At 41.3% G+C, this 119,579-nt stretch overlaps 2 protein-coding genes across 6 annotated transcripts; both read left to right on the top strand.

The window, feature by feature from the left end:
- Positions 1-7,785: 7,785 nt before the first annotated feature.
- Positions 7,786-19,338, top strand: ZNF436 (zinc finger protein 436). 3 transcript variants are annotated; one of them, XM_010345462.3, is made up of 4 exons: positions 7,786-8,512; positions 9,841-9,895; positions 10,685-10,811; positions 15,579-19,338. In XM_010345462.3, the coding sequence occupies exons 2-4, from the start codon at positions 9,863-9,865 to the stop codon at positions 16,829-16,831; spliced, it is 1,413 nt and encodes a 470-aa protein (XP_010343764.1). In that variant the 5' UTR covers positions 7,786-8,512; positions 9,841-9,862; the 3' UTR covers positions 16,832-19,338. The 3 variants fall into 3 exon arrangements, with proteins under 3 accessions (XP_010343764.1, XP_003934931.1, XP_010343765.1); XM_003934882.4 differs by having other exon boundaries at positions 8,018-8,512; positions 9,803-9,895; XM_010345463.3 differs by lacking the exon at positions 9,841-9,895 and having other exon boundaries at positions 8,018-8,512.
- Positions 19,339-28,773: 9,435 nt separating this feature from the next.
- Positions 28,774-88,635, top strand: HNRNPR (heterogeneous nuclear ribonucleoprotein R). Of its 3 annotated transcripts, none has more exons than XM_039473592.2 (11): positions 28,814-28,904; positions 32,178-32,346; positions 34,585-34,703; positions 35,333-35,440; positions 38,250-38,363; positions 47,313-47,489; positions 49,554-49,689; positions 52,228-52,433; positions 56,942-57,091; positions 59,925-60,046; positions 60,175-88,635. In XM_039473592.2, exons 2-11 carry the CDS (start codon positions 32,190-32,192, stop codon positions 60,785-60,787), a joined length of 1,902 nt encoding a protein of 633 aa, XP_039329526.1. In that variant the 5' UTR covers positions 28,814-28,904; positions 32,178-32,189; the 3' UTR covers positions 60,788-88,635. The 3 variants fall into 3 exon arrangements, with proteins under 3 accessions (XP_039329529.1, XP_039329526.1, XP_039329527.1); XM_039473593.2 differs by having other exon boundaries at positions 28,815-28,904; positions 32,181-32,346; XM_039473595.2 differs by lacking the exon at positions 32,178-32,346 and having other exon boundaries at positions 28,774-28,904.
- The last annotated feature ends 30,944 nt before the right edge of the window (positions 88,636-119,579 follow it).

The following is a 119,579-nucleotide window of genomic DNA, read 5'->3' as shown; positions in this document are numbered from 1 at the left end:
CAGATGATACAACACACTGAGCTCATAAGTAGCAGAGGCAGGACAGAAACCCAGGTCTTCTGCTTCCTGTCATTGTGCTATAAGAGATCCAGAGCTATACACAGCACTCAGCCCCTACCTTCCAGGAAGCCACAGCCTGGCAGGGAAAATAGGCACAGATTTCCACACCAGATGGGATGTGATAAATGCCACATACATCTGAGGGACCAATATTATCCACAGACGTGCAGGGGGATGTTGCTTAGAAACCCAGATATTTCTTAAACTTCAATACAGGTGAGAATTCACTGGAGATTGTGCTGAAATGCAGATTCCAATTCAATGGGTCTGGGTGGGGCTTGAGATTATTCATTTCTTTCTCTTTCTCTCTTTTTTTTTTTTTTTTTTTTTTTTGAGACAGGGTCTCACTCTGTTGCCCAGACTGGAGTGCAGTAGCACCATCATGGCTCACTGCAACCTTGACCTCCTAGGCTCAGGCAATCCTCCCACCTCAGCCTCTGGAGTAGCTGGGACTACAGGCATGCACCACCATGCCTGGCTAATATTTTAATTTTTTTTAGAGATGGGGGTCTCCCTGTGCAGTCCAGGCTGGTCTCAAATTCCTGGGCTCAAGCAATCCTCCTGCCTTAGCCTTCCAAAGTTCTGGGATTACAGACATGAGCCACTGCACCCAGCTGATTTTTCATTTCTAACCCCAATGCAGCTGGTCCATAGACCATACTTTGAGTAGGAAGGAGTTAGATATCCAGATTTTTCTCTATATTATCTAATCCTCCATCCAAATGTCTAGAAACCAAAAGCAGAACAAAAAGCAACCACTGTCAATTTAATAAGGCCAATAAAGGTTACTTCTGGGTGAGTTTTGTTTTGTTTTGTTTTGAGAGTGAGTCTCACTCTGTCACCCAGGCTGGAGTGTAGTGGCGTGGTTTTGGCTCACCGCAACCTCCATCTCCTGGCTTCAAGTGATTCTTCTGCCTCAGCCTCCCGAGAACTGGGGTTATAAGTGTGCACCACTATACCCGGCTAATTTTTGTACTTTCAGTAGAGATGGGGTTTCACTCTGTTGGCCAGGCTGGTCTTGAACTCCTGACCTTAGGTGGTCTGCCTGCCTCAGCCTCCTAAAGTGTTGGGATTACAGGCATGAGCTACTGCGCCTGGCCTTGGGTGAGTTTTTTATTTTTTTATTTTTTTTATTTTTTTATTTTTATTTTTATTTTTTAGACGGAGTTTCGCTCTTGTTACCCAGGCTGGAGTGCAATGGCGCGATCTCGGCTCACCGCAACCTCCGCCTCCTGGCTTCAGGCAATTCTCCAGCCTCAGCCTCCTGAGTAGCTGGGATTACAGGCACGTGCCACCATGCCCAGCTGATTTTTTGCACTTTTAGTAGAGATGGGGTTTCACCATGTTGACCAGGATGGTCTCGATCTCTCGACCTCGTGATCCACCGGCCTCGGCCTCCCAATGTGCTGGGATTACAGGCTTGAGCCACCGCGCCCGGCCCGAGTTTTTTATTTTTTTAACTCTACACCCTGGGGCAATTTTCAGTAGTCATGTTCTACATATCTGTTGTGTTTCCTGTGTCATATCATAGGGATTTAGAGTATGGGGAAAAAAACAAACAAATTTTCACACTTAGTCACCTTACTGTTTACAAAGGAGATGAATCAGATTAAACAGCAAAAGAACAAGTCAGCTCAAGTCCACACATCTATACAGTATACATCCATATTCACCAAAGGACACAGAAGAGTATGGATAGGCCACAGACTGTCATCAGCAGGCACCCAAACCCTCCCTGTGGGCCTTCCAGTGTCTAAGTGTCCACTCTGGATCCACTCCAATTCATGCTCTCCATGACTACTAACTGGAATAGGCTTTTCCAAATTGCAAAACTGATCCTTAGAGTCCCCCACTCTACACACCCATTTAAAACCTTCCATTTCCCCCCCACACACACACACACACTGCTCTTGGCAAGGTCTACAAGGCCCTGCAGGGCTGGCCTGTGCCTCGCCCCCGCACTTTGTGCTGCAGTCACACTGGCCCTCTCTCAGTTCTTCGTCGCACGCTGTGCTTCTCCCTGTCACAGTCCTTCCGCACACTGTTGGCTGGAACACGTGGTTTAACCCCATCTCCTTCACAACCAAAGATGAAGAAGGTGTGAGCTACAAGCAAGTTAGCATTTACTTCTGCCCCCCAAGGAGGCTTCCTAGGGGAGGGGAGGTGGTTACCATACAGGAGGAAAAAAGGTCAAGTAAGGTGAAATAGGCAATAGGCTTGGAATGAAAGAGCGCACCACAATATTATGTCCAAAAGAACTTGAAAATAGGCTGCGTGCAGTGCCTCATGCCTGTAATCCCAGCACTTTGGGTGGCCACGGTGTGCAGATCACTTGAGGTCTGGGGTTTGAGAGTAGCCTGGCCAATATGGTGAAACCCTGTCTCTATTAAAAACACAAAAATATTAGCCAGGCATGGTGGCACGCACCTGTAATCCCAGCCACTCCAGAGGCTGAGGCAGGAGAATCGCTTTAACACAGGAGGCAGAGATTGCAGTGAGCTGAGATTGCCACTGCACTCGAGCCTGGGTGACAAGATCAAGACTCCACCTCAAAACAAAAAAGAACTTGAAAATGGAAGAATGGAAGTTTGTTCAAGATCCTATGGTCAATTTGGGTGCTTTCAAAAGGTTCAAGGAACCTAAAATACTATATAGGATGAGAAGTCTTTCTTAGTATTTTCATCCAGACTACCAAATCTCTCATTAGCTCCAGTTTTTCTTTAGCTCAAGACTTATATTGCCAAGTGCCTATTTGCATATTTCCTCCCAAGGACCCCAGTGACCCTCTCAATACTATAATACAGTTAATCTGGCCGGGTGCGGTGGCTCACGCCTGTAATCCCAGCACTTTGGGAGGCCGAGGTGGGTGGATCATGAGGTCGAGAGATCGAGACCATCCTGGTCAACATGGTGAAACCCCGTCTCTACTAAAAATACAAAAAATTAGCTGGGCATGGTGGTGTGTGCCTGTAATCCCAGCTACTCTGGAGGCTGAGGCAGGAGAATTGCCTGAACCCAGGAGGCGGAGGTTGCGGTGAGCCGAGATCGCGCCATTGCACTCCAGCCTGGGTAACAAGAGCGAAACTCCATCTCAAAAAAAAAAAAAAAAAAAAAATACAGTTAATCTGAAACCAAACACACATCTCTGTCTTTTAATTAAAAAAATTTTGGGGGGACAGGGTCTCATCCTGTCACCCAGACTGGAGTGCAGTGGTGCAGTCACAGCTCACCGCAGCCTTGACATTTCAGGATCAACTGATCCTCCTGCCTCAGCCTCCCAGTAGCTTAACCACACGTGTGCACCACCACCCCTGGCTAATTTTTTTTTTATTTGTAGAGATGCCCTATGCCTTGTTTTTTAACCGAGGGTCCTGAAGGCTTTTATTTCTGATTGTGTCAGTGGGCCCCTGCTGCTTGGCTTTGGTGCTTCATCGTCCACCTCTGCTCTCCTTTATGCTCCAGGCTAAAGGAGATATTTGCCCTGTGTTTGAATACCCCATGGGCCTTCCCATTTGTGACTGCCTGCACTGCTTCCTTCTCCCCAGCCCGATCCAAATGTTAACCATTCTTCAAGACTCACCTCAAGTGTACATCTTCTTATGAGGTCTCTGATCCCCTAGCAACATGAGATAGTTCCTCAGAACTCCCATAGCATCGTGAAACGTAGCACACATTGTATTCTACCGTGATGATGATGATTCCTTTAAAATTTCTTTGTATGATGGTGTCAGTAATATCTATTATCACTGAGCATTCACTAGCTGAATATCTTGGGCACACTATACAACTTCTGCATGCTTCTGCTTTCATCTGTGAAACAGTGGTAATAACAGCTCCTAGCTCAAAGGGTTGTTGTGAGAATTCATTTAGTTAATACAAAGAAAGCAGGAGAATCAGGCCTAACACATAGCAACTGATTAGTAAATGTTAGCTATTGTCATTACTATGAGTGCAGGGTAGCACTTTATATTGATTGCCTCAAAGAACCCTCTGACCTCATGAACTAGGTTACTATTATTATTTTAAAAACACTGTAGTAAACTACATATATATAACATAACCCATTTTAACAATTTTATTTATTTATTTTGAAACAGTCTCTCCTTTTGGAATAATAGAATGAAATACTTTACTCTAAAAAAAAAAAGAAAGAAAGAAAGAAAAGAGTCTCTCTCTGTCGCCCAGACTGGAATGCAGTGACGCGATCTTGGCTCATTGCAACCTGCGCCTCCTGGGTTCAAGTGATTCTCATGCCTCAGCCTTCTGAGTAGCTGAGATTAGAGGTGAACGCCTAGCTAACTTTTGTATTTTTAGTAGAGATGGGGTTTCACCATGTTGGTCAGGCTGGTTTCCAACTCCTGGCTTCATGTGATCCACTGCCCTCAGCCTCCCAAAGTGCTGGGATTACAGGCATGTGCCACCACGCCCAGCCCATCTTAACAATTTTAAGTTATAGTTCAGTAGGGTTAAGCACATTCACACTGTTGTACAACCAGTCTCTAGAACTCTTCATCTTGCAAACCGAACCTTTATACTCATTAAATAACTCATTTCTTCCTCCCCGAAGCCCTGGAAAGCACTATTCTACTTTCAATGAATTTGTATTATTATAGTCTTTACAGACTAAGAAAACCAAGGTTCTGAGAGTAATTTGTTTTTAGAGAAAGAATCTGGATTTGAACCCAGAGCCCAGGTCATGCTCTGAGCCACTTTGAAATATGTTCACCTCACAGAACATCTGTGATGTTTTCCCTTCCCCCGTAATAGTGATGGCCATTGTGTGCTAAGGCCCTCCTCTGTACCATTCTCACATTTAATCCACACAGCAGCCCTGCAGTCGTTGTGAGGGGTGGTGTCCTATTTCCCAGATTAGCAGCTGATACAGAATAGGGTTCAGTGGGTATGGGTCTGTTTGATGTCTTTAAGTAGGCTAAATAATACTAAATAACTTTGTATGGCTTTTTTTTTTTTTAAGACAGAGGTTTGCTCTGTCACCCAGGCTGGAGTGCAGTGGTATTATCTTGACTTACTGCAACCTCCGCCTCCCAGGTTTAAGCAATTCTCCTGCCTCAGCCTCCTGAGTAGCTGGGATTATAGGCATAAGCCACTGTGCTTGGCTAATTTTTGTATTTTTAGTAGAGACAGAGTTTCACCATGCTGACCAGGCTGGTCTTGAACTCCTCATCTCGTGATCCACCCGCCTTGGCCTCCCAAAGTGCTGGGATTACAGGCGTAAGCCACCATGCCCAGCCTTGTATTGCATTTTTAATGCAATTGTCTACATTTTTGGAAAATATTGATTCTTTTGGAGAAAACCAACTGAAATGCATGAGGTCATAAAGAGCTTCCCAATCATCTCCACTTCCCCCTCCTCCTGCAGAGTCAATCTGCTCTCCTCACCCCAGGCCAGTCCCGAGGCCTCCCCCATCTTTACCTCATCACTAGCTTTGCCATCCACAGTCAAAGGCAAAGACAAACAGGCAGGCAGGCAGGCAAGGGGACATAAGGAACTGTCCCTGCTCTGCTTCCTCCCCCTGCTGCTCCACCCCCACACCATTCCCTCTAGCCATAACCAATCCTGACCAACCTGGAACATGCTCTGGCCTTTCACGCCTCCGTGCCTTCGCACATGCTGTTCTTGAAGACTGGAATGCTTTCCCTCCCACCTTCTCCACCTCCAGACTCCTACAGTCTTACCAGCTCAGATGTCACCTCCTCTGTGAAGCCTCCCCGACTCCCCGCCAGCTAGGAATCCGCCCCCTCCTCGGTGCAGACTAGCTCACCCCTTATTATAGCACTTGGACTGCAATGACTGTTTGCAAGTCAGTGTGCCCCCCATGTCCCCAACTCCCTGTGCACTGATGAGCCTTTATCACCCCTCCTAGCAGGGGTTATGAGAAGCCCAGGTCATTTTGACTTTTTGAGGTGCCCTGTCTGTTTGAAAATGAAGAGATGACAAAACAGGATTACACACATCAAGGCACGTTTAAAAATGTTTAGCAAGTTCATGTTTTTGATAGGAAAAACTATGACAATTGTGCTGCTGACAAAATAATTATAAGATTTATTAAAATATAAGAACTTACAGTGCTCCACAGGCACAGTGGCCTGATAATAGAGTGTAGCTTTAAGGATATACAAGGAGGGTCTTTGATCACATCGGCCAGTGGATCCAACATCCCGTCTAACCTTATTTAGAGATAATGTCCAGAGCCTAAAATGGAGACCCTGGCCAAATGGCTCTTCTGGCCTCTTGCCCAGTGATGACAGGCTGTACTGTTGTCTTTGCACACAGTAGGTATTCATTGTTTGCTAAATCATGGGAAGGAACACAGCTTTCCAAGTTGGTTACTGAAAACCCACATACAGTAAGTATTCCCAAGAAACACTGCAGTTCTGAACAATGGAGCAGGAAGCCACCTCCTCCTCCAGTGACCCCAACCCTGAGTCCAGCTGAAGGCTACAACAGGAAGCACCTCAGCCACTGTCCTTCCACTCCCTCTTCCCCACTCCCCCCAGGGGCTTCAGATGCAGTCATGCTTTCCATCCGCACCCAGCCTCTCTGCTCTTTCCAACCTCTGGAGGCTCCCAGGTGAAGAAAGAAAAAAGCACTTACAGGAGGAGGCAGGCAGCCAAGCTGAGCCCGGGAGAGTCGTCCTGGGCGCCACCCCGCCCCCGCCCTGCAGGCCTGAGGAATAAAAGAAACAGCAAGAAGACAAAGAAGGGCTTAAAGCACTGGGGCAAAGGAGTGGGGGGAAGGCCTAAGAAAGTTTACAAAGCAATCTGTCAAGAGAAGGGATGAAAAGGGAACCCCGCTGAGCTGAGGGGCTCAAGCCCTCAGCTCACCTTAGGCCCAGTTAGAAACCTGCAATTACTTCAGCTAGTCTGAAAGGTAACCCTCCTCTCTCCAAGAAGCAGTTATTAACCTCTGACCCAGAAGTTTCCCTGAGCCTGAAGCCTCAACTTGCTGGGGTTTTGGCAGCCCCAAGTACCTATGCCCTACTAGACTCAACACCCCACTCACTTGAAGCCACCAAACCGGCCCAACCTCTGTTCCGTCTGAATTTCCGGAAGAAACACAATGTGAGGATAATGTCACCCACTTATCCTCACAACTATTGGGCCACTTTGATTTCCAAGATTTTCTTAACTATCCAATATACCCACAAGCATTTCTGGAAGTTTCTCTTACCGCCAAAGCCAGGGTTAATAAAGTAACGGCTATCAACCAAGAGCACACTCTCTGGAGCCCTTTAATCATCTCACTCAGGACTCACAACATCCTTAGGTATGATGACCCTCATTTTAGAGAAAAAGAAATGGGCCTGGATTCAATGACTTTCCAAAGGATACACAGCCTGGATTCCAAACCAGGTCTGTCTGACCTTGAGGCCCACATTCTTTCCAGTGGAGATACTGCCTCTTGGGGACCCTCCAGGATTCAATTTTAGGTGTTTCTTGAATCAATTTTATTTTTATTTTTGTAGCCAGTCAAATTTAGCAATGGGGGGTTCTAGAACAACTTTACATTAATGTTACTACATTTTGGTAACCCATCGGACCAGCCTCGGATCAATTTTAGACGGGATAGGATGGTATAATTCTGCGACATCTGAAGAATTCCTAGCCCCACAGTTGCCGGTGGAAAGAGAAGGAATGGAAAAGTCTGCATTATGGCTGGGTCGGGTCCTTCTAGTTCTTTTTAGACACTTGACTAATTTAATCATAAGTAACTGGGCACTGGGAAAAGGACACTCACTAATAAAAGCATGGCCTGGAGTTATGTTTGAAAAAAATTTTCAAGTTCCTCAGTGGGTGGATCTATCTGCAAAACAAAAGAAAGGCCCCTTTCCCAGCCTAGGCAGAGAAGTCTCCTGTACAGTTAAGAGACAACAGGCTTCCGGGCACATAGCCAAGGTTCTGGGGATATTTATAACTTGAAGAGGGTGGGAGTCCCTAATAAGCTGCTATATTCTTTTTCCATCACTTCCCTCTCCAAGGCTACAGTGAGCTCGGAGCTCTTCCCCACGCAGAATGCTTGCTTTCCCTAGTGCTCCCATTGTCTAGTTCCCTCATCCTGGCTGGGGAAAGGGAAAGCTGTGAGTCCTCCCGGTCCGAGGAGATCCAGCTGAATGCAGCAGTTGCTGGTGGTTTCTTGGCCAGCCTCTGTGGTCTCAGGGATCTGCCTACGAGCCTGTGGTTTCTCTCAACTGCCTGGGACTCTGAGACCTCGGGAATCTTAGTCTTTAGGATCTGCCTACGATATCTGGGCTTCGTCTGCAAGTCTACGGATTTGAGATCTACCTGCGGGTCTGAGACCTCCGGGACCTGCCAGTGCTCTCTAGAATCTTTCCGAACGCCAGGTCTGAGAGTACGCTGGTGGTTTGGGATCCGTTCGCGGTCTCTCAGATTTTGGAGCCGACGATCTAGCGGATCTTTTGAGGGACAGGAGGTAAGTCTGTTCGTCCCCCACTCGGGCTTTTGGCTTCCTACCTTCAACCAGACAGGGACTGCTAACATCCTGAAGGCCCGCCGGATTTAAGGCCTCAGACGCCCACGGTCCCTTCGGTGCGGGAGGCCGCCAACAGCCCTAGTGGCAGACAAGTCCTTGGGGACGATAAGGAGGGCTCGCCCTCCGCCCCGGGGTCTGGCTATCTCCCCCTTACACGCCCTATAACGCCACGCTGAGTTCCCCCAAGATTTTCGCCTCCCCGACGCTGGGCGCCACTCAGTCCGCCGCTCAAGGGGCGCCCTCTTGAAAAGGATGCGGTCGCACGCCCCTACAGGGTTAAAGCGCCGGAGCCGAGACACCGCCAGACTCAGCTGCACACCGCACTCCCGAGCCGCCCGGGCGACGCGGGGCCTCTCGGGAGTTGTATTCCGCGCAGAGCCGTGCGACCGCAGGCCCTGCTGGGAAATGTAGTGCGTGGGCGGAGCTCAAAGTTCGAGCGCGGCCTCCGAGTCTCCCCTGGGGAGTGGGCGGCTGCCGCTGTCCTCTCCGACCTGGGCTGTCAAGCAAGGGCTAATTCTAGATCAACTCAACACATGCCAGCGCCTAAATTAGGCCTGACTTCGCAGATAATAAGGCCCGACTCAAGAGAATCTTCTAGGGACGGGAGGCGAAGCACGCAGCCTCCTTGGCTTAATCGTGCTGCAGTCTCCATGAGAAGAAAGCGAGAATACGCCGCCCTGACTGGGAGGACGCGCTTACTTCTAACTCTTTTGTTCTTTTCCCTCCTCGGCTCTTGGCCGCTGGCTGGCTTTTGTACGCGGGAGTAGAACTCCAACTCCCGGCAGGCCATAGGGGCAAGCGCAGGCGTACTAGAGGCTCTTGGCCACGCTATGGGACGGGGACCTAGGGTTCCGCCTCTGATTGGCGGAGTGTTTTACGAGCATCACTCGCTGATTGGCTGAGGCAGCTGCCGGAAAGGACCCGGCCTCGAGATGGCCGAGCGGAGGCGTTCCCTGGGCTGGGCTGAGCGCCTCCTCCCTGAGACGGCATCCGTCTGACCCCCGGCGCGGGAGGGACCCAGCCAGGGGGCTGTCCTAGTAGATTCTGGCGTTGCCTCCACCCCGCAGTGGCCGCGACACAGAGGGCGGGTCGCGCTCGAGGGTCAGGGAGGAGAGTAACGCGGCCCCAGTCCAGGGCCCTCCCTGCCCGCCTTACGGCCAGAACTCCAGCCCTGGGGAGTGGGCAGGGCCTGTTTTCCGTGCCTCACGCCCTGCTTTTCGCCTCCTTCAGCGCTGTCTGCTAGCTGCTTTTCCTGCTTTCTCTCCCAGGAGGCGAATCCTTGCGCTGGAGATGGCAGCCACCCTGCTCATGGCTGGGTCCCAGGTAAGCCAGGGGTGGCTTCTCGGACCTTGTCTCTGCTTACCCGCCTCGTCCGGCGTTTCTCTGCAAATCCCTGTGGGAAACTCCCTGGGATTAGTAATTCGCTTGCTTCCATATTCTGCCTTCAGGGGCCTAATACCAGGCCGTTATAGTCGCAAACAAGCATATATCGAACACCTGCTGTATGCCTTTAAATCCTGGGGAAATAAAAGATGGACGATATGGGCGCTACCTTCGAGCTCACAGCTCACAGTTCACAACCTGTAGGGAGAAAGACGCATCCGTTTGAGCATGACACAACGTGATAGTGCTCTGTTTGCTGTAGGAACAAAGTGCTGTAGTGTGGGAATCACTCCCAAGAAGTGGGAATGACTAAGTCTATCTGGGGCGTCCAAGGGGAGTGGAGCGGTGCAGAGGGGTAGGGGGCATTGAAGAACAGTTGGTACTGGAGCGGGTCATTAATGAGCAGTAGAATTTCACTAGTGGGAGAAGGATATTCCAGGAAAAGAGGAACATTGTGAGTAAAGGTATGGGGTGATGCAAGTGCCAGATGTGTCCTGAGAAAGGCACAGCCAGAAGATAAAGTTCTTGAGTGGGGCAGGGATAGCTGGCCATGGGACACAGCAGTCGACTCATAAATTGCTCCCTTCTTTACCACATCTCTTTTTTGCTTATTTCTTTGGACTCTACAGATCACACTTAATATCTTTTCCTCCTTAGTATTTCTAACCATGTTTCTAATTTCAAGAAGTCCCAAATACAGAATAGTGAGGAAGCATTGTGTGATTTCAGGCACCTGTGACGTTTGAAGATATGGCCATGTATCTCACCCGGGAAGAATGGAGACCTCTGGACCCGGCACAAAGGGACCTTTACAGGGATGTTATGCAGGAGAATTACGGAAATGTTGTCTCACTAGGTAAGTTAGGATTCTACCTTTCTTTGCCTCCATGTTTTTGAGATGGTGTCAAAATGACTTAGTTCTTTCAACACAGCCTAGTTGTTTGATTTTTAAAGCACTTAATTGGATATTGTCTTGACTTGAGTCCTCAGGCAAATCTTTGAATGTGGGAACATCCAGGTCATATTGTCTAAAAAGAAAAAAAAAATGTTTCTGTACATTTTAGAAACGTTAAGATTTCTTGTGCCCTGAGTCATTTTCCATTCTCCAGCCTGTTTGTACAGATCACTGACCAAACAGGTCTGGCATAATAGTGTTTGCCAGGATATAAATGCCCCCCTAAGTAGTGCTTTTACTCTAGGGCACTAAAAGATGAGGAGATTCTGACCAAGGTTCATGGGAGGGCGAAAGCCACCTTTTTCCGTTTGTTTTGGCTTCAGAGCCCTAGCTTTGCCTCAGGTTCCTTATCTGAGTAGGTTCTCATCTAGAGATGTTACAGTGTTGATGATGATAGATTTCGAGTGTGCCAAATGCTGTTCCATAAGAATGCTGAAATAGATCACGAGGGCAGCTGATTTTTTAAACATCGTCTGCAAACCTGTTTTCTCTCTTTGCTGTACTTTGGTCAGGGTGTAACTAGTACAAACAGTATATTCTTGATCTGAACAGTCTTTTGACTCATTTTGTCTCCTGTCAAGACTTGACAGACATTAGCAAGCGTGTACGGGTCACTAGGTCATCTGCCACTCATTAGGATGAATCCTTTTTTTAAGAAATCCTTATTCCCATAGTCTTTCCCAGAACAAAAGGCAACTCTGAAGGCTTTCCTTTTTAACTTGGGCTTTCTCTGATGTGCCTAGGTTCCTGAATAATTTCTTTATCGAAGTAACCATAAATAGTTATCTACCCAGATCTGTTGCAGTTTGTAACCCAAATATCCAACAAAAGCAAGAGATGACAATCTTTGAAAAATGTGGAGGCCGGGCGCGGTGGCTCAAGCCTGTAATCCCAGCACTTTGGGAGGCCGAGGCGGGTGGATCACACCATCCTGGTTAACATGGTGAAACCCCGTCTCTACTAAAAATACAAAAAATTAGCTGGGCAGGGTGGCGCGTGCCTGTAATCCCAGCTACTCAGGAGGCTGAGGCAGGAGAATTGTCTGAACCCAGGAGGCGGAGGTTGCGGTGAGCTGAGATCGCACCATTGCACTCCAGCCTGGGTAACAAGAGTGAAACTGCATCTCAAAAAAAAAAAAAAAAAAAAAAAGGTGAATGTACATTTCTGTAGTCTAGCCTCAAAAGCACTTGTTAGAAGAATGGAAGCACCAAAAAACTGGTTTCTTGCCCAAATAAGTTTGGGAATGGGTTTAAAAATTATGGGCATTTTTTTTGTTTGTTTTTGAGACAGGATCTTGCTCTGTTGCCCAGGCTGGAGTGCAGTGGCACGATCACAACTTATTGCAACCTTGACTTCCCAGTCCCAGGTCCTCCTCCCAACTCAGCCTCCTGAATAGCTGGGATCACAGATGTGTATCACCTTGCCTGGCTAATTCTATCTATCTATCTATCTATCTATCTATCTATCTATCTATCTAATTTAGAGATGGAGTCTCACTCTGTCACCCAGGCTGGAGTGCAATGGCGTGGTCTCAACTCACTGTAACTTCTGCCTCCTGGATTCATGGAATTCTCCTGCCTCAGCCTCCTGAGTAGCTGGGATTACAGGCACCTGCCACCATGCCCAGCTTATTTTTGTATTTTTAATAGAGACAGGTTTTCACCATATTGGCCAGGCTGGTCTCAAACTCCTGACCTTGTGATCTGCCCACCTCAGCCTCCCAAAGTGCCGGGATTACAGGCATGAGCCACCGTGCCCAGCCTATTTATTTATTTTTGAGATAGTTTATCTATAAACTCACTCTGTCACCCAGACTGGAGTACAGTGGCCCTGTCTTGGCTCACTGCAACCTCCGTCTCCTGGGTTCAAGTGCTTCTCCTGCCTGAGCCTCCTGAGTAGCTGGGATTACAGGCACCTGCTACCATGCCAAGCGAACTTTTGTATTTTTAGTAGAGATGGGGTTTCACCTTGTTGGCCAGCCTGGTCTCAAACTCCTGGCCTCATGTGATCCACCCACCTGGACCTCCCAAAGTGCTAGGATTACAGTCGTGAGCCACCACGCCCCAGCCTCTTTTAATTTTTTTATTTTTATTTATTTATTTATTTTTATTTTTTTGAGATGGAGTTTCGCTCTTGTTACCCAGGCTGGAGTGCAATGGCGCGATCTCGGCTCACTGCAACCTCTGCCTCCTGGGTTCAGGCAATTCTCCTGCCTCAGCCTCCTGAGTAGCTGGGATTACAGGCACGTGCCACCATGCCCAGCTAATTTTTTTGTATTTTAGTAGAAACGGGGTTTCACCATGTTGATCAGGATGGTCTCGATCTCTTGACCTCGTGATCCACCCGCCTCGGCCTCCCAAAGTGCTGGGATTACAGGCTTGAGGCACCACGCCTGGCCCCTTTTTATTTTTAATAGAAGTGAGGCCTCCCTATGTTGCCAAGGCTGGTCTCAAACTTGTACGCTCAAGTGATCCTCCTGTCTCAGCCTCCCAAAGTGCTGGGATTAAAGGCGTGAGCTACTGCATCTGGCCTTGTAAGGCCTTTTTACTTCAGGATTCCTTGGAACCTTTACTGTGTTATTAGACATTGTGAATTTTGAAGGAAGCAATATTGTATGTACCATTTACCAACCTAGTTTATCTATAAACTCTTTTCTCCAGACATACATACTTTGTTTCTGAAGAGTGTACTAAAAACCCCAATTTGGGGAGTGCAGTGTCTGGTATAAAACTCCTTGTGGACAGTGGTTGTGTATTTTGATTTTCATTTGAAGACTGTTTGTGAAATATACTTAGACAATGTCAAGAATGTTCTCAGCCAGACATCTTTTTTTTTTTTTTTTTTTTTGCCTTCTTCAATCTTCCCACTCCTATTTTCATTAAAAAGTCACTGAAAAGTAGAAAGTAACATTTGTCAGTCACGTTTCTGTCAACTAGGACATAGGTAAAGATTCATTTTTCTCCACATTAACATAGTGAGTTCTGGCTGGGCATGGTGGCTCATGTCTGTAATCCCAACACTTTGGGAGGCTGAGGCTGGTGGTTCACCTGAGGTCAGGAGTTTGAGACCAACCTGGTCAACATGGTGAAACCCGGTCTCTACTAAAAATACAAAAAATTAGCTGGGTGTGGTGGTGCTCACCTGTAGTCCAAACTACTCGGGAGGCTGAAGCAGAATTTCCTGAACCCAGGAGGTGGAGGTTGCAGTGAGCTGAGATCATGCCATTGCACCCCAGCGTGGGTAACAAGAGTGAAACTCCATCTGAAAAAAAAAAACAAAACACCCACAGTGGGTTCTTAGTAAATATTTCATGATGCTACTAATGATGAAGGCTTTGCAAGTTACAAAATAAACACACACTCACTTAAAATATCGAGACTCTTGGCTTTTAGCAATTCTAATTGAGAGTCTCATTTTCTGCTTCCAGTTGTTCTTTCAAGACACCAGGAATATATATAGTTTTACTTATTTTTTTTTTTTTTTATTTTTTTTTTGAGACGGAGTTTCGCTCTTGTTACCCAGGCTGGAGTGCAATGGCGCGATCTCGGCTCACCGCAACCTCCACCTCCTGGGTTCAAGCAATTCTCCTGCCTCAGCCTCCTGAGTAGCTGGGATTACAGGCACGTGCCACCATGCACAGCTAATTTTTTTGTATCTTTAGTAGAGACGGGGTTTCACCATGTTGACCAGGATGGTCTCGATATCTTGACCTCGTGATCCACCCGCCTCAGCCTCCCAAAGTGCTGGGATTACAGGCTTGAGCCACCGTGCCCGGCCTAGTTTTACTTATTTTTTTAAGAGACAGGATCTCATTCTGTCACCCCGACTGGTGTGCAGTGGCACAATCACAGTTTATTGCAGCCTTGAACTCCTGGGCTTAAGTGATCCTGTTACCTCAGCCCCCTGAGTAGCGGTGTGGTTGCATGCCACCACACCCACCTAATTTTTAAAATTTTTTGTAGATATGGTTCTCCCCATATTGCCCACCCTGGTCTTGAACTCCTGGCCTTAAGTGATCCTCCTGACTTGGCCTCCTAAAGTGCTGGGATTACAGGAGTGAGCCATGGCACCTAGCCTGTACAGTTTTCCTAAGGAATCAATAAATTACAGCAATACAAAACATGAATTTTGACAGACCCTGAGTTTAAATCCTTGCTCTACCATTTGCTATGACCTCGAGCAAGTCAATTCACTTGTCTGGGTCTTGGATTTCTCATTCATGAGATAGAGATCATCACAATTCCTGACTCTCAGGATAGCTGTGATGAAGAATATAGTAATTCATATAAAGAATTTAGGCTGTGCACAGTGGCTCACCCCTGTAATCCCAGCACTTTGGGAGGCTGAGGCAGGTGGATCACCTTAGATCAGGAGTTCGAGACCAGCCTGACCAATACGGTGAAACCCCATCTCTACTAAAAATACAAAAATTAGCCCGGCATGGTGGCATGCACCTGTAGTCCCAGCTACTCAGGAGGCTGAGACAGGAGAATTGCTTCAACCCAGGAAGTGGGGGTTGCAGTGAGCCAAGATCACACCACTGCCCTCCAGCCTGGGTGACAGAGCAAGACTCTGTTTCAAAAAAAAAAAAAAAAAAAATAGTATAGTTCCTGGCACAGAGTAGGTAATTTTTGTCCTTAAAGTCCTATTGTTTACTTTTTATTACAGATTTTGAGATCAGGAGTGAGAGCGAGGTAAATCCCAAGCAAGAGATTAGTGAAGATGCACAATTTGGGACCACATCTGAAAGACCTGTTGAGAATGCTGAGGAAAATCCTGAAAGTGAAGAGGTCTTTGAAAGCAGAGATAGGTCAGAAAGACAATGGGGAGATTTAACAGCAGAAGAATGGGTAAGCTATCCTCTCCAACAAGTCACTGATCTGCTTGTCCACAAAGAAGTCCATACAGGTATCCGCTATCATATATGTTCTCACTGTGGAAAAGCTTTCAGTCAGATCTCAGACCTTAATCGACATCAGAAGACCCACACTGGAGACAGACCCTATAAATGTTATGAATGTGGAAAGGGCTTTAGTCGCAGCTCACACCTTATTCAGCATCAGAGGACACATACTGGGGAGAGGCCTTATGACTGTAATGAGTGTGGGAAAAGTTTTGGAAGAAGTTCTCACCTGATTCAGCATCAGACAATCCACACTGGAGAGAAGCCTCACAAATGTAACGAGTGTGGAAAAAGTTTTTGCCGTCTCTCTCACCTGATCCAACACCAAAGGACCCACAGTGGGGAGAAACCCTATGAGTGTGAGGAGTGTGGGAAAAGCTTCAGCCGGAGCTCTCACCTAGCTCAGCACCAAAGGACCCACACAGGTGAGAAACCTTATGAGTGTAACGAATGTGGCCGAGGCTTCAGTGAGAGATCTGATCTCATCAAACACTATCGAGTCCACACGGGAGAGAGGCCCTACAAGTGTGATGAGTGTGGGAAGAATTTCAGTCAGAACTCTGACCTTGTGCGTCATCGCAGAGCCCACACAGGAGAGAAGCCGTACCACTGTAACGAATGTGGGGAGAATTTTAGCCGCATCTCACACTTGGTTCAGCACCAGAGAACTCACACTGGAGAGAAGCCATATGAATGCAACGCTTGTGGGAAAAGCTTCAGCCGGAGCTCTCATCTCATCACACACCAGAAAATTCACACTGGAGAGAAGCCTTATGAGTGTAATGAGTGTTGGCGAAGCTTTGGTGAAAGGTCAGATCTAATTAAACATCAGAGAACCCACACAGGGGAGAAGCCCTACGAGTGTGTGCAGTGTGGAAAAGGTTTTACCCAGAGCTCCAACCTCATCACACATCAAAGAGTTCACACAGGAGAGAAGCCTTATGAATGTACCGAATGTGAGAAAAGTTTCAGCAGGAGCTCAGCTCTTATTAAACATAAGAGAGTTCATACGGACTAATACCTGTAATTATGATGACTGAGAAATGATTCATTTGAAGATACAATTTTATTTGATATCAATGAGCTCCCTCAAGACCGAGCTGCTTTTATTGTACTCACTTTCCTAGTTGTGGGCCATGATTTAAACCATCAGAGATGACAAGCCATTTGAAATTTTGACCCACAGCTTTGGGAATATTATCTCCTCCAAAATGGTGGTTTTTACTCATTCAATGGGTTACTTCATTAAAATCAGCCCACAAGTAACTGGAAATCTGAAGGCCAAGGGACAAATGCTGGTGAAGGCCCAGGCCTGGAAATGGAGTAAATCTTTAAATGTTATTTTCTCCCATCCTTGGCCAAAAGAACTAGGGGAAATGTGGGACACTAATAGGGTGGTCACAGCTGCTTTGGAAAAAGGCAACTAGAGACTGTGCCTGAATTGCTACACCTATTCACACACCATAGTAGTTGGGCATACACATCTTCCTCTCCAAAGGGCTTTTTCCTTGAGTTGCTCATGCATTTGTATCTTTCCATCTTCCTGAGGGCTGGATTCCACCATGAAGGCAATGATTGTAACTTTTCTCCTTCTCATTGTTTCCAATTAGCTTGTTTAAAGCTTGCATCTTTGTGAAAGCTAACTGAAGATACAGTTGGAAAGGAAAAACAAGACACAGGTTTGGGGACCAAGGACCCATCAATGGTGGTGACTTTAGCAAAAGATGCCCATGGTTATTACTGCCATTAATCAGATTTATAAATTTTCTTTGGGGATCACTATAGGGAACATTGTAGGGACAATATCTTCAAGGAAAGATAGGACCGTCAGTGACAGTTAAGTGTAAGGAGCAAGTGGAATTGACTCCTTCGGGAAAGGAAGCACAGAGTCCTTTCCCAAGGAATGTAGGTCATTTCTGTGTTCTTTCCCCTCTGATCTTTAAGATCAACTCTTCTTATCCTGCTGACTCTAAGATTTGATAAGGGCCACATCCCAGTGTTTATCTTAGCTTGCATCAGGGCATGTGTATGTACAGTAATGTGTATTCCTGTGGTTTTCCTAATAGCAGAAACTGAATTTACAGAGACTTAGCATGTTCTTGGGTGATGTGAATCATGTGACAGAAGTATAGACATAACTCCAACGTGAGAAATGTCCTTTTTTCATTCTTTATGAAAAAAATGTAAACACTAGTGCTCCAGTGTGCACTCTCCTGTAAGGTCTGTCTTTGTACAGAGCTAAGCACTTGTTTGTATGTGTTTGTCCATTGTGGAAGATAATGACCAGAAAAATAGGTTGATTTTCCTATTCTTAGAATGACTTATCTTCTATGGCAATGAAGAACTCTTTGGCTTAGTCAGAAGGAATTAATAAACCTAGGTAGGAATGTATTTTCATCCTTCCAGCCTACAGATAAAAGTGGTTAAAATAATAGTTCACTCAATTTAAGCCCAGTAGTGTCAGTTTGCCTAATCTCAGTCCAGGTAGGAATTAAGAAATATCTCAAACATTGATGCTTATCCAAGCATGTTAGGGTAGAAGGGAATTGGTGCCCGGAAGATGGGACTGGAGTAAGGAATATCTTTTCTTTTGAGAGTACCCCCATTTCATTTCTACTGTGCTTTATTACTAATGTTCTTTATTGTGAACATTGTAACTTTAAAAAAATGTTTTTGCTGTAACTTTTGGGAATTTGGTGTTAAAGGAGGCAGCGTAGGTTACTATAATGAGTTATTGTGACCCACAGCTGTGTGGGACCACATCACTTGTTAATAACACAACCTTGAAAGTAGCCCATCTTCCAGGGGGTTCCTTGATGTTGCCACTCCGTTTTAAGGACAAACTGAGGCAAGGAGCATTTTGTTGTTGTCGTTCTATACAAACTAGCAGACTGTGAGTATTGGGTGACACATATGTTCTTGATAACTAAACTCAAATACGTTTTTTCCCATATGTTGCTGACGGTTTTAATATTAAAGTTCTCCTGTTGCTTCTGTGAGCCACTATGGTTACCAGCTTGGGAGTGGCCATAGATGACAGCAGTTCCATGGCCTAACTATATTTCACCCCCTCCTTCCCTACTGTTTTCACAACACTCCAACCAGTTCCTGCTGCTGCTTTTGGCTTCTTAGAAGTGAAGGGACCAAGACAAGGCTTCCAAACACCCAGCTATCTCCGTACATGAACAATCTAGCTGGGAAACTTAAAGGGCAAGAGACACACCAGCTGTCTCCTCTCTTTCTGCCAATTGTTGCCCATTTGTGGTGTTGAACTTTGTGTAAAACTTACGCCTCAGACTCTCTTCACTAATGCTTTTTGCATGCCTTCTGCTCCCAAGGCCCTGGCTGCTTCTGCACACCCAGTGAACACTTTGTGCCTGTTTTCTATGGTTGTGGCGAGTGAATGAACAAGTCAATATGTAGAACAGTTTTCCTTATGGTATTGGTCACAGTTATCATAGTGTTTATATCTGTATTATTCTAATAATATTCTATAATTAAAAGTATAATTTTAAAGTCAGCAAACCTGAGAATTATTTTAGTAATCCAGCACTGATTCATATAATGGGTTTTCATCAGGTTCATTAAAATTGGGCATGATTGTCTTTACACTGATGCATTTTGTACAGACATACAGATATTTTACAGATATTTTACAGATGTTCTTGTAGGAATTTGGGAATACAGTATCTTGAGCCCTCTGTATATTGGCATATCTTGGGAAGATGAAAAAACTTAGGCAGTTTCCTATGAAGGTTATGCTAGTGACAAAAGCAATATGGAAGTATCTGGTATGGGTGACTTACTAGCTTTGGGGAATGGAAAAAAATCCAAAAACAAAGATGAGAGAAGGCCTTATTGCTTTAAGGAGATATTTTGGAGTATTCATTAAGAATACTAAGGCCAGGCACGGTGGCTCACACCTGTAATCCCAGTACTTTGGGAGACTGAGGCGGGTGGATCACCTAAGGTCTGGAGTTCGAGATCAGCCTAGCCAATATGGTGAAAACCCATCTCCAGTAAAAATACAAAAATTAGCCGGGTGTGGTGGCACACGCCTGTAATCCCTGCCACTTGGGAGGCTGAGGCAGGAGAATCGCTTCAACCTAGGAGGCAGAGGTTGCAAGCAAGCTGAGCACCACTGCACCCTAGCCTGGACGACAGAGCAAGACTCTGTCTCTCTCTCTCTCTCTCTCTCTCTCTCACACACACACACACACACACACAATACTAAAACATCAGGCAATTGCTCTGATGAAAAGAAAATAATTAGAAAAAATAAAAATAAAAAAAAATACGAAAACGGGTTTTCTTTTAAAACAGTTTTTACCATACTAGGATTGGGTTCCTAGAACAGAAACACCTCTTAGAAACGAAGGCTCTCAATTGGTGACATAGTGCAGTCTGCCTAAAGCTGTGATTAGGTATTACCAGGGTGTGGCCACAATTTTCAAATTACTTAGAAGTAATTTTCTCTCATGAAATGTTTTTTAAAATGAATAGCCAGCTTAGGCAAAGTTAGGGATAGAAGTGCTTTATATTGAGGAAAAATATAAATATAACAGAAAAGTTTTAAATCTGGTAGCCAAGACTTGCAAAGAAGAGAAATTTTTATCAAAAAACTTTTTTTTTTTGTTTGTTTTTTGAAACAGAGTTTCTCTCTTTCACCCAGGCTGGAATGCAGTGGCATAATCATGGCTCACTGCAGCCTCAACCTCTCCAGGCCCAAGTGATCCTGCCCACCTCAGCCTCCCAAGTAGCTGGGACCACAGGGTGTGTGCCACTACACCCAACTAATTCTTCCTTAATTTTTTTAGAGATGGGGTCCCCATATGTTGCCCAGGCTGGTCTCAAACTCTTGGGCTCAAGTGATCCAAGTCAGCCTTCTGAAGTGCTGGCTTACAGGTATGAGCCACCATGCCTGGCCTCAAAATATTATTTAGGCTACTCTGGGCGACTCTGCCTATGGGTTAGCCCTGCTCTGTCTATAGAGCAACCAAAAGTATATATGTATAAACTCTTAGCCAGGCGTGGTGGCATGCGCCTGTAGTCCAACTACTTGGGAGGTTGAGGCTGAGTTTGAGGCTGCAGAGCAAGATCTCATCTCTTAAAACCAAAAGCAAAAAAAGTCTCTTCTTACTACATGTTCAGCATTTTTCACTGCTGGGAAGGAAAGTTAAGGGAAAATACTAATTCACCTGGAGAAGTGTAGCTCAAGAACCTCCCTCTAAAGAGTATTTGATATGCTAATATCTTGCCATTGTTGTTATTGAGCAAATTTCTTTCTGTGTGAACTGTTCTCTAAGAGCCTAGAGGTAGGTTAGGGCTGTGTTTCCAGGCCATTAGGACAGCCTCCGAAACGATAATTTGTTAAATGGTTCCCTACTGTTTCAGAAGTTAGTGTAGCTGCCAAAGGAGTTCCCATGCCCTGGGAGAAATGGACTCTTTGGAAGCTGTTCTTAGATACCCACCTCTGCAGTAAAGTAGCAGATGTGGGACCTGCTTATCTATAGGAGACTTCAAGAGACTAAAAGACTGTTAAGATCGTTAGTGAAAAGTAGCTGAGGGGTAGAATTAATGGGAGAAAATTACCCTGTAATGACCTAAAATGGGTCTGTGGGAAATCCCATTGCATGATCTGTTTTTCTAAATGCTTCGTTTCCAAAGTTTATATCATTTTCAGCTTCTCTAAAAGAAAGGTGGTTTTGTTTTTCCTTTTGGAGAGATTGAGGCGGATGATACCAAAATCTGGCATAGTTTCACACCAGCCCCCTGTAGCTGCTTTCTGGACAGCTCCGCTTGGAAATTACCCATCAAAGCATGAACAATAACAAAACTAAGTTTAAAAAAATTATAATAGGAAATTACCCAGACATCTTGAAATCACCCTAAACTCAACTTGCCACTTTTCCCCCTACCCGTCTGCTTCTCCTCTGTTCCTAACGCAATCATTGCCCACTTATCCAAACTAGAAACTTGCATATCATACAACTTTTCATTTAGCCACCCTCCCCAAATCGCTAACAAATGTTAACTATGCATCCAGTCATGTCCATACCACTCCCTAAATATTTCTCAGATCCTTCTGCCTCGCTCTCTCTACTGCCACCACTTACTACCATGTGACTTTGGGCAATTATTTAGCTTTTCTGTTCCTTGGATTCCCCATCCGCAAATCGGAGTAATTATGTCTACCTCATAGAGTTGCAAAGATTAAATGAGACCACGGGGCTCAAAATATTAGCAGCAATTATTCAGACCATCACTGGGCCACATCTCACTGAAACGACCTCCTAATGAGTCTCCTCTTTTCTATTTTGATTCCCGTCAGTCTGTTCTCCCTTTCTGCTAGAACAATCTTTCTGAAAGGCAAATCCCTTCATGCCACTCTTCTGTGTAAAGCCCTGTCATGCTTCCCATTGCCAGCAGCAAACAGTGAACCTTCTTTAGTGTGATTTCTGAGGAGATCATTCATGGTCTGGCCTCTGCCGCTCTCTCCTCCCCAGCTCTGGCTCCCTCCTCTTTCCCTGCACTTGCAACCCTCCAAGCTGCATCTCTTTCTCTCCACTTTTCTGGCCAACTCCTACTCAGCCTTCAGGTCTCAAACCTAACTTGCTTTAGGAAACCTTTCCTGATCCCTTAAGACTGGATCAGGCGTTCCTTTTCTGTTTTCCCTGGGTTCATCCCAAAGCACTTTATCCCTGTTTTGTAATTGCCTGTTTACTTTTTTGTCTCCGCCATTAAACTTTGATATCCTTGAAGAAGTCACTGTCTTGCTCACTGTTGTGTCTTCAACCCCCAGAAAATGTTTGACCTAAAATAAGCAGGCAACAATAAAATAAATAAGGAGAATATACATAAACTTTATTCCCTTCAGTAGGGCTGGTGACTATTTCTGATGGTTACCACACCAAGCTGCTTTTTCTTTTCTTTTCTTTCTTTTTTTTTTTTTTTTTTTAGGAGACAGAGTCTTGCTTTGTCATCCAGGGTGGAGTGTAGCGGCACAAATCTCGGCTCACTGCAACCTCTGCCTCCCAGGTTCAAGCTGATTATCGTGCCTCAGCCTCCTGGGTAACCAGGATTACAGATGCCCACGATCATGCCCGGCTAAGTTTTAGTTCTTTTTTTTTTTTTTTTTGAGACGGAGTTTCACTCTTGTTACCCAGGCTGGAATGCAATGGCGCGATCTTGGCTCACTGCAACATCCATCTCCTGGGTTCAAGCAATTCTCCTGCCTCAGCCTCTTGAGTAGCTGGGATTACAGGCACGCGCCACCATGCCCAGCTAATCGTTTTAGTATTTTTAGTAGAAATGAGGTTTCACCATGTTGGCCAGGCAGGTCTTGAACTCCTGGCCTCAAGTGATCAGCCCCTCGGCCTCCCAAAGTGCTGTGATTACAGGCTGTGGACCACCGTGCCTGACCGGTACTCATTAAAAGAACTGTAGAAATTCTGTCATTAGTGCATCTGGTGAGGTCTTCTGGAAAGAGGAAGAAGGCTTTCAGAAGTATCGTGACCCATCTAAGACCCTCCAGCCTGGGTGAGAAAGCAAGAGTCTGTCTCAAAAAATAATAATAATAATTAAAAAGATGACAGGCTGGGCACGGTGGCTCATGCCTGTAATCCCAGCACTTTGGGAGGCCGAAGCAGGCAGATTGCCTGAACTCAGGAGTTCATGACCAGCCTGAGCAACATGGTGGTGATGTCTCTACTAAAAAAAATACAAAAAATTAGCTGGGCTTGGTGGCATGCACCTTTAGTCCCAGCTATTTGGGAGGCTGAGGCAAGCAAATTGCTTGAACCTGGGAGACAGGTTGCAGTGAGCCGAGATCGAGCCACTGCACTCTAGCCTCTAGCCTGGGCAACAGGGCGAGACTCTGTCTCACAAAAAAAAGAAAGATGATAAAGTAGGCATGCAATAAGATCTTGAGATAGGATGACTACAAGCCATTGCAAGTCATCCACATGACATTTTAGTTTTGTAAAAGAACTGTCATCTTAGGAGGTAAAATGGAACATAAACAGCTTAAGTGCTGGTCAGTCTTGGTTGGAACTCCACCATTTTGCAAAGTGCTTTAAAAATAACAAAATAATAAAAATGATTCTATTTTTTTGTTTGTTTGTCTTGTTTTTATTTTAGGTAGATTCTTGCTTTGTCACCTAAGCTGGAGTGCAGTGACATAATCTCGGCTTACTGCAATCTCCGCCTCCCAGATTCAAGTGCTTCTTGTGCCTCAGCCTCCCAAGTATCTGGAACTACAGGTGCAAGCCACCATGCCCAGCTAATTTTTGTATTTTTAATATAGACAAGGTTCTCCCATGTTGGCTAAGCTGGTCTCAAACTTTTGACCTCAGGTGATCTAACTGCCTCAATCTCCCAAAGTGCTGGTATTACTGGTGTGAGCCATAATTTTTGTATTTTTTGTAGAAATGGGGTTTCACCATGTTGCTCAGGCTGGTCTTGAACACCTAAGCTCAGGACATCTGCCCACCTGGGCCTCCCAACGTGCTGGGATTACAGGCGTGAGCCACCACACTTGGCCCCTATAATTGTTATAAGCATCAGTGTATTCATTGACATAACAGCTCAGACAACAGATTTGGTCTGTAACAGGGAAGAGATGTGGAAGCGTCTGGCTGCACTGTTACTTAATTTCACAAATTATGGGGTATAGCTGGAGCTCCCCTTAACAACCTTTTTTTTTTTTTTTTTTTTGAGATGGAGTGTTGCTCTCTCAACAAGCTGGAATGCAGTGGCGCAATCTTGGCTCACTGCAACCTCTGCCTCCGGGATTCAAGCGATTCTCCTGCCTCAGCCTCCCGAATAGCTGGGAATACAGGTGTGTGCCACCATGCCCAGATAATTTTGTTGTTGTTGTTGTTAGAGATGGGGTTTCACCATGTTGGCCAGGATAGTCTCAATCTCTTGACCTTATGGTCCGCCCACCTCGGCCTCCCAAAAATACAAAAAAAATGGCTGGGCGTGAGCCACTGCCCAGCCTACCCTACTCTTAACTCCATGATTTTTATATAGAGGCATGCAATACGTATTTGTGGAATACCAAATTCATGAATATCTGTATTTACACAGCAATTTTCTTTCCAAGTAAAAAAATCAAGATATATGGTCTGATATGTGGAGTATACCTTTGATGACTAAGTAGCAGAACATTTGAAATGTTATCCCAGAAAATACTGAATGATAGAGTCATTTTAAATTACCTATCTAGGCCGGGAGCAGTGGCTCACACCTGTAATCTCAACACTTTGGGAGGCTGAGGCGAGAGGATCACTTGAGGTCAGGAGTTTAAGACCAGCCTGGACAACATGGTGAAACCCTGGATATCATGGCAGGCAGCTGATTTTTGTATTTTTAGTAGAGATGGGGTTTCACCATGTTGGTCAGGCTGGTCTCGAACTCCTGGGCTCAAGTGATCCACCTGTGTCTGTCTCCCTAAGTGCTGGAATCTCAGGTAATCTCAGGTACTCAAGTAATCTCAGGTACTCAGGAGGCTGAGGTAGGAGAATCGCTTGAAGCCAGGAGGTGGAAGTTGTTTAGAGCCAAGACTGCACCACTGCACTCCAGTCTGGGGGACAGAATGAGACTCTGTCTCAAAAACAAAAACAAAAATATCATCAATGGACTTAAAGGAGTCTCTGAATGGAAGCAAGGGATACTTTAACTTGAATGGGGAAAAAAATAACATCTTTGTTTTCTCTAACATCTAACTGAAATTTAGCATTTTTCCCCATTGTGAATGTAGACATACCACAGTAGCAATACCTTTCCCTCTGTCACCAACAGAAATCATTTTCATATCCCTTTATTAGTGTTATGGATTTTTTTGAAATATCTTATTACTTTACAATTTCTGTAGTTATTAGACCTGCTCTAAGATCTTAATATTTATTGTGTTAACAAAGAAAAATTTCTTGCTTGGGTAACATGGGTAACATGGTGAAACCCCGTCTCTGGAAAAAAAAAAAGCAAAAATTAGCCCAGCGTGGTGGCCAGCCCTTTTAGTTCCTACAAGCCACTAACTAGGGAGGCTGAAGTCAGAGGATCACTTGAGCCCTGGAGGCAGAGGTTGCAGTGAGCCCAGATTGCACCACTGCACTCCAGCCTGGGTGATAAATTGAGCCCATCTTAAAAAAAAAAAAAAAGAAAAAGAAAAAGCTTACTATATCACGACTATGTTTTTAAAATATATTTCCTAATTGTATTTCAATATAAATGGTTTATCCTGTATTGCTATGTATTTTATTTTATGCATTTAGAAACTGAGAAGAGATTCATAGCTTTTACTAGACTTCCAAATGGCACAAAATAGGTTAAGAATTATGGCGCTAGAGGCAGATTTATGTGAAGCTAGTAAAATTTAAGCTTCAGGCTGGGCACTTGTAATCTCAGCACTTTGGGAGGCCAAAGCAGAAGGATCACTTGAGGCCAGGAGTTCAAGACCGGCTTGGGCAACATAGCGAGATCCCCTCTGCACTGCCGATATCTCTATTTTAAAAAAAAAAAAAAAAAGTTAAGCTTCAGGGTCTTCCCTTACTTTTACAATGCCCTTCCAAGACTCTGTTCCTAAATTGATATTCATCACTTAATGTTTTTTCTTAAAGACTCCCAGCATCTCTCCTCTTTCCTTTTCTTTTCCTTTCTCTTTCTCTCTCTCTCTCTTTTTTTTTTTTTTTTTTTTTTTTTTGACAACGTTTTGCTGTTGTTGCCCAGGATGGAGTGCAGTGGTGCTATCTCGACTCACTGCCACCTCTGCCTCCCAGATTCAAGGATTCTCCCTTCTCAGCCTCCCGAGTAGCTGGAATTACAGGCACACGCCACCACGCCCAGCTGATTTTTGTATTTTTAGTAGAGACGGGGTTTCACCATGTCGGCCAGGCTGGTCTCGAACTCCTGGACTCAAGTGATCCACCTGTCTCTGTCTCCCTAAGTGCTGGAATTACAGGTGTGAGCTACTGTGCCTGGCTTATAACTCCCAGCATTTCTGTAAGTCTCACACCCCATAACACAAAACTTGGATCCACCCAGAGATTTACTGGGCACATGGTAGTCATTTTCTTTTCTTTTCTTTTTTTTTTTTTTTGAGATGGAGTTTCGCTCTTGTTGCCAAGGCTGGAGTGCAGTGGCGTGATCTTGGCTCACTGCAACCTCTGCCTCCCAGGTTCAAGCTATCCTCCAGCCTCAGCCTCTAGAGTATCTGGGATTACAGACACATGCCACCACACCTGGCTAATTTTTGTATTTTTAGTACAGACGGGGTTTCACCATGTTAGGCTGCTCTCGCACTCCTGACTGAACCACCCGCCTCTGCCTCCCAAAGTGCTGGGATTACAGGTGTGAGGCACCGCGTCCAGCCTGTTTTAAGTAATTAGATCTAGGTTTACAGGTTCTGAAAAATTCAGTCATCCTTGAGTGCATCTGGAAATCCTGCAGACCACTGCTTGACTTTCTCCACTCCCTGAGGGTGGGCACTGGAGTTCAGGGTTGAGAAAAAAGGGCTGGCACTACAAAATGAGTTTGGAAGGTTCCTGTGGGAGGAGACACGTTTCGACTAAGGAGAGGACAGGGAACAAATCAGTAAGAATGGCAGGTGAGAAATAGATTTAGGACCAGCAAAAACTATAGTGTCCTTTGGGAATGACCCCTTTCCCCTGAATGGCTCTTTTGGCTTCAGAGATGGATATATCTGCTGTATTTTATGAATATTAAGTAGCTCCAAACCCTGTGGGGAAAAGGTTCCTGCTTTATCACTTGTGCTACACATTGCTCTTGAGTCATTTTAACGATTTCCCTCACTGTCTGCGCTGCCACCAACGATGTGTGGACGGGAGCCAGGGAGGGAAAGAGGCATTTCTCTGATCTAGAAAATCAATGGATGATTTTCTAGACAAAATTCTCAGCAAAACGACGAACCAAATCATCCTTAAATCGTGTGCTCACGACCTGGAACCAACCCAAATGCCCATCGATGATAGACTGGACAGGGAAAATGTGGCACATATACACCATGGAATACTATGCAGCCATAAAAAACAATGAGTTCGTGTCCTTTGTAGGGACATGGATGAATCTGGAAACCATCATTCTCAGCAAACTGACACAAGAACAGAAAATCAAACACCGCATGTTCTCACTCATAGGTGGGTGTTGAACAATGAGAACACATGGACGCAGGGAGGGGAGCATCACACATTGGGGTCTATTGGGGGGAAACAGGGAAGAGACAGCAGGGGTGGGGAGTTGGGGAGAGAGAGCATGGGGAGAAATGCCAGATATAGGTGATGGGGAGGAAGGCAGCAAATCACACTGCCATGTGTGTACCTGTGCAACAATCTTGCATGTTCTTCACATGTACCCCAAAACCTAAAATGCAATAAAAATATGTATCTATTTGGAGTAAAAAAAAAAAAAATCGTGTGCTCACTAGAGGCGAAAAGATGACCGAAAGAGGCCCGAACGCGTGGCTATGAGCGTGTTTGGGGCGAAAGCCGGCCGTGTGGGTGCGAGGGAGGACTCGGGGACTAAGCCCGGCCGGCGGCGGGACGCGAGCGCCACGGGCGAGCGGGGCCGGCGCTGACCGTAGGGGGCGGGGCTCCGGAGGCGGCCACGCGGCGCAAGGCCTAGATTTTCGGCCTCGCAACGGCGGCAGACGAAGAGGGAGGAGCCTCGGCCACCCAGGACCCAGTGCCCCCAAGCCTCGCCGCCACCAAGGGCTTCCACCACAGACCCCTTTGTGTGCCTGCCCCCGCCCCGGAGGCGCCGTAGCCAGCGGCGCTGAGCACCCTCATTGGTTCAGCCGACAGCTTCATCGATTGGCTCTCGAGTCGTCCGGCGTGGTCCGCTTTGCCTAGCTACTATTGGTTCTCTGAGCTGCCTATCAGGCCGCCTCGCCAAGCGATTGCCCCTCAGCTCGGAGTCCCTGGAAGCAGTTCCGGGAAACCCCGCGTGCTGCCGGGATCGCGTCTCTGTCCATGAGGGGGGGGAGGGGGTGGCGCGCGCGCCATTTCTAGTCGTTTTCAAAGCGCCTCGCGCTGATTCTCACGGGCCCGGCCGCCGGCCCCCGCTCTGCCCTGGTGAGTCTCGCGCCGGCCCGTGGGGGGAGGGGCCGGGAGCCCCGATCCGACCAGACTCAGCCCGGCCTGGGCTCCGCGCCGGGTCCCGTTTCGTTTGCGCTCCGAGGCCCCGGGGTGGGGGTGGGGACCGGCTGGGGGCGGCTTCGGTCTCGTCCGGCAGCGCGGCTGTGGCCTAGCCCGGCCAAGACGCCTCTGTCCTCGCTCTTCCTCTCCACACCCCTCCAGCCCGCAGCCCGCGGCCCGCGGCCCGGCCCGCCGGGCGCTCTCCGTGCGGCCTGCCGGGGCCGGCCGTGCTTTTCCCGCCTCCGCCCGCCGCTCCATGCGGCCGGACCCCGCGAAGGGCCCGAGGCGCCCGCGGCCCTGTGGCTTCGCCCCACCGGAGGCGCTTCGCTCCCGCCGCTGCCGGCCTGGCGCCGAGTGGGATGCGCGGAGTCTCCGGCCGGGCCTGAGGGGGTGAGGGGGTGAGGGGGGCGGAAGGCGGGGTGCGAATCCCAGGGTTGTCTGAGCCGGGAGAAAAGTTTTGTGTGAGCGGAAAGCGAAAGGCCGGTTTGTGTGGGCAGCCTCCCTCCCTTCCCCTCCCGCACTCTGCATGCCGCGAGCTGAGATTTGAAGGAAAAAATGACTACTAGAGGCCGTGGGACTTAGGCGCCGAGCGGCGCCCGAGACGAGTCGTTCCGAGGCTGTCAGAGGCGCGCCGCATTGGAAAGGCGATCCTTTTTCTTACACGGTAGTCACCGTTTTGCCCGATTTTTTTTTTTTTTTTTTTTTTTTTTAAAGCCAAGGGCTTCTTGGAAGGTTCGGTCCTTTCGCGCTACCTGTTTGAGATGTTTGCAGTCCTCCAGGGGCTGAGTTGATCTCTCGAGTCAGTCGTAGGGTGAGAGCTCGGCACTCCGAAAGCAGGAGGTGACCGTTAGTTTTCATTTCGTTGGTTCTTTCAAGGCCCGTCTCTTAGTACGAAGAATTTTCACAGGGAGGTGGAGAAGAAGTCAGGGAGGAGTTACTGCTGTCATCCCGAATCTCCCAGCAGCCCTTTAAAATCTTTTAAAAGTCTCCTTTATTATTATTATTTTTTTTTTTTTTTTTTGGCAAAAATGATTAGATCAAATGACTCCAGTCACGTTAGTATATTTGCTGCATCCAGAAATATGGTTTGGCTGTGTGGCATTGTGTTGAATTGACATGAGTTTCAAATGGTCTCCTATGACACACAAAGTCTTTAAAATGAGCACTTTGTATTTGGCTTGAAGAGAGAGGGCTTTCCTTGATCCGAAGGTTTTATTTTCTGGAATTAATTATTTTACGGGTTTTTTTTTTTTTTTTTTTTTTTTTGGTTAAAGTTACAAACTTTTTGAAAATTTTAAGCAATTTCAGTATCAACTTGTAGAGCCTTTGCAATGAAATGGTAGGCATAAATATTTCTGTCTTGTGCTTAATACACGACTTGTCTTTTTGCTTTACACATACTTAAACACCCCACCTTAACAGATGTTCATTGAACTTTTCTGTTAAAAATTTGCCTCTTTTCAGTAACTAATAGTATTCCTAGGTGCAATGCTGTAAGGGTCTTGTGCTACTGAGAACTTTTGAGTTCTGATGATCTTAAGGTAATATTTGGGGACGGGGGAGCCTGGGAAAAAAGAACTATATGTTCACACAGAGGTTTTGGGTTTTAGGATGCATCTTTACAGAAGTAGGTTGTGTTAATCAGTAAACGTGTTCATCTCACATGATACAGTTTCTTGATCAAACGTGTGACAGTTTCGAATGTTTCCGTTTTTGCTACTTCATCAGAATTTGACGCTTGCCTTGAGAAACATCCACCCAGAATTTAACCACAGTCTGCGTCTATTAAGGGCTATCGAGTCTTAATAGTGTTTTGTAATCATCAGGAGTCATGTTTATCTCATTTTCAGAGTAACCCTTTGCATTTTCCTTTCTTCTTCCTATTATCTGTTACCTCCTTCCCCTCTTGGTCTTCCTCCCTCTTTCATTAACTTCAACTAAGTATCAGTGGACTTGGAAGTGAAAAGAAGTTGTTTCATGCCAGAAAACTGCACCTGGTGCATTTGCACAATGTTTGACAAGCAGTCTGGAAGTTTGGTTATCTTATGTGTCTTAGTGCTTTGTAGGAGACTTGTATTTTCTTTATAGATGACTAGGTATCTTGAGTTTCATCAAGAAAAGTAGGCTTTTTCTTGAGATCCACCTTTATGTCTTTTATTTAGTATGTGTTGCAATGTCTTGTTCTGCTGCCTATTATCTTCATCACATTATAATTTCACTACAGACAAATGCGCTTTAATTCCCTATCTTTTGAGGCAGAATACAGACTGGCCTTGTATGGCTTATTTACTCTCTCTCTCTTCAGGGAATCAGTCCATTTCAGCATTACCTACAGGCTGAATGTACAAAATTATTTTTGGTAGGTTAATCTGAGAAATCTGAAGTTTAGCCTAATTAGGTAACATTTGTTGAAATACTTGGAAGAAGTTAGTTGTCCATTCTTCAGTATGTTTTTACATCTTTATTTTGCTGATACGAAAATGTCAACATGTACTCATTTTTTTTTGAGAAGTACCTAAACTATAGCTCACTTAGTATTTTACGTGGATTTAAAACAATTGCTTAGCTTTTAAACTTGGTCATTTTTTCTTTTAAATCTGTGAATGGGAATAGCAAATTAATCTTAGAACAAAAATTAATGTCAAGTTGTTTTTTTTGTTGTTGTTTTGTTTCGTATTAAGTGAGGTGGAGAAACCCCAAACCACCAGCATGTTGAACTAGAGACAACAGGGCACTTATTTCACACCGATACTGTATTTGAAGCAGAGCCAGGAAAATTTGAAAGTCCTTAAATCTTGATTAAGTGGTCTGTGGGTGTTCATTCTGTTTTTAAACCAAAACTTTTTAAAACTGTGTAAGAACTGAGAGCTGAGGGGCTTTTAGGATTTTGTAGTGATTTGTTGATCTTTTCACCAGGAGAGAACAGCTGCTTTTTGTTAATCAGCAATTCTACCTTCAGTAAATTAAAGCCTTTATTTTACCTGGTGTACATGAAGTTCCTTAAAGATCTAATGCTTCCATGTACATTTTCTTTGGTTTTACAGGATTATTATTGCCAATTTAGGTCAGATACATCACAGGAGGAATAAATTATTATTTTGGTAGAGGTTATTAGCAGCATGTATACAAATTAGTTTAGATAAATCATGCATTGTCCTACAAACTAGTTATTTCTGGCTTAATGTAATATAGCTCCTGAATTTTTTCCAGCAGCATAATAAAATGGCTAATCAGGTGAATGGTAATGCGGTACAGTTAAAAGAAGAGGAAGAACCAATGGATACTTCCAGTGTAACTCACACAGAACACTACAAGACACTGATAGAGGCAGGCCTCCCACAGAAGGTGGCAGAAAGACTTGATGAAATATTTCAGACAGGTATAATATGCATTTCTTGTTTCTGACTGATTATGAAAGTGAGGGCAAACCACTTTGAATTTTATAGATTTTTAAGGTTAAATAATACTTACTGTTTCTGATCTGTAGAGCTGAATGTTTGTTACTTTCCCTTCATTGAAGGCATATTGGGTTTGACTTTGATACTCTTATTTCATTATTTTGAAGCCTTCTTAGTGTTGAATATACAGTCTTAGTTGTTTCAGAACAGCACATCAATTTGTCTTAGATTTACCACTCATTAAAATGTATGTTTCTGCATACCGAATTTTACATTTTTTTCTTAATCAAAATCAGTCATCATTTTGCTTTTACTTTTCTACTTTTAGCTTCTTAAAGTGATTGTTAAATCAGCTTAGGTCTGATTAGGTGGCATAATAAGAGGATAGACTGTATCGTCTGAAACCATAATAAATGTTAGACTCCTTGAGAGTTTGTGGCTTGTCTAGTTTCTAATAGAAATCCACATCTCTCCGTAATTTGGAAGTGTTTGGTTTGTAACAGCTGCTTTTTTTTTTTTTTTTTTTTTTAATCTAGAAGTGCCATGGTTAAGTGCTTAAGCAAATTTGAACATCTTAATATGGTTGGTTGTAAGTGGTTTGAAGTTTTAAAGAGGGAGAGAAATATTTACCCTTAGGGAGTGTTGTTCATAAATAAATGTGTCCTCCTCCTTTGGGGCCATAGATGGAAACTTCCTTCCTCTGTGTTTTGTGTGCCTATTCAGATTCTGAGAGAGAATTGAATTGTCTCACTCACAAATGTGTCTTAAGTACAGTAGTAATAAATAGTTGTTTATTTTTTTGTCCTTAAAAAAATTTTAAATCTGGGAAGCTTAGCATAATTTTAGACATTAAAATGACTTATAAAAATGACTCCTGGGTGATGGTCTCATTTGAAAATCAGTCCTCAGGACCTTTCTGTGATATTCTGCCATAGAGAATTGGCAGTGATCTGCTTAGAGATGCTCTCTTGTAGAGTGTTTTGTTATCGATAAGAGGCTGACGGTTTGGCTTAGGCTTGTTTTGACAAAATGGATTGATGAGTGTCCTGAGTTGTGGCTTTGGGTGGTGGTATGGAATATTCAAGGAAGGCAACTCCAGTTATTTACACATGCTCATTTTGAGCTTTTGAAACAAATCATGGCAACTTTTTTTCAAAGTGACTTTGGAAGTGGCATTACATTTATTTAAAATTTACTATATGGAATAAAGTTCTTTTTGGCTTTACCAAAATGGAGTCACTTTTCATGTTCATATGAACTTGGGGGTTTTAATCTACAAAATATTTCCATTTTACATTGGATCAATTCTGAAATATATCCCATATATATAAATATGACACAAACTTAAGAGACTTAAGAAATTGTATTTTAAAATTAGTAGATGTTCTGTGTGCAGTTGAATATACTACATATGTGAAATGCAGTGTATATGTTTTCTGTTGAGTTTACTTGTAAGTCCATGAAGTCTTTATTGCCATTTGAAAAAGATTGTCATTCTTGACAGTCAGTGTTGTGAATGCCACAACATCTTTTAAATCTCAGCTTGTCACTTCAGAAGAGCAAAGAATGCCTTCAAATGTGACTTTCAGAATTGACAAATCAAGCTGCACTTGCATTTGTAGAAGTTTAAAATTAATGCCTTTCCACATTCTGACTGCAGCAAAGTGGATGCTCAGATAAACAAATGCATTTCGGTTTATCTTTGGTGTTAAGGAGGGAAAGTCTTTTGACACTTTCTGGAGAGTGGAAAGAATTAGTAAAATTTGTTTTCAGATTTTCCCCCACCTCTTATGTGGTTAGCATCAACTGTAACCATTTGTAATTTGAAGTTTTATCGTTGAAAAATGTAGTGTATTCTTATTACTCTAATATAAAGCAAAATTTGTTAATGCATAATCTGTAATACAGTATGTACCTCAGATTTAACTTCCAAGACTTATACCTTTGGGGGAGTGGGAAATGGATGTTAGGATTTGGCGGGGGAGCTTTTGTGGATATGGAGATTGAAATTCATGTTTTTGGTTGTTGACATTTTATCTTTATTTGCATATTTGTACTGGACCGTTCTGTATAGTATTTGGATAGCTTCATATATGCATATAGTTAAATTATAGTTTTTTGGTGATCATATTGAACATATCACTTCTTGATTAAACAATCAGTAATTTAGATTACCCCTTTGTTGCAATAACGTTACCCCTTTTCAATTTAATTTTTAGGACTCGTAGCTTATGTCGATCTTGATGAACGAGCAATTGATGCTCTCAGGGAGTTTAATGAAGAAGGAGCTCTGTCTGTACTACAGCAGTTCAAGGAAAGTGACTTATCACATGTTCAGGTAAGGTCATTACTCAGAAATGTCTTTGAACAATTGATGATCTGAAATTATTTTACTAGTTTTTTTCCTGTGGAGAAGTGGTATTTTTTGTTTGTGACTACCTCTTCTTCTTTTAAAAATTAGTTTAAAGGAGAAAAAGATCTGCTTGTGGCAGAATTTCAAAAGCACACATATAAAGTGAAAGTTTCCTCCCACCCCTTTGTGTAGTAAATTATTTTAAAAGCTTAAAATTAAAGTCAAGTTTTGATGGTTGTTACTATAGGTTTTTACATGTTACTCAGCTTTTTAACTTTTGGGGGTTATCCGATCCTGTTTTATTATCTTGGAGGAAAATGTAGGTAGGAGGAATAGTTTCAGACATCTGGCAAAGATAGCCTAGATGCAGTCACTTATCAACAGATGGAAGACTGTGTTTTCCCAGGGAGAAGATAAGCTCCCTGAGGTCTATACTGCCTTACTGCTGTCTGCACCAGTCTCTGGCATGCAGTAACCAGTCGGCAGATGTTTGTTGAGTGAATCAGTAAATACTTTGTTAAAATCCTGGTCTTCTGACATTTACATTTAATTATGTAACTGACCCTTCAGAGATTTTTGATGATTCTTTTTATTGAATTACTTGTCTGTTCTAGAACAAAAGTGCATTTTTATGTGGAGTTATGAAGACCTACAGGCAGAGAGAGAAACAGGGGAGCAAGGTGCAAGAGTCCACAAAGGGACCTGATGAAGCGAAGATCAAGGTAAAACTTGACTTGGGTAGTTGTAATGAAATTACATTTAATGATGAGGTCAAATGCCTCTTTCCGTGTTTCCTAGAGAGTTTCACTTTTAAAAACTAGTGTTTAGAAATGAAATAATTTAGAGGAATTACACAAGAAGGATAATTTTGGGGGTCAACACTCAATTGTATGTTTAACGAAAAGCCCTAATTTATATTCTCCCTCATTCATGGCCATGAATGATGTAGAGACAGAGTCTTGCTCTGTTGTCCAGGCTGGAGTGCAGTAACGTGATCTCGGCTCACTGCAGCCTCTGCCTCCAGGGTTCAAGCAATTCTCTTGCCTTAGCCTCCTAAGTAGCTGGGATTATAGGTGCATGCGAGTGTACCCAGCTAACGTTTGTATTTTTAGTAGAGACGGGGTTTCACCATGTTGACCAGGCTGGTCTTGAACTCCTGACCTCAGGGAATCCATCCGCCTCAGCCTCCCAAATTGCTGGGATTACAGGTGTGACCCACCGTGCCTGGCCTGAATGACGTATGTTATTGATGATTCTGCTGCTGGTTTCTTGGATTGATCCAATAATGTCTCTTGGTTCATTTATTTTCCGGGCACTTTGTTTCTTTTCTCTTGATAAAAAGATGTTGTTACAACTGCTTTCCTCCTTTTGAATTTTCATTCAGCACTTCAGTTTATTTGTAAAATGGGAATAATAATAGTAACTACCTCACAGAGTTATTTAAGGATTAAATGACTTAACATATATAAAGTACTTAGAATAATGCCTGGAATTATTAAGTAGTAGTATATAGTAGTAAGAACTGTGTAACCATGAGCCATTATTATTACCGTTTTGTTACTACTTAGATAAACAGCTTTGAAAGATAAATATACTGCTTTTAGTGAAAGACCAGTAAACCTGATTCCTTATAATGGATACTCTGTCTTGCTGTAGTGATATACTTTTGTTTTGTTTTGTTTTTGAGACAGAGTCTTGCTCTGTGGCCCAGACTGGAGTGCAGTAGTGCGATCTCAGCTCACTGCAACCTCCATCTCCTGGGTTCAAGCGATTCTCCTGTCTCACTCTCCTGAATAGCTGGGACTACAGGCATGCACCACCATACCCAGCTAATTTTCTTTTTATCTTTTGGTAGAGATGGGGTTTCACCGTGTTGGCCAGGCTGGTCTCGAACTCCTGACCTCAGGGAATCTGCCGACCTCAGCCTCCCAAAGTGCTGGGATTACAGGTGTGAGCCACCATGCCTGGCCTGTGATAGACTTTTTAATTTGAAATAGTTATTTTATGTTGAAGTTATTTCTATTAGTATTACATTGTAATATGTAATGAAATAATTATACAACTCACCATAATGTAGAATCAGTGGGAGCCCTGAGCTTGGTTTCCTGCAACTAGATGGTCCCATTTGGGCATCCTGGGAAATAGTGACAGACCTTCAGGCATTATATTCTCATAAGGAGCCCGCAGCCCAAATCCTTTGTATGTGCAGTTCATGAAAGGGTTCACGGTCTTACGAGAATCTAATGCGGCCGCTGATCTGACAGGAGGTGGAGCTCACAGCTCAGGCAGTAATGCCAAGGATAGAGAGGATGAGGAGCAGCTGTAAATATAGAGTCAGCTGCTGTGCAGCCCAGGCCACTACTGGTCCATGGCTGAAGGGTTGGGGGACCCCTGTTTTATATTGCATTTATTTCTGTGTTTAAAAGTAGAGATCTCTGTTTCAGTCAAAGGTGGAGGAATGGAAGGCTGAAGACATGCATCCCTGTGGAATCCTAGTTTACTGAACTTGATATCTAAAGTCTCTTGTAGTTCTGATATTGTGTAATTTTAAAAACCTGTATTGTAAAATTCTCTCTTTTCTACATAGATTGCATTTCTTTGTTTACCATTGTGTGTTTTGTTCTGTAGGCTCTTTATGTAAATGTTGCCTCAACTATAACATAAGCTCCTTGAGAGCAAGGACATTATCTTGTTTTCTTTGATTCCTCTTAATGCCTAATAGAGTGTAAGGAAGGTTGGTAATCAGGAAACACAAGATTTTACATAGTTTTTGAAACCTGACTAATTTGGTAATTGCCAAATGTTTTTAGTCTACTGTGTGATTCTTGTCTGATTGTCTGATTCTTGTGGTGCTTATGATATGGCAGGAGTGCCATAACAAAAGGATCAAACAAAATAAAGCTTCAATTTTGGGACCTTGAGTACACTAGAAAGACAGTGGGGGCTGGGCGCAGTGGCTCACGCCTGTAATCCCAGCACTTTGGGAGGCTGAGACAGGCGGATCACTTGAGGTCAGGAGTTCTTGACCAGCCTGGCCAACATGGTGAAACCCTGTCTCTGCTAAAAATACAAAAATTAGCCGGGCTTGGTGGCACATGCCTATAATCCCAGCTACTCAGGAGGCTGAGGCAGGAGAATCGCTTGAACCCTGGAGGCAAAGGCTGCAGTGAGCTGAGATAATGCCATTGTATACTCTAGCCTGGGTAACAGAGCGGGACTCCCATCTCGGGGGTGGGGGGGGTGGAGAAAATAGGAAGAGAGGGATGTGAGTAATAGTAAATAAGAGAAGCTACATGAAGGAGGTAAACTTAATGCTAAGTTTTTGAGGATACAGAACATTTTATTTGAAAAGACTCACTGGTAGAAACATCTATGGGGATCCAGTGTGAATTTTGACTTTTTTTTTTTTTAACCTAACCATAAAAATATATCACCTAGGAAGTTGGAGTACTTTTTAGAAAAGATTAATACACTGATGCTTGTGTGTGAGATTTAGTATTCAAGTATAAAGAGATGTATAATTATCTCTAGGCCTTGCTTGAGAGAACTGGTTATACTCTGGATGTAACCACAGGACAGAGGAAGTATGGTGGTCCTCCACCAGACAGTGTGTACTCTGGCATGCAACCGGGAATTGGAACAGAGGTAAGTGTTCTTTAGCTGTTTGCCAAGATCTTTCCAGGTTGAAAAATGTTTTGTCTACTATGTAGATACTGTACAGAGGGAGAAAATACTTGATCCCTTTCAAATTGTAGCTGCTGTTATTTTTTAGATATTCGTGTGTATTTTGCTGCGATTATGAGCATGGATAATCTTGTGACTAGTAGATATCCAAACACTTTATATCAGAATATAATATAGAGTTCTTGGAACAGGTTGCTAAAACCATGCTACTAGCAACACACCATTTTAGATACTTGGAGTAAAGTTATTTGGAAGATTCAGTTGCTTTGTTCTGTTTTTTTTCCTGCCCCTGAGATGGAGTTTCACTCTTGTTGCCCAGGCTGGAGTGCAGTGGCGTGATCTCGGCTCACTGCAACCTCTGCTTCCTGGGTTCAAGTGATTCTTTTGCCTCAGCCTCCCAAGTAGCTGAGATTACAGGTGCGTGCCACCACACCTAGCTAATTTTGTATTTTTAGTAGGGATGGGGTTTCACCATGTTGGTCAGGCTGGTCTTGAACTCCTGACCTCAAGTGATCCACCCGCCTCAGCCTCCCAAAGTGCTGGGATTACAGGCATGAACTACCACGCCCTGCTGCTTTATCTTGGTTTTTGCTTTTTGGGGATTGTTTTTGCTTTTGTAGAGACCAGGTCTCACTGTGTTGCCCAGGCTGGTCTTGAACTGTTGGACACAAGTAGTCCTCCTGTCTTGGCTTCTCAAAGTGCCGGAATTATAGGCATGAACCACGGTGCCCAGCCAAGTTTTTTTTTTTTTTTTTTTTGTCTTTTGAGACAGAGTTTTTGCTCTTGTTGCCCAGGCCGGAGTGCAGTGGTGCAGTCTCGGCTCACTGCATACTTCACCTCCTGGGTTCAAGCAGTTCTCCTGCCTCAGCCTCCCAAGTAGCTGGGATTATGGGTATGCACTACCATTCCTGGCTAATTATTTGTATTTACTAGAGATGGGGTTGCACCATGTTGGTCAGACTGGTCTTGAACTCATAACCTCAGTCGATCACCTGCCTTGGCCTCCCAGAGTGTTAGGATAAGGCGTGAGCCACTGTGTCCAGCCAAGTTTTTTTATTTATTTATTTTTTTAATGTCAGTAATTTAGAATTGTGCTTGTCTTCTCCATTGATTCACCTGTCACTCAGAAGGGACTTAGTATTTACAAAGAGATATTATTGATAGGCTTGAATTGCACAAGGGAAGGATGTGGAGTCAGATAAAAGGTTGAGTACATTGGTCCATACTTGAACAAAAAAACAATTCTTCCTCCGTCTGTGTCTTCATAAAGGGTTTTCCATTTGCATTATTGCTAGCCTGTTCTAATCCTTGATTGATTGATTGAGTCAGAGTTTTGTTCTTGTTGCCCAGGCTGGAATGCAGTGGTGCGATCGGCATACTGCACCCTCCGCCTTATGGGTTCAAGTGATTCTCCTGCCTCAGCCTCCTGAGTAGCTGGGACTAGAGGTGTCCACAACTAAGCTCAGCTAATTTTTGTACTTTTAGTAGAGACAGGGTTGCATTGCACCAAGTTGTCCAGGCTGGTCATGAACTCCTGCTAATATTTCAAATGGAGGATTGACTTAGGCTATTTTTTTTTCTATGTGCTGAAAAGTAACTTGCTATACCAGGGAACTTTTTTTTATAGAAAAGGTCTCTGTTACCCAGCTGGAGTGCAGTGGTATGATCATAGCATACTGCAGCCTCAAACTTCTGGCTCAAACAGTCCTCCCACCTTTTTTTTTTTTTTTTGATTGAGACAAGAGTTTTGTGCTTGTTGCTCAGGCTGGAGTGCAGTGGCATGATCTTGGCTCACTGAAACCTCCACCTCCCAGGTTCAGGTGATTCTCCTGCTTTAGCCTCCCAAGTAACTGGGATTACAGGCATGTGCCACCACACCCAGCTAATTTTGTATATTTAGCAGAGATGGGGTTTCACCACATTGGTCAGGCTGGTCTTGAACTCCTGACCTCAGGTGATCCTGCTTTCCTTGGCCTCCCAAAGTGAAACCCAGCTATTTTTTTTTTTTTTTTTAATTTTTTAATTTTTTGTAGAGATGGAGTCTCCCTGTGTTGCCCAGGCTGGTCTCCACTTACGGGCTCGGGTGATCTTCCCACCTTGGCCTCCCAAAGTGCTGGGATTGCAGGTGTGAGTCACCATGCCTAGCCTAATATAAACTTGGAGATAACCAGTTTGAAACAAATAGTTGATCTGTTAATTGTAAAACACATATACATTCTGTTAGATTGCATTCTCTCTTTAGGAGAAAGATGCATTCTTCTGTATGTTAAATGTTATTATATACAGCAAATATGATTCTAGCAAAATCCCTATATGAGATCACTAGCCTAAAACCACTCCTGTTAAGCAGTTACTTTCAGCAAAATCCTAGTGCGAAGTTTCCGATTTCTCTCATAAAGTTAGATTTCATGAGATTGTGCCTGTATTTGTTGTCAACTAAAGTTTTGAAAAATCAGGAAAAATAGGGTTTTGTTTGTTTGTTTGTTTGTTTTTGTATTTTTGTATTTTTTTTAAGACGGGGTTTCACCATATTGGTGACCCCCAACCTCAGGTGATCCGCCCGCCTTGGCCTCCAAAGTACTTAGATTACAGGCGTCAGCCACCACGCCCGGGCAACAATAGGTTTTTAATGTGTCGTATTCCTAGTAGATTTAATAAATTGGTCTTAATTGTTGTCATTTTTGATGTTGTGAAGTTTTGGCTTTTATTCTTTTATGTTTTCTCTCAGTCATTATATATTTTTAGGTCTTTTTTTTTTTTTTTTTTTTTTTTTGAGACAGAGTTTCACCCTTGTTACCCAGGCTGGAGTGCAATGGCACGATCTCGGCTCACTGCAACCTCCGCCTCCTGGGTTCAGGCAATTCTCCTGCCTCAGCCTCCTGTAGCTGGGATTACAGGCATGCGCCACCATGCCCAGCTAATTTTTTGTATTTTTAGTAGAGACGGGGTTTCACCATGTTGACCAGGATGGTCTCGATCTCTCGACCTCGTGATCCACCCGCCACGGCCTCCCAAAGTGCTGGGATTACAAGCTTGAGCCACCGCGCCCGGCCCTATTTTTAGGTCTTGATTGAGGAGATTGAAGTTAGGGTCAGTGCCTGAGACTGTGCAGTGTTAAAATTATGAGAGGACTATGATATCTCATTTTTGGATAAAATCTACTGTAAATAAATTAACCCGTTTTAAGAGCGCTCATTAACAGACGTTCTGCTAAGTATTGTCCTGAGATGAGAAATATACAAGGATAATAAATATTAATTTTGAAATATATTTTTTAGTGTGTCTGAGCTCTCAGATGTACTCTAGTTGTAGTAGTTTTGTATTCTTCAGCTAGTATTGTTAAGCTGCTTTGGGAAGCAAGTTCTGTTTTTTTGTTGTTGTTGTTTGTTTTTTGAGTTTCACTCTGTCACCCAGGCTGGAGTGCAGTGGCACAATCTCGGCTCACTGCAAACTGTGCCTCTCAGGTTTAAGCAATCCTCCTAGCTCAGTCTCCTTAGTAGCTGGAACTACAAGCACGTGCCACCGTGCCTGGCTAATTTTTGTATTTTTAGTAGAAACAGGGTTTCACCATGTTGGGCAGGCTAGTTTTGAACTCTTGACTTCGTGATCTGCCCGCATGCTGGGATTACAGGCGTGAGCTACTATGCCTGGCCAAGTTGTGTTTTGAATTGTTTCCATTAATGTAAGCAGTATTCATGGAGGTCATGACTGTATAATAAATTCTTACCTGTTTGCAGAGCATAGCACTGATGTTTTGCAGTGTAATGGAAAGAAATGGTAGATTGAGATCTCATTCTTTGGTTTATTCATGGTGGTCTTATAGAACCCCAGTGTATTTAACAGAGATCTAAAGTATATGACTTTATAGTGCTTGAATTGTATTATGTATGAGAAACTGGTATATTTGCAAGATAGCAAATGTAAGTGGGAGCTGGATAATATAAGAATCCTAATAGATACCTTAAAGACACTATTGGCTTGGTGTGGTGGCTCATGCTTGTAATCTCAGCATTTAAGGAGACTGAGGCAGGAGAATCATTTGAACCCAGGTGTTTGAGACCAGCCTGGCTGGCATAGGGAGACCCCATCTCTATAAAAAATAAAAAAGTTAGCCAGGTATGGCAATATGAATACATCTGTGGGTCCCAGGTACTTGGGAGGCTGAGGTGGAAGGATCACTTGAGTCTGGAGCTCGAGACCATAGTGAACTGTAATTGTGCCACTGTACTTCAGTCTGGGTGACAGGCTCCTGACCTTGTGATCCGCCTGCCTCAGCCTCCCAGAGTGTTGGGATTACAAGTGTGAGTCACCATGCCCAGCCCACCTGAGGAAGTTGAGACTCATTGCTTAAGAAACTTAGCCAGAGCCGGGCGCGGTGGCTCAAGCCTGTAATCCAAGCACTTTGGGAGGCCGAGGCGGGTGGATCACGAGGTCAAGAGATCGAGACCATCCTGGTCAACATGGTGAAACCCCGTCTCTACTAAAAATACAAAACATTAGCTGGGCATGGTGGCACGTGTCTGTAATCCCAGCTACTCAGGAGGCTGAGGCAGGAGAATTGCCTGAACCCAGGAGGCGGAGGTTGCAGTGAGCCGAGATCGCACCATTGCACTCCAGCCTGGGTAACAAGAGTGAAACTCCGTCTCAAAAAAGAAAAAAAAGAAACTTAGCCGGATACAGTGGCTCACACCTGTAATCCCAACACTGGGAGGCCGAGGTGGGCAGATCACTTGAGGTTGTGAGTTCGAGACCAGCCTGGCCAACGTGGTGAAACCCCATCTTTACTAAAAATACAAAAATCAGCTGGGTGTGGTGGCATACGCCTGTGATCCCCGCTACTCAGGAAGCTGACACAGGAGAATCGCTTGAACCTGGGAGGCGGAGGTTGCAGTGAGCCAAGATCGCATCACTGCACTCCAGCCTGGGCAACAGGGCTAGACTCCGTCTCCAAAAAAAAAAAAGAAACGAAACTTGCCCAAGGTAACTAAGATGTAGATTTGAATCCAGTATAGCTGAAAATTTACTTGTTACTCACGTTCTTATCACCTTCGTAGCTATTACCTTACTCTGCCAAGCCACTTTCATCTCTTTCCCAGATTGCCCTGTTCACCCAATTAGCCTGTTTCTCCATACCATCCATTTTCTACCTAGTGGCTGAAATGCACCTTTTAGAACATAATTCTACCCAGTCATTTTTCTGCTCTAAACTCTCTGATGGCTTCCCAACACATCTGGGAGCAGAAATGCCTAACCATGGTTTAACTTACTCTGGCCCTATTCTCTCTTTTTACACTACTGTCACTTCCATTCCAGCCATTTGCCTGTGTGCATGAATGCCTAGACCTTGTCTGTGGTAGTCACTGTATTTCTAGAATCTAGAAAAATATATGGCAGCTGGGCATGGTGGCTCACGCACCTGTAATCCCAGCACTTTGGGAGGCGGGTGGATCACAAGGTCAGGCGATTGAGACTATCCTGGCCAACATAGGGAAACCCTGTCTCTACTAAAAATACAAAAATTAGTTGGGCATGGTAGTGGGCACCTGTAGTCCCAGCTACTCGGGAGGCTGAAGCAGGAGAATCGTTTGAACCTGGGAGGTGGAAGTTGCAGTGAGCTGAGATTGTGCCATTGCTTTCTAGTCTGGGCAGCAGGGCGAGACTCCATCTCAAAAAAAAAATAAAAATAAAAAGAAAGAAAGAAAAAGAAACATGGCGCATAAGTCCAAGGTATATCTGATTACTTGTCTAATGAAAGATTTGTATAATACAAGTTCTGTGAGTAGGGTGGGAGCCATATGTTTGTATAGGTTAGGCATTTACGTGGAGCAACTTCAAGCAGATGCTTTAAAGATTAATTGGGTATGGTGGTAATGGGAGGGATTGAAAACATCTGAGGTGTCCATGGAAGTAGTTCCTCAGTCACCTCGAAGTGGGGGCCAGGAAAGGAGAGAAACAGAAACTATATTTTTCTAAAGGTAGATGGGGGCAATCAGGAGCCAGTTGACAAGGGTGGGTTTTAATCATTTTGACTTTTAGAAAAAATCATTTGTTACAGCATGTCTTCATCATAGATTTAAACATACAAAGACAAGGTTGGTAAAGAATTCTGAAAACCTAAGGGAAGAAAAATCTTTTACAGTAGTGCTTGCATCACCGGTGTTAATACTTGCACAAGAAGGGTGATGAGAACTGAGGGGGAAAAGACTATTTTTTTTTAGATAGAGTTTTGCTTTTGTCATCCAGGCTGGAGTGCAATGGCATGATCTCAGCTCTCTGCAACCTCCTCCTCCCAGATTCAAGTGATGCTCCTGCCTCAGCCTCCTGAGTAGCTGGAATTACGGGCACCTGCCACCATGCCCAGCCAATTTTTGTATTTTAAGTAGAGATGGGGTTTCATCATGTTGGCCAGGCTGGTCTTGAACTCCTGACCTTAGGTAATCTGCCCACCTTAGCCTCCCAAAGTGCTAGGATTACAGCTGTGAGCCACTGTGCTTGGCGGGGACAAAGACATTTGAATTTGGTTATTAGAAAGTTGTTAGTAGGCCGGGCGCAGTGGCTCAAGCCTGTAATCCCAGCACTTTGGGAGGCCAAGGCGGGTGGATCACGAGGTCAAGAGATCGAGACCGTCCTGGTCAACATGGTGAAACCCCGTCTCTACTAAAAATACAAAAATTAGCTGGACATGGTGGCGCCTGCCTGCAATCCCAGCTCGGGAGGCTGAGGCAGGAGAATTGCTTGAACCCAGGAGGCAGAGGTTGCGGTGAGCCGAGATCACACCATTGCACTCCAGCCTGGGTAACGAGCGAAACTCCGTCTCAAAAAAAAAAAAAAAAAAGAAAGTTGTTAGTGACATCTGGGCACAGTCTGAATTAGAGAAAGAAGCCAGTTTTAGAGGATTATAGATGCTGTATGCTTTTCCGAGTACAGTTTTGTTAGAAAGATGGTTCTTCAGGGACATCACTTAAATCACATACAACAGTGTTTTGTTTTGTATTCCTAATTGCGACGATGCCATAATTATACTTTTCTTTGGCTTCACGGTGTTAAGCATATAGGCGTGTTGAAAATAACTGTGTGAGTGAAAAAACCGATATGGACGGTGTGTTCAAAACATGTAACAGGCCAGGTGCAGTGGCTCACACCTCCTGTAATCCCAGTACTTTGGAGGGCCAAGACAGGAGGGTTGCTTGAGCCCAGGAGTTTGAGAGCAGCCTGGGCATCGTAGTGCAACTCTCATCTCTAACCCCCCACTCCCACCTCCAAATATTAGTTGGGCATAATGGCAAGAGCATGTGGTCCCACCTACTCAAGAGGGTGAGGTGGGAGTTTGAGGCTGTAGTGAGCCGTGACCATGCCACTGTGCTGCAGCCTGGGTGACAGGGTGAGACCCTGTCCCAAAAATATACTAAATATTTAACAGAGAGAGGAAATAAATATAATATAGGCTAAAGTGAGGAGTGTTTTGTTGTATTTTGTTTTTGGATTATTTGGAGACAGAGGAAGGAACCAGTGGGAAGGGAAGGATGGCACTGAGCAAAATATGAGTGTTGAAGGAATAATGGTTTGCAGTTATTTCCAGAAACTGGTTAGAAGAAATGGGCTTATTTATTGAGATTAAGGAGTTAACCTTAGAAAAGAGGTAGATCTCTCTTTCTGAGGTGCAGAGGTAAGAATATGAAGAAACCAGTGACTTTCTCAGGTGGTATCCTTAGAATGAGGTTTAGTGAATCAGGATTGGGGACCTTAAGGAGATAGAATTGCAGTAACTATTGTGAGAATCATGTTAAGGCTTCAAAAAGAATACCTTAAGTTTTACCAGATAGCAGTGAAAGTGAGTCTTAATGTTGCTTACATTGCAAAAGCTTGAAGAAAATGGTAATTTGGTATCAAATGAGGGGTTTTGACTGTAATTTTAAATTTATCGTTGTATATTATAATTTAATCCTGTATAATTTTGTAATTAAAGATAGATCACAAATTCTTCAAATGGTGAAGAGGTTTTTTTAATACCTTAAAATTTAATATTTAATATCTGGGTAGAGAAAGGAATAGATTGAAGTACTGGAGTTTCTGAAAAATATTGATGTTGCCTTTTGTTCTTTGAGACAGTTTTGCTCTTGGTACCCAGGCTGGAGTGCAATGGTGCGATCTCAGCTCACCGCAGCTTCTGCCTCCTGGGTTCTAGTGATTCTTCTGCCTCAGCCTCCTGAGTGGCTGGGATTACAGGCATGCGCCACAATGCCTGGCTAATTTTGTGTTTTTAATAAAGACGTGGTTTCTCAGTGTTGGTCAGGCTGGTCTTGACCTCAGATGATTTGCCTGTCTTGGCCTCCTAAAGTGTTGGGATAACAGGCATGGGCCATCGCGCCTGGTGAGCTAGCTTTTTAAGTAGTAAAGATTTTATAGTTGAGATAACTTGCGGAGAGCTATGTCAATCTTTTATTCAGTTGTTTTATTTTTATTCATTTTTAATTTATCAATTACATTTTTAAATTTAAATTATAGAAATGGAGTTTTGCCATGTTGCCCAGGCTGGTTTTGAACTCCTGGACTCAGGTGATCCACCCTCCTTGGCCTCTCAAAGTGCTGGGATTACAGCTGCTGCATGTGGCCTCCTTTATTCTGTTTTTATGAGAAAAGGTTAAACTATAAAAATTTTAAATTTAGAGTTAATATAATTTTACACTCTTAGTTTCCATTTTTTGAGACTGTTGTTCTTTGATAACCCTAAGGTCATTATAATAAAAATTAGGATTAGCTCTGCAAGTCAACTCTAAGTTTCAAATTGTTCCATTCTTTCTTAACCATCTTCCGCCCTCATCTTCTAAAAAAAAAAAAAAAAGGCAATAGACTTTATGGTTCTAAAATCAAATGCTTTTGTTGGATTCTAACAAGGGGGTTTTATTTTAGGTGTTTGTAGGTAAAATACCAAGAGATTTATATGAGGATGAGTTGGTGCCCCTTTTTGAGAAGGCTGGACCCATTTGGGATCTACGTCTTATGATGGATCCACTGTCTGGTCAGAATAGAGGGTATGCATTTATCACCTTCTGTGGAAAGGAAGCTGCACAGGAAGCTGTGAAACTGGTATGTGATAAATATCCACTATTTGAGGGAATAAACTTTAATTCAAAAATGTTTGCAGTTAACATTATTTTATTTTCAGTAGTTGATTTGAATGCTTTTATATTGTTGATATGTGATCTTTGCTTTATTTTTTCTGACTATAAAAGTAAAAAAGGAACTGAAAATAACCCAGAAGTAATGTTTTATATAAAGTCTCCCATTGATTTAAGAAGTTAGCTATTAGACTGATGAATATCAGAAGTTTAATATGAGTATTTGGCTTATGCGTGTCTTTTGGTTTTAAGACAAAAAGATGTCAATTCTTGATGTTAAATTTTAGGATTCTTAAAGTATAATGAAGGCTGGAATGGGCTGTGGGGAACATAATAGAGGATGGCAGCGATTTTTAGGATTCAATTCAGAAAATAGTTGTAAATCTGTTTTATTTTTATTACAGCCTAATCATATAATTTATTTCATATTTTCTAAGTGTATTTTTGTTCTTTCTTTATGTTTCTTGGCCCTTGATTCTTCTCTGTTTTTAATCTTTCTCTCCTCTTTTATTTATAGCCAGTCTAATACTAATTTCCTTACTCTAGGGCCTTTAACCACTTGGTACTCATTTCAGAACAGTAGTAGTAGTTCTGCAGTAAAATGTATCTTCACTCCTACTGTGTTTAAGACACAGTTATATCAGTATCTTAAAATGACAATGTGATTGTTTTTTGGCATACTCTTGCATGACAGCCAAAGGCCTCACTGAGTCTAGTTCTAGCCTTTCTAGAATGGGTAACCTGTTTCATCAAGGCTTTTGGTTTCATTACTGGTGTCTAAATCAGTTCTACTCCTAGCTTGACCCAGATTTTAGTTGTTATTATGAATTTTTCCTTTAGACTTGTTTATTTAATATTAAATTTTCATTTTTGGCAATATATGGATGATTTTATTTTTAATCATTGTATATTTTGGTAAACTAATGGTTAAATAATGTTAAAGTATAATAAGCTAATATTGGCCAGGCATAGTGGCTCACGCCTGTAATCCTAGCACTTTGGGAGGCTGAGGCAGGCGGATCACTTTAACCCAGGAGGTGCAGGTTGCAGTGAGCCAAGATCATGCTTCTACATTCCAGCCTGGACAACAGAGCGAGATTCCATCTTTTTTTTTTTTTTTTTTTTTTTTTTTTTTTTTTTTTTTTTTTTTTTTTGAGATGGAGTTTCCCTCTTGTTACCCAGGCTGGAGTGCAATGGCGCGATCTCGGCTCGCCACAACCTCCGCCTCCTGGGTTCAGGCAGTTCTCCTGCCTCAGCCTCCTGAGTAGCTGGGATTACAGGCACACACCACCATGCCCAGCTAATTTTTTGTATTTTTAGTAGAGCCGGGGTTTCACCATGTTGACCAGGATGGTCTCGATCTCTTGACCATGTGATCCACCCGCCTCGGCCTCCCAAAGTGCTGGGATTACAGGCTTGAGCCACCACGCCCGGCCTGATTCCATCTTTTTTAAAAAAATCCCTCTAAAATTTATGAAGGAAATCCACTATAGTGATTTAAATAAAATGTTTTTCAAAATTTTATAAAATTTTGAAAGTATTGTGTTTGGTAGACAATTTAAAACCTTATACATTTAGAATTCTGTGGCTTCTGTAGAATTTGAAATTTTTCTAATTTTTTTGCATTGATTAAATATAGTTACATATTGTTATTTTGACTGTGGCTTACCTATATCTAATAATATTTCCAAGGACCCTGAGTGATCAGTCTCAGGTATTTTTTTTATGAAAAATCTCTAGAAAAACATTTTCAGATAGATAAAATATGAAATAAGATATTTTTAAAAATAAAGTGAATAACTGAGTCCTTTTTATACGGAAGAGCAGTGAAGGTTAACAAAACCAAACTAAAACAAGAGACCATAACAATGAAGTTTAACATATACATTCATATTATGGAAAGCATGAGGGAACTTGGTGAGTTGATGAGCCAGGGAGCGTTTGGCCTTAAATTGTTGTATTTTTTAGATTAAGATCAGTTGTCCTGAGGTTGGGGTGGTTTTGGGGTCTCTGGTTCTTTTCTTCATTGCAGTGTGACAGCTATGAAATTCGCCCTGGTAAACACCTTGGAGTGTGCATTTCTGTGGCAAACAACAGACTTTTTGTTGGGTCCATTCCGAAGAATAAGACTAAAGAAAACATTCTGGAAGAATTCAGTAAAGTCACAGGTAAAACAAAAACGTATTTAGAAATTCTTTTGGGAAATGTGTTGTACTACTTATAAGTGCTCAAAAAACCTGAGGAGTTGTATGTATTAAATTAAGAATTCAGTCTTCAGTGTCTAAATTACTTCCTTTCTGCTTTATAGTGGTTTGGATTTAAGGAAGTTCCTTTATATCCTTCAGTTCTTGGACTGTCCCCTTCACTTCTTTGTCTTAGTTGAACCTTGGCTTTTCCTGGAGCTTTTGCTCTATAACCCTCAAGTAAATGCTTTTTTTCCCCTTGACAATCATTGTATTTTAGGACCAAGAAGATGAAAGTTCTTACTCCCTCCCTATTGCCTTGTCTAGATAAGATTTTTAAAAATTTTCAATTCTAAATCCATGGAATTGATTGAGAAGTAGATTTTATATCATAGTTCTGTACACATATATAACAGAAACAATTGAACAAAACTGTACTTTTATTACACATGATTTATTTTGTATTATTCTGTTTCATTTTAAAAAACGCTGGTTGTGATCTAATACTACTTATGATTTAAAAACACTGCTATAGACCACTGCCTCCCCTTATAAAAACCACTATTTCTTTGTAGTTTTATCATCCAGACATATCTTTTCCCTTTCCTTGAAGCTGGCATTCATTGCTCTTCTGATTTCAGCCTTTCATTAATCTAAAGATTGCTTCTGGCTTACTGTCTTCTTCTGCCCTAAATGGACTTATTCCTAATATATCTACATTGGTGAACCATCCAGGGCCTTAGATTCCTACTTACTTCTATGACCACCTCATCTTTAGTCCTTTACTTCAGCTCTACCATATCCAGATTACATTCTGGATCTAGTCACCAGAAACTCTATGTACTTAGATCTCTTGGTTTCTAGTGTCCCACTTTGTAACCACTGCCACCACCCGCTGTATTGTGTTGGTCAAATACCCCTACTGGCACAGTTCTTTAACCTTATCACTTTATTATATATAGCTCCTTCTGGCTTCATGATCATTTACTCATTCTTTCAGCAGGTGTTTATTAAAGTTCCTGTTAAATGCTGGCATTGTGCTATGTGCCTGGGATACATTGGTGGCTAAGAGACATATTCTCTGCTCTCATAGATCCTATATCCTGGGAAAGAAGATAAGACCAAGAATATAAAGTATAAAAATTAAAGGAATATTTAGACATTGTGATAAGACACTGAAGCAGGAAGTACAGGATATTTTCCAAGAGAATAGCTACTATCCCTGTTTTGATGGTTCTGTAAGATTTTTGTGATAAGAAGACATGTCAACCAACACCTGAAAGGTGAAGAGGACGTAGAATACCAAGAGCAAAAGGAGGTGTATTCCAAGACAGCAACACATGCCAAGATTCCAAGGCGAGAAAGAAGTCAGTGTATTACAGTAACTGAGGAGGCCAGTGTTATTAAAAGGTAGAATTAGGAGTAGAATTGTATGAGATGAAGTAGGCAGGGCTTCTATAGGCTGTGTAAGGAGTTGAGTTTTTATTGTATATACAATGAGAAGGTATTTAAAGGTCTCAAGCAGGAAATAATACCTTTTTCATGTTTATGGGATATTATTCCTACTGCTCTGTAGATGGGGGCTTGGAGAGAGGGGCAAGAGTGGAAGCTGATGAATTAGTTGAAGCTGTCATACTAGTACAGATAGAGGATTAGATTAGGGTAATAGCGGTGGAGGTAGAAAGAAGTAAATGAGTTTGGAACTGGATAGGAGAGATAAAGTAAAGGAGGGAATCAAGAATGTCTTATTTCTGGCTTCAGAACCAGGTGAATGGCACTGCTTATTAGATAGGAAATCTAGGGAAGGCAGATTTTGGCCATGGTTGTTTGGTTTTGGACTTGTTAAATTTGCAGTGTCTAAGACATCAAAGAGGATACATCAGGTAAGAACGTAGGCACATCTGAAGCTTAGAGAGAGAAGTCTAGGCTAGGAAAAAAAAAACCTAAGTATTTATAAAGAGTTTGTAAAGGTATGGATAATATTTAAAAGTAGGGCTAGCTGAATATTATTTAGAAAGAACACATACGGAGAGACAGGGCAAAGGACTAAGACCAGAGGAACACTAATATTTAGCGATCACTTCCATTCTTGGTGAAAATAGTAACTTTTAAAGTTACCTTCAAGGAGATTTTTGGCCATAATTAGTTGTCAAAAGTTAGTTCTCTTGGGCTTATATTAATAATTTTGTTTTTAAGATCCTTGTTAGTACTTTTATAAAGTCATGTTATATCAAACATTCTAAAACATTGTAGCATGTTAAATTTCAGAATACAGTAGTTAGGTTTATTATATGTGGCTGTACCTTCAGGACTCCTAAAATTAAAAAAGAACATTAAATACTGTCCAGAACCCCATATCTAATTATGTTGGTCTAATTGTCTCTAGTTGTCAACAAAATTAGTGACTCATTTTGAGGCTGCTTCACTTATTTTTTGCTCGTTGGCAAGCGGATTTAGGTCTGCCTAATCGCTAGATGTGTGGTGGATGCTTTTGGCTTATATATCTGGCTGTTGGTTTAACAGAGGGTTTGGTGGACGTTATTCTCTATCATCAACCCGATGACAAAAAGAAGAATCGGGGGTTCTGCTTCCTTGAATATGAGGATCACAAGTCAGCAGCACAAGCCAGACGCCGGCTGATGAGTGGAAAAGTAAAAGTATGGGGAAATGTAGTTACAGTTGAATGGGCTGACCCTGTGGAAGAACCAGATCCAGAAGTCATGGCTAAGGTAAATACAGTTGCGTGGGGTGGGGGTAGGGTTATCATTTAAATTTTGCATTCAGAATAAAGCTCAAATATTTTGAGTTTTATGATCAATAGAAATTGTAGCTTTAGACTTTAACTGTTTGGCAAGGAGCTGTTTTAACACTAAAGTTAACAGCCTGTCTTGGTATCCAGGAATTTCCATTAACCATCCCTTTTCCTGCAGATTAAATGTGCGAAAGGAACTGAAACGAAATTTGTTTAATTATTTACATACACACTGGGTATTTGTTTAGTATTAGGCACTGTGAAGGATAGAGGTTTTAAAAAAAGAAAGGTCTTGAGTAAAGAGAGAAGTAATGTTTTGGAGATTATAAATTATCGTCTTCATTGACCGTATTAGGACTTTTATTACTTGGGCATGAATTATGTTTTATTTAGATTTATAGCTAATTTTTTCATTTTTTAAAGCTTTTTTGTCGTATGTATGTACGTATGTACGTATTTTTGAGACAGTCTTGCTCTGTCACCCAGGCTGGAGTTCAGTGGCATGATCTTGGCTCACTGCAACCTCTACCTGGGTTAAAGCGATTCTCCTGCCTCAGTCTCCCTCCTGGGATTAAAGGTGCCTGCCACCATGCCCGGCTAATTTTTGTATTTTTAGTAGAGACAAGTTTCACTATATTGGCCAGGCTGGTCTCGAACTCCTGGCCTCATGATCTGTCCACCTCGGCCTCTGAAAATGCTGGGATTACAGGCGTAAGCCACCACACTCAGCCTGTTGTTATTTTTAAATGATCAGGTTGCCTTAGTGTATTGTCCCCATGAAGAAAGGCAAAGGATTGTCATGTTTGCTCTTATTTGTTAGTGGCAAAATGTGCATGGCAAGTCCTGCAGAGGGCCCTCAATTCCTTCCTAATCCCTGTACTTGCATTGCCAAGATGTTAATAGTGGTGCCATGAGTACTAGTTCTTAAGCTTTCCTTTGGGTGATTCCTGGAATTAAAGGGACACATCGGAGTTGCATTTCTGCTTCTTAAAATGAGTTCTTGAGCATTTTAGTTGTCTCTTCCCTTCACAGGGAGGCAGCAACTCTGAATGGCCATGAGTTAATGGTTAGATTCTTTTTGATAAGTCAGAAGTCAAGCTTTTTATTCCAGAATTTGAGGAGGCAGACCCTCACTCTGAATAGTTTGGAGGAGAACCCTGATTTATACTCGTATGGTAAACTTTGTAGGTAATGACATCTTTGGTAATGACATTTAAGCAGATAAGATCTATTGTGAGTGAACCATGGTAATGACATTTAAGCAGATAAGATCTATTGAGAGTGAACCAGAAAGGCTCTCTGAAATGCTACTCAGTATCTTTTATCTCATATTCCTTGAGTAGATGGGTGTCTAGGAAAGGGATTGAAAATTTAAGTAGCTCCGAGTTTGTATTTTTTTACTAGCTTGGTTTTAATTTCCGTTGTTTCTTCTAATACAACTGTGACTTTGGGTAAACTACTGAACATAGATGTCATCTATTTTATTGAGGCTGGATCAATCTCTAAGATCCACTACAACTTTGAATCTATCTGTAGAAACTAAGTATAGCCTGTATTGCTTTTTCTGTAAAAATATTTTAAAATAGCATTATAGATGTATTACATATTATAAAAGAGGAATAAAATTTCCTGAAGTATAGCTTGTGATTTGCTTACCAGCCACTTCTCACATAACCTTTAGTAACTGTCCAGATGGAAGTTCATCCTAATCTTTTTTTTAGGGTTAGAAAACTTCAAGATTTTATTCTAGTAACTCCTTTTTCCTAGATCAAAAACAGGTTTCAGAATGAAATGGAGGAGTCTATAAACTTGGGATTAAATATTATAGAGCGCTTTATTGTTTTCTTTTGTTTGGAAATGGGGCCTCGCTGTGTTGCCCATGCTAGAGTACAGTAGCTGCTCACATGTGCAATCATAGCACATCACAGCCTCAAACTCCTGGGCTTAAGGTTCTTCCTGCTTCAGCCCCCCAAGTAGCTTGGGACTACAGGTGCATACAACTACACCCAGCTCCTTTATTCTTTTCTTTTTGTTTCTTCTATTTTCTTTTCTTTTCTTTTTTTTTTTTTTGAGACGGAGTTCGGTCTGTTGCCTAGGCTAGAGTACAGTGGCGTGATCTTGGCTCACTGCAACCGCCATTTCCCCAGTTGAAGCGATTCTCCTGCCTCAGCCTCCCAAGCCCCTGAGACTACAGGCACATACCACAATTGAATTTTTACCAGAGATGGGGTTTCACCATATTGGCCAGGCTGGTCTTGAACTCTTGACTTTGTGATCTACCCACCTTGGCTTGCCAAAGTGCTGGGATTACAGGCAGGAGCCACTGGGCCCAGCCCCATTATTGTTTTCTAATTGAAAAGTTTATCCATTTGAGTAAAGCTTCTGTAATTCACACCATCAACTTAAAATTCACTGAAGATGTTTTTTTTGCCAAGTTGGATCAATTTACAATGGACCAGAACCTAAAAGCCTAAATTATGTCTCTTAAAAGGACCCTTTTTCCTGTTGAACATTTTAAACACAGTTTCACTAAGTAATTTTCATATAGTATGTTATGGATTTATTGTAGAAAAGTCCATGTTGAATTTTTTAAAAAAGCAACTAAGTCAGTGGGAGTCTGTGTAACATAGAGGCTGCACCTAAGTATGACAGATTGAGAATAATAAAGAGGATGGAATGTTTGTGAAAAATGTTAGTTTTTTTTTCTTCCTTAAATTAATGTCTTCTTATTGGATAGCCCTTTATCTAAAGCAACAATTTGTTCAATATGTTAGTTTTTCATTTGGTTAGCTACTACATTTTCTTAGTTCAAAAGTTATATAGAAAGTCTAGACAAATTTCCTTTCTACCTCTGTGCCTATGTCTACTGAATCCCTTTGTCTCCTGCAAGGCATCCAGTTTTAGTAGTTTTTGGTTTACCTTTTTAATATTTCCTTAGGCAAGTATGAATATATATTCTTATTTCCTTAATTCTTACATGAGTGGTAGTAATGTTGGTAGCCTGCCATATTCACTGACCTACATTTGCTTTATTCACCATCCTGTTTCATCAGTTCTAAGGAAATGTACCATTATTATATGTACCACTAAGAAATTATAAAACACTGCTAACTAAACTATGGCACAGTGCTTGCTTATCACATTGACTAAGTTGTTTCTCTATTTCAGAGATGGAAAAACAGTGTATCCTGTCAATCTCTTATAGCTCATAGAGCTCTCCTTCATTTTTTATGACTACATCCAGTCTATTAACCAGCTGGATATTGAATTGTTTCTGATCTTTTGCTCTTACAATGCTGTAATGAATAAGCTTGTGTCAGTTGATAGAAGTTGAGATATATCTGTAGGAGAGATTCTTAGGGGTAGATTTGTAGGCCAAAGGGTAAATAAATCTGTAATTGTTAAGATACTGCCATATACTCTCTGTAGGACATACACTGTTTTACATTTCTACCAGCAAAATGCAAGAGAACTGCTTTCCCCATTCTTGACAAAACAGTGTATGATGAAACTTTTGAACTTTGCCAGTCTGTTAACAAATGATGTCTCAGTGCCATTAATGATTTGCTTCTCTTACTATGCATGGTTTCAACTTTAAATATATTTTAAGAACCATATATGTTTCTTTGTGTGAACCATGTATTCATGAATTTTGCCTATTTTTCTATTCAGTTGTTGAGCTTTTTCTTATTTTCTGGTGCTCTGATACAAAAGAGAGATTAGCTGTTCGTGATACATGTTGCAAGTATTTCTTCCACATTTGTTGTCTTTGCCTGTGGTATTTTTTGCCATATGGAAGTCATTTATTTTTAGTAGTTGAGTATATCACTCTTATGTGTCCTAGATTTTAAGTCATAAGGTCATCTCCACTCCAGTGTTATATAAAGAAATCATCCTTATTCTGAAACTTTCTTACTCCTCCCTCCACCCTTTTATCATTTAAATTTTCAGTCTGTTTGGAGTTTATCCTGGTTTATACTGTGAAGCAGGGACCATCTTTTATCTTTTTTTTCTAATTAACACTACCTGATTTAATGATTTAAGTATTATGTTTGTTTATATTCAGTAGTACCAGTCTCTAAATTTTACTTTTTTTTCCCCCTTGGTTATTCTTGCTTATCTGTTTTTTCACATGAACTTTTAAAAGTTACTCAGTTTTAGAGGGAAAAAAGAAAAGCTTGTTTTGAGGGGGACTTGGGGACCATGTCAAATTTGTTAATTAACTTGTAATGATAATTATATGTTGGTTCCTTGAAGGTTCTACTCAGCGTTAGGTGCATAGGAGAAGGCAGTAACCAATAATTTTTATGAATTGGTGACTGCTATTAGTATAATTCTCCTAGCAGTTTCTTATACTACCTGTAACAGCACTTTTAGCACTTAATGTTTTAGAGGGTAAAAGCCTATGCTGTGAAGACAGCAAGAAACACTTTTCAGGTATAATTAAGTAGCCAATTACAGTTCCGTTTATTTGTTCCTTACTAGGTAAAAGTTTTGTTTGTGAGAAATTTGGCTACTACAGTGACAGAAGAAATATTGGAAAAGTCATTTTCTGAATTTGGAAAACTTGAAAGAGTGAAGAAGTTGAAAGATTATGCATTTGTTCATTTTGAAGACAGAGGAGCAGCCGTTAAGGTAGAAATTTTGGAATTTTGGTTCTTGATATTGGAATTTTGTTTTCGAAACTTGCTAAACACGTAAAATAACTTTAAAAACTGAAATAAAATTGGTAGTTAGCTTTTGCTGAACTCTGGAACTTTCTATTTAATCTCTAAAGTAGTAGTAGTATGACAGATAAGACTCCATATTTCAAAGCCAGATTATTACTGAGTTTGTGATTTTAGGCAAGCTATTTTTAATCTCTGTATTGTTTTGTAAGATTTGATAGCATAATGCCTTGGAAGTATTACCAGGTATAAAAATTAGCTGCTGTAAATACTAAATAGGTAGTGAATGTATTATAGCTACTTAGTTTACCTCAGTTTGTGTACCTATGAAGGAAACCGAATGGTGCACATAACTCTCACAGTATACAGTGTTTGATTGAGTAGATACATTGTGATGGTATGATCAGTTTTACTTTAATTATTTTAGAGTTAAAATAGCATTGGCTGTGTTTCACTGATTTGAGTTATTGTTAGAGATAGCTCTTGTGTTAGAGATAGCTCGTCTTTGATGATAATGAAAGTGTGAAAAAAGTATTTTCACATACTATCTGGAACACAAAACCTGCTCTACTTTCTGTCGACGGTGGACCATCTTTTTTTTTTTTTTTTGATGGATTCTTGCTCTGTCACCCAGGCTGGAGTGCAATGGCATGATCTCAGCTCACTGCAACCTCTGCCTGCCGGGTTCAAGTGATTGTACTGCCTTAGCCTCCTGAGCAGCTGGGATTTACAGGCACATGCCACCATGCCCAGCTAATTTTTGGATTTTTAGTAGAGATGGGGTTTCACTGTGTTAATCAGGCTGGTCTTGAGCCCCTGACCTCATGATCTGCCCACCTAAGCCTCCCAAAGTGCTGGCATTACAGGTGTGAGCCACTGTGCTCAGCAGTTTAGATCCATCTTTTTTTTTTTTTTTTTTTTTTGAGATGGAGTTTCGCTCTTGTTACCCAGGCTGGAAGCGCAATCTCGGCTCACCGCAACCTCCGCCTCCTGGGTTCAGGCAATTCTCCTGCCTCAGCCTCTTAGTAGCTGGGATTACAGGCACGCCCCACCATGCCCAGCTAATTTTTTGTATTTTTAGTAGAGACGAGGTTTCACCATGTTGACGAGGATGGTCTTGATCTCTTGACCTTGTGATCCACCCGCCTCGGCCTCCCAAAGTGCTGGGACTACAGGCTTGAGCCACCACGCCCGGCCTAGATCCATCTTTAATGGGTGAAATTTTCAGTTTCTTTTTCTTGTTCACCTGTCCTTCCTTGAGGGGATGGGAAGGAAGACAAAACATTCCTAAAATCTTTTTTATGTTATCAGGAAGATAGATCCAGAATGCTCAGTGACACAGGCTTGGTTCTTTTTCTGCATATTTGGTCGATGGGGTACTGCACCTCTAATATGAGCATTTTTTTTTTTTTTTTGGTTTTGTTTTTTGCCCAGGCTACTGCTTTTTAAACAGACAGGCTTTATAGAATCTCTGACTAGTGTAGAGTTAATTGTCTTGCTCATTTATGGTAGCTAATTAATGAACAGTATTTTTAATAAAATTCATAACTTGTCCAAGATCATAAACTCAGTAATAATCTGGCTTTGAAATGCGGAGTCTTAACTGTTATACTGTTACACTCTTACCTGTTAATGTGTGGCTTCTGAAATTTCCAGTGGTATAGAATGCAGATAACTGATAATTTTATGCTTTCCAAATATTCCTCCTGACTCGATTGGTTTTAAATAACTGGTTGTCCTAATTGAAGATATTTATAGGATGGTTTGCCAAAGAAGCCTATGAAATTATAAAATATCTAGTCCAGGAACTGGGAATCACCAGGATGGTCAGGGCAGACAGTAGATGTTTCATTTTTTAATTTATGCCAAGAAGCTTTTGTAAAGTTGTTGAGTTACTTTAACTGAAGAAACGCGAAGCGTTTGAAGTCTTGAGGACTAGTTTAGTTTGTTCCCTAGATACTTATAGATCACTGATAGCTCTTTATAAATAGAACATTTTTATTATGTGTGCCCAGAGTGGGGAAGGGTATAGGGAAACAAAAAATAAATTACGAGGAGGTGACATTTTCTTACTATCTGAACCTTTTGATGACTGGCAGAGGTTGTTAGGTGGAACAGCCTGAACAGAGGGCAAGAACATGGAATGTTTGAGTACTGCTTTCTGCGTAATTGCTTGAGTTTTCATTAGTCCAGGTCTTTCCTGGCTCTGTACTTTTAACTGTTTAGGCAGAGTATATTTTGGGTTAAGCATTGTAGGGAAACCTGGGCTTTTTGTGTTGGTGTCTTGTTGAATTTTAAAGATATTCTCACTCAGTAACCTCATTTGTGCTTCAGATCCTTGAAATTTTTGTATATGAACAGTGTAAGACCTGTATGTTGAATGCCACATGTTTATTTTAAAATTCTAATCCTGAAAAGTTAATGTTTGTCTGGTTTGTAATAATACTGGCATTTTTCCCTGGTATGGATTTGCTTCTTTCTTTAGTATGGCTTATCTTTTTAAGGAGGTAGTTATTTGGAATTAAGGAGAAGCAATAGATGGCAACTGTTTTACCTTTTAAAATATAATATCAGGAGGTTGGTTTTGTTCTCAGTGTAATTTTCATATAAAAAGATTAGGTCAAGGGAAACATTTTCTCTCCGCATGTGTGTGTGTGTGTGTGTGTGTGTAACTTCTGGCTAGATTCACCTTTTGCCATTTAAAATAATTGTGAAGTAAATTGTTTATTAAGTATATCAATGACGTGTATGTTATGTTTTATTATAAAATATCGTAAATTAATTTTTCTAATTTTGTATAGGCTATGGATGAAATGAATGGCAAAGAAATAGAAGGGGAAGAAATTGAAATAGTCTTAGCCAAGCCACCAGACAAGAAAAGGAAAGAGCGTCAAGCTGCTAGACAGGCCTCCAGAAGCACTGCGTGAGTCTACATTTTAGTAAATACATCTTTGGATAAGGAATAACGATAATGGAGATCAGATTAATAAAATCAGGAGTCTTGAAGCAAACTCATTTGTTTTTTCTTTTCTCCTTTCCCTCCTTTGCTAGGTATGAAGATTATTACTACCACCCTCCTCCTCGAATGCCACCTCCAATTAGAGGTCGGGGTCGTGGTGGGGGGAGAGGTGGATATGGCTACCCTCCAGATTACTATGGCTATGAAGATTACTATGATGATTACTATGGTTATGATTATCACGACTATCGTGGAGGCTATGAAGATCCCTACTACGGCTATGATGATGGCTATGCAGTAAGAGGAAGAGGAGGAGGAAGGGGAGGGCGAGGTGCTCCACCACCACCAAGGGGGAGGGGAGCACCACCTCCAAGAGGTAGAGCTGGCTATTCACAGAGGGGGGCACCTTTGGGACCACCAAGAGGCTCTAGGGGTGGCAGAGGGGGTCCTGCACAACAGCAGAGAGGCCGTGGTTCCCGTGGATCTCGGGGCAATCGTGGGGGCAATGTAGGAGGCAAGAGAAAGGCAGATGGGTACAACCAGCCTGATTCCAAGCGTCGTCAGACCAACAACCAACAGAACTGGGGTTCCCAACCCATCGCTCAGCAGCCGCTTCAGCAAGGTGGTGACTATTCTGGTAACTATGGTTACAATAATGACAACCAGGAATTTTATCAGGATACTTATGGGCAACAGTGGAAGTAGACAATTAAGGGCTTGAAAATGATACTGGCGAGATACGATTGGCTCTAGATCTACATTCTTCAAAAAAAAAAAAAAAAAAAAAAATTGGCTTAACTGTTTCATCTTTAAGTAGCAATTTGCTGCCATTTGTATTGGGCTGAAGAAATCACTATTGTGTATATACTCAAGTCTTTTTATTTTTCCTCTTTTCATAAATGCTCTTGGACATTATTGGGCTTGCAGAGTTCCCTTATTCTGGGGATTACAATGCTTTTATCGTTTCAGGCTTCATTTTAGCTTCAAAGCAAGCTGGGCACACTGTTAAATCATGATTTTGCAGAACCTTTGGTTTTGGACAGTTTCATTTTTTTGGATTTGGAATAGATTACATAGGAGTATGGAGTATGCTGTAAATAAAAATACAAGCTAGTGCTTTGTCTTAGTAGTTTTAAGAAATTAAAGCAAACAAATTTAAGTTTTCTTGTATTGAAAATAACCTATGATTGTATGTTTTGCATTCCTAGAAGTAGGTTAACTGTGTTTTTAAATTGTTATAACTTCACACCTTTTTGAAATCTGCCCTACAAAATTTGTTTGGCTTAAACGTCAAAAGCCGTGACAATTTGTTCTTTGATGTGATTGTATTTCCAATTTCTTGTTCATGTAAGATTTCAATAAAACTAAAAAATCTATTCAAAACATTACCTATTTCAAATTCAATTGTGTCCTAAAACATCATTTTATTCGTAATCCTTGCAAGGAATATTGTTTTCAAAGTATAACTGCCTATGTGAGTGATCAAATTCATGCAAAATTTCTTGTCTATTCCAACATGTATGGTGGATATTAGACTGAGGATTAGTCTAAATTCAAGTATTATTCCAATTAGCACTTCATTAATTGGTGGTCTCTCATAGTCTCTTCTAATTTTGAAATTTTATCCTTTTTTTAAAAAAAAAAAACAGGTTCAAAGACTTTTGAGCATTCTTTGTAGGCATTGGATAATTTGCGTTAAAACAAATAAAATGTGGCTGGGAAAGCAGACTGCAAATTATTTTGGCCCACATTCTTTATAAGGGTTAATTTGTGGCTTGAAGACCTTATTTGCTGGATAAGTGAATGTACATACAGGGAAAAGTGTTAGTACTGTGGCGTCAGTTGCACTGCAGACTTTAGTAAACATGATAGTGACTACCATTTTAGTGACTGAACAAATATAATTTCTTACTGCTATGTAAATTTGCTTTGAGAAACATTCATGCCTTGTAAGAGAGGCTTAAAAATATCCAGTAGTAATAACTCTGACTTTCTGTTAACACCTCGTTTATTTTTAGTTATCTGCTATCCCTGATGCCTGAGTTTTTTTTGGCCAATACATAACATCTGTTTCTCTATTCCTTTAGAAATTCTGATTTATTTTAATGACTTTTTTGCTTGAGAATGAGAGGAACAAAAGAATCTAAGCTTTACGGTACAGCAAAGTCTGAATCACTTTCAAATTACTGTTAGATTTTCCCTTCCATCTTATTCTTATGTGGTTCTCAAATGTTTTTATAGTGATAAAAACATCAGAAGCCATTGGGGAATAATTAAAATGGATACACCATTATTTTGTGTTTTGTTCCTGTTTGGTGTCTTTGTGATAAGAATATTAGATTTCAAAATCATAAGCCACTTAATTCCATGTAATCTTGGTTAGATCATATTTTGGGTTTCATGGCTTCTTTTCATTTCAAATAAGAAAATATTTACTGAGGAAAATCAATATATTTCATTTCTTTTTCTAAGTACCCTCATTACATAGTACAGTCATTTAACAGGCCATTGATAGTTTTTTGGAAACTGATGAAATTATGGTCTGTTGTATGATAGTTTTGAGTTAACATGGGTATTTCTTTGGTAAAACAGAACCAGTTGTTTTTCTTATGCCCATGTATGCAAGTAAAGACACCAAACATTCTTTAAATGCTGCTTTTAAACTTTAAAAGTACAATTTGAAGTTGTAACTATACATCTAATTAGACTTAAGTAAAACCCTGATTTTTTTTTCTGGAAAGAACAAAATCTACAAATTTGAGTTGTTTTTATTTCTTAAGTAGGTGTTAAAAGCTACAAAGTTGTCATAAAGAATATTAAGAATGGGGATAGAAATGATTCTGACAAAGCATAAACCCTTGCAAAAACATTAGACTAAAACTTGGGTTACATGTCAAAATCCCTTTAATTGCAAATTATATTTTGAATTTTAAAATGGCCACCTCCTCCTCTGTTCTTCTCACTAATTAAAAATATATTTGCAGAGGTATCCTTCTAATATTTGGTTTATAGGTTTTGTGGCTATTTTAAATTGTAAAGCATAATACTATGTACATTAAAACAAGAGCTTTTCTTTGGTGTCTTATAAATGATCACTGTAGCAGCATTCAGAGAAAATAGATTCAGAGCTCAACTTTTCACATAAATAATGTTATATATGAACCTGAAAAATGTCAATTGAGGGAGGTCTTTATTCTAGATTGGCATTTTTTAAAAAATAGTACAAAATTATAAGTTCTAAGGAATTTGGTTTCCTCCCCTCCTACCTTTCCATCTTTTTTGTTCCCCAAGCTAATTGATTTGGCTTTATTTCTAAGCCTGTTACGGTGAAGTGTGTGTTGGGAAATACATTTGAGGTAGAGCTCTTCTTTGTAGGTACCCTCCTGAGACTGATAGAAATGTACCCCTCCCCATAATGGAATACTAATTTTTATTTGATCACTCATTTATAGCAGTTGCTTAAATGTATGTATTTATATGAAGGTATTTTAATTTTTAAGAGCAAAAAGTTCTAATAAGTTGCCAGATTTCTAATAAATCCAGTTTTATTTAATGAAAAGATAAGGAAAATGAGTTATGATTCTGTAGTTTTTTTAAAAAAAAATGAGTTTAGCATAATTGTTTTTCAGGTTTTTTTAGTTACTGGGGTTATTCTGCATAAGAAAGCCCAATGCTTTCTGATATTAGAAGATAATTTTTCTCTCTTTTGACTTTGAAATCTGACTTAGGAGATGAATTCTTTTTAAAAAGGTCAGCATGCAACAAAATACATATTTTAAATTCTCAAAGAGAAGGGACATAAAATTTCACTCCTAGCATAAAGCCATATAATATTATTCTTGAAACTCATTACATCATTTGCCTCCTGCCCATTTGAATATAATCATACCTACGTTTTATTAATTGTGTATTTGTAAAACCAAACCCTTCCAGTAAATACTTGCTATAAGGCTATTAGTTGTCAATTATCAAGGCTTCTAAATATGTTAAAAACTTGTCATTTTGATTTTTCAAAGACAATTGTATTATACTGAGGTGTCCAGTATTCCTAAAACTAACCAAAGTTAATTTTAGTGTTTGTTATTATGTGGACAATTATTATGTGGCATCTCCTAAGTGAGCAGCTAAGAAAAAGCCTTATAGAAAGAGAACACTGGATTTATAAGTGTGTTTATGTTTCTCTAAGAATGGGAGCTTCTGTTAACTTAGAGGTGGAGTTGTTCTGAGGAAACCAATAGATTGGATGACTGACTGGAGAATCCAGAATAACAAATCCATTAGCCAGACATGTTTACTTTTATATTAGAAGTTTGTTGATTAGGTCTTAATTTTCAAATGCAAACACCAACCTTTAAAAATATTGCATCTATAATGTATTGTTCAGTAATTTAGTAATAAATAATTTGAAGTCATTATTGTTAATCCTTCTAGAAAAGTTTTTTTTTTTTTTTCTTCTTAAAATTACATGTATATGCTTTTTAATTTAGAGGTTACCAGAAGCTCTGGTTTTGTTTTGTTTTGTTTTTTTGTTTTTTAAATCATTTTCAGATGTTATCCAGAAATCTGCAAGTGTACTTTTCCTGTTTTAACTCCTTCCTTTTATCACCTGACTATCAGGGAAGCGAGGTTGAGGCTGCCCTGACCTGACATGTCATGATGTCGACTTGCTAGGTGGGGTTCGCTGGGGACGATAACCAGTGGAATTGTTGGTAAGAACTTTTTTTTTCCTATTTTTTTTTTTTTTTATCAGTAGTGGGGCATTGAGTGTGGGATAATGCCCATATCCTATAAGTGGGTGATGATATCAGCCTTGTAGAAAAATAGGACTTTAATATTAAATTATTCTGTTCTTAATAGGAACATATAATAATACTTCACTTAATCTTAAATTGGTAGCAGATAAGCAGGAAAGGCCTGCAAGTATGAAATAGTGAAATACTCAGGGTATATTTTAAGTGAGCAAAATAGATATCTTATAATCTAAAAAGTCTGTTGGAGACTCCAACAATAAATTTACTTTCTTTTAACTGTGATTTCAGTCTAGTATCATATTTGCTATATTTTGTTGGATAGATTAACACAGGCGTCCCCAAACTATGGCCCGTGGGCCGCATGCGGCCCCCTGAGGCCATTTATCCGCCCCTCCCTGCACTTCAGGAAGGGGCACGTCTTTCATTGGTGGTCAGTGAGAGAAGCACAGTTTGTGGCGGCCCTCCAACGGTCTGAGGGACAGTGAACTGGCCCCCTATGTAAAAAGTTTAGGGACGCCTGGATTAACATATAATGCATCTTAAAGAGATAATTTATTGTATGCTAATTTTAGTGAAAACAGGAAGATATTGATAGAATGAGGGTTTAAACACCAAAGATACTATTTTTTAAAATTTTCCAAACTAATCTTAACGTTGTAAAATGAAAATTTGAAAAATTTTAGCGGTTTGACAATAATGGCCTGAGTTTAGAGATATATTGAGACAATGACTTTGGGTCAAGAGGAAATTACATAGCTGAAATATTAAGACCTTGAACATAGCAGAAATGTAAACCTATGAACAACTTGTGTTTTGTCTGAAACCTAGGGTAGCTGATAGAATTAGTAGATATTGGTAGAATTAAGAGTCAGTATTTAAATTATTGCTGAAGATTAAAATCCCTCATCTTATAGTCTGTAGGGGATTTCATGATGATAAGGTATAAATGGAAATTAAATTTAGGAACTAGGCATTTCTGACCATACCATATAAAAAACAATTATGATATAAGCATTGATTAAAAGTTATTATGGATTTTCATGTCTGAAGAACCTTCTCAGTATTCTTATATAGCACTATATCTTCTTTATTGGTTGAGGGTATCAGTCTAGAAAGAATTTCCTAGGTTTTGAACATGCTAGTCAGTGTCATGAATATAAACCTTTACCTGTAAGTTTGCTGTAGACTAGTTGTACAATGCTAGAATAAAATTACATAATACTTTAAGAATTGCAGTGATTGCAGGATTGTGTTAAGGTAACATTTTATGCATGTATCAGTGACAGAAAGGATCAGGATGTAAAACTTGCACTAAATAGCATGCTCCTTAGGAAGTTTTAAGGTAAGCAATAGAGATATTCATGTAATTCTGATGAGTTTATGTAAGTTAAGGAAAATTAGATGCCAATTTGTTGGCTTTAAACACAACAAAATACATTTCATGGAACCAAAAAAGGAGGTATTCTGGGGAAAAACTTAAGTTGCTCAACTTTAAATAAGGGCTCTCACTTTATATGGTAGATTTGTCAGGATCCCATGAACATTGCTTATCTTGATTTCTCACATATGAGGGTTGGGCAAAAGGACTTCTCTAGCCTGTTCAATAACATAGGTAGACTTGTACTTTAGTGAATCCTATTGTGATGTTAAGTACTATGTTCTAAGGCTATTTATATAATTGGACTGAAGGCTCCTGCAAACATAAATTGCTGGTATGGATATAAATACCAAAATAGGGACATTTGCAAGACCTTTTCCATTTAATCATCAGTTTAATAAAAATCATGCTTTTGGTACAGTGTTCATGTACCATAACTGTATTGGAATATTTGTACAATGTTAAATATTTTTAATAAAATTTAACATGTTCAAAATGTTGTGTTGGTGATTTTGGGTGGGGTGTGATGGGTTTGATTATGTAAAACAGATTTAGTAGTTATGTGAGGCTTTTGTAGTCAAATGGAGTTTCTGTCTTCAAATTTAGTATTAGATACTGGGTCCCTGTTCTAAGGAAGGTAGTGAAGGAGTGGGATAGTAAAAATGAAAAGGCTGAACTCCTCAGAGATGTATTAAATTGTCAGGAAGCTTGGCTGGGGTTAGAACTCGATCTACAGGTGGCAGATAGGAATATTGGCTGTGGCATAACAGGCTGCCAGTAGCATTTTTCTGAGGAAATTGTGGCATTTTGGAAATGATCCTAGAGCACCTACAGAGATGGGCAAACAGAAACACTTGTACAGTGCTTTCAGTAGGCTTTTTATTGCCCCAGTGCCCTTGTGCCCTTGATGTGACACGCCACAAGTGAAGGAGAAGTGGTGAGGGAACTATTTGAGGAAAGCTGTGTTGGACAATTTGGATGCATCGTCGGGAAATATCGCCAATTTACAGGAAGTACTGTATAAAGAGTTCTCTCTTTATGTCTTAAAGTTAACTTTATGAGGTTTCCTATTCTCTTGCAGGTAGCCCTCATACAGTGGTTTTTCTTATGACTTAACTTTTCTTGAGGGTGTATTTTGTTTCTCACCAGTCAAAAAGGTAGAAGTTCTGCAACTCAGAATGGAAATTCACTTGAAGTATAATGTGTTCATTTCTCTGTAATCAGTGACGTTAATAACAAAAAATATTTGAAAGGAAGATGATGGTGACCTAATAGTCTATAAACAAATTGAGTAAGAAACTATTAAGAAGGACTAGTAATGTATTCCGCCTTGTTTCTTTCAAATGAAGACTGTTAAACTGAGTTATGGGGAAGAAAAAGTGAATACCCTATTGTTTCAAGATAATAAAGAGTAGACAATACTTACTTTTGGTTAGTGTTTTCCAGAATTTACTATTCTTATTTCATTTTGTTCCAAGATCAAAAGATCACTCACTGAAACAGGAAAGAATGTTCTAATGGCAAAAGTATCTAAACTTGGGTATCTTTAGGTGTTTGCAGAAAAGGGAGTGGAATGGAAGGGGGGCAGCTCACTGATTTGTGATGTATTTCTTCCAAAAATAAAGGGTTGCTTAAGCTTTGGCTCTACCAAAAGCCCTGAATTTATTTAGTTTATTTTTAGAAATAACAAGATTTTGTTAGATATTTTCCTGTGAAATATATTCCCGTAAGAAGATACCTTCTATCTATAGCTGTGAGAAGAAATCACATTTCTGTTTCCTTAGAAGTGAAAGTTGTGACCGAAATCAAGACCATGTGTAGACATTTCCTCCAAATTGTAAGCAAGAGTAGCATTTTATTCAGCTATTTACTTAAAATTCCAAATGGTGACTTTTAGGCCTAGATGTTCATTTATTAAGAGGCAGGAGGTGTTCTGTGCAGTGGTGGTTCATGCTGGTAATCCCAGCACTTTGGGAGGCCCAAGTGGGAGTATTGCTTGAGCTCTGGAGTTCAAGATCAGCCTGGACAACATAGGGAGACCCCATCTGTACAAAAAAATAAAAAAATCAGCTGAGCATGATGGCGCACACCTGTAGTCCCAGCTACTTGGGAGGCTGAGGTGGGAGGATCGCTTGTGCCTGGGAGGTAGATGCTGTAGGGAGCTGTGATCCTGCCACTATAGCCTGGGTGATAAATGAGACCCTGTCTCAAAAAAAAAAAAAAGGCAGGAGATTGAATTAGACACAATTTAGTCATCCCTTTTAAAATAGCAAGGAGGCTGGTCCAAAGGTAGTTATCTCAATTGATTGTTCACAGCCAATTACAGATTGAACTCCTTGTTCTACTCTTTCCCCCCTTCTCACTACTGCACTTGAGTAGTCTTAAAAAATAATAATAAAATAAAATAAAATAACAAGGAGTTTGATCATTTTAAGATTCTTTCCCATGGGCGAAGGGGCGAATCAGTATTGTCAAGTATAGTAACATTGGTGAGAAAAGGAGCTCAGTCTCAAGTTTTTAAGTATGTTAAGGGGTAATGTTTCCTTAGCTATGAAAATATCACATTATTGCAGATCTCAATACTTGACAGTGCTATTTAATAGAATTTGGAAACATTTCTATATGGGTGTTTTTGGGAAATTATTAATTCTGTGCTTTAGTTAGGAATCCTTTAAATCTGGAAACTTCAGTTGCCTGAGTTTTTAAGTAGATTAAGTAGAAGTTCATACATTTTAAAAGGCCACTATTGTTTTTATCAGCTAAATCACATTAAAAAATCTTGTGCCTTATATTCAAAATATTATCAAAACATTTGAAACTATTGGTTATAATGGTGCTTATGTATTTGGCTATTGTTCAAGTACCTGAATTGGCTTTGTCAGAAGGACTTGGGTGTTCTTCTAGTTAGCTCTCGTATAACGAAATATTTTTTGGTTAAATGGTACATGTTTAGCATTGCCTTGTCATTTTGAAACTTTTACATCCTTCCTGTTAAGAAATAGAACCTTACCAAATTAGTCATATCTGTATAGAGTTGCCATGGAAAATGATTTGATCTAAATATAACCAATAAATATTTTATTGAAACTTTCTTTTAATTGATGAGTGATAATGTGGATATCTTCATTAGTTGTAATGTCAGTTCTATTTTACTTTCCTAAATGTGAAAGAAAAGATGAATGAGACCCATTTCTTGCACGTACCAAATGATTTTGAAGGAATTTCTGTTGATTATTTAAATTTTCTAGTTAAGCTGTCTGAGTCACAATTTATCATTCAAAAGTGCTGCTCAAACTTAAAGTGGGTGGGAATTTCTGGGGATTTTGTTTAAAATGCAGATTCTGATTCATTAAAAGGCAAGAGTCTGCATTTTAACAAGTTCATAGGTGATGCCAGTGTTCCTGACTACGCTTTGAGTAGCAGAGTTATAGATTATCTCACATTTTGGGGGATTTTGGAGAATGATCTTAATAGAAAAGATAACAGTTGTTTGCAGTGATTTCCCTGGATGTAGTTGCTCTGAGATTTAAAACTGTGATAAAGGTCGCCACAAATGCTTAATAGTGTTTGGGATTCCAAGGAAAGGTTAGGAACATTGTCTGCAAGAAAATGAAATGAATTTAGAAAAACAGTTTTTAATAGTTTGAAGAAATTGCTAGAAAATAATGGGAAGGAATATGCAGAAAAGATCAAGATGCTGAGAAAATGTCATGTCTATTTAGGAATTAGTTCTGAAAACAGTTCACAAGTTACAGAAGATAAAAGTTCAGAAAGGAAAGGTTGATAAGTTACTAAAAATGCCTATGTATTTTGTTTTTGGAATCTGTAACTCTGTCTCCCCAGAAAGGTTAACATTCATTAATTAGTTCAAAGTAAATCTTGGGTCTGGCATGGTGGCTCACACCTGTAATCCAAACACTTTGGGAGGCCAGGGCCAGTGGATGACTTGAGATCAGGCGGACATAGTGACTTGTGCCTGTAATCCCAGCTACCCAGGAGGCAGAGGCAGGAAATCACTTGAAACCGGGAGGCGAGGGTTGCAGTGAGGCAAGATTGGGCCACTGCACTTCAGCCTGGGAGAGAGAGTGAGTCTTCGTCTGAAAACAAAGTAAATCTTGGGTGGTAAGAACAGACTAATGAAGAAAATTGTTAAAGGTGAGGTTTTTTCTTTTTGAGATAGAGTCTAGCTCTGTTGCCCAATCTAGATTGCAGTGGCACAATCTCAGCTCACTGCAACCTCCACCTCCCGGGTTCAAGTGATCCTCCCTGCCTCAGCCTCTCGAGTAGCTGGGATTACAGGCACCTGCCACTAAGCCCTGCTAATTTTTGTATTTTTAGTAGGATCAGGGTTTCACCATGTTGGCCAGGCTAGTCTGGAACTCCTGACCGCAGGTAATCCGCCCACCTTGCCCTCCCAAAGTTCTGGGATTACAGGAGTGAGCCACCATGCCCAGCCCTAAAGGTGACTTTAAAAACAACTTTCAGCCCAGCACGATTGCTCACACCTATAATTCCAGCACTTTGGGAAGCCGCTGCTGGCAGATGGCCTGAGCTCAGGAGTTAGAGACCACCTTGGGTAACATGGTGAAACTCTTGTCTCTACTAAAATACAAAAAAAAAAATAGCCAGGTGTGGTGGCACACACCTGTAGTTCCAGGTATATGGGAGGCTGAGGCACAAGAATCACTTGAGCCCTGGAGGTGGAGGTTGCAGTGAGCTGAGATCATGCCACTGCACTCCAGCTGGGGCTACAGAGTGATATCCCGTCTCAAAAAATAAAATAAAAACAATTTCATAGATCAACAGGTGGGAAATTCTCATGAAGAATGGAGATGACAAGTGTATCCATCTTTATGTGAAGAGGAGCTAGAAGGTGGTCCCTGAAAAAAAATTTTTTAAGTCTAATTTTCAGCTCTAGAATTTTATTTTGAAAAATAAAAATACTATAAATGTAGTATGGGTGGAAAACATTCTGCTGTTTTTTTTTATGGTGAGCTTTTTATTTTAATGGTAGATTAATAATACCTACTAACTATGATGTAAGTGCTACTAACATACCATGCTCTGTACTAAGGAGGCATTTTATATTCTGTGTATTTCATGTAATTTACAACCCTGCAAGGTAGATGGTATTGTCCCTACACCTACTTTACATATAAGGAACTCAAAGGTTGAGGTTAAGTAATTTGCTATTTGTAGCTATTGGCCACTTGTCTATAAAGTGGCAAGGTCAGGATTCAAACCCTGTTCTACCTGACTTAAAGTGTACATTTTTACTTCTAGGTTAGAAAGACCAATGAGGTTAGAACTAAGTGGCAAAGTTTATGTATACTTAAAAACTCTTTAAACTATGTCTAAAATAAAGCTAACCTAATTAGGATTTAAAGTAATGTAGTTTTTTTCTGAAATTAAGGGTTACTTAGTCTTTCTTTTTGCTTTTATGTTGATAGTTGTCATTTGTTTTACTCTTTTTTCATCATTTATTTATAAAAATTTGGCCAAAATATCATACTGGGTTTTGGTCTTTAGGAAGCCAGTTTTGGGCTGGGCATGGTGGTTCATGCCTGTAGCTTTGGGAGGCCAGGGTGGAAGGATTGCTTGACCCCAGGAGTTCAAGACTGGCGTGGGCAACATGGTGAAACCCAGTCTCTACAAAAAAGTTCAAAAAACTAGCCGGGCATGGTGACACACCTCTGTTGATCCAGCTACTTGGGAGGCTGAGGTAGGAGCCTCTTCTGAGGCCGGAAAGTCAAAGTTGTAGTGAGCTGTTTCAGCCTGGGTAACAGAGTGAGATTCTGTCTCAAAAAAAAGAAAGGTTTCAGGAGGATCCCTTGTTGGAAACCAGCCTCGGCAATGTAGTGAAACACCATCTCAAAAACAAAACAAGTATTTTAAGCTATCCCATTGCCCAATTTTTAGTTTCAGTCCTATATTTTTCTTTCTTTTCATTTTTTTTTTCTTTTGAGACAAGGTCTCTGTTGCCCAGGCTGGTGTGCAGTGGCACAATCTTGGCTTACTGCAGCCTCCACCTCCCGGGTTCCAGTAATTCTCTTGCCTCAGCCTCCTGACTAGCTGGAACTACAGGTGTACACTACCATGGCTGGCTAATTTTTGTATTTTCAGTACAGATGGGGTTTCACTGTGTTGACCAGGCTGGTCTTGAACTCCTGGACCTCAGGTGATCCACCCATCTTAGCCTCCCAAAGTGCTGGGATTATAGGCATGAGACACTGCACCTTGCCTAATTTGTGTATTTTTAATAGAGAAGGGTTTCACCATGTTGGCAAGGCAGGTCTTGAACTCCTTACCTCAAGTGGTCTACCCACCTCGGCCTCCCAGAGTGCTGGGATTACAGGCGTGAGCCACCATGCCCGGCCTTGGTCCTATCTTTTTCAATGCCATTATGGAAGAGTTTGTTAAAGGGCTTGCTTACCAGACCCGAGTATGTGTTTGCGTTTGTATGCAAGATATAGACTTACACGTAACATAAATCACTATGCTGGGCCCTAAAACTGGTGGGTGTAGAGAACCTGCTTTCCATATGTATTCTTAACAGAAAATGTTCTCTTCCCTGATACAGAAAGAAAGATGGGTTAAAAACTTTTTTAAAAATAAAATAATTAATGGCCTTAGACTAGCCAGGGTATTTTCTGCTGTTCTATTTCATGAAAGTCTGAGTTGTATGGAAAACAGTATATGTCAACAGATACCAGTATTTTTCTTAAAGGACTGTAGTACCTTGCTTCTGGAATTCTGTGTCATTTGGTTCATTGCTAAAGTAATTGAGTATTTCAGATTATTATTTTTTTGTAAAGATGGGGTCTTAATATGTTGCATAGGTTGGTCTCAAATTCTTTGCCTCAGGCAGTCCTCCCACCTCAGCCTCCTAAAGTGTTCGGATTACAGGGATGAACAACTGCACCTGACTAGGTACTCTCAGTACTTACCAGTCCTGAATTTAACATTATCCTGACAGTAATATTGAGAACACTGTATTAGGAGAGCTGAAACTTTATTATTTACCATGCCTAAAAGTCAGTTGCTACTTTTCTTTTTCTTTTTTCTTTTTTTTAAGACAGGTCCCACTCTTGCCCAGGCTGAAGTGTAGTGACATGATCATGGCTCATTGTCCTGCATGGCTCTGGTGATCCTCCCACCTCAGCCTCCTGGGTAGCTGGAACTACAAGAGTAGGCCACCCTGCCTGGCAAATTTTTTTGTAGAGACAAGGTTTCGCCATGTTGCCTAGGATGGTCTTGAACTTCTGGGCTCAGGCAATCCTCCCAGCCTCCCCAAATGCTGGGATTACAAGTGTGAGCCACCACGTCCAGCCTGTTGTTACTCTTTTAATAACATTTGTATCATAGTTTTAGTGCTGCTTTATCTTTTTTTTTTTTAAGAGGCTTTGTTGCCTAGGCTGGTGTATGGTGGTGTGATCTTGGCTCACTACAACCTCTGCCTCCTAGGTTCAAGTGAGTCTCCTGCCTGGCTTCCTGAGTAGCTGGGATTACAGGTGCATGCCACCACACCTGGCTAATTTTTGTATTTTTAGTAGAGATGGGGTTTCCCGATGTTCGCCAGGTTGTTCATGAACTCTGGTCTCAAGTGATCTGCCCACCTCCCAAAGTGCTGGGGTTATACAGGCATCAAGTAAGTCAAAACAAGGATAAATGCTTCTAAAAATTTATTCAAAAGATTGTGGTTGGGCCAGGTGTGGTGGCTCACATCTGTAATCCCAGCACTTTGGGAGGCTGAGGAAGGCAGATCACTTGAGGTCAGGAATTTAATACCAGCCTGGCTAACATGGTGAAACCCCATCACCAGCAAAAAATACAAAAGTTAGCCTGGTATGGTGGAGTGCATCTGTAGTTTCAGCTACTCAGGAGGCTGAGGTAGAAGAATCTCTTGAACCTGGGAGGTGGAGGCTGCAATGAGCTGAGATTGTGCCATTGTCCTCCAGCCTGGATGATAGAGAAACCTTGCCTAAAAACAAAAAAAAATGGATTCTGGCTGTGGCAGATTACTTAAGTGTATATAGATATATGTAGCCTGGAAGAAAGAAGTTTGAGTAACTACACCAGCTGAACACTTAACATGAATTAATCTCAGTATATAATTTATATGATCTTGCCTACCAATAAACATTTGAGAAAAATGTTTAATTCTAATAAGTTAACAGAACCCAAATTGAGGCTTCATCATGGCTTGCAATGTTGTTGGAAATTCCTAATTCTAATCCTGTTTTTATTGATGTAACATGGGGTTTTTTGTCTTAAAAATGAGGATTGCAGGACCTATATGACAATTGCTAGTTTATTTCTTCACAGTGTGATATGGTAGTAGGAATTTCCAGAAATTCTCATCCTGAGTTTTGTCCCTAAGAAGTATTATAAAAGTAATTAACTTTCTTTTCTTTTCAGAAAGTACAGTAACATCTGGATCAACCTGTAATGCTTAGGAAGGAATATCATTAAATGGATTGATCTTAAACATCATCAACCAAATGTAGATAACTAGTTGGAAGTAATCCATTTATTGAAAATGTTAAGTCTAGTTTATACCTAATATTGATAATTGATATGATCTTCATTCTAAATTTCATGGCCATTGTGTATTTGTTTTAGGAGTTAGGAATACAAAATTAGTTATGGTCATTGTCATCAAAGAATTTATAGAAGATTGTAGGAAGGCAATAAAAGATTTATAAATAGTAGTGATAATCATCAAACCAAATGTTCCAGAAACACCATTGGAAGTTTGAAAGGTGTCCTGTGCTCCTAATAAAATATTCAGGTTATAATTACAATGCATGAATAATGTATTTGGTTTAGATTAGGACAGCAGAAGAGTTTGTAAACTGTGTATTTTCTGATTTTTCTTTTAGCTGACTAAAAAAATTAAGCTTAATGTTCACTGGATATGATCAAGTAACTTGATTTTTAAGAATTTTCACCTATCTAGTTCAAATTTTATTTAAAGAAAATATTAAAATGTAAAGGTGGAATGATTGAGTGTATGAATCTGAAAGAACAAAGGTGAAGGTAGGTTTCCTAATATTTTTATTTTTCCATTGCTGAAAACTTAAGGCTTCATGTGAGTAATCCCTGGTCAAACTGAATTAATGATCACTTTTCTGAACCATTTCTTCCCTCCCTGAATATAGCAGACATACAGATGTTACTTGGTTAAAATGGAATAGATTTACCAAAAATAGCTTTTTAATCCGTTTTCTGTAACTCATAAGGTTCCATGTGAAATCAAGCTGTTTCATTCCTCACTATGGCTTATGAAACTTGTTAATCTAGTGTCCGATACCCATTTTTTTATATTATAGAACATTAATACATTTGACAGGAGTGACTGCTCATGTGATTTCTTTAGAAAGAAAACATAGATGATAATAGCTCCTATTTGAAAACAAAACAAAAATAAAACTCAAGACTACATGTCTCCTAAGAATACGTGGTTTAGCCCAGTGGCGAAACCAGCTGTTTTAGCTCTTCACTCTCTTTATTATTTTACACCCATAAACATTTTCTTTTTTAAGGAGTTCTAAGACCAGCCAGGCACAGTGGCTCACACCTGTAATCCCAACACTTTGGGAAGGTAATGCAGGCATATTGCTTGAGCCCTGGAGTTTGAGATCAGCGTAGGCGATATGGCAAAACCCCATCTCTACAAAAAGTACGAAAATTAGCTGGGTGTGGTAGAGCATGTCTGTTCCCAGTTGAGGTGGGAGGATCACTTGAGCCCGGGAGATCGAGGCTGCAGTGAGCCATAAGGGTGCCACTAGCCATTGCACTCCAGCCTGGATGACAGAACAAGACGCTGTCTTTAACAAAAAGAGTTCTAAGACCCATAAACTGCCATCTGGAACTTTAGTCAGCATGAGAGAACAGAGATTAACACATTGAAATGGTTATAATTTCACTCAAAAGCAAACTACTGAATATTTCCAGAGTGCTGCCATTGTCCTAAATACCTTATGTTAACTTACTAAACTTCATACTAACCCTGTAAAGTAAGTATAAATGTGGATACTAGACACACATATTTTAGTCCAAGGCCTGCCAACTAGAAGTTGCCCATCGCCCATCTAGTATTGAACCTAGGTGGATCTGATACCAGAACTCGTTTGTTTTATGAGATGGGGTCTTAATTTGTCACCCAGGCGGTAGTGCAGTGGCACGAATTCCCAGGCTCAAAGTGATCCTTTGGCCTCAGCCTCCTAAAGTGATGGGATTACACATGTGAGCACCGTGCCTGGCCCAGAGCTCCCTATTTTAAACACTCTGTACTGCCTTCTGAATTGTATTTGCTCTGTGCAGTCTTATTAGGTAAATGTCATTAGGTTTATTTGAAAAACTGGGATATTGCTCACTAGTTGGTTATGCTAATTGTTTCTCCAGCCCAGGACTATAGGTGGGGTCAACAATTGGTATTTCAGAAATAAGAACAAAAATTATTTTGTGTTGTGATATTAAGATTAATGATAGCCTCTGAATAGCTCAGAAACTTCCCTTTTTAAAATTGTGTGCTGTCAGTAAGTATAGCCTTCATTAATTGAACAGTGCCCTTTTGGAACCTTTCCCAGTTTTTCAAACTACTTTTTTTGTGCTTGTGACTTTGTCACACGTTTACTAAACATTTTGTGATTTAACACTTTTGCCAGTTTTCAATTATCTCTTAGAGTGTTTCAGAATTTGTTTTAAATTGTTTTTAAAATTGAGCCAGGCTGTGGTATTTTATCTGCAACTTATTACAATTTTACATGTAATTGAATTTTATCCTTAACTTTCTCTCTAGATCGGAATTCTTACTCTTTGAAGTCAAAAGCCACTTTATTTCTGTGAATACTTCCTTTGCACTGTTTTGTACCTTCCTGGCTTTCTATTACATCTTTGAAGTGGCTACTGGAAGGTAATGAAGTATACTGGGTGCATATATATTAACCATGGTTTTGTGTAGTGTTAGTTATCCTTAAAAAAAAAAAAAAAAAAAAAGCCTTCCAAATTATCCTCAGTTGATCTTTCTCTTTGTGTTTATGTGGTTTAGAAGTGAGGCGTTATTCCCATTTCACTTCATGATTTGCCTAGGTACACATCATAGAATAAAGATAAAACAGGACCAGGTGTGGTGACTCCTGCCCGTAATCCCAGCATTGTTGGGAGGCTGAGGCAGGTGGATCAAAAGGTCAGGAGTCCAAGACCAGCCTGGCCAATAAAGTGAAATCCCATCTCTACTAAAAATACAAAAAATTAGCCAGCCATGGTGGCGCATGCCTACTAGGGAGGCTGAGGCAAGAGAATCGCTTGAACCCAGGAGGCAGAGGTTACAGTAAGCTGAGATTGCACCACTGTACTCCAGCCTGGGTGACAGAGCTAGACTCTGCCTAAAAAAAAGATGAAACAGAGCGGACACTAACTTGGATTACTGGAGAAAGACTGTAGTGGAATTCATAAGCAAAGTTAAATGGCATCCTGATTTCTTGTTAACTTTGAGAAAATCTATTCTTTTTTGAGACAGTCTCGCTCTGTTGTCACCCAGGATGAAATGCAGTGGCTCGATCTCAGCTCACTGCAACTTCTGCCTCCAGGGTTCAAGCGATTCTCCTGCCTCAGCCTCCCAAGTAGCTGAGATTTAAGGTATGCAATACCACACCCAGCTAATTTTTGCATTTTTAGTAGAAATGGGGTTTTACCTTGTTGACCAGGGTGGTTTCAAACTCCTGGACCTCAAGTGATTCGCCCGCCTCAGCCTCCCAAAGTTCTGGGATTACAGGCGTGAGCCACTGCGCCCAGCCAGGAAATTCTGTTCTCTAATAGTAACAGGTTATATGTGTATCTTGTTGATTGAATAGCTAGCAGTATTAGAACTGGGCCTTACTTAATGACCTGGAAGGTATTAGTGAAAGCCAGCCTGGCTGTAGTTATATTTAGCAGCAAGACCAACTTCAGAATTTGAAATAGATTTCTATCTGATTTACAAGGTGCCCTCAGTTGCTTTGGGATTTCATCTAACTCTTCTGCCTGGGATTAATTACAGAGTTTAGTTGCTATTCAGTCAAAGCCAGTGGCTAATAGCAGCAGTAATCTTCAAGTCATTTCTGCTGCCTTTTTTCTCCCAGTTGTCATTCTTGATCTTTTATTTTTGACGCAGTTGGATAAACTTTCAAACTGTGACAGCTTTTGCTGGGTCTGTTTGATCCATAAATGTGTGTGTGTGTGTGTCTGTGGTTTTGTTTTGTTTTGTTTTGGTCCTATAACACCCTCTTCCTATGTCTGTAACACCCTCTTCCCTCATTAGGGACTTCATCCATTGGTTGGGGCTTACTGGATTTTATGTACTCCGAAGTAATGTCTCTAACCCCAGTCTTTCAGTCTCTAATCTTGTGTGTGCCTCCAGATCACATGAAACTTGATAATGTTAAAATACAGTTACCAGCATTTATTCACTTAGAAACATTTAGTGAATATTTATGTTCCTGACACAGGCAAACAGGGGGAACATCTGGCGAAGGAGACAAAACCTTACAGGCTTAGCCGTGAAAGAGTTGTGAGTTTGGGGAGCACCTTTTGATCCCACCAGTTGAAATCGTAATAGTTCTTTTATTGAATTTTCTGTTACATCATGATGATTCTTCTCTATGGTGTCTTTTTCTGAATTTCTTTAGTCATTAATCCAATATCCTAAGGTAGTGATTTTTAACCTTTCTTATAGGAGAATAATGTGGGACCAATGTAGGGAAAAAAATCAGACCATCAATAAGAAATAACACCTATAGTTTAGTACTTGATTGGAGTTCTAATCAGTTGATTAGAAAACTTACATTAAATAGAGTCTAGGAATTCAATATTTTGTAAGCAAATTATATTTTATTACAACAGCTTTTATATCAGATTCAGACTATATTGAATGTTAGAAGGTCGTTTTTATGCTAGATATTCTAGGTACTGAAAATATATCTGAGTAAGACAGGCTCTCTCCTATGGAGCTAATGTTCTGTTAAAGGAGACAAAATTAATTCACATTTAGTCTGCTCGATATATTCCAAAATTCAAGACTTACAGGGTAGGAAGCACTACTGTGGGCCTTAAAAGTCAGTTCTTAGATTATTATAGTCCTCTTCCTAGTCATCCTGCCTAATCCCTCATCCTGCCTTATTTGTCCTACACAATTGTTACAATCATCCCGTGCCTGTTTTGTCATGGTGTCAAGTCTAAACTCTTGAAGTTTGAGACCTTTCCTATACTTTTGTGGCATCTTATCTTTCCTTTAAACCTTTTGTTAATTTCCTAATCTGTCTGCAATCCTGCCCAAACCTTTTCTGTCATCCTTAGAAAGGTTATACTGATTTTTTCCCCCTGAACTTTTGTCTACCTTGCTTTAACCCATTACTTTTCTAGCAATTATTTTAGCAGTTAGATTCCTAAGACAAAGATGGGAATGTAATGTCACTGATGAAGTAATAGAAATATATGGTTGAGCCATATACAAAATAACTTACAGACTCCAGCCCATGGCCCTCTTCAGGAAGTATTTGGAATCATTTAAGTGACAGTTTGACAACAAATTTGGACTGAATCTTAATATCCAGATGCTAGATATTAAGGGTAACAAAATCTTTAAGTAGACAATGCAAAATGATTAGAATTAGTCCATATGAGAGTTTGCATTCAGAGGTTTGGAGGGCAAACCTAGTGACTTAAAGGCAACTTCTAAATATTTCCTGCTTTTGACTATTACAGAGCAGTCTCTTACTTCACAGTTGTCAAAATCCCACTTCATGAACATTCACAGACCAAATGGCAGAAAACAGCCCAGTTGTTTCTGTTCCTAAAAATTGCGTAGGTGGGTACATACCATATTTTGTTGTATTTTCTGAAAGCAAAGGTACTGTAATATTGTGGTCTATGTCCATAACACTGCTGTAGTTATCCATGCTATAGGTAAAACTTTAGAAGAGTTATTTAACTGTGGTAATAAACTGCCTCAGACAGAGTCTGTTAGACATGCCGCATTATGGTTTTGTTTTTGTTTTTGTTTTTTTTGAGATGGAGTGTTGGTCTTGTTGCCCAGGCTGGAGTGCAATGGTTTAATCTTGGCTTACCACAACCTCTGCCTCCTGGGTTCAAGCAGTTCTCCTGCCTCAGCCTCCTGAGTAGCTGGGATTACAGGCATGCATCACCACATAGGGCTAATTTTGTATTTTTTAAGTAGAGACAAGGTTTCTCCATGTTGGTTAGGCTGGTGCCTAACTCCTGACCTCCCTTGATCCGTTGGCTTTGGCTTCCCAAAGTGCTGAGATAACAGGTGTGAGCCACCATGCCCGGCCCCTTACGGCTTTTATGCTTTAGCTATCTCTTCCTGGGGAAATTATTGTATGAAAGAAAGCCTTGATATTTTGACCTTAGACTTGGGATCTAATCCAACACCCTCCCTCCCCCATTTATAGGAATAGTACCTATTGAGTCCTATTGTATGCCAGATACATGAAGCTAGGTGCTTTATATTATCTTTAATATCCACAATGACCTTGATTAAGATAGTAGTATCCTTGTTTTACTAGTGAGAAAACTGAGGCTCAGAAAGGTTAAATGATAATTTTGTGGCTAGTTTGTGATGACTACAGATACCACAACTAAAAATGTACCTTTCTGTTTGTTTTCATTCTTACTTTTCTGTAGAAATACGTATTTAGCGCTAATAGCAACACATTTTAGGTTAGACTTACTGTGGGGAGTTTTGAATTTAAAAGCTAAAAGAACAGAAGGTATATTCTAAAGGTTTAAATTTTTAAAATTTAATCTGCTGTGTGTGCTTCTATTACCCTGACCGTAGCATTGCAGGATACTTTGTTTTCCACATTTTGCGATTGATATATGTGTGATTTGTTGTATGTATAAAAACTTGAGTTTTTTAGAGAAAAGGAATAAAAGAAACTAATTTGCTTGAATTAAGTATGTCTTGGTGGATTTGATTATTACCACAGCAAACTTGAGCATTCAGTTTACCCATGATTAATGGTGCAGATACTATATATAAGGGCATTCTGCCTTCCATCTGTTTTCTAATATCAATGGTATTATTTGATGCCAGGCAAGAAGAGGAGTGCTACCATATTTGGGTCAGCTACTTTGTCAAGAGAGTATTTTCCAGAATGTACCTGAAGCTATTCTGAAAGTTAAGTATCATTAGATACGATGTCAACTCCTGAAGTTGAAATTCCAGCCATTCAAGGAGCCCCTCAAGAAGACCACTGCTTTTCCCTGGCAAAAATAAAAATAGTAGCCTGTAAAATACTATTCAAATAGTTACTCGGTGTCTAATTCCAATATTGTTAAGTGGTTAGAAAATGCCAAATGCTGTTCAAATGGCTTTTTAGGCTCACGCCTGTAATCCTAGCACTTTGGGAGGCCAAGGCAAGAGGATTGCCATCTTGAAATTTAAAAAAAAAAAAAAAGGTACATTTTAGGTATTCTTTTAAACATCTTTATGATTCCACTTTACTGGTGAGGACACTGAGGTGCTAATTAACCTTTTTTTTTTTTTTTTAAGTTTGCAACAGGTATTTAGTCTTTAAGCCATTATTCAAATCTTAATAACTAGTCTGTTGAAAATAGAGCCCTAGAGTACTACAGATAAAAGGTTTTTATTTTGCTTTGCTTTTTAACTTTGGTGTTGTCTCTTTCCCGCTCTTTCTCCACCCCTCATCTTCCCTCTACCCTATGATCTGTTTTGGATTTTTCTCTTTATATATAAGCTTTAACTTTTGCTTTTCTTTATTTTTCCTTCTATTTCTTTTCGAATGGTTTTAGCATCCTTGGGAGCAGAAAACTCTGGAAATGATAAGTTTACAAATTGTATAAGAAACTTCAGAGTAATAATACTTCATTGACATATGTCTTGTTTTAGAAATTTCCAGTCTGAATTACGTTATTTAGCGCGAGGGCTGTCAAAGTGTTCTCTCTGCCAAGTTATGATACATTTTAGATTTCCCACATTTTTTTTCTGGATATCTGTTAGGAGATGGTTTGGTAAGTAAGACAGTTTGATTTTGTATGTATTCATTCAGTCACATATTTGGTTTTGTTTTATTCTGACCTTTTTATCCCCTGGGATTCTATTTGCAGTATTAATTGAAAAACTTTATGTTAATGCTAATTTTGATCTTTTTTCCCACTAGCATATATTGGAGCACTCAGGCTCGAAGAAGGACATAGGTAAAAAGTATAATATGGAACATTTTCTAACATTAGGGTTATGAAATTTATCTACTGTTTAGTTGCATACTTGGCATATTCAATCTGAAAAAAATTATAAAACAGTTTAAGTGATACTGTTCAAGCCAAAACATTTATATTTCAATTCTCTCTTATTTTTATAACTATAGCATCAATTCCCTTAATCTTGAAGGTAAAGAAAGGTTATCTCATGTTACATTAGAACATACCAGACTTTAAAGTATTTCCCCTCTGTGTGAAATTTTATGCAGAAGACTTGAATTACTTAACTGTAAAGTGAATAGCAAACGTGAATCTAAAACATGGTTTCAGTTTTTCAGAATCAGGCTTGCTTTGTCCCTAAATGCTTTTTTATTTCCCCAGAGCCCTTATTGGATTTAAGCCCCATATCATATCTCACATACCTGAGACAGACATGCCACAGTGAACCCTGCATGTTCTTGTAAGTTCTTTTCAGTGCCTAGAAGTTGTAGAAGACCAAGGAACTTTGGAAGTGACTTACTCTTTTGCTTCATAAAGTTGTTTTAAAACAGCCTTTTTAAAATATTTAACAAGGTATGTCACACATTTTAAAATTTTAAGGTTAATTTAGTCACATTAATCTGTCAAACAAGTGTTCTATGGAAACTAGGTATCTTCAATGTCTTTTACTTGGAGTTACTTGAAGTTCGTTTAAACTTTACTCACTTGGAGTAGAAATTCCTACTTAAATGATTGAAAAGGACTAGTTCTGCAAAATCTATGAGAACGTGAGCTTCTGGAAATGTATAATACAAATTCTTTCTTCCTACTTTGCTTTTTTTTTTAATTTTATTTTTACAAACCTAGATCTCTTCCTGCTTTGCTTTGTCGTTATATCTTTAAGAACAAGCCTTAGATGGAATTCTAGGAAAGGTTGAGATTAAGAATATATTTAAAATATTCCACTTTGTACCTTCTGTTTATATTATAGTAAACTAAGTTAGCAAGATAAAATTAGCAATTTCACCCAAGGTATCAATCAGATGGAACCATTAGTCCACTGAAGAATTTACTTTTTAAAAAATGTTAGTGGAGGAAAGGAGAAGATGCTGGTTAAGAGTAATCAGAAATAAAGATGGTAAGCATCATGTTGCGCATGGTAAACATATACAAGTTTTATTTGTCCATTTAAAAAGAATACAAAGATGGTAAGGCATCTTTGAAATTCGTTGTCAGTAGAAAATTTCATCTGATAAATAAAAATTTTGTTTCATAAAGCAAGGAGAAATGGTGTAAATAATACAAGTGTGGCTATTGACATTTGAAAATGTCTGTTTATTTTTTAAGTGACTCCCCCCCCCACAGATTACATAACTGTAACAAAGTTCATTCAGATATAGATTTTCTCATTTTTCTTCTTTGCTTTAGCATTTTTTTTAAAAAGTTACCTGAAAGTTCAGTTTAGATTGAAAAATAAGGGCTTAATTAATAGTGCTGTATATGATGGTATTAGAGTGCATACGTTAGTATTTTCATGAAAGAAGAAGAGAGCAATAACTGCTTTCCCAATGATTAAAAGATAGTGGTGAGGGTTTGGGTTAGAAATTTATAACCTTTGGCCCGTGAAATTACAATAGTTTCCGTCACTGCTGCCATATCTCTACCTAAAGGGAAGGTGGAATCCTCTACCTTGTCTTTTTTTTTTTTTTTTTTTTTGAGATGGAGTCTCGCTCCACCCGCCTTGGCCTCCCAAAGTTCTGGGAGTACAGGTGTGAGCCAACACATGTGGCCTGAATCGCCTTCTCAAAAGTAACTTCCATTCACTTTGTCCCTGACAGTCTGCTGCTGACCATGGTTTTTAAGGCTCACGCATGGAACCAAAGGCAAGAAGAAAGGGAGGAGGGTGGTAACCAGATAATCTTTACTACCCTTTTGATACACTCTTTTGGGTGAGAGTTTTTATGAAAAGTAATATGTACTTTTACTATATCTACCTCTAGTTTCAGCCTCTAGTTTCAACACTGATTTTTTTCCCCTTAATTGCATGGTATAATGACTTTTTCAAAGAAAGTGGGAAGAATGTCCACAGATGTTAGAAGACAATTATGCAGGGAAAATATTTTCTCAAATAAAAATTTAAAACAAATGTTTGCAGGGAATGGAGTGGGGTTCAGCATTAGGGAGGTAGGGGATGATATAAATACGTATTAAGTAATTTGTAGTCTGATTATGTTTTCTATGTAGATTGCTTACAACTAACATGAAGTGAGCATTGCATTCCTTAAGCAAGCAGTTGGGGAAGAATGGGGAGCTGGGCTGGAGACACAAATTTGCACCAGATTCTCTGTGTCCAGGTGGCAGAAATGACTAACAGCACTGGTAGTATCCATCAGTCTCAGAGCAAAAACATCTCCAGAGGAGAGGACATCTGTAAATCCCGAATCTGATCACCTTCATTGTCATTAGGCAACAGATAGGATAAGGCTTCATGAAGAGAATTTTGGTGACTTGAGATTTTTGGGAAAGTATACATAGGAGGAAAATGGAAATTAGGCTCAAGATTTTTTTTCTGACTCTTTATCCTGATACTGCTAACATTTCACAACTAAAGTAATCTTAACAGACACTTGGTTATAGTTTTTAAAAATGCATTTTCATGGCTTGAGACTACAGAAATTGCTATTTTCTTGGGACATAGTGTACATTTTACCATGTCCAGGGCATCCACATACTGGGAGAGATTGCCAAGTCAGTTGCCATTTTGCCTTGCTGTTAACAAGGACTAGCCTACATGTTCAGTTTTGCTCTTGACTTTGGCCCTGAATTGAGAACTGAGTCAAAAGAACTGAGTATAAGTATGGCGACAAAGCCAGCAGCTTTACTCAAAATACACATGAGTCTAGTATTATTTTTTGAAAGACATGTTACTGAGTCCAACCCAGTCAGGAATTACTGAATATTGGGTTAAATGAAACAATGATGTTATTCATGTGTTTGAGAATAGTGTTTTAAAGAGCCACTCACACACTTTAAAATGTAACTGGATTTGCTATAGGCCAGAAAAATGTGGCTGTTACGATGAAGGCATAACTTGTCTGGTTCTTGATTATTTCCACCATTAGAGAAGAATGCAAATAGGAATAACTTAGAGTAAGTGAGAGTTTATATGCACCTTCATATGTGGGATAACTGATGTCCTTGGAATAGACTTCAAATGAATGATAAAAACACCAGGCTGGACGCAGTGGCTTGTGCCTGTGATCCCAGCAATTTGGGAAGCCAAGGTGGGCAGATCATGAGGTCAGCACTTTGAGACCAGCCTGGCCAACATGGTGAAACCCAGTCTCTACTACAGATACAAAAATTAGCTGGGTGTGGTAGCGGGCACCTGTAATCCTAGCTGCTCAAGAGGCTGAGGCAGGAGAATCGCTCGAGCCCAGGAGGCAGAGGTTGCAGTAAGCCGAGGTCGTGCCACTGCACTCCACTCTGGATGACAGAGTGAGACTCCTCAAAAAAAAAAAAAAAAAAAAAAAAATCCTGTGAGGTGATAGGATCTCTACTTTTTCTCATGTGTAGTGTTTACCTTCTTATAAACCAGGCATGAAGAGAAACAAAAAATAATTATCCAGATCATGAAGTTGTCTTCAACCTAAGCACAGAGGTATAATAATTAAATTTCTTAGAAGTTCCCCGTTTGGAGTTTCGAGGACAATTGAGATGTCAGTGAGGCTGTGATTAAATGTATTAGATGTTAGAGGATTTTAAATGCAAATACTTGTAGGTGTTACCACTGACTCTGAAAGCAAGGTTTACTGTGAAAATTTATAATGCAAGGAAAATGGTCATTTTCAAAATACACACTTTGCAACTTAAGTTGGCTGTTACAATATCAAAATACTACAAACCAGGATGTCTAAGAGCAGAAGTCAGGTTGCCAACTCTCAAACGTCTTAGCTTAATTCAATCTAGGCTACATTTCCACCCTGCAACAGACAATATTTATTTTTGCCTTATTTGCAGATTAACAATTTTAACGCAGGTATCGCCCACGGATTAGCTTTGAGCAGTGTCTTTTTGCTTTGGCTTTTTTGTTTTGTTTGCTTTGGTTTAAGACAGTCTCATTGTGTCGTCCAGGCTGGAGCGCAGTGGTGCAACCATGGCTCACTGCAGCCTCAGTCTCCCAGGTTGAATTAAGTCTCCTGCCTCAGCCTCCCAAGTAGCTGGGACTATAGGTCTGAGCCACGACACCCGGCCAAGCAGTATCTTTTTGCTCTGAAAGTAATTTACATGTACATTTGTCTTCCCTTTGAATGTTTCTTTTTAACTGCAAACTGAAAAACATTGAGCCCAGCATTCATACAGCTCGTTTGCAAACTCCGCCTTACTTAGTTTTTTTCTCAGAGAAAAAATGTGATTCCTTTTCTTTTTTAAATTTACTTTTGCTTTATTTTTCTTTATCAAGTGAAGAGTAGGTGGCATGAATTCCCCTTGCCCTTTGTTATTTCAGTCTGGCATCAGGAGCAATTGTTGCTATGTCCGATTTTCATCTATAGATTTTTTGGGAATTGAAGACTTAACAGTTCAATGTTGATTATTTAATTGGGCAGTATAGTAAATTCACTGACTCTCCTTCCTTTTTAGGAATACCCATCCATGATATGTTGTATTTCTTGCACTTCTGGAATGCTAGCCTGAAAATAGAAGTTGTAAGTCAGGAATGGTATAGTATGCACCTCTAGTCTCAACTAGTTGGGAGGCTGAGGCTTGAGCCCAGGCCTTCGTGGCTATAGTGCACAATTACTGTGCTTGCGAGTACCCATTACACTCCAGCCTGGGCAACATAGCAAGACTCCCACCCCTTAAAAAAAGAAAAAAGAGGGGCTGGGCACAGTGGCTCATGCCTTTAATTCTAGCACTTTGGGAGGCCAAGGCGGGCGGATCACCTGAGATCAGGAGTTCATGACCAGCCTGGCCAACTTGGTGAAACCCCATCTCTACTAAAAATACAAAAATTAGCCAGGCGTGGTGACACATGTCTGTAATTTCAGCTACTCGGTAGGCTGAGGCAGAAGTGCTTGAACCCAGGAGGCAGAGGTTGTAATGAGCCGAAATCTCACCAGTGTACTCCAGCCTGGGCAACAGGTGAGACTCCGTGTCCAAAAAAAAGAAAAGAAAAAACTAGAAGTTGTGGAGAGGGAGGATACTTGAATACTTTGACCATACTTGGCATAATAGACATTTTGAGGGTTTTTTTTAAATCTTCAAAACTCTTCAGGATAAGTTTTCGTTGTTTCTAGTCATTATATTTATCATTAATGAACTTGTATTCTGCTCTAGCCCCTAAAGATAGTTTGATATGCTAACTTTTGTTTTGCCTTTCTAGCTGCTAAGATAGATAATGGTTATTGCAAAATGCACATTTTTAAATGGTCTCCGGTGTGGATTGCTTCTAAGCCGCTGATGGATTGAATGCATTGAGAAGGAATGTGTCATTTGGAATCCAGGACCAGTCAGCAAGGATAACTGCCTTATTTTATGGTCTGAATGCTCTAACCCTTATGGCATACTGATGGCTTTTTCTTCCATTTCCCAAAAAAGCAAGTTTTGTCAGATGAAAGGTGTTCCTCTCATCTAGCCACTCACAATTCCATTCCCAAAGTAGTGACCTAGTTCTGTCACTTGGGTTTCAAAGGAAGTTGAAGTGTCACTGAGTGAGTACAGCAAACCTGTTTAATGATTTATAGGGAGCAAAAAAAACTTTTTTGTTTGCTAACCTAGAAGTATATCAAATTTTAGTTTCAGTTTATGATTTTACAAAGTATAAAGACATTTCCTGGCCAGCTCCAGATGGATTATACCATATTTTAATTTTTTCTTCTCTTAATGAAGTTAATTTTAATGCTAATTTCCTATAACCAAAAAAAAAAAGTTGAGTTGAATAACCCTTATCTTTTAAACTTAAAGCTTATACCACTAATAATCATATAAAATTCACTTCCTTTCTTCTGACTTAATTGGTAGGTAAATAAAATATTTCAAATTTGATTGGCAAATTGGAAAATCACTTAGAACAATCTGCTAGTATTTTTTATTCCCTGTGTTTTTTCCTTTACACATCCATTGGAAAATAAATTAAGGACGAAGACTCAAATACAGAATTGATCAACTTATGTTTGACCTTCATGGGAATTATATCTTTTTTCCCATCAACATTTATTAAAGGAACATACAGCATTTCAGACTATAGAAAACTAATATGTTAGCGTGACTAACAGCTGATTTTCATAAAGGAACAGAACTTGTAATTTATTTCCCATACTTTAGTATATGATTCATCCCTGTTAAAGTTGTGAGACTCAAAACTGCGCCCAAATCACTTAATTTTATGTCCTTCCCTGTTTACTGTGTCTGACCTTCAAGATTTCGTGACTGATGCTGAATGGAAGCCAGCCATGCAGAAATTTGGGGGAAAATGAGATCTGAAGAATGCAAGGGGAAGTAGGAATTCATTTCTAGCATTTCCAAACCTGCTTTATCGTGTCTACTCCACTACAGTCAGAGGAAAAGACTGAGTTCATGGAAATTACCAGCTAAGCCTTACATCTGTCTTTAATGTTTTTAGGAAATATACTGAAAAGGTAAGTGAGATGTCTGTTTTGAAGAAAAGCTCTTGCTAGGTACCTTAAAACCAGTTGTTTCATATTAGTAAAGATGGGCAGCTTTTTTATTTCTAGCTTCAAAAAGGCTTTCCCCTGTTCGGTGTGTTTCTTAGTATTGTGAGAAGGTAGTTTCTGACCAAGATGCAGCTTTTCCTTTGCTTCTTAGCAACTAAGCGAGAAAGTGCACTGAAGTGTACAAAGCGCTAATTTTTGTTGTCCTGTTGTCTTCAAATCATTTTTTATAAAAAATTATTTCAATTGAGCCTTTGTTTTATCCCTTGCAATATAGAAAAAACTTTAATGGCGCAAAGTTTCTGTCAGCATTACATTTGCGTTACTTTTATTTACAACAAATATGAATAAAATTATAGATGTTTAAAGGACTAAACATCCACCTATACTAGTTTTGTAGATAATCCCTGAATTACCTGAAATAAATTATTTCACATTTATTACACTCCCATGTAATAGGCCCTGGAATATACTAATGACATCATCTTATGTGGTAGAAAGACACATTCCGCCATCTGGAATATATAAAAGTGGACTAGCATATAGTTCATGTGCTCAAGAAGTTCATTTTTATTGATATGATACAGATAGAATTGTAGTTTAGGGAATCAAGATCTAATAAGATGAGCTAATGCCATTTTCCCATCAACACGAATAACTAGCGTATAAATCTGAATATGACACATTCTATATGAAAGAACCTCTGTGTTTGTGTGTGCATATATACTTGTGTCTGCCAGGTACTGTTCTAAACTATTTGCATATTTTTTTTTAATTCTCATAACTGTTCTGTGAGGTGGGTACTATTACTAAAGCTTACTGTCTAAGGAAGGCAGAGAATTTAAGTAACTTGGCCTAAGTTTGCGTAACTATGATCTGGGATCAGTATCTGAACCCATACAGGCTGATTGCAGAACCTGGACTCTTAATTTGGGTGTGATATTTATGTGCAGTATCTGGCTATAATTACCCATAAAACACTTCAAATTATTTATAAAATTTGCTTAGTTAAAAATGTACCAATTGCATAGTATGGTTATAAGTCTAACAGGCTTTTTTTGAGACATGCTGATTACTGCACCAGGGAGGCAGCAAGGCTTTTTAGAGAGTCCAAATTCCCTTTCTTCAACTCCTGGTTCTAAGACAGTCATTTTGCATGATAACTCTTTTGCCAAAAACACAGACAAAATTTTTTTAAAGAACTGGAACAGAGGAAGCAGAGCTTATCATAGTGTATATATTTAGTACCCTGTCCCTTAGGTCCACCCCTCTTTCTTTTTGGATCATGGACATTTTGTTTAGCTGCTAAATAATGAGAATATATGACTGCTGAGCCTTTTCCAAGGATGTTTTAAAAAACAGATTAGGCTTTGTGTAGAAGTAAAGAAAAAGTGCTCTGAGAACCCCAGGTAGGTAATTTACTTCCTCTTGTACACAGTTTGTTTGAAACCTCTTCATCTCTATCCCTTATTGTTTTATACTCTGTAAATCTGATTTTATCTTTAATAAACTTTTCTGAAGTGAGTGAGTTTTTTGTCTTATTTCCCATTAGATTCTGTACCTTTTTGTTCATCTTATGTATGTTATATTGCCATTCCCTTAAAAACTGGCGATTTAATTAAAGTGAGAGCATCTCCTATGTACCTAGTACTGTTGAGAATTTAAAAATCCATGTGCTCCGGGTGTGGTTGGACACACCTGTAATCCCAGCACTTTGGGAGGCCTGAGGCAGGAGGATCACTTGAGCTCATGAGTTTGAGACCAGCCCCCTCAAAACAACAACAACAAAAACCGAAAAAGTGCCAAGACTTTGCCCCTAGCTCAGTGCAGGTTCCACTCAGTACTAAAACTCTGCAAATTTTTGAGGGAAAACCAGAAGTTGTAGAATCAAAATGATCATTTAATTATATATCAAGCAATTGTGGCAGAAAAAAAGAATCATCCTAGTGAAATCAAGTTAACTATTCTGTGAATAACGAAGATTAACCAGAGGAACAATTTTGACCATATGTCTTTTAAATCACTGTTTTTCATACTTCGATATGTATACGAATCACCAGGGATCTTGTTGAAATGCAGATTTTGATGTAGAAGGTCTGGGGTTGTCCTGGAGAACTTAAATTTATTTTCTCTCTTTTTTAAAAAAAGTAGTATAAAGTACCATAAAATTCACTCTTTAAAACTGTCCAATTAGCCAGTTTTTAGCATGTGTAGAGTTGTTCCACTATCGCCATTTTAATTTCAGGACTATTTCACTACGTGGAAAAAGAAACCCTGTACCTAACATTCCTCATCTCCCTCTCCCTTCTACTCTTGTCCCCTCTGCCAGCATCTGAAAACCACTGATCCACTTTCTGCCTTAATTTACATCTTCTGGATATTTCATGTATCATATGAACTTCTGTACCTGGCTTCTTTCACTTAGTAAGTTTTCAGAGTTCATCCATGTTGTAGCATGTATCAGTACTTCATTCTTTTTTGTGGTTGAATAATATTCCAGTGTATGGATATATCACATTTTTTGTATCCATCAGTTTCCATTTTTGGCCATTATGAATAATACAGCTATGAACATTTATGTACAAGATTTTGTGTGAATGTATGTTTTCATTTCTGTTGGGAATAAACCTAGGAGTGGAATTGTTGGGTCATATGGTAACTAACATTTTTGAAGAACCGGGAAACTATTTTCTTTTTCTTTTTTCTTTTTTTTTTTAAGATGGGAGTTTTCACTCTTGTTGCCCAGGCTGGAGTGCAATGGCACAATCTCAGCTCACTGCAACCTCCGCCTCCCAGGTTCAAGCAGTTCTGCCTCAGCCTCCTGAGTAGCTGGGATTACTGGCATGCGCCACCATGCCCCGCTAATTTTTGTATTTTTAGTAGAGACAGGGTTTCACCATGTTGACCAGGATGGTCTCGATATCGACCTTGGCCTCCGAAAGTGCTGGGATTACAGGCGTGAGCCACTGCACCTGGCCCAGGAAACTATTTTCTAAGGTGGCTGGACCATTTAAGAGTCTGCATTTCTGACAAGCATACAGGTGATACTGGATAGCAGGCTCTAGATGACATTTTGACGTCTATCAAGAAAACAGGAACGTGAACTTTAACTATGTTCATGAAGCTGGCAAAATCTGGCTAGCAGCAAAGAAGGTGGGGTGGTTTTGGCTTTCATAGGGCCTTGGTATCTCTAATTTTCTACCATTAGTCTTAATGTACCTGGGCTTATTGTTCTAGCCTTGGAACTCTTCATGTAAATTGATATATCTGCTATCTGAAAAAAAGAATATTTGTTTTTAGTTGAAAGAGGCATTTCTAAGTTGAGAATGGCTATATTGTCAAAGTAGTAACACTATTTTCAATAGTGTTCTGCAAGCAGGTTGATCCTTTGTAGGTGCTGTCAGAGAAGAAAGGGTGTGCTGGTGGAGCTTACACACAAATGATTTAATGCATTGTAGTGCATGTTGGGATAGAGCAAAGGAAGGCAGATTCAAGGAGACTGGGTGTCCTGAACTCAATCTCCTCATTCATTCAACTAAGATTTAACTTAATGTAGGAGATCTAGATTCTGTGGGGTTCAGATGAAGTAGAGATGACAGTGGGGATAGGAAGTAGTAGAAATTAGAAAAGATTTCTTAGGCATGATACTTGAAGTAAGCCAGGATTCTAGGTAGTATATGAGAAGGGTTTGTTCTAAGATGATAAAGCAGAAGGAAGTCAAATATAGAAGTCAAATGGTAGGACATATACCAGCTATATTTACTGAATACCGTGTGCCTAGACACTGCTAAGCCCTGGGTGTATAAAAACATAAAACATGACCCTGCTTTCATAATTAGCAGTCAGGTGAGTTACTTGAAGTGTAATACAATGTGATTTGCATAAAAAACGGAGACAGAGTTGCCCGTTCAACAGAAAAAAGGGACTGAAATGGAAAAAAAAACAGGTGTGTGGTAGGAGATACAGATTTGTTTTTAGGAAGGCATAATTCTCTTGACTGGTGGTTGGTTCTGTTTGGTTTGACTCATGGGAACCTGAAGTGAAAGAAGTAGGAAATACAGAAGTAAATGTAAGTTGAGCTGTTATTTACTGCTGTTTACTTTGGCAAAAAAGGTCTAAAAAACTAAGCATGTGACCAGTAATGAGAGGGGAGCAGCAGGAGTCTGAGTTTGGGGTCCTTTTCTTCCAGGAGTGCCTGTGTGGCTCTCCCTTATGATCACTGATCTTTACTGGAGGTACAGCGTACCTGTCTGGTCATCAGTTTTAAGAAAGTGAATCACCTAGTATACTTCAGGGCCCAAGTTCTGTAGCCCATGGTTGGAAATTGTCAGCTCTCCTACAAAGATTGATTTATGAGCTGCTCTTCAAAGCAGCTTCTTATAACATATTTTCAACTTCCTGACTGTTCACAGTCACATTCTTCTTTCATCCCATAGATAAAATGGCAAGACAAAATTTCCATGACTTATATTGGGCAGGTTTTTATGTTTTATCTATTGTTCCATAACAAATTACACCCACAACTTAGCAGCTTAAAACAAACATTTATTATCCTCTACAATTACTCTGAGTGAAGAATACAAGAGTGGCTCAGCTGAGTGATTCTGACTCTTAAGAGGTTGCAGGGTGGGTGCAGTGGCTGCTCATGCCTGTAATCCCAGCACTTGGAGAGGCTGAGGTAGGAGAACAGCTTGAGCTCAGGAGTTCAAGACCAGCCTGGGCATCAATAGCGAGACCTTATCTCTACAAAAAAATTTGAAAATTAGGCATAGTGGCACGCACATGTAATCCCAGCTACTTGGGAGGCTGAGGTGGGAGGACCACTTGAGCCCAGCAGATTGACAGGTTGAGGCTTCAGTGAGCTGTGACTCTGCCACTGCACTCCAGCCTGGGTGACAGAAGACCATGTCTTTAAAAAAAAAGTCATCTGAAGGCTTGACTGGGGTTGCAACATTTGCTTTCAAGGTGGCTCACTCATGTGCGTGACTGCACCTCAGTTCCTAGGCAGGTGGGCTTCTGCATATACTGAATATTCTCATGCAGCTGGCTTTCTCCAACAAGTGAGTAGCAAGCCTCCATTTCCACAATATCTCGTTGACCACACAGGTCAACCCTCTTCAGTATGGTAGGAGACTACCCAGGGCTAGAATACCACGAGGTGGGAATCATTGGGGCCACCTTGGAGACTGGCTGCCAAAACTTAGGATGAATTTGAGGCTCTTTTTCCTATTAAGTGTATAAAGCTGACCTTTGACATGCAAACAGTAATACCTATTTATGATTCCTGTTATACTTTAGTACTCTATAGTGGTTTCTCCAAAAGCATTTCTACCTAAATGTAAATGTATTGTTCACTATGCATACATTTTTTTCTAAAAGGGAGTTTGATATCTACACCGGGATGAATTCTAGTATGTTTTAATATATATAAGGTGCTCAGTAAATACTTGCTCAACTAAAGCCAGATGTGATTATGCACACCCGTGGCACTTGAAAGCTGAGGCAGGATTGCTTGGGCTTGGGAGTTGGAGGCTGTAGTATGCAATGTTCATGCCTCTGAATAGCACTGTCCTTCAGCCTGAGCAACATAGACTTTTTTTTTTTTTTTTTTTTTTTTGAGATGGAGTTTTCCCCTTGTTGCCCAGGCTGGAGTGCGATGGTGCAATCTCAGCTCACTGCAACCTCCACCTCCCAGCTTCAAGAGATTCTCCTGCCTCAGCCTCCTGAGTAGCTGGGATAACAGGTACCCGCTACAGTGCCCACCACCACACCTGGCTAATTTTTGAATTTTTAGTAGAGATGAGGTTTCACCATGTTGGTCAGGCTCGAACTCCTGACCTCAGGTGATCTCCCTGCCTTGGCCTCCCAAAGTGCTGAGATTACAGGTGTGAGCCACTGTGCCCGGCCGAGACACTCTTTAAAAAAAAAAAAAAAAAAAAAAAAAAAAGTGCTCAACTGAACTGATGAGAGAATTCTCTTCTCTTCCTTCAATTTTGAACTTACTTGATAAAGGCAGGAATTGGGGATTGATCTGGAGGCAGGGTAAGAGTCTTCCATCACTACCAGGTTTCTAGTTAGATTATCTGGTAGACAGTAACTATTTACTGAAAAGGAATGCAGGCGCAGGCCTAGGCCCAAGGGAGATGACTAAGGAATTTGAGCATAGTTAAATGTGTTTCGAGTTACTGGAAAGTTGGATTTGGAAATCTTGACATGTACATGTATTCCGAAGCTCCAGTGAGAGGTCAAGGCTATAGATGAAACTCCAGGAGAGTTGGGAAATGGGAATAACAACAATAAATCCACAGGAGAGAGAATTCAAGGAGAGAAATGGTCAACAATACCAGATACAACAGAGTGTGACAAAGGTGATTGAGATGTGTCCACAGTATTTGGCAATATGGTCCTTTGCCTGGCAATTTCAGAGGAACCTTGGTAGGGGACAGCAAACTGCTAATGAATTGAGTAAGTGGGAGGTGAGAAAGTGGAGTGGTAAGGGCTGCTCTTAAGAAGCTTGTGGCTGGGCACTATGGCTCATGCCTGTAATCCCGGCCCTTTGGGAGGCTGAGGTGGGAGGGTTGCTTGAGCTCAAGAATTTGAGGCTGCAGTGAGTGGTAATTGTCCCAGTGCATTTCAGCCTGGGCGAAAGAGCAAGACCCTATCTCAAAAAAAAATTTTTGGGGGGCCGGGCACGGTGGCTCAAACCTGTAATCCCAGCACTTTGGGAGGCCGAGGCGGGTGGATCACGAGGTCGAGAGATCGAGACCATCCTGGTCAACATGGTGAAACCCCGTCTCTACTAAAAATACAAAAAACTAGCTGGGCATGGTGGCACGTGCCTGTAATCCCAGCTACTCAGGAGGCTGAGGCAGGAGAACTGCCTGAACCCAGGAGGCGGAGGTTGCGGTGAGCCGAGATCGCGCCATTGCACTCCAGCCTGGGTAACAAGAGCGAAACTCCGTCTCAAAAAAAAAAAAAAAAAAAAAAAAAAAAAAAAAAAAAAAAAAAAAAAATTAACTTGGTTAGAAAGGAAAGAGAGGAAATGGGGATAAGTACAAGGGACTGGGTCGGGGGGTGGGGGAGGCGAGAGGGATTGAGCTTCAAAAAAAAAAAAAAAAAGCTTGGGAGGGCCAATGGAAATGTTGAAAATAGGGGAGTGGGGATGATGACCTGTATCAAGGCTCCAGGGATGGAAGGCCCTGAGTTGACCTTGGAGAAAACATCCTCTGAGCCTGGAGACGAGAATATGTAAGTTTGCAAGGTGAGAAAGGGTGGTTTGAACATTTTTAAAACTTGGTTACTTTAAATACTTTTTCCAGGAATTTAAGTTTCTTAAGAGTCCACAAGAAGAGAAATATACTATTGATTGTTGATATCTCAGGTGTCAGAAACCCAAACATAGATTCATGTTTGAGACAAAATTCATTTGGAGGCAAAACCTGAACATGAGGCTACACGTAGTTTGTACTGACCATGCTTCCTGTAGAAGTATCAGTGTGACTATAAATGCTGCTCCAGACCCTGTTGAGAAATAGTGCAGATGAAAATGAATATCCACATTCATCACACTGACAGCTGTGAGGTCTTGGATTCACCCTTTAATCTCTCTGGACCTCAGTGTTCTCATCTCCAAAAACTGCACCGGTTGCCCTTGGAGGTTCCTTCTAGCTCTTCGTTATGTGACTAATCTATCTAAATCACATTTCTCAGTGAATGCACTCCAGGCATTGCATTCCATTTGGCTCACTAATTTACTGCTTTTAAATATGTATTGATGATACCTTTAAATTATTGTTTAGTATCAGATATGCTCAAACATGCTATTATATGCTTTGAAAGGTAATACTAATTTTGGCTATGTGTGGTGGCTCCCATCTGTAATCCCAGCACTTTGGGAGGACAAGGCGAGTGGATTGCTTGAGCTCAGGAGTTCAAGACCAACTTGGGCAACATGGTGAAACCCTGTCGCTACTGAAATACAAAAATTAGCTGGGCGTAGAGGCAGGCACCTGTAATCTCAGTTACTCAGGAGGCTGAGGCAGGAGAATTGCTTGAACTCAAGAGGTGGAAGTTGCAGTGAGCTGAGATTGCGCCACGACACTACAGCCTGGGCAGCAGAGCGAGACTCCCTCTTGAAAAATAAAAAATAGATCGAGCCTGGGGCCTAGGTCCTTCCTTGCATGTTGTGTTATTCCTCAGCAGGGCCTGGAACAGTATCCATAGTCAAACACACTGATGTTTTTACAGGAAGCATGGTCAATACACAACTACAAGCAGCCTCATGTTCACGTTTTGCCTCCAAATGAATTTTGTCCCAAACATGAAAAAATTCTTTCGGTTTTCAGAACTTTCTGGATTTTGAAATTCCAGATAAGGATTATAGATCTGCACTAATCAATCACCATGCATTTAGAAGGCCTACTCTTTGGAGAGTTGTTGAGCATTATGGGTATTGCAAACAGAATAAGCCTTGGTTTCTGTCCTCCTTCTCTGTACTGTTTGGACAATTTATCAAAAACTCCTGAGGCATCGAATGGAAGGAAAAACATGGGTAACTCAAGAGAAAATGAGAAAAGAGTTGAATCATGAATCAGCACATTGTGAAAGAGGATATGGAAAAGTGTTCAACCTCTTTAGTAATCAGAGAAATGTATCTTAAAACCTCAATTAAATGCCACTTTGGTGGGTGGTGGAAATAAAAGTGGTACTGGCAAGTGCTAGTGAGGACGTGGAGCCATGGTGGGAACACTTTAACACTGCAGATTTAAGTTAGAACAGCCACCCTCCATACAGTTTATCCTTCCAAGTAAATCTGAAGATACATATACCCCATGACATATTGGCATTTCCTATATTTATATCCTAGAAAACTCATGTACATGTGCATCAGGATACATATATAAGAATGTTGACAGTGGCATTTGTCAAGGTCATAAACTAGAAACAATCCAAACTCCAAAAGGAGAGTGGAGGAATTGTGGTATTCCCATACAAATTTAACCTATGCCACATAAATAAACCTTAAAAGCATCATGTTAACAAAAGTAGCCAGACAAAATAACAGTACGGTTTCACATGGGACACAAAACTAAGAAGAAAAGCTAGAAACTGATTTCCACACAAGTCAGGCTAGTGGTAACCTTAAAAGAGGAGAGAGATGGGGTGTGTGGTATGGAATGTGAAGGGACGCAGGATGACCAGAGTTTATTTTTAGTCAAATAGTGATTCCATGGATGTTTGCATTCTAATTATTCATGAATCTGTATGTTTCATGTACTTTCTTTTTTGCAGGCCTCTAAGCAGCACCATGCAGTTTATTGTTGTTACATTTCACAATAAAAGAAGAGGTGTGAGTGTGGGTGTGTTTTAACTTAAGGGCTTTGGAGTCTGATCTATGTCAGAACTTTCTGATCTTGAGCAAAATAATTAACATCCTTGAGGTATTGTGAAGGTTATTGAAGCAAGCTATCATAGTGCCTGGTGTTGCTAGTAATAATAGCAATAGTAGCAGTTTTTCCAAGCACCAGGCATTGTACAAAGATCTACTTTTTAAAACTTCCCTAGGAGATTGATGCTATTGTGTTTCTTTCTTTCTTTCTTTCTTTCTTTTTTTTTTTTTTTTTTTTTGAGGCGGAGTTTCGCTCTTGTTACCCAGGCTGGAGTGCAATGGCGCGATCTCGGCTCACGGCAACCTCCGCCTCCTGGGTTCAGGCAATTCTCCTGCCTCAGCCTCCTGAGTAGCTGGGATTACAGGCACGTGCCACCATGCCCAGCTAATTTTTTGTGTTTTTAGTAGAGACGGGGTTTCACCATGTTGACCAGGATGGCCTCGATCTCCTGACCTCGTGATCCACCCGCCTCGGCCTCCCAAAGTGCTGGGATTACAGGCTTGAGTCACCGCGCCCGGGGTGTTTTCATTTTATACATCAATGCCCAGGGAGGTTGTGGCAAGCCTATTTAATGACTAATTCACTAGATTTACTTCTTTATAGAGTTTATATTAACTCATAGAGAATTCAACAATTTTAATAGCCTTTGCCAGTTTTTTGTTTCTTTTAAGAGACAGGGTCTTGCTATGTTGCCCAGGCTGGAGTGCAGTGGCTATTCACAGGTGCAGTCCCACTACTGATCAGCACGAGAGTTTTGACCTGCTCCGTTTCCCACCTGGGCCGGTTCATCCCTCCTTAGGCAACCTGGTGGTCCCCCGCTCCCCGGAGGTCACCATATCGATGCCAGACTTAGTGCAGACACCCAATCGACATAGCGCACTGCAGCCCAGAGCTCCTGGGCTCAAGCGATCCACCCACTTCAGCCTCCTGAGTAGCTGGGACTACAGACACACACCCCTGTGCCCGGCCAGTTTTTTTTTTTTTTTTTTTTTTTTTTTTTTTAACCAGCTTTCATTTTGTCTTTAATCAGCTTTTTAAGGTATGTTCTATTTGTTTCTGCCATAACTCCCTGTTGTTATAGCTGCTGCTGTATCCTGGAGGGAGTTGAGGCAGAGAGCCCTCCCTGCTGAGGCAAAAAGGAAAGACAGTCAAACAAGGCCTGAGCTGCTGATCCCACAGATGGGTGCTACCGAAGGACGTAAGATGTAAGAACCCAGGCTAGGCCCAGTGGCTGACGCCTGTAATCCTACCACTTTGGGTGGCTGAGGCAGGCAGATCACTTGAGACCAGAAGTTCAGGAACAGCCTGGCCAACATGGCAAAACCCCATCTCTAAAAATACAAAAATTACTGGCATAGTGGTGCATGTCATAATCCCAGCGAATTGGAAGGCTGAGGCACAAGAATCACCATGCATTTGCAGTGAGCTGAGACTGTACCACCGCACTTCAGTCTGAACAACAGAGCTCTGAAAAAAAAAAAAAAAAAAAAAAAAAGCAAGCAACGACCCTTTGAAGGAGGGCAGCAGATGACATCTAAGAAAAGCAGACTCAAAGGGAGTGATTTCCCTAAATTACATAGTGAGCTGACAGGAAATATCAGAACCCAAGCCTTTGCATTTATCACTCCTCCTGTGGGTATTTCCTGTTTCAATTAGAAGATTGTGAGAACATCTTCCAGACCCTAAGAAAGAATATTGGATTTCCAATATTAGACAAGAAAGAATAATGGGATTTACAATGTTAGTCAAGATGACAACAATCATCTTAAATATATGAAGGCACTGGATGGAAAACAGTTTGGTCTCTGAGCCTTTTGGATAATGAGCAAGTCTTTGTGAGAACTCATGTTCAAAACTAACCCTAGGTACGTGGGGGATATAAAGAAGTAAAAGTATGGTGATCACTTCTGGCTCCAACTCCTATGCTCTTTCTAGTATATCAGAGGTTCCTTATAAATGTTGAACAACTAGAAATGGTGGGAAAAGGACTAGTAGATAGTGTTCAGAAAAGGAGTAAGATGGGATTGAGGGGAAGAGTTAGGGAAGACGTTATTAGGCTGTTCCTAACTCTGACCACCAGATGGCCCCATTTTCACAGGTTATAGGTCTTGGTTGCTTTCTAGAATAGTTCAAACCACTGATGTGTACAGTGTATTTGTGAAACTCAGAGTAGCTCACAAAAAAGTTCATCTTCAAATTTCAATGATTAACAAAAGCCTTGCTCTGTCACCCAGGGTGGAGTGTAGTGGCACAGTTATAGTTCACTGCAGCCTCGAACTCCTGGGCTCAAGGGATCCTTCTGCCTCCCAAGTAGCTGGAACTACAGGAGTGCGCCACTGTGCCCAGCTAATATTTTACTTTTTTGCAGAGATGGAGTTTCTCTATGTTGCTCAGGCTGGTCCCCAACTTCTGGGTTCAAGTGATCCTCCTACCTCAGCCTCCCAAAGTGCTGAAATTATAGGGGGAGCAACCATTCCTGGCCTTAATTTTTTTGTTTTGTTTTGTTTTTACCTTGACACTCACTGTTTTGAACACTATAAAAGAAGGCACATCAAGCTTAAATTTTCTAACTATATATTACACCAGCCCCGGCACTTGAGTGATAGGTCCTAGCATTCAAAAACTGCCAGCTCAAACTTCCATTTTTGGGATATTCAACTTCCTGGCTTAAAAGACCCTTGTTTAATTCTACCCTGCCCTTTACAAGTGCATATTTTACATAAATGTATGACAGGGTAACAGTAACCAATTCCAAAACAATAACTGACATTTAATTTGGTATTTTAAAATTTTCCTTTGGGTTCCTTTTGACACCAAGATATATTTCAATAATTTCCACCTAATTCAATCAAAATCTTCATGCCACTGCACTCCAGCCTGGTAACAGAGTGAGACCTCTTGTCTTAAAAAAATTTACAGTGGGCCAGGCACAGTGGTTCACATCTGTAATCTCAGCACCTTGGGAGGCCGAGGCGAGTGAATCATGAGGTCAGGAGTTTAAGACCAGCCTGACCAACATGATGAAACCCCGCCTCTACTAAAAATACCAAAAATTAGCTGGGTGGTGGGCGCCTGTAACCCCAGCTACTTGGGAGGCTGAGGCAGGAGAATCTCTTGAACCTGGGAGGCGGAGGTTGCAGTGAGCTGAGATTATGCCACTGCACTCTAGCCTGGACAACAGAGCAAGAGTCCATCTCAAAAAAAAATTTGCAGTGACTATTTATATCAACCACCTAGATTCTACAATTAATATTTTACTATAGTATGTGTCTGTTCATCCCCCCCCATCAATCAATTCATCATATTTTTAGAGGAAAGGGGCCCCAAGCCAGACCCCAAGAGAGGGTTCTTGGTTCTCATGCAAGAAAAAATTCAGGGTGAGTCTGTAAAGTGAAAGCAAGTTTATTAAGAAAGTAAAAGAATGGCTACTCCGTAGACAGAGCTGCCCTGAGGGTTGCTGGTTGTTTATTTTTATGGTTATTTCTTTTTTATATTTTATATTTTTTATTTAAAAAAAAATTTTTTTTTTTTGAGGCAGAGTTTCGCTCTTGTTACCCAGGCTGGAGTGTAATGGCACGATCTCGGCTCACCAAAACCTCTGTCTCCTGGGTTCAAGCAATTCTCCTGCCTCAGCCTCCTGAGTAGCTCAGACTACAGGCACGCGCCACCATGCCCAGCTAATTTTTTTTTTTTTGTATTTTTAGTAGAGACGGGGTTTCACCATGTTGACCAGGATGGCCTCGATCTCTTGGCCTTGTGATCCACCCGTCTCAGCCTCCCAAAGTGCTGGGATTACAGGCTTAAGCCACCGCACCCGGCCGGTTATTTCTTGATGATATGCTAAACAAGGGGTGGAATATTTATGTCTCCTCTTTTTAGACCACACAGAGTCCTGACATTGCCATGGCATTTGTGAACTGTCATGGCACTGGTGGGAATGTAGCAGTGAGGGTGACCAGAGGTCATTCTTGCAGCCATCTTGATTTTGGTGGGATTTAGCTGGCATCCGTATTGCAACCTGTTTATCAGCAAGATCTTTATGACCTGTATTTTGTGCCAACCTTCTGTTCCATCAGCAACTTGGAATGCTTTAATGGTCTGGGAATGCAGACCACTAGGTCTCAGCCTTATTTTACCCAGCTCCTATTCAAGATAAATTCCTATTCAAAAAAAAGTTGCTCTGGTTTACACGCCTCTGACAATATGCTTGTGATCCATCTCAAAGTAAGTGTGGTATGATGAAATATATTTAGTTATTTTTGTTTGTTTGTTTGTTTGTTTTGAGACAGAGTTTTGCTCTTGTTACCCAGGCTGGAGTGCAATGGCGCGATCTCGGCTCACCGCAACCTCCGCCTCCTGGGTTCAGGCAATTCTCCTGCCTCGGCCTCCTGAGTAGCTGGGATTACAGGCACGTGCCACCATGCCCAGCTAATTTTTTTTATTTTTAGTAGAGCCGGGGTTTCACCATGTTGACCAGGATGGTCTCGATCTCTTGACCTCTTGATCCACCCGCCTCGGCCTCCCAAAGTGCTGGGATTACAGGCATGAACCACCGTGCCTGGCCTATATTTGGTTTTTTGCTCAGGTTCTTGGCATAGAACTCCTAAAACCCTGAGAGAAATTCTCAGGAATTCTGGTAGGAGTGTATTTTGTTATTCGTAAGGACCCTCCTTATACACCTGAGTATGCTAATGAGATGACTTACTATAGGGGCTCTGAATAGCCTCAGGATGGGGCAGGTGAGGTTGCTCACTCTTGTAACCCCAGCACTTTGGGAAGCCAAAGCAGGAGGATTGATTTGAGGTGAGGAGTTCAAGACAAGACTGGGTAACATAGTGAGACCCTGGCCCTACCAAAAAAGAAAAAAAAGAAAAAATAAAATAAGACCAAGTGAAAGACCAAGTGATTAGAGGGTTGGAACTTTTAGCCCCAACTATCAACCTTCAGGAAGGGAAGAGGGAGCTGGAGGTAATGCTCTATAAAATCTTATCAGTGAGATTTGATGAGCTTCTAGGTTGGTGAGCACAACCAGGTGCTGGGAGGAGGCACTGCTGGAGAGGACATGGAAGCTCCACTCCTCATGCCTTACCCTGCCCCGTGCGTCTCTTCTATCTGGCTGTTCTTGAGTTGTATCCTCTCTAAAAACTAAATGTTGGTCAGGCGCAGTAGCTCATGCCAGTAATCCCAGCACTTCAGGAGGCCAAGGCGGGCAGATCACCTGAGTTCAGGAGTTCAAGACCAGCCTGACCAACATGGAGAAACCCTGTCTCTACTAAAAATACAAAAATTAGCTGGGCATGGTGGCAAGTGCCTGTAATCTCAGCTACTTGGGAGGCTGAGGCAGGATAATTGCTTGAACCCAGGAGGTGGAGGTTGCATTGAGCTGAGATCACTCCACTGCACTCCAGCCTTGGCAATAGAGTGAGACTCAGTATCAAAAAAAAAAAAAAAAAAGCTAAAGTGTTGGCACGGTGGCTCATGCCTGTAATCCACTTTGGGAGGTGGAGGTGGGCAGATCACCTGAGGTCAGGAGTTCAAGACCAGCCTAACCAACATGGAGAAACCCTGTCTCTACTAAAAATACAAAAATTTTTAGGCATTGTGGCATGCACCTGTAGTCCCAGCTGCTCAGGAAGCTGAGGCAGGAGAATTGCTTGAACCTAGGAGGCAGAAGTTGCAATGAGCTGAGATAGTGCCACTGCCCTCTAGCCTGGGTGACAGAGTGAGACTCCATCTCAAAAAATCAAAACAAACAAGAAAACCTACTAAAGTGTTTCCCTGAGTTCTGTGAGCTGTTCTAGTAAATTATTGGAACCTATGAAGGGGGTCATGGAAACCCCCAATTTATAGCTGCTCCATGAGAAGTATAGGAGGAGGCCAGGCCTTGCAACTGGGGTAGTGTTGCAGGACTGAGCTCTTAACCTGTGGGGTCTGCACCCACTCTGTGTAATCAGTGTCAGAATTGAACTGAATCACTGGACACCCAATTGGTGTCCCGAGATTTGGGGAATTGATTAGTAGTGTTGAAAAACTCTTCACATTTGCTGTCAGAGGTGTTGTGAGTAGAGGAACAGTTTTCTTCTAGAGTAAGTTATAGACATCAGTACACAACCTCTAAATCATTCAGCATGTGATTGGCCTTTAAATTTGTCTACCAACTAAACTTTGTGTTTGCAACACTTTTGCTTTGAAAACACTGTGTACTTTAGCAAAGTTTAGTCTACATTTCTTTGACTGGATGGTGCTTAGGGTCTTAATTTCTTCCGTGGGCACAATGCTTTCTGCAATGAGGAGCATTTCTTTGCCGACTTCCCTCCTTGGGGTCCATCCAGGATGATCAAGCATTAGTTAGTCACTCAGGGGAGACCAAAGTAGTTTCATTATCTTTGGCTGGACAAAGTCCTCTGTAACTGTCTCCACACTCCATGCCATGGCCTCTCCTACTTGCTGTGAGTGTTCTAGGAGAAGCTTTTGTTTCTTCCCACATGGATTTGGGAACCATGTCAGTTTCCAGAGCAGAGTGTTGCTATGGGAACCTAAACTTATTTGGAGTTGCAAAATGATAGTGAGTAATCAGTGACATACCCGAAATGCTCCCTAATTGTCCCTGGAGAATAATAGGGTAAAATGTTTTATTCTCAGATGAGAGAACTTCTGTGCTTTTGTCCTCTGGGGAGCTTCTGGAAGACAGTGATGAGCTGCTGAGTGAGAAAGCTGGGGGCAGGGGGCAGGTGGTTTCTGGTGGCTAAGATAGTCTCCTAGTCTTTCTGTTTCATAGCTCTCCTGGTGTGCACCTTACACAATTCATTTATTTCTGAGCTGCTTTTTTCTTCCTGAAAATGTGGTGTCAATCTAAAACTGAAAGGAAGCCTGGGGATTATCTGAAGTTGCATGATTCTCTGAAACAGATGATACTTGCATATTTTGTTGGGGGAAAACCCTATACACGAGAAACCAGCAGTGAGGGGGGAAAGTCTGTTCTCACAACCCTGGACTTGCCTGTGTCTGTCTATCACAGAACTTGCACATTCACAGTCATTAACATCTTCATCCAGATGCAGTCCTCAGAAGGGTCTATGATGAGTGTCATTATGGTACAGTGTGTGGAATTATTAACCTGTGGTCCAAAAAGTGTGACTTTTATGTTTGAGAAGATAATAATGCTTTTTTTTTTTTGAGATTGAGTCTTGCTCTATCTCCCAAGCTGGAGTGCAGTGGCGTGCTCCTGGCTCACTGCAATCTCTGCCTTGCGGGTTCAAGCAATTCTCCTGCCTCAGCCTCCCGAGTAGCTGAGATTACAGGCATGCACAACCATGCCTGGCTAATTTTTGTATTTTTTTTGGAGAGATGGGGTTTCACCATGTTGGCCAGGTTGGTCTTGAACTCCTGACCTCAAGTGATCCGCCCACTTCAGCCTCCCAAAGTGCTGGGATTACAGGCATGAGCCACCATGCCTGGCCAATAATGCATTTTTAAAAATATATTTTTGTTCCAATACTAATAAAATTACACTGTTTATGAACTTAGGAGTAAGAGATGAAATTCAGAAAGGTAACAAGATCAAGTCTTGTAGGACCTTAAAATCTGCTGCAAGGATTTTTGAGACAAATGGGAAGCCAGTGGAGGATTTTGAGCCTAAAATATTACTTTTTCACTTCACTGTAGCCACAGTGGCTTCCTTACTGCTCCTTGAAACTCTGGGCAACTTCTACCTCAGGGTCTTTGCACTAGCTGTTTCCTGTACCTGGAAAGCCTTTATGCAGATAGAGTATCTGCACAGCTCACTCCCTCACCTCCTTTAAGTCTGGAGTCAAAGGCCTTCTCCACAAGAAGGACCTATTTGAGATTTCAGCGCAGTCTGACCTCCCTTGCCCTTGTGCTTCTCATCCTCTGCTCTGCTCCTTCTCCAGCACTTAACTTTTTTTTTTTTTTTTTTTTTTTTTTAGGCAGAATTTTGCTCTTGTTGCCCAGGCTGGTGTGTGTGTAATGGTGCGATCTTGGCTCACCGCAACCTTCACTTCCCGGGTTCAAGCGATTCTCCTGTCTCAGCCTCCTGAGTAGCTGGTATTACAGGCATGCATCACCATGCCCAAATAATTTTGTATTTTTGGTAGAGATGGGGTTTCCCCATGTTGGTCAGGTTGGTCTTGAACTCCTGACCTCCAGTGATCCGCTCACCTCAGCCTTTTGAAGTGCTGGGATTACAGGTGTGAGCCACCTCGCCTGGCCGTCAGCACTTACTATTTTTTTATTCTACAGTATATAATTTACGTATTAATTACATCTACTGATGTCTGTCTCTCTCTGCTATATATAAATTCCACAAGTGCAGGGATCAACACCTAGAGTGTATCTGGTACATAGAAGCTTCCCACACACTCGCTAAAAGAATGACTTAAAGGAATAAGTTTTGGTTATATGAAAAATTAACTAAATTTACTATTTTTTTCTCTTCAATGATGAGTAAATGGTTATTGAAGACTTAGGATGTTGAAGAATTTCTTAATTATTTCAGAGAGCTTCAGTTATGTTTTTTAGAGACTGTTTACCAAACCAAGAAGATAGACTCATATTTTAGGAATATTTTTAGTACTGTGGGTGAAATTAAAAGTCTCTTGTTGACCATTTTTGTTATAATTTATTTTTATATAATTTCAAACTTACAGAAAACTTGCAAGAATAATGCAACGAACTTCTTCTGTACCCTCTACCCAGATTCACCAGTTGTCTACATTGTACCCCATTTACTTTATCATTTCCTCTGTGTGTGTGTGTGTGTGTGTGTGTGTGTGTGTGTGTGTGCTTGTGTGTTCCCAAAACTTCTGTGAGTAAACTGGAAACATGATGTCCCTGTACCCATAAATATTTCAAGTGTATCTCTTAAGAGCAAGGACATTATCTTACAGTTGTCAATATCAGAAAAATCGAACATTGATACAATAGAATTATCGAATCCATAGCCCATTTTCTTTTTTTTTTTTTTTTTCCCTTTTTTTAAGAGACAGGGTCTCACTATGTTGCCCAGGCTGGAGTGCAGTGGCTATTCACAGGCGCAATGCCACTACGGATCAGCACAGGAATTTTGACCTGCTCCGTTTCCGACCTGGGCCAGTTCACCCCTCCTTAGGCAACCTGGTGATCCCTTGCTCCCCGGAGGTCACCATATTTTTGATGCCAAAATTAGTGCCGACACCTGATCGGCATAGCGCACCACAGCCCAGAACTCCTAGGCTCAAGCGATCCTCCCACCTCAGCCTCCCGAGCAGCTGGGACTACAGGCACGCGCCACCGCACCGGGCTCCATAGCCCATTTTCTTTTCTGGTCTTGCTCTGTTGCCCAGGCTGGAGTGCCGTGGGGTGATCATAGCTCACTGCAGCCTCCACCTCTTGGGCTCAAACAGTCCTCCTACCTCAGCCCCCCAAGCAGCTGGGACGCAGGCATGCCCCTCCATGCTGAGCAAATCTTTAATTTTGTGTAGAGATGGCATCTCACCTTGTTGCCCAGGCTGGTCTTAATCTCCTAGTCTCAACCAATCTGCCCACCTTAGCCTCCGAAAGTGCTGGGATTACAGGTATGAGGCACCACATCCAGCCCAATGCCCATTTTCAAATTTCATCCACTGTCCCAGTAATGTCATTTATAGCAATTTTTTCTCAATCTTGCATCGAAGTCAGGATCATGCATTGCTCTTAGTCTCCTTTAATCTAAAATCATCCTTCAGCCTTTCTTTGTGTTTGTGTTTGTGTGTTTGTTTTGAGACTGACTCTGGCTATGTTCTTCAGGCTGGAGTGCCCAAAAGAAAGGAAATCAAGTCTGGGCACAGTGGCTCATGCCTATAATCCCAGCACTTTGGGAGGCCAAGGCGGGCAGATCACGAGGTCCAGAGATCCAGACCAGCCTGGCTAACACGGTGAAACCCCATCTCTACTAAAAATATAAAAAATTAGCTGTGTGTAGTGGCACATGCCTGTAGTCCCAGATATGAGGGAGGCTGAGGCAGGAGAATCGCTTGAACCCAGGAGGCAGAGGTTGCAGTGAGCCAAGATCACGACACTGCACTCCAGGCTGGGCAAAAGAGTGAGACTTCGTCTCAAAAAAAAAAAAAAGAAAAGAAAAAAAAGAAAAAGAAAAGAAATCAATATATCAAGGAGATATCTATACTTCCATGTTTATTGCAGCACTATCCACAGTAGCCAAGATTTAGAAGCAAACCAAGTGTCCATCAACAGATGAATAGAGTATCGTACACACAAACAGTGAAGTACTATTTGTCCATAAAAAAAGAATGAGATCCTGTAATTCATAAAAACAGGGATGGAACTAGAGGTCACTATGTTAAGTGATATAAGCCAGACACAGAAAAACAGACTTTACACGTTATCATTTGTTTGTGGAAACTAAAACAAATTAATTGAATTCATGGAGGTAGAGAGTCGAATGATGGTTACCAGAGGCTGGGAAGGGTAGTGGGAAGGAAGATAAGTGGGGATGGTTAACGAGTACAAAAACTGTAGTTAGAATGAATAAGATCTAGTATTTGACAGTACAACAGGGTGTCTACAGTCAAAAATAATTTATTATACATTTAAAAATAACTGGAAGATTTAAATTCAGGTGGATATAACGAGAGAGAAAAAATAATAACTGAAAGAGAGTAATTGGATTGGTTTTTTTTTTTTTTTTTTTTTTGAGACGGAGTTTCGCTCTTGTTACCCAGGCTGGAGTGCAATGGCGCGATCTCGGCTCACCGCAACCTCCGCCTCCTGGGTTCAGGCAATTCTCCTGCCTCAGCCTCCCGAGTAGCTGGGATTACAGGCACGCACCACCATGCCCAGCTAATTTTTTGTATTTTTAGTAGAGACGGGGTTTCACTATGTTGACCAGGATGGTCTCGATCTCTTGACCTCGTGATCCGCCCACCTCGGCCTCCCAAAGTGCTGGGATTACAGGCGTGAGCCACCGCGCCCGGACCAATTGGATTGTTTTAATACGAAGAAAGGATAAATGCTTGAGATGATGGATACTCCATTTACTCTGATGTTATTGTTATTGTTGAGATGGAGTTCTGCTCTTGCTGCCCAGACTGGAGTGCAGTGGCCTGATCTTGGCTCACTGCAACCTCTGCCTCCCAGGTTCCTGCAATTCTCCTGTCTCAGTCTCCCAAGTAGCTGGGATTACAGACATGTGCCACCATACCTGGCTAATTTTTGTATTTTTAGTAGAGATGGGGTTTCACCATGTTTGCCAAGCTGGTCTCGAACTCCTGACCTTAGGTAATTCATCCATTGTGGCTTCCCAAAATGCTGGGATTACAGGTGGGAGCCACTGAGCCTGGCCCATCCTGATGTTATTATTATGTACTCTATGCCTGTATTGAAAAATCTCATGTACTCCACAAATATATATAATATATAAATATGTGTTCCCACAAAAATTTTTTTAAGTTAAAAAAAAAAAGCCCAAAATGGCTCTCCTGGGCTAAAATTAAGGTGTCAGCAGGATTTTCCTTCTGGAGGCTCCAGGGGAGAGGCCATTTCCTTGCCTTTTCCAGCTTCTAGAGGTGTCCTGCATTCCTTGGCTCATGGTCCCCTTCCATCTTCAAAGCCAGCAATAGACGGTCAAGTCTTTCTCATGATGCCATCTCTTTGTTCTGACTGCTAAGTGTCCCTCTTTCCCATTTAGGCACCCTTTGGATTATTTGGCTCATTCAACCCAGGGTAACCCGTCATCTCTAGGTCATCTGCTGAATAACTTGAATTCTCTTCTGCCATGTAACACATTAGGTTGGTGCAAAAGTAATTTTGGTTTTTGCTCCATCATTTTTTTTTTTTTTTTTTGAGATGGAGTTTTGCTCTCAGTGCCCAAGCTGGAGTGCAATGGCGTGATCTTGGTTCACCCCAACCTCCACTTCCTGGGTTCAAGCGATTCTCCTGCTTCAGCCTCTGGAGCACCTGGGATTACAGGCATATGCCACCACACCCAGCTAATTTTATATTTTTAGTAGAGACAGGATTTCTCCATGTTGGTCAGTCTGGTCTCGAACTCCCAACCTCAGGTGATCTGTCCACCTCAGCCTTCCAAAGAGCTGGGATTACAGGCATGAGCCACCATGCCTGACCTTGCCCCCTTTTTTTAATTGCAAAAACTGCAATTACCTTTGCACCAACCAAATAACATTCACAGATTCCAGGGTTAAGATATAGGCATCTTTGGCTGGGCACAGTGGCTCACGCCTGTAATCGCAGCGCTTTCGGAAGCCAAGACAGGCAGATCACCTGAGGTTGGGAGTTCGAGGCCAGCCTGACCAACTTGGTGAAACCCCATCTCTACTAAAAATACAAAAATTAGCCGGTGTGGTGGCATGTGCCTGTAATCCCGGCTACTAAGGAGGCTGAGGCAGGAGAATCGCTTGAACCTGAGAGGCAGAGGTTGCAGTGAGCTGCGATTGCGATTGAGCCACTGCACTCCAGCCTGGGCAACAAATAGAGATCTTGTCTCAAAAAAAAAAAAAAAAAAAAAAAAAGATATAGGCTTCTTTAGGGGCCACTAGGGAAAACTGCTTCCTATGGGGCAAATCCAGCAGTCACATGTTTTTTTATTCATCCTATGAATGGATTTTACATTTTTAAATGCTTAAGAAAATTAGAAGAACAATATTGTATGATGTAAAAATTGTACAAAATTCAAATTTCAGTGTCTATATAAAGTTTTATTGGAATACAACCATGCTCATGTGTTTATGTATTATCTTTGGTTGTTTTAAAGTATAAGGACAGATTTAAACAGTCCAAACAAAAACTATATGGCCCACAAAATATCTACTATCTAGCCCTTTACAGTAAAAGTTTGCTGATCCCTGGTCTAGCATACAACCTTCCAAGTTAACTGATTTTAGCCTATTATTGCTTTTGAGCTATTTACAACTCTGCAAATTGTAAAAAATGGATAGCAAGGTAAAATAGTTCCTGTCTATTGACATGCAAATTCTGTCTAACAGAGGTTACATTAACCTCTCTTCCTGACTGCGGAATAAGCCAATTTTGCTTCCATTTGCACATTTATGTCAATATTTTTGATCAATAAATGTGTCTGTTCCTTGAATTCTCCTTTGAACTGGTTGTAATATCTTACTGGCCTTATTAATAATGAATTAGGGGCCGGACATAGTGGCTCATGCCTGTAATCCCAGAACTTTGGGAGGCTGAGGTGGGCAGATCATTTGAGGTCAAGAGTTCAAGATCAGCCTGATCAAAATGGTGAAACCCCATCTCTACTAAAAATACAAAAAATTAGCCGGGTGTGGTGGTGCATTCCTGTAATCCCAGCTACTCAGGAGGCCGAGGCAGGAGAATTGTTTGAACCCAGGAGACAGAGGTTGCAGTGAGCTGAGATTGGGCCACTGCACTCTAGCCAGGGCAACAAGAGTGAAACTTCATCTAAAAAAAAAAAAAAAGTTTAAAAAATGAATTAAATAAAATCTTTAACATGCGTTTGTTTTATACCTCAATGAGAATTGTCATTTTACTTTTTTCTGAAAATGTTCCCTAGGCTATCCATGAGGAAAGATGGTTGAGACCCAGTCTTAGCCCCTTCGGAGCCAGGCTGTCTGGCATCTGCTTTGGCTCTGAAGTTACCAAAGCTCCCAGAGATATCACAGGAATCATTCTGCTATGGCCGGTTATAGTAGCTAACACCAGGACCCAAGGACCTGCAGGGGAGTCACACAGAAGAGGGCTTCCCATTGGAACCTGCCCAGAGGTAAGTGACAATAGTCTGAAGACCTGAGTGCACAAAATATGAGACACATTTTTTAAAATTTTAAATTAATTAAAAATTTTTTGAAGATGAGGCAGCTCAGGCACAGTGGCTCACACCTATAATTCCAGCACTTTGGGAGGCCGAGGCAGGCAGACTGCTTGAGGCCAGGAGTTCAAGACCAGTCTGGGCAACTTAAGGAGACCCTCGTCTCTATAAAAAAAGAAAAAAGAAAAAAGAAAAGAATTAGCCTGGCATGGTGGTGCATGCCTGAATTCCCAGCTACTTGTGAGTCTGAGGAGGGAGGATCCCTTGAACCCAGAAGTTTGAGGATACAATGAACTGTGATGAAACCACTATACCCAAGCCTGGGCCACAGAGTGAGACCCCCATCTCTTAAAAAAAAAAAAAAAAAAAAAGATGAGGCAAAGTACATGGGCTTTGAAATCAAACAGTCCAGTTCCTGCCCTGGTTCTGCCATAATGTCATCTTGGACAAGTGATGTTTCTTCTCTGTGGGCATAATCCAAATTACAGAGTTGTTTTGAGGACTACATGAAACATGGTATAATGTCTCTCACTTGGTAAGCCTTCAATAAATATTTGCTGTTGTTATTTTCATGGGGGGTAGCAAGTAGCCAGGGTTGATGGAGCCCATGAATGCTCTTCAAATTATGTAATGACTGCTACCATTTCCTGAGTTCTCACCATGGGCAGGTCCTCGTTTAGTTCTCACAGTATCCCTGGGAAGCAGGCACTAATAGAACATAGTTTATTAGTCCAGGTGTGGTGGCTAACACCTGTAATGCAGCACTTTGGGAGGCTGAGGCAAGCAGATTGCTTGAGTCCAGGAGTTCAAGACCAGCCATGGGCAACATGGTGAAGTCCCAGCTCCACTCAAAATGCAAAAGTTGCTGGGCGCGGTGGCTCAAGCCTGTAATCCCAGCACTTTGGGAGGCCGAGGCGGGTGGATCACGAGGTCAAGAGATCAAGACCATCCTGGTCAACATAGTGAAACCCCGTCTCTACTAAAAATACAAAAAAGTAGCTGGGCATGGTGGAGCGTGCCTGTAGTCCCAGCTACTCAGGAGGCTGAGGCAGGAGAATTGCCTGAACCCAGGAGGCGGAGGTTGCGGTGAGCCGAGATTGCGCCATTGCACTCCAGCCTGAGTAACAAGAGTGAAACTCCGTCTCAAAAAAAAAAAAAAAAATGCAAAAATTATCAGGGCTTGGTGGTGCACATCTGTAGTCCCAGCTACTTGGGAGGCTGAGGTGGGAGGATCACCTGAGCCAGGGAGGCGGAGGCTGCAGTAAGCCAAGATTGCGCCACTGCACTCCAGCCTGGGCAACAGAGTGAGACCCTGTCTCAAAAACAAAAAACCCAGAGTTTATTGGTGAAGTACTGCCATGGGGAAAAGGGAATTGACTTCACCCTTGTCCCAGAAGTCCAAACCTACCCCAGCTGGTGGAAGTTGCCAGGAGACAAGAGTTTGGTTCAAGGGAAGGCTTTTTGGTAACTAAAGCTGATACACAGTGGGAGGAGTGCTGTGAGGCAGTGCATTCCCTGTGACATGTGGTGTTCAAGCACAGACTACAAGCTGTGCTACAAAGGAGTTTGGACTAGATGATCTCTAGATTCCTTTCCATTCAGATTCTGGATCACTCTTGCTGGAAAGGGAACCAAAAGTGGGAACTTTGTCATTGATCCCTTAAATTCCTACATTGTCCTATAACCTGAACCATTATTTGCCACTCAGAAGCCCTTCTAATCTCTGTAGTCTTTAAAAAGCATCCCAGCTTTCTGTTTCTCCCTTTGTTCTTTCTTACAGTAGGTACAAACTGGGGGAGGGCCATCCCTTTTCATGCATCCCCCAGGTGCCATGATCACTCTTTTCCAAAATAGATTCTATTCATTCCCCCATCATAAGGGTGAGCTTGTAACCCAAGCCCTCATTGGCACGGGCTGCTCAAGGCCCCTTACCTAATTCTGTATTGGTAACTTTGCATTCTTTAAAGAGGGCAGTTCAAAATGTATACGCTTCAAGATTCATGAATCCCAATCCATCTGGGCCCCTTACTGGGCCTTCGTTTCTAAAGATGTGAAAGGTGGGGAGAGGAGAATGTTTTAGACAGTCCTGATGATTTCTTCTGTTTTGTTTTTCTTTTTGAGATGGAGTTTTGCTCTTGTTGCCCAGGCTGGAGTGCAATGGTGTGATTTCAGCTCACTGCAACTTCTGCCTCCCAGGTTCAAGTGATTCTCCTGCTTTAGCCTCCTGAGTAGCTGGGATTACAGGCATACGCCACCACACCTGGCCTTGATTCCTTCTGAATCTCATAGTCCAAGACCCTGTACCTCTGCCATCATAGCCAAACTGGGGTGCTCTAGGACCATTGACATTTAGGGGAGAAGTCTTGGGCATTGAACATATCCCATAGAAACCATGTATTCTGTTGAAGCCACATGAAGCCCATGGTTTCCCATTGCTGCTTAGGCCAAAAGAAAAAATTTCTACTCAAGGAACTGAGGCAGGAGAATCACTTGAGTCCAGGGGGTTGAGGCTACAGTGAGCCATGATTGTGCTACTGCACACCAGCCTGGGCAACAGAACAAGACCCTGTCTCAAAAACAACAGGCCGGGTGTGGTGGCTCATGCCTGTAATCCCAGCACTTTGGGAGGCCAAGGCAGTTGGACTGCTTGGGGCCAGGAGTTCGAGACCAACCTGGTCAACATGGCGAAACCCATGTGTGGATTCTGGTATAGCACACTACAGCCCAGAACTCCTGAACTCAAAACATTGCATTGTCTTGAGAGCAAAACTAGGAATTTTATTTGGGGCTTTCGATGCTTAGCTTATAGACTAAATATTGGAGATTTTCACTGCATACTCAGCTTCTTCCTTTTCCAGTAGAGCTGTAGCACATGAACCTTTTAAGAAAGATTTCCATCTAAAATAAAAATTGGGCTGGGTGGTAGCTCACACTTGTAATCCCAACATTTGGGAGGCCGAAGCAGGTGGGTCATTTGAGGTCAAGAGTTCGAAATCTGCCTGACCAACATAGTGAAACCCCATCTCTACTAAAAAATACAAAAATTAGCCAGGTGTGGTGGCACGTGCCTGTAATCCCAGCTACTCAGGAGGCTGAGGCAGAAGAATCGCTTGAACCCAGGAGGCAGAGGTTGCAGTGAGAGGAGATTGTGCCACTTCGCTCCAGCTTGGGCACAGAGCAAGACCCCATCTTAAATAAAAAGAAAATTGTCTTAAAGAATGGGTTAAGATTTGGTTTTTTGGATAATTCCCCATATGGGCAACTCCAAACATGCAGACCAAGGGAGTATCACTGCTACCATTTAACCACCTAGGCCAAGTATATTATTTTTACCTTGATGTTACTTTGATAGTGGCTTGGGAATTAGGTTAATTTGCACCTGTTGCTAGAAGTCAAAGAGGTGTTACCAAATCTGTCACAAGTTCTCCTTCCCTAATTCACCTGCAAGCTCCTCTTGAGGGAAAGGAGGCATGGCTTTCATGTTTTTGGCGTTCCTCAGCCACCATCTGCAGAAAGACACCCGCTAGGGTTAGGGTGCACACTCAAACCCTAGCCCAGCATAGATTTTCCCTAAATCAGTCTTTCAGGCTTCCACACTTCATTCATCCTAAGTGCAGCAAAAATTATATAAAAAGCTTCATCAGGCCAGGCATGGTGGCTCATGCCTATAATCCCAGCACTTTAGGAAGCCGAAGCAGGAAGATAGCTTGAGTCCAGGAATTCAAGACCAGCCTGTACAACATAGTGAGATCCCATCTCTACCAAGAAAAGCTTTTTTAAACATTTTATTTATTTTTCTGAGACAGGGTCGCCCAGGCTGGAGTGCAGTGGCACGATCTTGGTTCACAGCAACTTCTGCCTCCCAGGTTCAAGTGATTCTCCTGCCTCAGTCTCCTGAGTAGCTAGGACTAGAGACTCTTGCCAGCATGCCTGGCTAATCTTTGTACTTTTTGTTAGAGATGGGGTTTCACCATGTTGGCCAGACTGAAAAAAGATTTTTTAAAATTCATTGGGCATGGTGGCATGTGCCTGTGGTCCCAGCTACTTGGGAGACTGAGGTAGGAGGACCACTTGAGCCTGGAGGTTGAGGCTGCCATAATCATGCCACTGTACTCCAGCCTGAGCACAAAGCAAGACCGTATCAAAAAAAAGAAAGGAGGGAAGGAGGGAAGGAAGAAAGGGAGGAAGGGAGGGAGGGAGGGAGGAAAGAAGGAAGGGAGAAAGAAAGGGAGGAAGGGAGGGAGGGAGGAGAAGGAAAAAAAAAGAGCTGTAAAAAAAAACAAACAAGCTTTATCATAGTATCATGCTTGGAGACAGTGCCAGGGATGGAATACAGCAACCTAGACAAACAACAGGCCTTTATTTGCCAGCATAAACTGAAACAGCTCCCCTTTCCTCCCTCAACTTGAAGGGAGAAGCTTGGGCTGAGCTGGGCATCTTCTAGTGTTTCCTAACTTGAGGAATCTGTAATACAGCTCAGGGCAAGAAGGGGCAAAGGTACCTTTGGCATACCAGAGCTGTTTCACAGCAAATAGGATACAAATCAGGGTAACAGAAGAATACCAACTTGTTACTCAGAAAGGCATGCTCTCCAGGAGATCAATTGTCATGGGAGAGGAGTGCTTGCTTTCAGATGTTGACCAGACTAGAGGTTCAGCCTGGAAGCACCCAGCACTCCCTTCCTTACCCATGGAACCAGGGCTCGCCTTTGCACTGGACAGGGCTGGCCTAAAGAGAGACAACCATGAGAAGACAGAACAGAGTCAGGGAGCATGGGAGCAACTGCAGGTCACCGTCTGTGTCACCCAGGATACATTTGTAACGCAAACAATCTGTCCCAACTCACCCAGGATACATTTGTAACGCAAACAATCTGTCCCAACTCCCTTAACTGTCTTCCCAAGGCCAAGAGAGAGAACGGATCTGAAAGTCTCTTATAAAATCCAATTTGGGTGCAATCATTGACCACCCAAGAAGAGTCTGGCAACCTCTTTCTTCAGTTTTCCTCTTGGAGCACAAGCTTTCTCAACCAAGGCACTATTGACCTTTCAGGCCAGTTGATTCTTTGTGGAAAACCTTGGCTCCAGCAGAGGCAGAGGTGGATTTATTGAGTTGCTAATGAAGCCGTGGCCTCAAAACCCTTCATTGACACTGTTAGCTCCTTCCAAAGACCTGAGAGAGGTCCTTATGAATGATATGGTCACAGAGTGAACTTTTTTGGTAAAAATTTTTAAAACATTTTTAAACTGCAATTAGTAAAGATCACTCAATCACACACTATCTCCTTTTACTCAGCATTTTCTTATAAAAATTTACATTTTTGTGGCTTTTTTTTAGGGGGGGGGATCTTGCTCTGTCACCCCAAGGCTGGAGTGTAGTGGTACGATCATGGCTCATTGCAACCTCCAGTTCCTGGGCTCCAGGGATCCTTCCACCTAAGCCTCCCAAGTAGCTGGGACTGCAGATGGGAGCCACCACTATGTCTGACAAATTTTTTGATTTTTTTTGTAGAGTCAGGGTCTCGCTATGTTGCCCAGACTGGTCTTAAACTCCTAACCTCAAGTGAACCTCCCAAAGTGCTGAGATTACAGGCATGAGTCACCACACACAGCCGAAATGTATATTTGTAATTTTTTATCATTTTCCTAAAGAAGGTCCCCCCAAATAGCCTAAGCTTTGTGTCCTACAAAACCCAGATCTAGGCCGGGCACGGTGGCTCACGCTTGTAATCCTAGCACTTTGGGAGGCCAAGGTGGGTAGATCACCTGAGGTCAGGAGTTCAAGACCTGCCTGGCCATCATTGTGAAACCCCATCTTAAAAAAAAAAAAAAAAAAAAAAAAAAAAAAAAAAAAAAACAGATCTGACCCTAGAGTAAGACAGTCCTTGGCTCTACCACATCCTCAATTATTCAAGATTTTTAAACCTCTTTAGGCATCAGTTTCCTCATTTGAAAAATAGGTTTTTTAGGGCTGGGTGCGGTGGCTCACGCCTGTAATCCCAGCACTTTGGGAGGCCGAGGTGGGTGGATCACGAGGTCAGGAGATTGAGACCATCCTGACCAACATGGTGAAACCCCGTCTCTACTAAAATACAAAAAATTAGCTGGGCATGGTGGCGCGTGCCTGTAATCCCAGCTACTCAGGAGGCTGAGGCAGGAGAATTGCCTGAACCCAGGAGATGGAAGTTGCAGTGAGCCAAGATCATGCCACTGCACTCCAGCCTGGTGACAGTGTGAGACTCCATCTCAAAAAACAATACAAAAAAAAAAAAAAAAAAAAAAAGGTTTATTAATAGTGATTCCTAAGATTCCCATGAACACTAAGTGATAAAATACATGAAAACTGCTTAGCCCACTGCCTAGAACAACTGCACACTCAATAAATGGTAGCTGTTATGAAGATAGTGATATATTCATTTCCTGATAATGGAAATCAAATGTGGTGACCACTTGAGTTGGGAAAAGGACTACCAGCTTCCTGATGGCGGGAAACCAAGATGACACTGAGGAGCTGAAACATTTGGCTAGAACCATCACCAAGGAAAAAGTCTGGTTTTGAAAATAATGCCAGGCATGGTGGCTCACATCTGTAATCCCAGTGCTTCAGGAGGCCAAGGCAAGCAGATTGCTTCAGCCCAGGAGTTCAAAACCAGCCTGGGCAACATGGCAAAACCCTGTCTCTAGTATTGCAACATAGTGAGACCTCATCTCTGCAAAAAATACAAAAATTAGCTGGGTGTAGTGGCGTGCACCTGTAGTGCCAGCTACTTGGGTAGTCTGAGATGGGAAGATTGCTTGAGCCTGGGAGGTCAAGGTTGCAGTGAGCAGTGATTGTGCTACTGAACTCCAGCCTGGGTGACAGGGCAAGATCCTGTCTCAAGGTAAAAAAAAAGAAAGAAAAAGAAAATGATGATGGAATATTCAAGCTTATAGTCTAGGCTCCACCATGGAGAAAAATGAACAGAGAATCCAGAAATACCTTCATGGTTTTCTTTCTTGGAGAATCTCTTTTAATGAATTATTTCTGGTTCTATGGACAGCTGACTTCTCTGCAGACCTATCATTTATTTGTTTATATTTTTGAGACAGGGTCTCACTCTGTTGCCCAGGCTGGAGTGGACACAAGGTCTCACTCTGTCACCCAGGTTGGAGAGCAATGGCATGATCTCAGCTCACTGCAACCTCTGCCTCCAGGATTCAAGCAATTTTCCTGCTTCAACCTCCTGAGTAGCTGGGATTACAGGCATGCACCACCACACCCAGCTAATTTTTTGTATTTTTAGTAGAGATGGGGTTTTTCTA

Source organism: Saimiri boliviensis, chromosome 11, assembly GCF_048565385.1.
Source record: "Saimiri boliviensis isolate mSaiBol1 chromosome 11, mSaiBol1.pri, whole genome shotgun sequence".
Lineage (NCBI taxonomy): Eukaryota > Metazoa > Chordata > Mammalia > Primates > Cebidae > Saimiri > Saimiri boliviensis.
Note: the sequence above shows the minus strand (reverse complement) of the source record. Positions and strands in the feature narration are given on the sequence as shown.

What these genes read in the sequence shown, in the direction of transcription:
- HNRNPR (XM_039473592.2), top strand. Translation starts at nt 32,190, where the DNA reads ATGGCTAATCAGGTGAATGGTAATGCGGTACAGTTAAAAGAAGAGGAA. An exon ending in AGAATTCAGTAAAGTCACAG is followed by an intron (nt 49,690 to 52,227) that starts GTAAAACAAAAA and finishes TTGGTTTAACAG; the next exon opens with AGGGTTTGGTGGACGTTATT. An exon ending in CAGGCCTCCAGAAGCACTGC is followed by an intron (nt 60,047 to 60,174) that starts GTGAGTCTACAT and finishes CTCCTTTGCTAG; the next exon opens with GTATGAAGATTATTACTACC.
- ZNF436 (XM_010345462.3), top strand. Translation starts at nt 9,863, where the DNA reads ATGGCAGCCACCCTGCTCATGGCTGGGTCCCAG. An exon ending in TGCTCATGGCTGGGTCCCAG is followed by an intron (nt 9,896 to 10,684) that starts GTAAGCCAGGGG and finishes GTGTGATTTCAG; the next exon opens with GCACCTGTGACGTTTGAAGA. An exon ending in CGGAAATGTTGTCTCACTAG is followed by an intron (nt 10,812 to 15,578) that starts GTAAGTTAGGAT and finishes TTTTTATTACAG; the next exon opens with ATTTTGAGATCAGGAGTGAG.